General features: G+C 38.1%; 7 protein-coding genes, 1 long non-coding RNA gene and 1 pseudogene across 11 annotated transcripts in view; 5 read left to right on the top strand and 4 right to left on the bottom strand.

Annotated features, from left to right (window-relative positions):
- The window catches only part of LOC113048732 (beta-adducin-like), a 14386-nt gene extending 8686 nt beyond the window's left edge, over window positions 1-5700 (top strand). Inside the window, exons 12-14 of the mRNA XM_026210549.1 lie at window positions 2886-3003; window positions 3770-3838; window positions 4895-5700. Coding sequence (XP_026066334.1) covers window positions 2886-3003; window positions 3770-3838; window positions 4895-5157 — 450 coding nt within the window. The 3' untranslated portion in view covers window positions 5158-5700. The remainder of the gene's footprint in view (window positions 1-2885; window positions 3004-3769; window positions 3839-4894) is intronic.
- A 6417-nt stretch (window positions 5701-12117) lies between these two features.
- LOC113048731 (uncharacterized) lies at window positions 12118-12713 on the top strand. Its single transcript, XR_003276532.1, has 2 exons — window positions 12118-12370; window positions 12422-12713. It is a non-coding gene; the product is annotated as an uncharacterized LOC113048731 (long non-coding RNA).
- Window positions 12714-12739: 26 nt separating this feature from the next.
- Window positions 12740-22716, top strand: LOC113048730 (max dimerization protein 1-like). 2 transcript variants are annotated; one of them, XM_026210547.1, is made up of 6 exons: window positions 12740-12917; window positions 13524-13623; window positions 18421-18450; window positions 19454-19568; window positions 20492-20642; window positions 22003-22716. In XM_026210547.1, the coding sequence occupies exons 1-6, from the start codon at window positions 12851-12853 to the stop codon at window positions 22191-22193; spliced, it is 654 nt and encodes a 217-aa protein (XP_026066332.1). In that variant the 5' UTR covers window positions 12740-12850; the 3' UTR covers window positions 22194-22716. The 2 variants fall into 2 exon arrangements, with proteins under 2 accessions (XP_026066332.1, XP_026066331.1); XM_026210546.1 differs by having other exon boundaries at window positions 22000-22716.
- An 11083-nt stretch (window positions 22717-33799) lies between these two features.
- LOC113048729 (histone H2A.V) lies at window positions 33800-36408 on the bottom strand. The gene is made up of 5 exons (XM_026210545.1): window positions 36256-36408; window positions 34747-34824; window positions 34516-34629; window positions 34312-34441; window positions 33800-34215 (listed from the first exon to the last, which is right to left on the bottom strand). Exons 1-5 carry the CDS (start codon window positions 36256-36258, stop codon window positions 34154-34156), a joined length of 387 nt encoding a protein of 128 aa, XP_026066330.1. The 5' UTR covers window positions 36259-36408; the 3' UTR covers window positions 33800-34153.
- Window positions 36409-38263: 1855 nt separating this feature from the next.
- LOC113048727 (transcriptional activator protein Pur-beta-like) lies at window positions 38264-45182 on the top strand (annotated as a pseudogene).
- Window positions 44269-49888, bottom strand: LOC113048726 (uncharacterized). 2 transcript variants are annotated; one of them, XM_026210543.1, is made up of 6 exons: window positions 49814-49888; window positions 46726-46877; window positions 46401-46513; window positions 46082-46295; window positions 45818-45977; window positions 44269-45478 (listed from the first exon to the last, which is right to left on the bottom strand). In XM_026210543.1, the coding sequence occupies exons 2-6, from the start codon at window positions 46847-46849 to the stop codon at window positions 45454-45456; spliced, it is 636 nt and encodes a 211-aa protein (XP_026066328.1). In that variant the 5' UTR covers window positions 46850-46877; window positions 49814-49888; the 3' UTR covers window positions 44269-45453. The 2 variants fall into 2 exon arrangements, with proteins under 2 accessions (XP_026066328.1, XP_026066329.1); XM_026210544.1 differs by having other exon boundaries at window positions 45818-45974.
- A 12832-nt stretch (window positions 49889-62720) lies between these two features.
- Window positions 62721-72254, bottom strand: LOC113048725 (cytoskeleton-associated protein 2-like). The gene is made up of 9 exons (XM_026210542.1): window positions 72063-72254; window positions 70812-70878; window positions 70599-70650; window positions 69578-70518; window positions 68773-68971; window positions 67659-67814; window positions 65620-65677; window positions 64800-64947; window positions 62721-63424 (listed from the first exon to the last, which is right to left on the bottom strand). The coding sequence occupies exons 1-9, from the start codon at window positions 72106-72108 to the stop codon at window positions 63139-63141; spliced, it is 1953 nt and encodes a 650-aa protein (XP_026066327.1). The 5' UTR covers window positions 72109-72254; the 3' UTR covers window positions 62721-63138.
- Window positions 72255-79397: 7143 nt separating this feature from the next.
- LOC113048723 (metal transporter CNNM4-like) lies at window positions 79398-92794 on the bottom strand. Its single transcript, XM_026210539.1, has 7 exons — window positions 90031-92794; window positions 88428-88571; window positions 88214-88342; window positions 87054-87223; window positions 85807-85903; window positions 82813-82955; window positions 79398-79977 (listed from the first exon to the last, which is right to left on the bottom strand). The coding sequence occupies exons 1-7, from the start codon at window positions 91457-91459 to the stop codon at window positions 79792-79794; spliced, it is 2298 nt and encodes a 765-aa protein (XP_026066324.1). The 5' UTR covers window positions 91460-92794; the 3' UTR covers window positions 79398-79791.
- A 2668-nt stretch (window positions 92795-95462) lies between these two features.
- LOC113048724 (isotocin-neurophysin IT 2-like) lies at window positions 95463-97483 on the top strand. 2 transcript variants are annotated; one of them, XM_026210540.1, is made up of 4 exons: window positions 95463-95551; window positions 95630-95754; window positions 95820-96021; window positions 97172-97483. In XM_026210540.1, the coding sequence occupies exons 2-4, from the start codon at window positions 95632-95634 to the stop codon at window positions 97297-97299; spliced, it is 453 nt and encodes a 150-aa protein (XP_026066325.1). In that variant the 5' UTR covers window positions 95463-95551; window positions 95630-95631; the 3' UTR covers window positions 97300-97483. The 2 variants fall into 2 exon arrangements, with proteins under 2 accessions (XP_026066325.1, XP_026066326.1); XM_026210541.1 differs by having other exon boundaries at window positions 95483-95546.
- The last annotated feature ends 10017 nt before the right edge of the window (window positions 97484-107500 follow it).

Below are 107500 nucleotides of genomic sequence, written 5' to 3'. Positions count from 1 at the left end.
TCAGTGTCCTGCAGCACAGAAGCAGTCATCAGTGTCACAGACGTATATTTGTAGAAATAGACAACAATACATTGTATGGGTCACAATTATACATTTCTCTTTTATGCCAAAAATCATTAGGATATTAAATAAAGATCATGTTCCATGAAGATATTTTGTAAATCTCCTAATGTTAATACATCAAAACTTCATTTTTGATTAGTGATATGCATTGCTAAGAACTTTATTTGGACGATTTAATTATTATTATTTATTTATTTTGCACCCTCAGATTCCAGATTTTCAAATAGTTGTATCTCAGCCAAATATATAAATCTCTGTTAAAATAAAAATTGACCCTTATGACTGGTTTTGTGCTCCATGGTCACATATACTGATATACACTAGTGTACACTGCAAGATATATATATGTATATCAGTAGTGTAGCCAGAAAAGAGACTCTGGGTGTGCATATGAAAATCTGGGTGTGCCACATTTATTGTCAGATTACTGTGCAAAATTATGGGATAGTATTTTTGTCACACTGCTTCCGTCCAACCATACTCCTAGTGTTAATTTGCAGGTCGTGTCAAAATGTAGTTAATTGTTATATGTAATAATTTTCTTCCAAATACGATAATTTTTAACTTTAGCTATTTCATTTTGTTTATTTTTCATTACAATTTATTCACTTTAAATAAATTATAATATATAATTATAGGATTAAAATGAATTGTAGTTGCTCAGTATAGATATTTGCGCGCTTCGGATGAGCGCATGCACAAATCTTCTCACTGCGCGAACTCGCTGCCTCTGGCTCTTAAATGTTTAAACTGACAAAGCTTAAATGAGTTTAGTTTAAACACAGATATCAGCACCCAGGTGATGACGGAATAAATTACTGCTCATATACAGCATTCGCGTTGAACAAGAGTGAATTATTTGTCCAGGGTTTTTTTTTTCTCATGTTGTTGTAATGTCTGGGAAGCCAGAATGCGCATGCATCAACAGAAACATTTATTAGCCGAACCCTGTTTTTTCTACGTGCCATTTATAGCAAGCCATATTACAGATGATATTACAGATGCTTTGTCAGATTTAAGTTGAAGCGCGTGCCGAACCGTGTGTGGTGAACCGAACAGTTTGGGTTTTTTTTTTTTTTTCAGCGAACCGTGCCATCCCTATTACCTCAATAATCAATCAATTACAGGCCTAAAACAATCATGCCCGAGCAGACGGATATTAGTACATCTCATCACACCGTCACCCGCGTCTAAATCAGTTGTGTGGTCTGGTTTTCAGTCTAAAACAGTTGTGTCAAGTATAAATGTCTCGTCTGTTTCGGGAGGTGCGCACGCAGTCAGCGGAGGCGCGCACCTTTTTTTCTCAGATTTTGAAAAATCTTTGCGATCGACTTAAAATGCTTCCAAGATCGACTTGTCGACCGCGATCAACGGGTTGGTGACTCCAGATATAGCGACCAACTTTTTTTGAGCAAGCATTGATTATGCGTGACACAGTCTCAATTTGTGGGACGCATGTATTGGGCTTCAAATGCTGTGCGCGCACGCGCTACGCAGGACGGGTGGTCACCCTACCTGGCACACCCGTCTACTGTGTGTCCACCTTTGTGTGTGGGTCCATGTACATGCTGAATCGACAGGTTAAAAAAAAGCCTTAAGTCCAAATATTCATTTATCACCAATTAACTGTTTGACAAACACTTCCTGCTTCGATGTCCAGATCTGAATCAACCGAAGTGCCGATCTGAATCAACCGAGTCGCGAACAGGCTCCGAAGTGCCGATCTGAATCAACCGAGTCGCGATCAGGCTCCGAAGTGCCGATCTGAATCAACAGAGTCGCGAACAGGCTCCGAAGTGCCGATCTGAATCAACCGAGTCGCGAACAGGCTCCGAAGTGCCGATCTGAATCAACCGAGTCGCGAACAGGCTCCGAAGTGCCGATCTGAATCAACTGAGTCGCGAACAGGCTCCGAAGTGCCGATCTGAATCAACCGAGTCGCGAACAGGCTCCGAAGTCCCGATCTGAATCAACCGAGTCGCGAAGGCTCCGAAGTGCCGATCTGAATCAACCGAGTCGCGAAGGCTCCGAAGTGCCGATCTGAATCAACCGAGTGGCGAACAGGCTCCGAAGTGCCGATCTGAATCAACCGAGTCGCGATCAGGCTCCGAAGTGCCGATCTGAATCAACCGAGTCGCGATCAGGCTCCGAAGTGCCGATCTGAATCAACCGAGTCGCGATTAGGCTCCGAAGTGCCGATCTGAATCAACCGAGTCGCGCGAAGGCTCCGAAGTGCCGATCTGAATCAACCGAGTCGCGATCAGGCTCCGAAGTGCCGATCTGAATCAACCGAGTCGCGAACAGGCTCCAAAGTGCCGATCTGAATCAACCGAGTCGCGCGAAGGCTCCAAAGTGCCGATCTGAATCAACCGAGTCATGAACAAAAAATATATACACATTCTAAGTAAACAACAATAGCCCAAGTTTAGTAAACATTTTTTATTGAGACTATAAAAAATAATTCTGCATCTATATTTAGGTGTGCCAGCTGCCACTGTGGGTGGCACAGGCACACCCTGGCACACCCGTGTCTACGCAATATGTCTATGTATTTTTGTCTAAATGGTTCTTGTTTTGAAAAAAAGACAAAAGAAAACAAATGTATCAGATTATATCAATGTGTCAGGTTTGTTTTTCTTATCCCATTGTAAATACATTTTCCAAATTTAGTAATGTTTTTATTAAATTTTTTAATTTGGACTGTATTTTTTAATACAGTTCTGATTTATAAAATAAGATCTACCTCTGCACATCAGTAGTAATGAGCACACTTCATGGATCAGACACTTCTTCACGCAGACATGCATTGATTGTGCTTCCAGGCTCCGGAGTCTGTGGATCCTCCATCCGCTGCGGAGCACGAGACTCCGAACCCCTTCAACGAGCTGACGGATCTGGAGCTGGACGAGTACCGCAAGGAGGTCCAGCGCAAGCAGGACGGTACGAGACCAGAGTCTTACCAAGAGTGGTTTAGTCCCACATGCTCTTTTCATAAGCCATTGACTTCTGGGCTAAGTATTGCATTATTGATTCTCCTCTGGATTAAAGAAGAGAATTCAATAAACACCTCCTGTCTTACACAGGACACATCCTTAGACTAATATTGATTGGATATCACATAGCTTTACTCTTTATTTTTATTATCTACTCCATAAAATAAGGTTTTGGAAAAATATTATTTTATTTGTGGGAGTACAAGAATGCATGTATTTAATACTTTGAAGTGTGCCTAGAAAATAAATGAATTAAAGTTGAATTGAATTTAAAAGTCTGAAAACAAACAAAAACATCAGACTGACCTCAAACTTTTGAATGATACATTGTTTATTTGTTTTTTCTGGCAGTATTTTTCTAGTACGAAAACAATGATGAACTCTAATTACAAATTAAACACTAACACTTATAGAATAAAGAAATGAATAAAAACCATGAAGCAAAATTGAACTAAAAGTTTATATTAATGTTGAATTTAAATGACATGCTGAGACTCTTGTGATAACTTAAATGGAAAAATGAACTTGTTACTGAAAAAGCTACATATTTTTGAAATCACACTAAAAACTGTAAATCATTTAGAAGTGTCACTATTGTTCTGCATCACTCCCCAGCACTGGTGATGACTCACTGCACACCTCCACCTCATCTCCCTCTGTTTCTGTTCCCTTTCTTCTTCTTCTTCTCCCAACCCTGATGTTTTTGTTTAAAGGTGTGGAGGAGGTAGTGAATGACTCGGGGGCTTCCCCGAATGCCTCCCCCAAAAAGACCCCACCGTCAGGTCAGACCCTTGGCTCACACCTGTGCATGTGAACACTGCAGAAACACCTGCTATGCTCCATCTGTGCATCGCATCATCTGCTTCGATTGGGTGTTTGTTTTATAATCTGCATAATGGCATTAAAGGAAGAGTTCACCCAAAAGGGACTGTTCTGTGATTTGGAGATATTGTAGCATTGCTTCACTTGCTCTGCAGTGAATGGGTGCCGTCAGAATGAGAGTCTGATAAAAACATCACAATAATCCACAGCACTCCAGTCCATCAGTGAACATCTGGAGAAGACAAAACCTGAAACACATCCAGCATTAAGATGATTTTAACTCAAACACATAGAGTCTTTAATCCATAATAACACATCCTTCTCGTCTGAATCAGGAGAGAAATCTGCACAGATCAAGCAGAGTTTAAACAGCTCTATGTTCACTTCAGAAGTTGTTATCTGATGGACTGCAGTGCTGTGGATTATTGTGATGTTTTTTTTTATCAGACTCTCCACATTATCAGGCACCCATTCACATCCATTGGCGAGCAAGTGAAGCATTATCTCCAAATTTGTTCTGATTATAAAAATAACTGATTTGCACATTTAATGGCCTGAGGGTCAGCAAGTATACAGCTTTTTTTTTGGGGGGGGGGGGTGAACTATTCCTTTAACAGGGGATGATATAGAGTAACATGGGATGACTGTATTCAAATCTATGTGTGTGTATCCATTTCAGTTTTCATGTTTTTGTTTTTATGTGTGACATTTTCAGCTCTGTACTGTGGCCTCCATCTGTCTTCACACCTTTGTGCTTCTCTGTCTGTCTCTGTCCCTGTGTTATAATTTGTAGGACAATCGTTTGGTACTCAGATCTTGTCTCACTAGTGAGTATGTAGAAACTAAGACATTGCACACAACTTGAATGAGCATGTTGGCCAAAACTGAAATGTCATAGCAGCTGCTTCTGTTCCAGCACTGAGCATCCTGAGCAATGCTTAACTGCCTTTTCCTTTTCTCTTCTTTCATTATTTGTATTGTGCTATGTATTTCCGTTTCAATCGATTCACATTCAGATGGGAAAGCGGTGCAGAATGATAAAGGCGATGAAAAGAAACAGCAGGAGGAGCTAGAAAAACAAATGAAGGCACTTTCCACCACTGACACGTCAGAAACCTCGGCCCCGCCCACGACTCCGCCCACTGCCCCGCCCAACAAACCCGCAGGCAACACCCCAGAGGGCTCGCCTTCCAAATCTCCATCCAAGAAAAAAAAGAAGTTCAAAGCTCCCTGTTTTCTAAAGAAAAGCAAGAAACAAAAAGAAAAAGCCGAATCTTGAACTCTTACACACAAGTGTTCTTCACTAGTGCTTTCACACATCTTCACATCCAGTCCATCTACTGACCTTTACATGCCATACGGGTTTTTCACTATGGTTTTGTGACTTGAAACACATTTTCGGTACACGATGCAAATTTCACAATGCTTCACTGATGTGACCCTTCCCCTTGCTTCAAAATGAATTGCACTTAGTACATGCGTAGAAACAGAATGTGGCATTGAGTAAGCATTGATTGTTCATGTCTATCGAGTCTGATTGTTGCTCATTATCATGTTACCATTCACTGGAAATCATGATTGAGATGGCTTACAATAATACACATCAAAACGCCAGAATAAGCAAGATCGTGATGCTGCAACTTTAAATGCACGACTTTTCTTCTTCTTCTTATACTGTTATTATTTATTATCTTTTTTATGTATGTGTGTTGAAGACTTATTTGCAGTTGGAATTATTTTTATGATCATTCACTGTTATTTAAAAGCTTTTGTGTGTATATTTGCTGGTTTATAAACTTGATTCCATGTCACTATTAGAATGTAAAATGCTAGAATCGGATGTACCATTCATTAAATACCACATCCATGTAAAGCTGGTGTAGTTTGTGTCTTTGGTGTGGATTTAAAAACTATACTTATTCACAAAAGTTGTAATTCTGTATCTTCCTTAAAAAAAATTCTTATGAAATGTTCCTAACGATATATTTGTGCCTCATCATTTGACCAAAATCCACATCAGATCTCAGTCAGCAGAGATTCTAAACACTCAGTGGTGATCGATAGTGACTGAAGTGTTGCATTAATCTCATTCAGTGTCATGTGTAGCTTGAAGCTAATTGTAGCTATAATTTCTCTGTTACCCATAATACGATTATATTTCATTATGTATTTTATCAAAAGAAGTAGCATAAGTGCATAAGAATTTTTTTTATTTGTTTTCTTAAAAGATTTTTAATTCTAGATATACAGTTTATATGCAAGCATTCTCCAAAATGTCATTTGTGTGGAAATATTACAAAGTCTGTAAATGGGACATTTATAAAGGCAGAGCAAGCTCACTGTTCACCAAGTGTCTAATATTGGAAGAAAATCTTTCAAATTGAATTGGGGGGTGTTTATATTAATGTATCTAAACTTAGATGGTATTTTCTTTTCATCTTGTCACTGTATTATCCATTCTAAAGTAGTATTTCTTGGCGCAATGCTGCTTTATTTACAGCGGTAACCAGGGAAATGCTGTGTCACTGCTTTGTTTACAGAGGTAACCAGGGAAACGTCGTGTCATAGCCTTGTTTACAGAGGTAACCAGGGAAATTCCGTGTCACTGTTTTGTGTACAGCGGTAACCAGGGAAACGATGTGTCACTGTTTTGTGTACAGCGGTATCCAGGGAAACACCGTATCACTGCTTTGTGTACAGCGGTAACCAGGAAAACGCCCTGTCAATGTTTTGTGTACAGCGGTAACCAGGGAAACGATGTGTCACTGTTTTGTGTACAGCGGTAACCAGGGAAACACCGTGTCACTGCTTTGTGTACAGCGGTAACCAGGAAAACGCCCTGTCACTGTTTTGTGTACAGCGGTAACCAGGGAAACGCCGTGTCACTGTTTTGTGTACAGCGGTAACCAGGGAAACGATGTGTCACTGTTTTGTGTACAGCGGTAACCAGGGAAACGCCGTGTCACTGCTTTGTGTACAGCGGTAACCAGGAAAACGCCCTGTCACTGTTTTGTGTACAGCGGTAACCAGGGAAACGCCGTGTCACTGTTTTGTGTACAGCGGTAACCAGGGAAATGTCGTGTCACTGCTTTGTGTACAGCGGTAACCAGGGAAACGCCGTGTCACTGCTTTGTGTACAGCGGTAACCAGGGAAACGCCGTGTCACTGTTTTGTGTACAGCGGTAACCAGGGAAATGTCGTGTCACTGCTTTGTGTACAGCGGTAACCAGGGAAATGTCGTGTCACTGCTTTGTGTACAGCGGTAACCAGGGAAACGCTGTAACACTGATGTTCCATTTGTGCCACCTGCTGGCAGAGAATCAACCAATGTGCTGTTTTTGTGTAATTTCACAAAGATCAAGTTAAACCACTCTGATTTTGCTTCAGATTTTTAAAATGAGATAAGAAACTGATCTTTTAACTGATATTTTAAAAAGCCTCAGAAAACCTGCCAAGAATGCCCACAACAGATGTCTATACCTACAAACTTCTGAAAACTGATTTAGTCTACGAAACCTCATTTCTCACTTAAGCAATATAAAATATTTTGAAGGATACATGACAATATTTGAAAACATTATCTTTAAAATTATTGTTAGAATAAATAATTTATTTATATTTTCAAACAGCTGTTTTATGGATGGCTACTGAAATATCATTACTGAAATCTTGGGTCACACTTTATTTTTAGGTCCAATTCTCACTATTAACTACCATTAAATATGACTTTTGCCTCAATTAATTCCTTATTTGCTGCTTATTAATAGTTTATAAAGGTAGTTGTTAAGTTTAGGGTATTGGGTAGGATTAGGGATGTCATGCGTTATATGTACTTTATAAGCACTAATAAACAGCCAATATGTTAATAATAGACATGCTAATAAGCAACTAGTTATTGGTGTGAATTGTTAGCAATGTTACACTGGTAGTTACTGCACAAAGTAATATTATTACTGTAACTAGCTACTGTTCATCTTTCTAGAACCACCAAAGGAGAAGTAAATGTACTTTGTTTTTTTGCAATAATGTATGTTATTATATGTATATATATATAAACATGACTAATAGTAGCATTGATTATTGTCAAACTGTTTGCAGCTTTTGTTTGGCAAAGCTGATGCTCTAAATAACCACAAGATGGCACAACCAGACATAACCAGTGTGTGTGAAAGATATTCCTGCTAATTAAAGTTGAAGATTAAATCTTAAATATTATTGTGCTGTAATATACTTCTCTGTTTGTTTTCTAATGTAAAAACTCCAGATCTTTGAATTAATATTAGTTCTATAGTTTGCAATTTTCCACTTTATATCGAATACATTTTTTAGTCCATTTTTTATATGTACAAACAGCACACGTTATGAGAAATGTACCTTGGGAGGTTAGTATCCCAGCAGCAGGTCTGTATTGGACCCATCATCTCTGCAGGTGCAGCACGGCTCATCGGTGGACTGTGATGTAATGTTTTGGTGCAGGAAGGAGATCAATGATGTAATCATCTTTCTCTTGCAGGCAGTACATGAACAGGAAGGTGGTTTAACACACCTTTGGATTTCACTGCTTGCTGAGTCGACAGGAAGCACGTTTGTGATAAAAACCTATATTTCCTTTTCTTACCGTAATTTATTTCAAATATGTGTTTCAGCAGTTTCTCCATCTGTTTTGTTTTTCAGTCAGTGGCTGTGCATTTTAGCAGGATTTGACGTTGTGGATTGTTTGTTTTGAACGCCTTAACTCTTGCTGAATGTTAATTTGTCATTAAGTGTGTTGTGCAGTTTTAGAATCATTCAGCTGTCACATCTTTTATTTATTTATTTATTGTTAATATACTTTTTTTTTTTACTTTTTTAAAACATTTTGTAAGAAAACATGTTATACATTCTGCTATTTAACATATGTAAATATATGTGTGTGTGTGTGTGTGTGTGTGTGTGTGTGTGTGTGTGTGTGTGTGTGTGTGCTCTTGTTTTTGTGACTTATGAGGACATAACCCATGTCCCCATTTTTCAAAACGCTTATAAATCATACAGAATGAGTTTTTAGAATATACAGTTTGTTATGTGTGTGTGCGTGTATGTATGTATACACCTACAGTCCATATACAGTAAATGATTATTTACATTACAGTATTCAGTCCATTTCTTCCAGTATTTTTTAAATAAGTCACATGTTTTTAAATGGTGTTTAATTTGTCTTAAAGTATCCAGGAAGAAAAAAGTACAATAAAAGTGGAGAATTTGACGATAATTTCAGTCTTATCTTTTTAAAATGTACTACAAATCATGTTTAATCTTAACCATCAACATTTTCGTGTGTTGAGTTCCGGGAAGGCGGCCAATCACAGGCGACAGCGCTGCGGCAGTCCAGCCAATCACAACATAACAACAACACACGATTTGCATAATAATCCATTTTGGCTCAGGAGGAAATGCCAGAAGAGTATCACAGGTGCTACACTCGCTCCACAATGGCGCTACAGTGCTACTTAGTTGCACTATAATCTTGCTGAATCTAGACACGGCCTGACAGTGAACATCCAATGAGAAGCCAGCTTTCTGTATCGTCCATCCAATAGGATCGCAGGTTCTCCCAAGCCCTAGAGGTGGGCAGATCGATACTTATATCGATAATATCGATACCAACGTTGGTATCAACGGGAAAATATCGATACTTAAGTTTCAGTTTCTCTCGTTTTGCGACCTGGCCGTGTTTGTCAAAATGCTGCTGCTGTCACAGAGCAGAGCAAGCTCTAAGAGTGCTGCTCGTGCTCGACACTGCTCTCCGCCCCCTCTCCTGTGTTGTACCGTCACGTGACTCACCACTAGCGCTACCACCAGCAGTCAGGCGCGCGCACCGCTCAGCCGCGCATTTCTAACAGCAGTCAGTCAGAGGCGGAGAGAAAGAGGAGCGTTGTATGCAGGGGCGGCGCCAGGGGGGGTCTTGGGGGGTCTCAAGACCCTGCCAAAAAATGCCTTGACCCCCATTTGACCCCCCAGCCTCTTCCTGATTAAAAAAAATATATATATTCGGGATAAAGATCCAAAAATGTTTCTCTTCAAACTACGCAGAACAATAATAAATAATTATTTCGATATTTATTCATACACTGAAACGAGAACCGTTTCTGTCAGACGCGTCCGATTCGAGAACCGATGAGCTGATGATAACTGCGCATGCGTGATTCAGCGCGAAGCAGACTGACACAGAGCGCATCTGAACCGACCTGATTCTTTTGGTGGTTGATTCTGAACTGATTCTGTGCTAATGTTATAAGCGCGGGTAAACCAAAGGCTTGAATGAAGGGCAATCATCGCCAATGACGGCATTACATCGAGCGCAAAAGAACCGGTGAACCATTTTTTTTCAACTGGTTTATTTGATCGAATTGTCCGAAAGAACCGGTTCACTTGAGCACCTGCTCCTTTGCCCCTTAAGTGCCCTTTTGTCAAAGCAAAATTTCAATTTTTTTTTGTAATAACATAAACATTTGTGAATGCCTGCCCACGGCCAATTATAATATTAGTACAATTTATTAATAATAATCTAGCCGTAAATAAAATGACCAGCATGATGACAGTTCACCTGACTACGACCTCATCCAACCGGGAAGATTCCTCATGCTGCACGCGCATTTTTTAATTGCTACAGGATATTTTCAACATCGTGGCAGCTGGTAAGTGGTGTTTCATTCTCAGCGAAGTGATTTTGATGTTTATTTACTTATTATTATTTTACAAGAACGATGTGATGTGAGAACATGCAGATACGTTGTTTATATTGCTGTGTGTAGCCTGTAGTGTAGAAGTAACACAAGCGTGCTGTTTGAGGGAGAAAAGTTTCACAGGCATCGAGGGGTTTGGTCTTTTTTATGTTATTTGAATAAACTTTTATTATATTACAGTAGGCTACTTATTTATTTTTAACACGTAAAAATAATTATCACAACACTGGTAAGGCTTATTCAGATTTTCTCATTCTCTGAATTATCATTATAGAAATAAAAACAATTCAGAAATGAATTAAAATATAATTATATTTTAAATGTGATGCAAATATTTTTTCTACAATAGCAACAGTGTTTACAACAGCAAGACCACTTTAGCCTGTAAACTCAATAATATCTATCTGGAAATAAATGTAAAAATATCAATGTCAATAAAAATGCATAATATACCTGACATGAAAGTGCAGTGTGCAGGATATGAATAACAAATGTAGCCTGTCATTTGTTTACATTGCAAAGGTGTTTTTGTTGTTTAGTAGCAGTAATATGCAGTTATTAGCCATGTCCACTGTATTTTTTTGTTGGTTTTCATGAGACCCCCCTTGAAAAGACCAGGACCCCCCATTGCCCCCCCAATCAAAATTGTCTGGAGCCGCCACTGGTTGTATGGCTGTATTTTCAGGCCGATCTACCCTTTTTCTGTTAGCTGTGAAAGGGATACTAGTTTCTATATTTAAACTTCACCTAGATGTGTACCAGACTTAATTATTTTTATTATTTTTCAATAGCTGATTCTCCAAGAGCAGTGGATATTACAAGGCGCCTATCAGAAATGATTGTGAAGGACCTGCAGCCTCTTTCCATAGTGGAAGATGTCGGCTTCAGGAATTTTGTATAAGGAGAATTCGTTTTATATTGTGAAGTAAAACTTTGTGACTTTAAGAAAAAAATACTGAAAAGAAGTGCACTAAAGAGGAGAAACATTTTTTTTATTAACATGCTACTTGAAAAGAGAATTTGTTTTTACATTTTTTATATTTGTGAAGTAATCATTTTGTAACTTTGTTTATTTAAATAAATCAGAAGTAACCAAAAGTTGTTTCTGAACAAAAGCTTTTGTTGTACTGATTAATAACCCAAAATGCAAATCACAAAAACAATTCATTTAGATTTAGGTTGAAGACACATCCACCTTAATTATTAAAAAGTATCGATATTGGTATCGGTATCGGCGATACTGGCCCTGTATTTACTTGGTATCGGATCGATACCAAATCTAGCGGTATCGCACACCTCTACCCTGACAGGCGTACAGTAACATGACAGCAGCTAGTGAATACACATCTCTTCTCTCTGGTTCAACGACGTTATGTTTCTCTAGCTGCGCGTTTTTCTCAGCGTTTTTGACTTATTTTTCCTCAGTTGTCCACAGCTTACATATGTGTTTAATAAGCAGCCAGATCGTCTTGTCAAGCTTGAAACATTGAAACCAGCGATTGTTTGGACTTTTCAAGATTCAAGATTTTTTCTCCCTTTTTTATTACACTGCACTATAGCCTACAACCTCGCTGGACGGGCATATCAAAATTGACGTTTTTTATGAAACAAAAAGGAATTTTGGATGAAAGCTGTTTGTTTTCCAGCCAGCAACCAGCACCAAAGCTCAAATAATTAACAAAAATAGTATCACCAGCTGCTTAAAAACACTTTTCTGCGTGACAATCTGGCAACCCGTGCCCACATCGATCTGACTGAGCTATCAGTCAAGTATTTTTGTCTATTTTTCTAGTAGTTAACAGTGTTTGCTGTCAGCATCAGAGCCTAAACCTCACCAAGAGCAGAACTAAAGCTGAGAGCTATTATCTCTTCTATAAAAGTCTTCAGACATTCCTTACTGTACATGCTGTCAGTGAAGGGTTGCCAGATTGTGTCCACCTGGAGGAGTTCTGATGCTCGTGTCGTGATAAAGTCCGAAATCTCGTTTAACATGAACAGGACTAGTTAACTAGTTACTTCTTGGCAGCTGAGGAACATTTCTTATTCGATTTGATCAAAACCATCGTGTTTTTTGTACACATTTCTGATTTTCTCAACATCTAAACATCTCCATCGCTGCCTTCTATAATACTTATTTTGTACAAAATTCTTCAGTTTTTCTGGATCAGGAAGAAGCTTGAAGGAACGAGAGGCTGCTGTTTGTTTCTGACCCGGATTGTCGTTTTTTTTAATCGCTGTTTATTGCTTAAAATGACGGCTATTGAGAAACTGCAGATGCTGATCGAAGCAGCAGAATATCTCGAGCGAAGAGAAAGAGGTAAACAACATATATTAATAGGCGATTTGAAATGATATTTAGCATGCAAATGAATCCTGACACCGTTGCTAGGGTTCCTGTATGCTATAATGCAACACATTTGGTCTTCGCACTGTTTATTTAGAGGCGAATGCATGATATGCACACGGTGTTTTCTGTTGTTGTGATATTTGGGGAAGATCATAAAGACATGCAGAACAAGTGTCCACTTCAGCTGTCTGGCCAACACACATCGGGATCACTAATGTGTCCACAGCCCCCTCTAGGGAGAAAAAACAAGTGCATATGACATTTTATTATTATTTAGCCTGATGGTGGTTTGCGTTCAAATGTGGAATTGCAATGCATTTTTCCAGCATTGCATTGCTGTTGGTTCACAGTGCAGGGATTCCTGGTGCATCCCCCTCCTGTCTATGTGTTGTGGTTTGGCTGGACTTTGGGTTTACTCCAGTTCAGATGACATCATTGGACCAAAAGCAAGACATTTGTTTAGAAATAGGTTAATTGTAATGTATAGCATCCCAGGTTCTAATAAAAAAAAAAAAACTAAAAAAGTTGTGATTTGTGGTCTGATGAGCTTCTGAATGTCTCTGTTTGTATTTGCAGAAGCGGAGCACGGCTATGCCTCCATGTTACCCTTCACCAGCAGCAAAGAGAGAGATGGCTTGAAGAGAAAAACCCAAAACAAGAAAAACTGCAGCAGCAGGTACTTCCATCTAGTTTCTGCGATAACGGAAACTCTTGCGATGAAATTTCAGTCCAAAATGCATTTTAGACTTTTTATCCAAAGCAGATTTTAAAAACAGGCTCTTTTATGTAGTATTTTAACTCATTACTTGCCATGAAAACTGCAACCAACCAACTCATCTGAATAAATCATCTCTCCAGAGATGTCTGGTTTGTTAGGAGGACAATATTAGAAAATCTGGAATCTGAGGGAGCAAAAAAAATCGAAATATTGAGAAAATCATCTTTAAAGTTGTCCAAATGAAGTTCTTAGCAATGTATATTACTAATCAAAAATGTTGCTATATTTACAGTGTGAGAAAATATTTTATTTGATCCCCTGCTTATTTTGTAAGTTTGCCCACTTGCAAAAAAACAAAGGGTGTGTAATTTCTTTGGTAGGTTTTACTGATTTAATGGATTGAATCCAAACCCAAACATTCTTTAAAAAAAAAAATAAACAGAAAATTAATTTCAGTGAGTGCAATAAGTATTCGATCCCCAAACGAAACAGAACTTATAAAATCTACCCATTGTTGGTTTTTCTCAGGTTTTCCTCTCAGAAATCGTACAAATAAAGATGATTTTAAATGTTGAAATAATGCAGGTCAATTGTTTTTAACAGAAGCATATACAGAATATTAGTGTTGTCAAATGATTAATCGCAATATTTTTTTTTTTAACAAAAGGTTTTCTGTTTAATTTAATTGCAATTTTAATTTTTCCGAGCAAAAAATACATATCATAAATGTTTCCCTGATTTACAGAAGACACCCACTAAAATGTCATTCAGTGTAACTATCTTATCACCCATATATTTACAGCAAAAATCTATTTATGACATATTAAGTGACTAATTACTTCCACCCCAAATACTAAATAATTTTACATTTGTAAAATTTGCCACTATCCTAGGTTTCACACACTGGCCATTAATAATGTATGACTCATTTAAAACACAGTAAAATTAATATGCTCCCTTATTCTTTTATTCATTTTAATATGAACACGTCAGAATAAACATGTTTTTTTTTAATTTTTACAAAAATATTGTATCACACTGAATGACAGTGTACAGTATTTCAACCAAATTGTGATATTTTATTCCCCAAAAAGTTATTCAAAACCTATGGATATAAAATCACTATCTGTTCAACCTCACTAAAGCAGGGTTGTGGTTTGATGAGATCGTGTAGCTGACCTCGCTGTCATACTCTGCATATGATGCTGATTCACAGCCATAAAGACACTTTTAAACACAGAACAGAGGGTCATCAAAGCTGCTGCTTCTGAATCATGCAGACCAACCATTTTAGGAATATAACCCTGGACAGAAATCTAGTTATTGTGTGCCACAGCGTGCTGAAAACACTGCCCAACTCTAATCTGTGTCTGGATGTTTGTGGGGCTTGTAACTGGATATGAAGGCTTGTAGCTATTTATACACCGCTGTTCAGTGTTGTTTAAATGTTGGTTTAGCAGGTAAAGAAACTGTGAGAGGTGTCTTTGTAATGTCACACTGGTCTCTAGACAGAAAACAAGTAGGGATGTAATGATATCAAAACTTTTCACTCAAAATAATTCGAATATTTCACTCGATCCTAATAGTTTATAATCAGTGATCATATCTGCTGTGTATTTAGGTCCTATGCCATTGAGTGCTTTGACTTCAGGTTTTTCCTTGTTTAACTGAAGATAGTTCTTGCACATCCAACTATTAATTTCACCAATGCATTGGCAGAGGGAGTCAATGGGGCTGTAGTCATTTGGAGATAAGACTTTGGTAAATCTTGCACCATCTGTGATATTTTATTTGCATATTGCATGTTTACACTACTAAGAATAGCAGTTGGTGGACTGTAATTGGCTTATTATCTTGCACCAAATACATGAGAATCACACAGTCTAAGGATATGCAAGTAACCTACATTCAGCGCTTGTGTTAATGCATCATGCATGAAACGTTTTTGCATTTCTGCGCTGCATAAACTCCCCGCATCTCTCCAGCTGACTGATTAGATGCTCTCACACTGCTTGGAGAACGGAAAGTGGTTTATTCGCTCGAGCTTTGAGTTGTGCAGCTTTGACAACACAAACATGTTGTTTCCATGTTTATCCTCATGTCAAGTGAGCTCATATATGACCCTGCAGCACAGAAGCAGTCATCAGTGTCACAGACGTATATTTGTAGAAATAGACAACAATACAGTGTATGGGTCACAATTATACATTTCTCTTATATGCCAAAAATCATTAGGATATTAAGTAAAGATCATGCTCCATGAAGATATTTTGGGAATTTTCTACCTAAAACTTAATTTTTGATTAGTAATATGCATTGCCAAGAACTTCATTTGAACAACTTTAATTGCAATTTATTGATCCTTTGTAATCTTTAATCATTAACATTTTCATAAATAACTAATTTACATATTTTGGCACTGTAGCTGTAACAGATTACAGTTACAATCTGGGTTACACTTTACTTTACACTGTAGCAAGGACACCTTAATTAAACATTTAAGTAGCGAGTAATATTAATGTACTTACTGTATAATTATGGTAAAGATTAGGGTTTGGTTTAGGGTTACTTGCATGTAATTATGCATAATGTATTGTAGTATAGACAGATTAGTATTAAAAAAAGAATCCTTGTTGCATGTTACATGGACTTACAATAGTAAATGCATGTAACATGCAACAAGGATTCATTTTTAAAATTAAGATTAAAAAATTTGTGCTGTCAAATAATTAATCGCGTTTAATCACACCCAAAATAAAAAATTTGTTTATAATATATATGTATGTGTTTATATATCATTATTTGTTTATTCATTTATTTATTTATGTGAAATATAAATATGGACTATATATTTTCAAAATATATACATGCATGAGTTAAAAAGTGAATAAATAAACAAATATGCATGCATGTGTATTTATATATACATAATAAATATACAAAGTACACACATATATAATGTAAAAAAAACGTTTTATTTTGGATGCAATTAATCGTGATTAATCATTTGACAGCACTACTTAAAACAAAGTGTTTCCTTATTTTCTAATAATTCTGTTACATGTAACTAGTTACTTCCCAACAGTGCAGCATTTAAAAGTGATCTGTATGGGCCCAATAATACACCCGGCGTTTTCCCGTCCAGTACCATGTCGTTTAATTAGCAAATGCATTTGCACTCATTTTTGCGCCCATGGGCGGGCTGGTCTATAAGAGGTGTGTTCAGGCGCATTTCTGGTGCATTGTTATTTTAAGGAGCTGAAAATAGACTGCGCCATAGAACAACTCAAACCTAGTCTAAAGTCTGGCACAATGTTTTTTCTTTGTTATTTAACAAAGGGCATGTTAGTATAGCAGGTCCACAACGCACACTGCTTATTAAACACAGGGACGCACAGCAGCACACAAACATGCCACATGTTAAAAATTAAAAGATTGCAATGCATAAGATTTTTTTTGTAGGCTAAAGATATAATTTAATATATATATATATATATATATATATATTAAAGGCAGTGAAAGCAAGATTTAGTTTTATTCTGCTTTCCTCTGCTTGGCTTCTCTTTCACTCCCCCCCCCCCCCCCACCACACCCACTGCTTGTGTCTAGTTACTGTTGCTAAGCGAACACAGCGAGAGGGACACACACAGAGAGGACTGGGGACATTTACAATCAGTAATAAACATTTTGGCACTAAACAAGCCCACAGTCCCTTAAACAACCCTCTGCTGTTTTAGTTTGTTCCTGTGCAGCCTTTACACACACACACACACACACACACACACAGCAGTTCACCTTTGTACTGAACAGTCAGATCAGCAGTGAGCACAGGACAGTCTCTGTGTGCCTTTCAGAACAAGAAGGTGATGTTGAAGTTCAGGAGTCCCCAAATCTACTTTATATTAGTGTAATATGTGACTCTGAAGCACAAAACCATTCATAAGGGTCCATTTTTTTATATGAATAAATCATCTCTCCAGTGATGTCTGGTTTGTGAGGAGGACAATATTAGAAAATCTGGAATCTGAGGGAGCAAAACAATCTAAATATTGAGAAAATCATCTTTAAAGTTGTTCAAATTAAGTTTTTAGCAATGCATATCACTAATCAAAAATGAAGTTTCGATATATTTACAGTAGGAGATTTCTTATATTTCTTATATATTTCTTATATGTTTCTGAAACATATACATGCAGATGTTTCATCCAGTAATAATTTTTTATTTTACTTGCTACAGTAGGAGAAGGCACAATATATAATCATTTTTGTATACAATAAATTACGAGCTTCAGAGCGCGCAGACAAAACACGCTCATGTTATTTATTTTCAGAGCCTGAGCCATAAGTTATTATGTGCATTTTTTAAATTTCACATCTTGGCATTTCCATTTTTTTGTGCAATAATCCCAAAATGTGCATAACAAAATGTGGATGGAAACATAGCTATCGGGATCCAAAACTCATTCTTCAAAATATCTTGTTTTGTGTTTCATAAATAATTGCATGCAGGTTTGGAACGACATGAGGGTGGATGAGTATCATATTGTTTTATTTTTGGGTGAACTATTCCTCTAACGTTAACAGGAAAGCATTGAGAACACAACACCAAGATCATGGGGTCAATGTGCAAGGAATGCAGAAACTCATTCATAAACCTGCTTTGGATAAAAGCGTCTGCCAAATGCATAAATGTTAGTGTGAATAAAAAAAGAATAAGCACAGTGATCCCCAACATCTCTGTCTCTGTCTCTGCAGGTCTACACACAACGAGATGGAGAAGAACAGGTATGTGCATGTAACCCTTGTGGATTATACCTCATTATATCCTTACCGAATTAGATTCAGATTAAACTTCGGTAATTAAAAACTACATGAGCAGGGAATTTGACCAAATGCCTCGTCTGAGTTATTTTGGAGGATAATGCTCAGAGATGAGTAACTCCTAACAATGCATTCAGAGCCGCTTTCATCTGCTGTTTAGAAATATATCCAGGTGAAGAAGGAAAGCACGTCTCCTTGTGTCTCTGCTGTTGTTTCAAATGAGAGTCCAGGGCTGATATTTATAAAGCGACTCGAGTGGGAGAGCATTTGTGATGCAGATTTGAATAAATGGGCTGCACGTCTGATGTGAGACCAGCACAGCTGTGTAGTAATGATTCATGTGGTTTTGGCTCTATATATATTAATATACCAAGCTACGTTTTATGTACATGTATGAACATTGGTACACATACGTAAGACACTATTACCTACAAAAAAGTCTCTTGGTACAATATCCAAAAACCAACAGGAAGTCTGTTATTTAGAATTTCCTGTACGATGTTTGTGCAGTTATAGGCCACGTGTCACACACAGTGCAGCAAACGACTACACACACACACACACACCAACAAATTTTGTATATTTTTTTATCATCAAATATCACCAAAGTCAACATAATTTTAGGTTTGTTCTGAACTTACTGGAATTATATTTTTTCCTGAAGTAAAATAAATAAATTTTTTTTCTAACAAGCTTTTTCTGTAGTTTGTGTTTGTTTTATCCCCCGTGCGATTCTAAAGAGCTCTAAAGCTTCCTGAATGACACACAAGCATCGTAAAAATATAAAAGAACTACTCAGAGTGACTCATGCACTATATTCTTACTACGCCTTTGTATGATGAACGAACAGAAATGTGTTAACTTCACAGATCATAATTGCATTCTTCTCATTTTTATGATTCATGTTGCTACTGCTGTTTACTGGAAGTGTTTTCTGACTCACTTTCTTGTCGTCTGTCCCATCCAGGAGGGCACATTTACGGCTGTGTTTGGAGCGCTTAAAATCCCTCGTGCCCTTAGGACCAGACTCAAACCGGCACACAACCCTCCGCCTCCTCACGAGGGCTAGAGAACACATCAAGGTATGTGCCAGCGTCCCACTGGAGGTGATAGTGTTCTCAGATTCTCACAAGAACTTCACGCAGTGATCCGATGTTAAAGCAGCAAGTCACAAGAGTCGGTTACGGTGATTTTACCATGGTTAAGTGGTGTTGTATAATTAGTTAACTTTTTTTTTAAACCTGATGCGTACAGTTAGGGCTGGGCGATGTCTTGATCTGTACTTTGACAGATACTTGATTTTTTAAATATTTTTTTAACTAGAGAATGTAACTACAACATGATTCACCTTTTTCTTTATTAACCCTTTAGTTAAAAATATTCTGTTCCACGTGCACCACACATGAAATTGTTAACAGGATATAAATTTTTAACAAAACACAGAAAAGATGCATGAACTACAACTACATCTTGTACAAACTTGAACATATGTTCAGAAATGAAATGCTTAATAAAAATCTCAAAAGTCAAGGTAATTCAAATTCAAAATGACTTTTTTGATCAGTAGATCATTATTAATTATTAAGTATAAATGTTCTGTAAAAACAATGAACAGCAGCTTTCAGTCATCATGATGCAAACATTAAATATCAGTCATACAGTAGTTCTTCACAGATTGTGCTGCTTTTCCATTATTTATTCTATGTAAACATGGACACATTTAACTGTTTTTTCATCTTTTCTCATTACTGTTATCATTGTCATATTGTCAAAGTATCTAATTCTAACGCTTGGTAATATTTATCAAATATCAAAATCGTGATTCCTTGACTTATAAAAAATAAAATCATGGCCAAACATTACATTAGAATTAATAAATGAAATGTGACAAATCGCCCAGCGCTACAGTGCTATTCGAATGTTGGTGGGTAAGATGTCTCTTATCCTCAAGATTGCATGTATTTGATCAGAATATGTAGGGGTTGAACCCATGTGTGTCTTGCAGAGGCTGGAGGATAGTGAGAGGAAGGCCCAGCACACTATAGACCATCTACAGAGAGAACAGAGACACCTGCACAGACGCCTGGAGCAGCTCGGTGTGGAGCGCACACGCATGGACAGCATGGGCTCCTCAGACAAATCTGACTCCGACCAAGGTACACAAGTCTTATATAATGTTTAGTTTAGTTTTATTGATTTATATAGCACATTTAATAACGACAAAAGTGCTTAACGAATAATTAAATGCAAAAACGGGCCTTTAGAATCATTAAGCTGTAAAATATTATCCGCCATCCCAATTTTAACTTCACTCAAACAATTAATCAGAGACTGCGGAGATATATTGTCATCTAGTTTCATTGGAAGATAAAGCTATATATCATCTGCATAAAAATGGCAAGAGATATGATGCTTAAGAAAGATCTTTGCTAAAGAAAAAAGATAGAAGGAAAACAAAACCGGGCCTAGAACAGAACCCTGTGGTACCCCACAATGTACATGCAGCATTGACAGAGATAAAATTCACAGGAGCTACAGAAAAAGATCTCCTTTTTAAAAAAAGAGGTATGACGTACACCTCCAATGGCCTCAATAAGATAGAGTCAAAAAGTAACAGGTAGCACATGGTTTAGCATGTGTGCTTCATTACTTAGAGCCATGGATGTAAAACACTTCTCAGGACTCGTTTTAGTGCATTTATGTCACATTGCCATACATGCATTATTTAACTTGAACACAACAAGGTCAAATGTGTAAGATCCATTTGTGAGGCTTTTAAGAGCTCTTTAAAAATACCCAGAAGCCCTTGCTTCTAAAAGGCTTCTACCTAGAATCAGAACTGCACAAGATTCCAGTTCACTTGCAGACACACAGTGGAGGTTTGATGATCACATGCTTTTTGACAGAAATGAGATGAATGATGGTCTTGAGGAGTTTGTATTGTATATTCTGTGGCCTGTCCTGTGAACAGATGGCATGCAAACAGACCGCAGCATGATAAATGCTTTAACGCCTAAATTGGAATGTTGCCATGGAGATAATGGGCCAGAATGACTAAACGTAGCACTCTTCAAAATGCACATTAAAATGCTATAACCTTAAAAGTGAACACGAGTTATTAAAATTACAGCTTGCACCATGTGGTTTCCATGCAATTATAATTTCTGTGCATGTGAATAGATTTTTTATTATTAAAGAAACAAATGCAGCATGTGCATATAGTATGTGAAAATAGACAAAAATGGTCAAGGAATGTTTGGTAGATGATGTTAATACAGATGAAGCAGCTCGCTCTCTTTATAATCCACAAAGCTGACTCTTTTGTTGGTTTTGATAGATTCTGTTGTCCTGATTTGGATAAACGCATCTGCTAAATGACTAAATGTAATGTAAATGTCATTTTCTTCAAGTGATTTACAGTATACTAACATATTATGTCTGTGAATGTAAATATTTAATCACAGTAGAGAGAGAAATTGCTTCTGAATATTTCTCCCTGTGTTTGCTTCACAGAAGAGGTGGATGTTGACGTGGAAGGAACAGACGATCTTCTGGGAGACCTGGAGTGGAGCATGAGCAGCGTCAGCGACTTGGACGAGCGAGGAAGTTTGCGCAGCAGCTGCAGTGATGAAGGCTATTTCAGCGCCAGTGTCCGGCGACCCGCTGACCCTCGGGACAAGAGCCCTGCGCTGACCTGCAGTCTATAAGAGCACACATCTGCCCTCGTCTCCAGCTGTACCTCCACACAGCTGCTCTAATACTCCAGGAGGAAGCTCGAGGGAAGTGTTGGATGTGTGTCCACTGACCAGACCTCAGTGACCTCACTGCCTTCGTCCAATCAGATCGTCCAGGCCATTTGCCTTTGCTCCCATCACGCTGTCCTGGAGAAAAACCCTTAAAGCCAGATGAAGAATGTCTCTCAGAACCGTCCGGACGCTGCGCTGGGTCACATGACCTGTTGTGCTCTTCCTCTAGCAGTCAAAAGGCTTCCAACAGTGAGATGTTTAATGTTTCTGAAGAAGTCACCTAGCCATTTATTTGATCCCAAATACAGCAGTAAAAATGTTTAATATTTTCACTATTTAAAATAACTGATTTTTATTTGAATATGTTTTAAAATCTAATTTATTTTTGTGATTTCAAAGCTAAATGTTTAGCATTTCTCTAGTCACATGATCCTTCAGAATACATCATTCTAATATTCTGATTTGCTGCTCCAAAAACAATTATTTTTTTATCATTGTATAAAGTGGAATTTTTTCAGATTTCTTTGATGAATAGAAAGTTCAACAGCATTTATCTGAAATATAAATATTTTGTAAAATTATTAATGTCTTTATAGTCACTTTTAAAGCACCCTTGCTAAATGAAAAGATTCTAAAAAATTCTATAATTAATTTCACTCCTTAATTTCTTTTTTTATTTTGTCATTTTTATAAATTTTTGTTCTTTACAAAGTATGACTATGTAGTCATCAAAGAATCATGAAAGATTATCCAACTGTTCAACACTGATAATAATCAGAAATGTTTCTCGAGCAGTAAATCATCATATTATTCTGATTTCTGAAGATCATGTGACACTGAAGACTGGAGGAATGATGCTGGAAATACAGCGGAGCATCACAGAAATACATTACACTTTAACACAGATTCACACAGAAAACAGATGATTTAAATTGTAAAAATATGTTCCAGTTTTACTGCTTTTGCTGTACTTTGGATTAAATAACTGCAGGCTAGGTGAACAGAATTCTTTAAAATCTTGCGGTTCAGAAAGGTTTGACTGCTAGTGTATATGACGGTGAAGTGGCCTTTTTTACTCTCGTCACGTGTAATAACTGAGGGCTTCTTCTACTGTACAGGTCTAAGATCTGCTGTCATGTCCTTCTCTAACCGTCTCTCTGAAGGGACTGCAGCTTCTTCAGTCACTCTCTCTCTCTCTCTCTCTCTCTCTCTCTAAGGACAGTGGTGTTGTTGGTGTGTGTGATGCATTATGTTTGTCGGTGGTTTCTCTCGACTGTTCGCTTCTAGAAGCACATTCCACGCAGAACAGAGGTTTGTATCAAAAGCATGAACCTCAAATTACCTGCTGTGTGAGCTATAGACCTCTGCTGCTGTGTGTGTGTGTGTGTGTCATATCGGGACACAACTCTGTATAATGACATGGGTATGACACAGGTATTACAAGGAGAGGGTGACTTATGAGGACATAAGCCATGTCCCCATTTCTCAAAACACTTATAAATCATACAGAATGAGTTTTTTTGAGAAAGTAAAAATGCACAAAGTTTCCTGTGAGGGTTAGGGTTAGGTGTAGGGTTGGTGAAGGGACATAGAATATACAGTTTCTACAGAATAAAAACCATTACACCTATGGGATGAACACACTTTACACAGAAACAAACGTGTGTGTGAGAGAGAGAGAGAGAGAGAGAGAGAGTGTGTGTGTGTGTGTGTGAGAGAGAGAGAGAGAGACTGTGTGCAACAATGCTTAGCACTGAGATATTTCAAACAAATGTAGTCTTGATATGAATATAGTTCACAGAAAAAGAGAGATATCTGCACTAAATCTACGTATATGAATAAAGTATATTTGATCACATCGTATTTCAGACTAGAAATAAGAATATATTTAAGTAGTGATTGCATTAGTTATCATTAGTTTCGATGTGTAGTTGATTTGCACTATAGCCTATTTTACGCATTGGTTATATTTTTTTCCTGCACAAAAATATTTTAAAAAGGATATAAAAAGTCAAATAAATTGCATTAAAAAAATATTATTTGTGTAAAGTGGGAACACCAGAGTAGGCTTTTATCAGTGTGCCTGATGGGATTCGGGAGAAGCATTTTAGTGTACACTAGTGAGTGAAGTGGCTTCTTTAGGGAGCCTAGTGAGGGATCTGTGTCTGAATACTGAAAATGTATTCTTTGGAACGTTAGATGCACCAAAAACAAATAACATATGGAATGCTGCTGTTGGGTAATATAGAACATTTAAAACAAAACCAAAAAAAAGTAGAATAAATAAAAATGAGTATAGATGTTGTGTGAGTTGTAGCGGTTTAGAGCACTGTGTATTTTAGATGGGGGGGGTGTACTGTACATATAGATATAGATGTAGATGTTTGTGATGTCACTGTCCACAGACAGAGAGAAAGGGCTCTTCTTCTTCTTCTTCTTCTTGGGAGGGCAGGCGGTTTGGGGTTGTATGCCTTTAGTATTGATATGCTTTTTTCGGTCTTGTTTCTATTTGTTACAAGTGTTTAAACAAAAAAAAGGGAACTTCCTTCTCAAGATTGTGTCTTGAAGTTTCTCACGACTCTCTCCTCTGCTGTCTGAGCACTTCCATCTTTCTTTAGTTGCATTGCTCTTCTCGTCTGCAGCGGCGGGACATCCATAACGTCACGAATGTACGGTGCTGTCGCTCACACACATGTGAAATCAATGATGTCATCGCGGGGGGGTCGATGTGCTACTTCTGAATTATGGGTTATGTACCGTACACACAGTACAAACGACTCAAGCCTTAAGACATAAAAATGTATAGAAATGATAGAAGCTATATTAGAGAACGCTGGTCTGCTGAAGAGTCATTCCACTGATTGTCTCAGGTGTTACACACACACACACACACACACACACACACACTCATCCTGCCAGGTTTATGTCTGTTTTAGGTCTGTTTTTACATCCAATCAGAAATGGACATGTCTATGCTGTTACTTTTTAAGAATTGGGGTACTTTGATGTTGACTGCTAAATATGTGGTTAAAAGAAAATAAGAAATGAACTTAAAATTAAATTAAATTTAAAAAAAGAAAATGTAGAGGGTGCGTTTCTGTTCACTGTCTGAAAATACATATTCATATTCAATTAAAGTAATGCATGTCCAGAAATACGTTTCCTGGATTCGGCCGTTATCAGGGTATCTTCTGTCCATTATAAATCTATTTTCAATAAAAAAAGCTGAAAACGAAAGACTCAAGAGGTTTCAAGTGAGAGAACATGAATTCAATAAAGAGAAATTCAAAAAGGTCTAGTTTATTCTTTATTCCATTTAGTTTAACAAACAGAAATTAGTCATTTTGTCATTTGGGGTTTACAAATAGGTTTATGGCTTCAATATTTGATTCGCACTTGTGGGCAGAGCTGAAACGCTGCTTTCATCTGATTGGTCGAATCGCTCCGCCTTCAGCACGGCTCTTTCACTCTTTAAGGCAGAATAAGAGTCTTATAGGAGTAATGTCTGAAACCACCGCTCACTGTGAATTAGAATCATATCTGAAGCAGATGTGGCTGGGCACATAATTCGTGCTGCTGAGACCTGCAAGTGACCCCTTTAAAATATTTCTAGTTTATAGTATTTTATGAATATTGTCCCACTGTAAATACAGTGCAAATAATTCTGTCTCCTTGGATAAAAGTGAAGTGGAAATAAAAATCAATAATAGACTGAACAGTTCCATGATAATATGTCTAATATTTATTACTCTTGTCTTTAAAGTCTACAGGCACTAGGTAGGTGGGTGTGACATTAATAAATATTTGTGAAAGTTAATGTAGTTAAATTTATGAAATAAATTAGTAATATTAGTTTTATTACATACCAAATTGAATGATGTTTCTCTTCTTAGTCTTCTTTGTTGGGCTTGAGAAAGCCAACATATATTTGAACATTATTATTATTTATTATGAGAGTAATTGACAGAGACTAAAACTTTTAATATTTCACCAAATTCAGCTCAGATCTTCAGACTCGTCTGACTCGTTGCTGTATAACTGGTCAGACTTACCTTCTCAAAAAATCCCCTTGACTTTTGTTATCTGAGCAATGAAGGCCTTAACAATTATAGGTCCAATTTTTCGTGCATTTCTTAAGCTTTGATTGTGTTTACAATGTGCAATATAACATTTGTTTATGTTTCGTGTGTAAAAAAAACAGTATTTTTCACACAATTCACCTTTCTGTATACCACTGTTTTCACTGTCATAAAAACGGGCTGATGACTTCCTTGTTCTATAAACCCCTCCTTCAGAAAAACGTGAAGAGTTCTGATTGGTTCTGACAACGGTTCCTGTGTTGTGAAAGCAGAACTTCACTTGTGTTAGCATCAAGGGGCAAGGAACTCGACCGGAAGTTGAAGTCGGGTGGGGGCCGCCATCTTTTAGCAGAACTTCACTTGCGTTAGCATTCCCATTGACTCCCATTCATTTTGGCGTCACTTTGACAGCGAATAACTTTACATCTGAGGCGTTTAAAGACTCCGTTTGTCCATTATTTCTAAAGATACACGACAATGTATAAAGGGCTCCATTACCTTCTATGTTACATTATGGCCCCGTAGAAACAATTTTTGTAAAAAATAGGCTAACGATTGCGTCATAACCACTCGTCTCTCTGTCGCATTACCGTACAGACAGGAGGAGAAGCTCGCAGGCAATTAACTTAATATGGCGTACTGGCCTTACATTTTTAAATACTATACAAAATAATTAATCAGAATACTTACTCCTGCTCACTCACGACAAAGAACTCCCCGCTCAAGCTCGCCGTCTCTGCAAGATTAACGATGGCAGTTTGCACGCACAGCTACTAGAAGATTTACATATGGCAGACAGGTTGCTGACGTCGTCAAGCTTCGTTTGATTCTGCGCGTCAGAAACGAAAGTGCTAAAAAACGCTAAACATGGGTGTTGAGTTCCAATGGGGTTGCTGTGTCCATTTCTTTTATGGTCTATGGATTGGACTAGTTTTGAGAAGCAAGTGGGCAGGATTTGTTTTGAAAACCTGGCAATCCTGATCTGAATGCACGTGCTGGAGATTTATAATCACAGAATGACTTTACTGACGAGATGCACGTGAAAATCGCATTCGTTTCTTTTGCACAGCCCTAACATCTAGTTAACAAAGCTATACAGCGTTGCCCTTTGTGTAATAAGTTGCAGAAACTGTTAAACAAACCAACTTAAATAATAAAATACAATTACCTTTTGTGGTCAAACAAAGGTGATTGGACTCAGAGATGAAAATAACCGCGTTTCGACGACATGGTGACAAACACACTCTACAAACGCAACTCTTCCATGTTCTCCATGTGAGCACAACAAGACCACGTCATTACTGAAGGAACTAGAGGGATGTAGTCCAAACTGGTCGTTCGATGTAGGCAAATTCTGTTAAATAAAATATCTCGCTTGGAATTGAACTTTGAGCTTTAGAATTTTACAGATATTATTTATACTCCAACAACAACATTACACACTAACTAAAGTTTAAAACATGGGATCACGAAGAACGGGACTTTTAATGTCTTCTGCGTGAGGTAATTGAGTTGTTCGCTGTGTGTGAGTGTGTATACGGATGCACCGCAGGTCTATCAGTGGTAAACTCGGTGTACGGTGAATTCCCGCGACAAGTCAGTAGTCTTATTTTTGGACAGGACCGCACGCCATAATAAACAATCCGCACCCGACCGATGTTTCCAACTAACCCGCCCGCAACTCCGACCGCAAAAAAAGAAAAGAAAAAGAAAATATTGTACCAGACCCGCTTCCTGACCCGCATTTTTTACAAGTAGTAAATGCGTCGCCCCTTTATATTAATTTAATTACTTAAATAGGCTATAGCCTTCCCCAGCCGGCACATGACCGACCTTCAACGTTGAAATATGGTTGAAATAAGGTCAGTTGTGGTTTCAACGTTGAAACAACGTTGATTCAACGTTTAAAGCTGAATGGTTGAAAAACATCCAGCACATGACCAACTTTCAATGTTGAAATATGGTTGAAATAAGGTCAGTTGTGGTTTCAACGTTGAAACAACGTTGATTCAACGTTTAAAGCTGAATGGTTGAAAAACATCCAGCACATGACCAACTTTCAATGTTGAAATATGGTTGAAATAAGGTCAGTTGTGGTTTCAACGTTGAAACAACGTTGATTCAACGTTTAAAGATGAACTGTTGAAAAACTTCCAGCACATGACCAACTTTCAACATTGAAATATTGCTGAAATAAGGTCAGTTGTTTTAATGAAACAACGTTAAAAATGTTTAATGCTAAATGGTAGAAAAAGGTTAACAAGCTTTTAAATTATTTATATTAAATTATTTAAATTAATTATTTTAATAGCATTTTAAAATATTTTAGTCATGATACCTATTCTAAAATCTAAAGGTATATGTTAAATATTATCATCATTAACAACAATAAAACTATATACATTTCACTGCCTTATCACACTGAAACAACTCCCATTGGTAGTTTTATTTTATTACTTCTATCATGATTGGTTAATCTGGCTGTCATTCAGGAAACTGGACAATGAATCGGTTCGCGCCTTTCTACATTTAAAAATATGACCGTTGTTGTCGTCTTTCTGTGAATGAGGCGGCTAACTGTGAGCTGCTGCTCGTTATAACTGACTGCTCTATCGGTCCCGAATTATTTCATATTTGCCTGTACATTTTTTATTTATTTTGAGCGAATTTGAGTCGTGACATGTCAATGGAGAACAAAAACTGTGAACACAAGAAGGGTCAGGTGTTCTGCGAGGTCCTGAAAACATCCTGGCAAAATGAGGTAAGAAAATCGCTAACTTTATCTTTATTATCTTTTGAAAATAGTAAAGTATTACCAGAGTTTACAAATGGGTAGTTTAAAGAACATGTAACCTGCAGATAAATAAATACCCGTGTGTCTATTTTTGCATTGCTTTATCACAGCTGATCAAGTTAGGTGCTCACCTAATGTGTTGCTGGTAAGAGAGATTTAGAGATGGTTTAGAAATTTTCCCATATTTTCCTGATATGAATCCCATGCATTAGGTGTGTTATATATGTTTGTATTCTTATAATAGTTTCAAAGTGTTTTCTGCAACATATAAGTGCAAATGTCGGTATTTAAATAATATAATTTTGATGAATTAATGAAAATGGATAAATAAATAAAGGATTGTTTAAAGCCATGGTTCTCAAAGTGTCAGGCCCCCTCTAGTTGTTATGCAGGTGAATCACTAAACTAAACTAATTAATGTTAATACATTTTAACTTAATCTTTGAGTAAGTGTTTTTTTTTTTGCACATTTAAGTATGTTAGAGTTAAAGTACAGTATTGTAACTTTTGTTACATAATTACATTTAAAATTACATTTTAATTTAAACTTTTTTTTTATTTACCTGTGTATGTAAGCACAGTTGTAGTGTTAATGTTCAAACATGGTGAAGTGTCTGACAATTAATTTTCTTATTAGAATAAAACTGCCTCATTTTTTTAACTGTAGACCTGTAGCTGAATAGTTTGGTCTACTACGCTGCTGAAATGTAATGTTGGTCATTATGGTGCAACTTAATATTTAATAACAAATATTTTCTGAAGTGGTACTTGGTATAAAACGTTTGAGAACCAGTGGTTTAAAGAAATGGTATAATATGAAATCCTGCTTTTTAAAAACTTTTCAGTAAACCATTTCTTCTTTCCCCTTGTAGAGTCATCGAGGATCCAGCTTGTTCTTGAAACATTGGTAAGAAATTGTTCATCTGCTACATTGCACTGTCACTTCTGCTAGAGATGCTTTGACCTTTTGTGATAGGTTTTGATTGTACTTAGTTTATTAAAAATTTACTGAATTAGATTTTATTTGTTTTACTACACTGTATTACTAGTGTTTTGATTAAAACAGTGTAACTGGGGGCTCTGAAAACACTGCTTGTGAATAATTTGTTAATATTGTAAATTTTCATCTGAATACATTTAATAAGTGTTTAATGAATAGTGTTGTCCACTTTGTTTCCAACCTCACTGTTGTTGAACTGTAAAGTGAAAATATTGTGTGATTTATTTTGCATTCAGTTTTCAGTTAAATATATTTCACAATATCAAAGTTATTGTGAAACATTGTGGACATACCTAAACAAACTGGTTAAATCTTATGTTCCCTCCAGAAGTTTGTGCTCTGCAAGTGAACGACGCCTTGTGGTGCCATCCCAAAGAAGTTCACAATCACTCTCACTGACCTTTTCCTGGACTGTGTCCAGCTGGTGGAATCACCTCCCAATCTCAATCCGAACTGCTGAGTCTTTACTCTTTTTCAAGAAACATTTTAAGACTCATCTTTTTCACCGGAACTTAACCAACTAATGCTAGCACTTCTTGTCTTTCATATTAAAAAAAAAAAAAACCTGTCTTACGTTCTGTACTAGACTAACTGAGAATTGTCATGGCACTTGTATGCTGTTGTTGTTCGCTTGTACACCTGACTGCTTCTGTTCTTCTCATTCGTAAGTCGCTTTGGATAAAAGCGTCTGTTAAATGATGAAATGTAAATGTTTATACAGGACGGTACAGAAAGTGCACAAGTGGGAGAGAGTGGAGGGGACGGCGTCAGAAAGGACCTAGCACTGGGACACTTTCAAGGAACACCCGAAGCACAACCACACTGTATACACTAAGGCTGCTGGTTCTAACATTTTAGAGTGCCCTGCAGTAGAAATCTCATTCTGCATTCCCCACGGTAAAGAAGACACAGTCCGGGGGGGTTCCCATTAGAAATCAACTGGTGGAAGGTTCCCTTCTCGAACTGTTCAACACATTTTCACGGCACAGATGTGCACAACTTGAAATGAGACACATTACTAAAACATGTTTTTGACAGAAACTGTAGGTTTCCACCAAAATAAAAGATCCACTGGTTTCAGTCATAAAGGTACAAGGGTTTGTCTTGTAAGTGCTGATGAAAATATGCATTTTTGTGCCGAATTATTTTACAAAAACCTTTAAATATTATTGTATTTGGATTGTTCTACTACATGTTTTTAGCATTACCTCCATGCATACTCTGCATAATAAAGTGTGGGATTATTTTCATCTGTTTTATACAGTATGTTTCCAAAATTTAACTGCTGTTTGACAATTTTGAGCATGTGGTAGTTTATTGAAGTTGTTTGTAAAGCCATTGCTGCCAGTCATTAGATTTTTAGCCTTGCATGTACCGTGTTGATCTAAATGCCAACTAGGATCTAGGTGTATTTACACACGGTGCAAGGTACGACGGGGAAACAACGTCGTGTTATCAACGCTGATTAACTTTTCAAAATCAACACCTCATTCAGCTTTCCTCCCAGGGCTGCAGCACGACCCTAATTCACCCATAATGCAGGTAAGACGGTGAAACAGCGTCGCGATTTCAACGGTGAATCCACGTCGTGATTTCAACGTTGATCCAATTTGCAAAATCGAAAGGTTTTTCAACGTTGATTCAACCATGGTACCTGACGTTGAATCAACGTTGAAATGCCGGCTGGGTCAGGATAATAAGCATTATGACCGCACACATAAAGCTTGCCACAAAGAACCTGTTAAAGTAAGGAGGATTATGAATGTGTTTAAATTATCAAGGAGACATTTAATTGTTTAAACTGGTGTTTCTCTGTCGCTAAGACGAAGTTGACCGTGAGGACTCGCCGTGAACACCAGAGAGAAATGCTTCTTTCATATGGATTATATATTCAGATAGTAGCCTATTTATTTTGGTTTGAATATTATCTTTTAGACATTTCAAGCTCTCTGTAATAAATTTCCTATATTTCTCTTTAAACCCACCGACTAAAAGATTAAGACACTGCCTGACCCAAAATATCACCCAAAGTTTCTACAGCTTTTTTCTTAGCTATTTCAGAATCTGTTAAAGTTACTGGTGCTAGCTTGTTCCTGCAGTCAGAGTGATATGAATGTGTGCGATGTACGGCATGATAAATGCTCGTCACTTCTGCCCAAACTTTGTCAGCCTGTGGGTCATTTGGTTTATTGAAAAAACGATTCCAATGATTTGCATTTTTCTTGATGATGTGCTTTTTTGAGGTACTCACATGCACCGCTTCACGTCGTGTTCTCCTCCATGTCCCACAGAAAAAACTGCTCTGCTCTGCCATCTACAGGTCTTAACCAAGAGTATGTAGTGGTCCATTCACTAAAAGAGCATCTTCTCTTTTTCGTGGCCACGGCTGCTTAACCTGAGCGAACAGCGCATGCGCTCTCTAATTTGAGATTGTTGACATGTTGCGGTTCGTGCACCACTCAACAGTTTGATTGACGTACGACTATCGCTTTTATGGCTCTCCTCTGAACTATTGGACATAAATTAACAGTACGCCTATGGACGTATCCGTGTATTTATTAGGCAGGGTCGAATGAAAAAGCAGGACAGATGCTCAATTTGCGTGAGGCGGAACAAAGGGTTAAATTGCTGTAGGTTACAACGTAAAGCGGGACAGGTGGGGCCCTCTATTCGCGCCAGTTATTCAGCCAATAAAGTGTAGGCCTATGCATTTAAAATTGTGTCTAGTACTATATAAATTACAAAGGTTTAATTGGCATCTTTATTTCACACAACCCCGACCGACTGCGACCTGAATATCATAAAAAATGTTTTTGGATGACTCGTGACCGCTGGATCAACCCGCGCATCACTGCCCCTAACCCAAACTCCCAGGTTAAAACCTTATTTTACTGTCTATGGTTAAAACTGCTCAATCTCGCACACACACACACACACACACACACACACACACACACACACACACACACACACACCCACCCCAACACCTTGCTACAGCGGTCTTTGACATTTAAAACCTCAGCTTTTGCATCTTTATAAATGATTTTGTTTGTGATGCTAGAGACCTTTAAACATTCATTTGGAGAATTTACTGTTAAATGCATTTCATAGTGAAAAATGCTTAAAACAAAACTAGTGCATACACGAACAGTAGTGTATAGTCAAACTTATTGGAAAAACTGATTGGAAACATAAGCCTGTGAAGTGCACACGAGTGACTCATCAAAATGTCTTTTATTATTGCTTAAACACGGCTTAGGTGAAATATTAGGGGTAAAAAAAAAAAAACTCAACTTGATTCGTATATGTGGTCTTTAGCGCCACCCAACGGCCACACTTTAAGACATTACCCCTAAACTTTTTATTTATATAAAATTACGTATGGTCCAAACCGCGTTCCACATTACTGCGCATCTGTCTTTTTAATATAATTATCAAATTTACCACTAAAACCACCTGTTAAACACATACTGAACAACCTTAACTTTACATATACACCATAAAAGTAGTTACTCTAAACACAGATCACACTGACTGCACAAACACAATCCTGGGCTGCATTTCCTAAAGCATCACAAGCCTGAACGGATCATCTCAATGGGTTACAATGCTTTTGGGAAACGCAGCTCTGGATCACAAACACTCAAACATGAAAGACAGAGGCAGACACAAGAGAAGAACCAACAGCATTTTCATATAAAATGTTTTTAATTCCATTTTTCTGTATAAAACAGCTTCACAGCTCTGGCCAATTCAACAAACAATTCTGCACTCACCGCAGGAAAGAGCAGACACTTCCTGTTCGTCTCGCTCTAAAACACCTGACATTTGGATTGAAGGGGCGGGGCTTATTTACCATTCTAGTTTTGGCGATAGAACATTAACGCAAAACTCTAACAAATCACTTGTGGTTAGCTAGCTAGTACAACATTAATATTAACTTAAAAAAAAAAAAAAGAAACGAACGCATGAATGAACGAACAAGCCGATCTGGTCACATCCCAAACGCGAGTCCTTGAGTCCATGTCCACAGCGAGCCCAGCAGGAACTACACGGTCTTCTGCTGGCCCTTCTTACCGATCAGGGACTTGTGGATGTGAGGAATCACACCTGCAAGAAGACCACAAACACACAAGCGCTTCACATCCACATCCGTCAACACAACAGTGTTTACAGCGAGCACAAAGACATTAATCTCCAACACACCTCCGCCAGCGATGGTGGCCTTGATGAGGGAGTCCAGCTCCTCGTCTCCACGGATGGCCAGCTGTAGATGACGAGGAGTGATACGCTTCACCTTCAGATCTTTTGAAGCATTTCCTGCCAACTCCAAAACCTAGTCAAAGCAAAAATTACTCAGACACCAGATATAATGCATTTTACTAGTGCAGGGCACTAGTGTAGTCTTACTTCAGCTGTGAGATACTCGAGGATGGCTGCGCTGTAGACTGCTGCGGTCGCTCCCACACGACCATGGCTTGTAGTGCGGGTCTTCAAGTGCCTGTGGATACGGCCCACTGGGAACTACAGATTTAGACATGCATTCCCTTAGACAGCATCACCTGACATCAATTATTAGACTTCAACAAAAAATAAAACTGACTGAAGGACATTTAAACAATCATGAAAACAGACGCTCACCTGAAGTCCGGCCCTTTGTGAGCGAGACACTGCTTTTGCCTTGGCCTTGCCACTGTCTTTACCTGCCTTTCCTCCTGCCTACAAACACCGATCAAATGCAAACACACACACTTCAGTGCACCAAGCATATTAGGAGCAGACACTTATGCTCATTTTTATTTGCATCAGCATACATTTAAAGTATGCTGAATTATATTAATGCATTAAAGATTAAAAAATAAATTCAATCTTTAAGATTTAAAGTAGAAAATGCAGCAATATAAAGATTCAGTATTACAAAAATCTTAGTTATTTCCAACTGCAAAAAAAAAAAAATTCTAGAATGTGACTTTCCATAAGTAACAACATAAAAATTACATAATTATCTACAATCATAGAATGTAACTTTATTAAATGCATTTTAATTTAGTACATACATTTAATTTTGATACAATTACAACATATCGTCCCCTTGGAATTATAAGGTTCTATCTGCATTCCGAGATATAGAGCATTAAAGTTTTTGCATTCCATTTGACTGTGTAGATAGAACCTTATTATTAAATAAAAATTCCATAATGTATAGAACACAAAAAAAAAAAAAAAGTAAATAAGTTGTCACAGAATAACAATATGGGAATAACTCAATTTTTACAAAAATGTCAGATAGAACCTTATAATTCCAAAGGTGACGATATGGCGTTTCATTAAGTTAAAAAAAAAGAAAAGAGATGTAATATCTTATGATTTCGCGAAATGTAATATTGCAAACCATTACATCATTTATACAGTATATTTACAGCAAACTTTTACGATTACGGTTTTACGTGTTAATTACAGGTATATTTAAGTCAAGTCAACTTTATTTATATAACGTTAGCCCTTTATAGAAAACAGATTGCGTCAAAGCAACTGAACAGCATTAATTATGAAAACAGGGTGTCAATAACGCAAAATGACAGTTTAGAAACTCCTCCACTTCTCTTGGAAGAGAGAGAATGATTAAAAACATCCATCAGGAACAGATCCACATGAAGTAACGAGTCGGTTAACGCGGGAATCTCCCGCTCTTATGACTGCCACGCGAGACTAACGACATACTTCATCCGTTTCTGACATTAACCTGCACAGACTACACAAACACAGCGCGGTTCTCGTGAGTCGGTGTTTCTGAAGAACTGTGGAGAGAATAAAGTGGATCTGAACTGATCCGCTGACGGACAGAGCTTAGCTTAGCTTTCCTGCTCGAAGAAATCTCACAACAACTGCGACGTATATCAACAAAACCAGTGTAATAAACACGGAAGATGGCTAATCGTTTAAATTAGAACAATAGACGTCGAGATTAAATAAATATATATTACAAAAAGGCTGTTAGCAGCACGAGCTAGCAGCGCGAAATCGAAGCAGCGTTAGCACGAAGCTAGCGGAGAATCTCTAGAAAGACGACAAAAACGCGGTAAAAGAAAACAAAAGGCATTTACAGTTATATAAAACAAATTTACGATTTAATACTGAAGAACTACATACCATTTCTGCAAATTATCACTTTGAATGGGATCTGGGGAGGTCTGTGTGAAATCTTTGACTCGAGGAACAATAAACCCGTTCAACAGAGAACGCTTTAGGCGAACCGACGCTGGAACCAGCCAATCAGAACAAGCGATGTTGATTCGAATTTCAGGAAGGCCAATGAGATTTCAGCAGGGATGTGCTTCTACCATCCCCCATCGAAGAATGATAACACAGAGGCGTGGCTTGAGTCGAATTTAACGAAAACATTCACCTCTGTTTAAAAGTCACAAATGACCTGACAAATATTTACTATATATATATATATATATATATATATATATATATATATATATATATATATATATATATATATATATATATATATAATTACTTAAGAAAAAAATAAATACAAATTCTAATCAAACCCTTTTCGAGGCGAAATCAGGTGATCTTTTAATAAAAATACATTGTTTAAATTACTTTAAATTATTATTTCATGTTAAAATATTAAAACGAGGGAGTTTTAACATTTTCGTTTATACAGCTTGGTGAAGTCATTGATTAATACACATTTATTTACACTAAGAGGATCGAAAAGTTTTTTTATGTAGGCATAAAGGACAAACTCTGAGAAAACATAAACGCGATTGTATATTTTCATTAAAACATATAATGCAAAAAAAAAAAAAAAAATCATGAAATAAAAAACAAAACACACAGTAAATAACAAATAACTGTCTTCATACTGCCACTGTACCAACAGGCCAGAACAAATGATTAAATATTATCTGTTAAACATTAAAACAAATTCCTTGCATGTGCAAACACAATTAACAATAAAGCTCTTTCTGACATTTGACTTATTTATTATTATGAAAAAAATAAATGGTATGTAGGGGGTATGTATGTGTTATTTGCCTTGGGAATATTGTGTAGTCTCACATCTTCATTTGGCTATACATTTTCTCTGAATTGTGTCAGATTTTGTGTGTGTATTATTATTATTATTAATTAATTAATTTATTTATTTTGAAACTAAATGTAATAAAATGTTTTTTTTCGACATTGCATGCATTCCTATGGCAGGTCAAATTGGTAAGCCAAAAGGTAAGGATTTCTTACTGTTTTTACACCCACATAAAGTCATCCGATCCACAAAAAAAATATATTAAAAAATAAATAAATAATTGTATGTGTGTTTGTGTTGTGTGTGTGTGTGTGGGGGGGGGAGGGGGGGGGGGCAAAATATGTGACAAAATAAAATAAAATAAAAAATGCCGTTTTTTTTTTTGTTTTTTTTTTAATTCTATACCATGGTCAGGTAAAAATTACTCATGAGGGAAGAATTTGTAAAATAGATAAGTAAATGAAATTCCAGCTACATAAGTCCTCGAATCTACTAAATATTGTGTCTGTGTGTTGTGTGTTTCGTGAACACATGATAGGTAAAAATTTATAGCCTGAATGCACTGTAAGTCGCTTTGGATAAAAGCGTCTGCTAAATGCATAAATTTAATTTAATTTTAAATTCAAGCCTCTCAGAAGAACTCTCAATGGTTTTGTGTTTCAGGGTCACATAAGTTAATGGCTATAAAGCGGTAAAAAAAAAAAAAAAAAAAAAACTGTGTGCTGCTGGAAAGACTGTGCTTGTGATAGTAAATAGCTAGCTAAAGTGCTTGTGATAGTATGTTATCGACTCCACTGTACCAAAGAGTACGGGCCAATAGGAGAAGCGAATACATGACTGACACGCCAATCGCCCAATCACAAGATGTTCCTAAGGCGGTGACGTTCCAGAGCTACGTCCCATAGGTATGGAGCCAAAAGAGTCTCAATAAAGATAAATGCACACATTACATTCACATATGCATACACAGGATTCATACATGCACACACATGATTCATAAATACACACACAGGATACACAAATGTCCACAAAATTTACAAATGCACACACAAAATTTAAAAAGCACAGAAGATTCAGAAATGCATACAAAATACAGAAATGCACACAAAATTCAGAAATACACACACAATTCAGAAATGCAAACAACATTTACAAATGCACTCAAGATTCACAAATCCATTCATAGGACGCTCACTGGTCACAAGGAGGGATATGACGAAGCGCGGGTGGGAAAAAAAAGGAGCTGAGGTGAAGATGGCGGATTTGGACAGCAGGAGCGAGTGCGGCGGCGGAGGAAGCAGGTTCCACGGGTTCCAGAGGGACCAAGACACCCAAAAGCTGGCGTCAAAGTGACTCGACATCCAAAACAAGCGCTTCTATCTGGACGTCAAGCAGAACTCGAAAGGCAGGTTCGTCAAGATCACCGAGCTCGGAGTTGTGGGCTCCAAGAGCCGCCTGACGCTCTCTCTGTCGGTCGCGGCGATAGATAGCGTAGTCCTCCGCGGGAGAGGACGGCGGGCCTAGACGGGCCTTAAAGAGCGAGTACCTCGTGAGGGAGAACCGTAAATACTGCCTCGATCTGAAGTAGTGATGTGTCGTTCTTGAACGATTCGTGCATTTTGAACGAATCTTTAATGTGACTCTGGGGGACGAGTTGTCTCGGGGAATGATTCGTTAAGTCGCGCATGCGCATTATTCTATAGGTTCTGTTCTAGTAGAAGTAATTCACCTGTTAGTCAGTGCAGTCTTGAGCCGGAAAGAGAATTGATTAGATCATAGTTCGGGTCCATCGGGTTTTTGACTTGTTCCTTAATCACGTGACAGCCCAATACGCTAAACCCAATGCAATATGAGCCGGAAAGAGAATTGATTAGTTCATCTCATGAGTCTTCGGGTCGAGTCATTCCTTAATCACGTGACAGACCCAAACGCTAAAACCACTGATCTATAATATAGAACTGGATTGCTCATGACGTCATTAAAGTGAAGCCGCAGCGCCGCCATATTGGTAATCCCTAGTGTGCGAAAAAGTTCCAGCGCTCTTTGTCAGACACGTGGTTTTGTTGTGTGTGACGTCACCGCGGCGCCGTTTTTGAGGTATCGCTATTGACTGAAACAACCACGACTACAAGAATAGAAGTAAATAATAGAATAAATAACTAATATAACTACTTAGATAACTATCTAGATAATAAGTAAATATAAGTAAATATAACTCGCAAACCTGGAGAAGCAAAAGAAGATTGAGAAAAGGGCATACCGAGATAAACTCAATAAAGATGCCAGGGACCGTTATTTGGAGAAATTGTCATCCATTCATAACAGATCCATATGAGCTGACTGCATTAAGTTGGAGGGCTGACCCCGCATTGCTACCTTCATCCTCATACTTAGACATTGTTAATTATCTTGTTTATGGTATAGTGTTGTCAAAAGACCCGGTACTTCGGTACCAAGTCGGTACTAAAAAAAATGTAAATGTGACGGTACCAGGTTTCTTTAAGTACCGGTAGTACCGAGGTCCCGTTCAAACCCGGCTCAACGCTATGATTTCTGCAAAGCAGAAAACGAGTATGGAATCTCAAAATCCAGTCATGAAAATGAAACTTACATTTTAAAATGGACAGTCATGGAATTTGTCAAAGTTAGCATTAATTAATCAAATCAAATCTCCATATGGACCAGTATCTGTAAATGTTAAGCTACAAAAGTTGTTTGAAATATGAATCCTGACTGACTTGTCTGACTTGTCGCGGGAATTCACCGTACACCGAGTTTACCACTGATAGACCTGCGGTGCATCAGTATACAGACTCACACACAGCGAACAACTCAATTACCTCACGCAGAAGACATTAAAGGTCCCGTTCTTCGTGATCCCATGTTTTAAACTTTAGTTAGTGTGTAATGTTGTTGTTGGAGTATAAATAATATCTGTAAAATTCTAAAGCTCAAAGTTCAATGCCAAGCGAGATATTTTATTTAACAGAATTTGCCTACATCGAACGACCAGTTTGGATTACATCCCTCTAGTTCCTTCAGTAATGACGTGGTCTTGTTGTGCTCACATGGAGAACATGGAAGAGTTGCGTTTGTAGAGTGTGTTTGTCGCCATGTCGTCGAAACGCGGTTATTTTCATCTCTGAGTCCAATCACCTTTGTTTGACCACAAAAAGTAAGTGTATTTTATTATTTAAGTTGGTTTGTTTAACAGTTTCTGTAACTTATTACACAAAGGGCAACGCTGTATAGCTTTGTTAACTACATGTTAGGGCTGTGCAAAAAAACGAATGCAATTTTCACACGCTTCTCGTCAGTAAAGGCGTTCTGTGATTATAAATCTCCAGCACGTGTGTTCAGATCAGGATTGCCAGGTTTTTAAAACAAATCCTGCCCACTTGCTTCTTAAAACTAGTCCAATCCATAGACCATAAAAGAAATGGACACTGCGACCCCATTGGAACTCAATTGAGACAAGTGAAGCCCATTTTTAGCGTTTTTTAGCACTTCCATTTCTGGCGCGCAGACTCAAACGAAGCTTGATGACGTCAGCAACCTGTCTGACAGATGTAAATCTTCTAGTAGCTGTGCGTGCAAACTGCCATCGTTAATCTTGCAGAGACGGCGAGCTTGAGCGGGGAGTTCTTTGGCGTGAGTGAGCAGGAGTAAGTATTCTGATTAATTATTTTGTATAGTATTGTCTCTTGTCTGTACGGTAATGCGACAGAGAGACGAGTGGTTATGACGCAATCGTTAGCCTATTTTTTACAAAAACTGTTTCTACGGGGCCATAATGTAACATAGAAGGTAATGGAGCCCTTTATACATTGTCGTGTATCTTTAGAAACAAATAATGGACAAACGGAGTCTTTAAACGCCTCAGATGTAAAGTTATTCAAAGTGACGCCAAAATGAATGGGAGTCAATGGGGATGCTAAGGCAAGTGAAGTTCTGCTAAAAGATGGCAGCCCCCACCCTACTTCAACTTTGAACTAAATAATTCTCTTTCCGGCTAAAGACCGCGTAGGTTTTGCGTATGGGTCTGTCACGTGATTAAGGAATGACTTCTTGTCAGATAAGAAGTGAGAGCTAATCACAGACTGAAGACCCAGGTAAAGAATGAATATGTTTTTCTGTATCTTATAGCATTTTTGTTTTGTATTTTTTTGTAGTGTGATCAACGTTTGCGTAAGTACTAGATGTGTTGGGGAGGTAGCACTTAATATTTTAATAACATTTTGCTAAAATGAACGAAATGACTCGAACAAAAAGATTCGTTCATTTTGCTGAACGAGACTCAAAAGTCCGAGTCGGTAAAATGATCCGAACTTTCCATCACTAATCTGAAGGCGTACCAGCGCGGGAGATTCCTGCGGATCCGGCAGACCGTTAACCGTGGAGGAGGAGGAGTTCAATCCGGGTTCAATCCGTTCTTCCCGCTCAGGGTCTCATCGAGTTCCGCGACGCGCTAGCGAAGCTAATCGACGACTGCGGCGGAGACGAGGAGGACCTGAGCGGCGGAGGACACGCGGAGTTACCCGAGGGCTCGTCCGTAGCCGTGGACTCCAAGCGGTTCTTCTTTGACGTGGGCTCCAACAAGTACGGCGTGTTTCTGCGCGTGAGCGAGGTGAAGCCCAGCTACAGAAACTCTATCACCATCCCCTTCAAAGCGTGGAGCAAATACGGCGGAGCGTTCTGTCACTACACCGAGGAGATGAAGGAGATCCGGGAGCGGCACAGAGAGAACGCGCTCGAGCGGAGAACCGGAGAAGAGTCTGAGAGCGACGATCTGGACAACGACTGACCGCCGGAAGAGTCTCGTCGCTGGGGAGAGCCGCGCTCTGGAGACGGACGCGTGGAACAAGAAGATGTTCGACCGAGAAACACTGTAAGCAGATCCTGTGTAAAGCAGTAGAGACGATGTTTGATAGATACACGGATTCTCCCGCTGGATGCTCTCTGTAGGTCTCGTCGTTTTGAAAGTTTGCTCCTTTATAAAGAAAGAAAACAAATACCCTTCTTTCACACAGAGTCTGAGGGATGTTACAATGTTAGTGTGTCGAGAAGAACTGAGGATTGTCTCTACTTTAGGTGTTTTGAGCTGTTGTGAGAGCAAACCAGCATCATCTGAGCTGTGTGTGTGTGTGCGTGTGTGTGAACATGTATATAGAGCTCAGATCAAACAGGTTTTGGACACACAGCACAATACAGTTCAAGCAACATGTTAACATGGTGCTATAAAGTCAGGATCGAGCAGATTATCCTGATTGTATGAACTGAATTGGGAATTAGTAGATTAAGAGCTTTGGGGATGTGACTGGAAACAACACCCAGCTCGGTTTAAATAGATTAATTAAAATCAAAATACAGAAATATAAACATAGAAATATATTTATATTCAGAATCAGTTATAAATTATAAATAAATCCTGACTGTTTCTGGTTGGTGTCTGTTCTGTGTGATGTGATAAAGGCAGTGTGCACTGCTCTATCCTCCACACACTTCCTTTAATAAAGAGATTTTCTTTGCTGAGGACCTGCGTTTGTTTTACTCTTTCCTGACCGCTCAGCGTTTGTTAACAAGAAAGTGATTCTTCTCCTACTGATGACTTCTTCTGTGCTGCAGGGACACAGATATCATTCTAATCTCTAGTGATAAATGCATTGAGGAGGTGCCCTAGAAAGTCCAAATAAAAAGCATCTGAATTGATGCATACTAAGGGCACTGCTCCTTCACAGACTGCTCACTTCACAGATCCACCATCAGAATTGCACCATTATAAACATAAATTATTAAGAATCTCCTACACTGCTTTACAAAAGTAATCAGGAAATAAGAACATTTTTAACATCCGAGTCTGTATCTAATAATGAGAACAGTTCTGTTTAAACACCGCTTTGGATTTGGAGAAATGTAACATCGCATCCTTTGCTTATCGACGGATCCTCTGAAGTGAATGGGTGCCGTCAGAATGAAGGTGTATTTCTTACAAACACCCAGCTTTTAACTGAAGATCTAGAGTGCTGTGCATTGTTGTGACGTGTTTATCAGCTCTCATTCTGACGGCACCCATTCAACTCCAATAGTGAGCGAGTGATGCTACATTTTTTGCTAAAATCTGTTCTGATAAAGAACAAACTCATCTACATTTGTGTGTAACATCAGGTGCCTTCTACTGTATATATTTAACACTTTTAGAAAAGTATCGGGGAAAGGTGGTTGTTAAATTATAGAGTTATAAATCCAATTTTTGGACTTGGAATATTAAGTTGGAATATTATATCAGTTAACTTTTTTTTAAAGTGGATTATACTTTATTTTAAGGTGTCCTTGTTGCAGTGTAATTATACATTACTGAGTGGATAGGATTTAAGTTTGGCTTAGGGTTACTTTTATGCATAATTTATTGTTATTATAATAGTAAATAACAAGGACACCTTAAATAAAGTGTTACTGTAATTTTAAGTCCAAATTATAAAACTTTAATTGTTGCTACTATAATTTTTTATGGTAAAGTTCTTGCAAACAGGCTTTTTTACACGTCACGTCTTTTACAGTAATGATGAACAACTGTCCCTCCTCATCTTCATGTCTTGTGTAAAGTCCTATTGCACAAAGTTAAACCCTGTGACCCTCATCTGATGTGATTCACACACACACACACACACATGCTAAGCTTCACTGATGATGACAGTTCAAGGGTAGATGCAATGGCACGGCTGATTCAGGAGATTATTTCACATGCCGTCATGCTGATGCTGATGATGAAGAAGAAGATAAGCTGCAAACAGATGTCAGAGACACTGCTTCATTCAGATTGTGCTGGGAGCTAATCAAAATATTGAGAAAATCATATTTAAAGTTGTTCAAATGAAGTTCTTAGCAATGCATATTACTAATCAAACATTATGTTTTGATATGTTTCCACAATTTACAAAATAACTTCACGATTTTTGGTATAAAATAAAAATGTATAGTTGTGACCCATACAATGTATTGTTCTCTATTGCTGCTGTGCTACTCATGACTGCTTCTGTGCTCTTTTATTGTGGACTTTTTATTTATTTTTAGGATTAAGTCGGCTGATTAGTTTTTCACATTGATTCACAACAAGCCCAAACACTATAAAATACATGTTTATTTGGTAGTCATTAATGGAGTGAAATATCAACTACATATAAATCGCATTCTATCCAGAACATTTTTACATTTTAGATTTTTGCATATATTATTAAATCAATGAATAATACAGAAATTAGTCGTGCTTAGATTTTGTCAGAAAGAAGATACAATATATTAATAATAAAAAGTTCATGCATATATAAAAATACATAAAGCAAGATGCTTTGATTATTTAATCTTCACAGCTTTTATATAATATGGTTAACAAATACATTCATATATTTGAAGAAATGCAATACATATTGGATTCAGCATACGCTCTTCAAACTGTGCTGATAAAGTCTTGCTCACTTCAGACTGATCTGAGTTCAGATGAGCTTCAGCAGCAGAGGGCACGCTTGTCTCAACTTTACTGACTCTTCTCTGTGTCCCACATGACATACCATTGAAAAAATGCCCTTTTACTTTGTGCTGCCTACATTCCAGACCAGTGTGAGAGAGGTTATTTAGTCATGCAGCAGCATGAGAGTCTGACCTCTGTCTGTTCACTAAAAGCTTCAGCTGTCGAGTGCATCAAGTGTCCAACATTCACACATTTTGTTTTTTCGGTCAGATAAGATCCAGTCACGTGCACTTCTGCTTGTAGAAAATTTCACACTGTGAGCAAAGTACTCTCACTACTGATACTGACATAGAAAAGTGCATATATTACTGGTCAATTGTATTTTTCTTTTTCTTTATTTTTTTAAGAAGTCTTGTATGCTCACCAGGGCGGCATTTGTTTAATAAAAAATGCAGGAAAAATTGTGATATTACAGTATAACGTCATTTTTTTCCCCTTACTCAGCCCAAGCCTTTAAATGGTAGTGTTTCCACAAATCAATGCAGTCCTGGTGAGCAGAAGAGACTTCTTTCACAAACATTAGAAATGGAGATATTCCCTACATCACTGATTCCTGATCCAGTTTCTGGTTCAATCCCATGCATCCAAACCTGAATCTGAACCTGCTTTCAGCCTTACACAATAACTCACATAACTGAAAAGTGAAAGACATACAAATTAAAGTGAAGCACATGCAAATAAATGGAGAAAATGCCACGCGTCAAAGACCCACGGAGGAATCGCTCCACTTGTTCTCCAGCTTTCTCAGAATGACCCTTTCGTTAGTGAAAACTTCTGCTCTTCACATCTTCATCCGCTGGGTTTTCCTGAGAAAGAAAGATTCATTTCAGTTCATCGTCAATCTCTTCTTCTTCCATTTGTTGGTGGATGCTCAAAAAAAGCAAAAGGTCTTTAACTGTCCCTTGTCCATAAGAATAAATGTTTTATTGTTATTAATATTTCAAGACAAACTGAGCTAAAGCAAGACTTGATTATCCACACGTGACAACCATGTTAAAATGCATCCTCATCATCTTACTAAAAAAGCATACAGAGCGACACTGATTTATATACGTCGGATTATGTTACCTAAAAATGTGGATTACATTACTGAGTAGATTTTTTGTCATGTAATTTGGAATCAGTAAGAGATTAACCTGAAGTACCTGTTGTAATAGCGCAGTGGTTTACGGAGTGCCACCAATCCCTCGTAGCATGAACATCTTCGTTTTAATTTGCGTCTTCGCGAGGAGATCTTTCTGAAGGGAATTGTCTCATTCTCTTGGATTTTGGCTGGTCCACAGAGAAACTGCCCCTCTTCAACTGCTGTGTTTTATAAATGCAACAAATGGATGATTTGATTTTACCGTGCATTGTGTCATCAGACACGAACTATTCACAAAGCACAATATTCCTCTCAAAGACATTACCTTTTTTCTCATCTGAGTAACAGATTTTAAATTCCGGTGTCTGTTCTTCTGTGATGATCATGTTGAACTCTCTTTTTTTAACACACAGGTACCTTTTGGGTATAGCCACTGATTCCAGACTCAGGTAATCTCCAAAAATCTTTTTCTCACCCTGCTTAAATAAGAACGTTTCATCAAAGGTTCCTTTCGTGATCGGCTCGCCTTGTTCTAAAACCTGCGTGTGAAAACCAGCAGACCTGATTATACAGATTCAGAAATTATTTGACAGCATGTGTAAAAATAAGCTATTTCTTTGCAAATTCAGTGTCTGAGACATTACCTTGAAAGTGACTTCTTCATCGGGAGTAACAACAGGGAAAACTTGCTTTCTTTTCACCTCGAAGCCAAAAGCCAGGCATTCGCCTACTTCATGCTTGATATGATACACCTTGACTGAAGAAGAAAAGACCAATCATATTGCTGGAATTAGAGTTAAATAATTATGCAAACAGTTTCATTAAAGGAACAGTTGAAAAACAAAACAAAATAGAACTTTACTGTACAAAATAAGAAACTACAAATGACATCAAAGTACTGTCCCCATCACATCCTCCAGTAATGACTGCGACACACACAGATCACACGTGAAGCATTCAGACCTTTACCTGGGGGTGTAGGATCCTGTGTATTCGTTGCAACCAGCTGATGATTTTTTGAAGTTTTACTTTGAAGGGACAAATACTTTTGATCGGTGGTCGACAGGTACGCCCATTTAAAGTAGAAAGTCATTTTTGAAAGAAAAGCTTCTTTCTGGACACTAGTAGACAAACATATCCACAGACACACAGGTTATGCAGACTCTAACGGCAACAATGTTTTAAAATAGGATATCACAGATACTATGCACAACAATCATGTGAATAATCTGTCGTAGTCTAAAGATCAGTTATTATGAATATCATCATCTAATTAATTGGTAACAAAACATTGTTAAAAATCACCAAACCTCAAAGTGCAGCACTGGAAAGCATATAGCCTAATGCAAGCAGCCACATGCATTCCAGATCTGTGTGGTTCTGATAAAAGGTTCCCTAAAGAAGGGCAAACAGGGAACCAGACAAGTCCTCTGCACAATCTGACTTGATTTAAGGACAACTGCCCCCCCCCCCCCCCACACACACAAAAAACAATTTCTCTCTCCATTTCTGTCATCAATGTAGTTTTGGTTTCTTGCCCCTGTCACCTTTGGCTTGCTTAGTTGTGGAAGCTTTATTTCTGTCCATATTGTTGACTTGATTGCACAGATGCTATTGGAAGAAAACTGAACTGAGCTGGACGATGGCATCACTGAATCACTGACGTCCTCTTGCCCTCATCTGTTTTGACACAATCTGTTTTGTATAAAGGTGACTTGACTTGGAGGGCAACTATCCTTCAGAGTTTAGCTCCAACCTTTATCAAACACACGCTTTCTAGAGATCTTGAAGACGCTGATAAGCTTGTTCAGGAGTGTTTGATTAAGATTGGAGCAAAACTCTGCAGAACAATAGCCCTACGGAAACAAAGTGTGCCCAGAACTGCCCTAAAGGGATATGAACTGTAATGTGATGCAAATGATAAGTGATGGGAAGGAAAAGTACTATTGAAATGCGTCTGCGTTTGCCTGAGAAACTTGCAATCATCCACAAAATCTTTGGGATTAAATGCAGATATATCAGATTTCTCCCCACAGGCGCTTTCCACAAAGCATTCCAAAACACAAAAACGCACTAAACACTGCACTTGTGGAAAATTACTGATGTGTTTATCTTCTTCCAGTCATAACTAACTCAACTCTGACTCAACTGAGACTGCCTTGCTGCTGGACATTGAAGCTCTTCAAATTGTAAAAGCTGATTCTAAGTTATTGGTATCTGAAGCACATCAACTGGTCACAGGGGTACCCCAGGGTTCAGTCCTGGGACTGCTCCTCTTCTCCATATACACTGCATTGCTGGGACCCATCATACAGGCAGATGTTTTGTCCTAGCATTTCTATACTGATGACACACAACGGCACAAATCTCAGGCTAGCAAACAACTCATCATGGATGAAGGAAGATCATCTGCAGCTCAGCCTGGCAAAGACTGAGATTCTCGTCTTAATTGCCACTCGGAGTCAATTTCACAATTTCATGAGCAACAATCTTATCAAGCTCTTTTAGCTAATGGTAATGAATTAATTTAAGTGTAATTTATTTCTGTGATGCTCCGCTGTATTTTCAGCATCATTCCTCCAGTCTTCAGTGTCACATGGTCTTCAGAAATCATGAAAATATGATGATTTACTGCTCAAGAAACATTTCTGATTATTTTCAGTGTTGAAAAAAATTTGTGATTCTTTTTCAGGATTCTTTAATGAATAAATAGTTAAAAAGAAGCACATTTGTTTAAAATAGAAATATTTTCTAACAATATACAATACAGGTCAAAAGTTCAGTACTTTTTTATTCTTTATTTTTTTCTGAAAGAAATTAAAACTTTTATTCAGCAAGGATGTGTTAAATTGTGAAGAAGTGATGGCAAAGATTTACATTTTGAAAAAAAAAATGCTATTCTTTTTTAACTTTTTTATTCATCAAATAATCATGAAAAAGTATCATTTTTTTAATATTTGGCAACACAACTGTTGATAATTCTCATAATAAATCATCATATTATAGCTAATGATTTCTGAAGATCATGTGATACTTTATAATGGAGTAATGATGATGGAAATTCAGCTTTGTATCAAAGAAATAAATTATATTTTAAAGGATATTAAAATAGAAATCATTATGTTATACTGTAATAACATTTTTCAAGATTACTGTTTTTTCCTGTATTTTTGATTAAATAAATGCAGCCTTTGTTGAGCAGAAGAGACTTCTTTAAAAAACAGTTCAAGTCTTAAGTGTCATTTCACATGGTAACCACAATTTAGCTCTAAACTGAGCGGGCTACATCTGCTTTTAGCCCACCTGGAGAAATAGATACCAGTAACCAGATCAGCCATGAGCATATCCAAAATAACATTAAATATTTTTACATGTAATTTATTTGTATATGATAATATGATGAATAATATCATTATACGACATTATTGATATTCTACTGTCATTCCCCAGCAAGCAATTTTCAGTTTAAAAGACGTCTGATGGCCATCACACAGACCACACGTCTAGGATAAGACAAGGCTAAATTTGAGCTGTCAGTGAAACTAAATAGACATCTAACAGGCGAGAGTGATCTCACCAAGTACAACATGTTCCTTGATCAACATTACAATCAACTAATAAGAATTAAGACATAACTTTTCAGAAAATATATTTTTTAGGCTTACAACCAGAGTTATGTGCTTGTGAATCAGTTATCATTTCCCACTGATTTTAGGAATAAAATATGGGTAGGGTTAGGATTGAGTTAAGTTTATATTTTTGGACAATTATTTTGATCTTGGATCATGTTTACTTGGCAAAATCACACCGACCACGTCTAACCATAGCCCACAAAAAGACTAGTTAAAATAGACCGCTAATGAATGCCTACATATAACTTTTGAGCTGTAGTGTATATATAGCTCGTAGAAATATATCAAAGTGTCACTGAAGCATGCATTTTCCTTAACTTTGACTGTCATTTAGTAATAATGAAAAAAATAATTTAAGACAACATGCATCTTGTATCAAGAAGCATCATTTAAAAAGTGCAAATTATCAAAATGCATGAATATACCTGGATTCCTGTTGATAAGCTGAACGAATCGTCCTCGAGCTTCTTCACTGAGTAGAGCCTCTCTGCAGATCACTGGGATGTCGTGCGCGCATTTATTGATAGTTTCCACGTGACGTCACGCACGCATAGGAACGCCCACCTGGAGTCTCTTCTCCGCTGACCGTCAGGTAAATTGATTTAACGCCGTTTGCATTTAGTAGGAATGTAGTAAAACTCAGATATTAAAAGGAAAATTCAAGAAATTCAGTAAACACCTTATTGAGGATGTATATTTTGTACAGACAAGCATGAACACAGAATATAACACACAGTGTGCAAAGTTTCAAGTTTATTTCCCATACAGAACCATTATAAGGAAAACACTGAAACATTAGGAGTGCGTTCATATTCCGACTTCATCTGCTTGTAAACTATATCCATTATTACTATAGTGATTACTGAATTTGAGCTTTAAATATCACTTTTTTAAATATATCCAGGCACTTTAAGAGTTTTTACAACGTTTGTCGCACGCACTCTTTAAATATTGAAATATTAGCGGGTGATTAATATGGATTGCAAATGGCCAAAACGTTTTTGTTCACGTTTTGTTCACACACCTTTGTTTTATTCTTCTGATGGTGGAATTGACAGTTTTGTGCTGCACTTTTGTGGATGTTTAGCCCTGGAGGTTATCGAGCCGGTCGTGTGACTGAGAGTTTTTTGCATTATTGAGACACTGTTTTCCAAATGATTTTGCATTATTGAGACACTGTTTTCCAAATGAATGTTGTTCAGTGCTTTGGCGCAATGTATTTTGTTTAAAGCACTATATAAATAAAGGTGATTGATTGATTGAGAGTCCCCCCCCCCCCCTCTCTTATTGCTTCACATTGCTTTGGTCCAAATGCATGCTTTGTTCTTGTACGTCACCTACACACACCCGTCCTGAGAGAGAGACGTCAATAGTTGTGTAACTCCAGAAAGTAAGGCTCTCAGCTATTTTATTCACTAAAAAATCGGATTAAGGTATTATTTTATCTTTAATACAGATGATGCCAGTGTATTTTTCGATGAGTCCGCAATATAATAACGTTACCTGCTTGACAGAAAGGGTTGCCAGGTGTTCACAACAAAACCCGCTCAGTTGCTACCCACACTAACCGCATTTCGGGGGCTAAAACGCATTATTGGGGTCACTTCAAGTCAACCAGAGGAGCAGTTAAAAAGAAGCCCAATTCCACGGGGAAACCGGAGACTTGACAACACTGTGACGGACAGTAATGTCTATGACGGACACAAGCGATGTCTCGACCCGCCTACAACAGCTTGAAGTTGTCTAATGTGGCTCGGTCTCCTGCTGCATCAATAGCAGTACGGCTTTCCTTTGTCTATACATATCCTTATATCATAATCATAATGTGTATTTTAGCCCCCAAAATGCGATTTTTACCGGTGACCCCCTTGAAAAGCGGGTCGTTGTGAGTAGCAATTGGGTGGGTTTTGTTGTGAACACTTGGCAACCCTTTCCATCAAGCAGGTAACATTATTATTACAAACATAGCATACTCATCGAAAAATACATTGGCATCATGTTTTAAAGACAAAATAATCACTTCACACTGTATTGTGTTCACCAACAATGTTTTCTGGAAGTATTCCTGAGCCCGAGGGCCAGAAGATCACGGGCATCCAGTATGGTTTTCTGGCCTTGACCCTTACACACAGAGGCTGTTCCAGATTTTCTGAATCGTTGGATGATATTATTCACTGTAGATGATGATAACAATTTTCCTCTGAGAAACTCTTTCTGATATTGCTCCACTATTTTTGGCCGCAGGATTGAGGGGAATTGGTGATCCTCTGCCCATCTTGACTTCTGAGAGACACTGTCACTCTGAGAGGCTCTTTTATACCCAATCATGTTCCCAATTTACCTAATAAGTAGCAAATTGGTCCTCCAGCTGTTTTTTTATATTTACATTCAATTTTCCGGCCTCTTATTGTTACCTGTCCCAACTTTTTTGGATGTGTAGCTCTCATGAAATCCAAAATGAGCCAATATTTGGCATGACATTTCAAAATGTCTCACTTTAAACATTTGATATGTTATCTATATTCTATGTTGAATAAAATATAAGTTCATGAGATTTGTAAATTATTCCTTTCTTTTTTACTCACAATTTGTACACTTTCCCAACTTTTTGGGAATCAGGTTTGTAGATTGTAGATCATATGCATGCCAAAGTCAATTTTTGCATATATCAATTCCACAATTTTTTTTAAAATAAAAATGTATGATCACCTTTTGATAAATGACAAAAATCAACCTTCATGAGGCTATATGTGACTCCTTACAGTGATCCACAGGGGCTTTTCTCTAATACCATTTTTTCAACTATCAAATTTCATGATAAATTCATAAATGGTCTATTATAAACTTAGAAAAAATGAACTGAAGTGGAATAATATGGCATGCACAGGAAGAATAAGTTACCAGTGTGTCAACAAAATTAATCTTTGCTAATGATATGCACAGAAGAACATACAAATTAACTGTTTAATCATTACACTTAAATTCATAATAAAGTTTTGAGATTAATATTTTTAATAAATGTCCATAATACAGAAATGCCAAATGATTTGAAGAACTGTCTGTAAAAATGGAACTAAAAGAAAGACACTGTCTTTGTCATTGAATCATTCATTCAATAAATGTGTTCAACACTGTTGCTGCTGGGTTTAAGTGACCCCAGTAACATGATATAAATGTGAATTTCACCAGAGGAAACCTGCTGAAAAACGTGTATTTTAAAATTAAATCAAGCAATCTGGTGCTACTACACAATTGGCCCACAGTAAAAACGAAATCACACTGAGATACTTCATGAGATTGCTTGTTAACTAAACAGTGTTTGCATATTAATAAAAGCCTATTAAAATCGGTCTCATAAATTGTCTCTTCCTTAGAAATGGGGCCACGAATTGATGCACTAAATATATCTATATCACAGTATTCTGTAGTTCTTCCCTGCTGTACTTTTCAAAGTATCATATCCCAAACTTTCCATTCCACACCTAGACCCCTATAATCTATTTCATGACCCACTAAAATATAGGAAAGTAAGGAAGAAACAATTGACAAGACTTTAAGCCTAATCTTAATTAAGTTTGGTGACCGAAAATGATTTAAGAAAAAAAAAGCAATTTTATTTTAAAGTGCATCTGTAAAATTTCCCTACTAATATTTAAGTTTTATTTTTTGTTTACAGACATTATATGATCCGTGACACAGGCTCGCTCCAGTGCTGATAAACTCGTGCATTCAGGGTCCAACACTTCTTTAAAGAAAAGCCTAAGAAGCAAAGCAGAACTATCTAAAACAGTCTGGAGATTAAAATAATCGTGGAGTAGGTAAAAAGATATAAACATATGTGTCTCATTTTAAATAAACACACACACACACAAAAACGAGATGACAATTTTACTTCAATCAGAAATGTAGGCTACACTTGCAATGTTTAAATAAATGTTCAGCAATATCTTCAAAATATTTTTGAACTTTGGCACATTTATTTCTCTATACAGACATGATGTTAAACAGATGTTGCCATGTGGAAATGTTTAAATCAACCCGTGTTTGTGCCCTGCTCGGCCCATGCACGGGAAATGCTTTTTACACACCATTTCCCAAACTCAAAGAGACGATAGAAAAGAATGAACATAGCCTACCTGAAACCCCTTTTATATCATGGAAATTCGGCCCCTGCACTTTCTCGGTTAAGTTTTTCTCATAGAGGTTTTCAAGAGCTGGTGTGAATTAATATAGATTTAAACTCAAAGAGACGGGATAGTCTGCATATGATTTGACATTTAATTCGGACCCAGAATACAGCGAGATGGACATCACAGAGCACAAACACTCCTGTAGTGTGTGTTTCATTCATACTCAAAGCCGGAGGGCGCTCTCGCGCAGAAAGTCATTTCAGGAAGATCCTAATATGGGCAAAAGCGTCCGTTTCTTTTACTGTCTATGGCAAAAGCGTCCAGCTGTATGAAAAAGCCCAGAAACTTTTGCAAACACGAAGACATTAAACATATGATAGCAACAATATATGGTTTTTCAAGTAATCTCCAGCAGGTGATAAATAAAGGATGAACAATGCAGTACCAATTGACATAGACACTATTCTGCCTTATTATGTGATTAAAAAATTTTTTTGTAGTATATAAAAAAAATCATTATTATTTGTTATTGTCCAGCAGTTATAGATTTCTAAGCCATTTAAAAGCTAGAAATTTGAGAAAAATGTAAGTTGCCTATAGTATCCACTACCAGTCAAAAAGTTTTTGAACCATAAGCTTGTTAATATTTTTAAAATAAGTCTCTTCTGTTCACCAAGCCTGCATTTATTTGATCCAAAGTAAAGCAAAACAGAAAAATTGTGAAATATTTTTACTAACCTATTTAAATGAACTGTTTTCTATTTGGATATATTTCAAAATGTAATTTATTGAGATTTCAAAGCTGAATTAAAAAAAATATATATATAATGTTTTGAAAAACATTATGATAATGCTGAAACCAGCGGAGTAGATTTTTTTCAGGTTTCTTTGATCAATAGAAAGTTCAGAAGAACAGCATTTAATCTGAAATAGAAATCTTTTGAAAAATTATTACTTTATCATCACTTTTGACACCGCATTCGGTGAATGAATGAGTGAATGTGAGGCAAATTGTAAAGCTCTTTGGATGGCCATGTGGTCTGTTGAAAGCGCTATATAAATGCAGTCCATTTACAGAAAAGTTATATATATATATATATAATTTCTGTCCCCCTCACTTCTGAAAAGATGGCTACGCCCCTACCTGAAACCATTTTCTTAACAACTGAATTTGTATGCAATCTCATGCCGAATATACAGCGCATTGAGGTGAGCGAGGTGTTTTCTCATTAATAATGCGGACTGACTGAACCTTTTAATAATGATTATAATGTTAATCTGAGTCTGTTATTACAACTCGCTTCAAAGCACGCGACGCATATTTCAAATTCCAGACTTAATTGCAATTCGAAAACAATGCAGTTCGTTATTAATGTTGGCAGGCCATCAACACTAGACTGAACTGTGTGTGTGTGTGTGTGTGTGTGTGTGTGCGAGTCAATGAAACACTAATTAAGCTGCAGCAAATTGACTATAATGTGATAATCACCCTCAGGGCTAAAAGGAAATGAAATCAGTGCGTTTTTAAAATATTTATGTTAAAGGAGATATATGTTACAGGTTGTATTTGCATCAGTGAATCATAAACATGTCAGAAATCACACTGAAACCTTGCTTTAGGCTGTTCTCCGATAAAAATCTCGAGGCAGTTCCTGAGAACAACTCATTTTGTAGCGCATCTACATTCCAGACTTCTGATCCGATGGAAGGGAAAAACGTAATCCTTCGGATTTTTATAGCAGCTCATGGCAAGACTGCATCTCTCTCTCACACACACACACACACACACACACAAGTGAAAGTGTGAGAGGGAATAAAGTCAGTCAGTAGGCCTAGTTGAGGAACTCGACTGCCAGCACTATTTTATTCATTTAAACATGATGAAGTGATTAAGTTCTCTTTAACACAGATGATTCCAGTCAGTGTAGCTACTTTTCGATGGTTCCGCTTCTTCAGTAATAATAACGTTCTGAGACGGACACGAGCGCGGTCTCTGCGCGTGCACAACAGGCACTAATAGTTTAAGTGTTTATCGTTAGGCTACTACATCCCTACTTAGTGTAAACTGCGTAAAAACACCTGGCGGTCAGTGGAGCAGAAAATCGTTTTGCCTCCAGGTGGGCGTTCCTATGAGTGTGTGACGTCACGTGAAAACTCTTAACAAAAGCCCCTTTCACACAGTAATAACAATAATTTGCTGTAATGTTACCGGAACGACTTTATGCGCTATTCACTCAGTCAACGACATTCCGTCTTTTTCCGGAAAAGCACCACCATATGATTTTAATAAAATAGTTTTTTTTTTTTTTTACATTAAGTAGTTACCTAATATGTCTGTGACCATGTAGCTATTCGCTGAGTTTCGGTTCATTTTTGTAAGTGCTCCTGTTCAAGACGAAAGCGCATCATGTCTGTTTTCTATATTTCTTTATCTAATGAAGATAAATATATATATATATATATATATATATATATATATATATATATATATATATATATATATATATATATATATATATATATATATATACTGTCTTAAATCTGTATTTTTTGAATACAGATTTAAGACACTAACATTTATTCAATGTCGACCAGTGTCACTTTTAACAGTGCCTACAAAACATACACAATAGGACGCATGGGGTCCAATCCCACGAAGAGCCTCGCCAGTTTTGAGGGATTTTGAGCTCGTGGGCATAGATAGATGAGTCCAGACAGGAGGCAGCATGCTTGCGACATGTTTGGCACACCTCTGATCACTGGCTGTCCTTCTGTTGTTTACATCTAATTTGTCGTCCACACAGCTTCTTAAATCAAATGCAAGTAAACTTTTGAAACATTTAAATGAGCATATAATGCCAAAAACATAATGCTGATTTAAAAGCGTTGTCATGCATCCAACAAGCTGTCAAATGTTAAATATAACATCTGTACATGTTTAAAACTCATTAATTTATAAATGAACACACTCGGAAGAATTTGGAGAAACTAAGAGGTGTTTCAACATCTGGAAAAAAAAACAGTAGTGTGCATTTGAGGTGAATGTGTGTGCTGTTTAGCTTTCTCTGTGATGTTATGAAGACACAGACAGGTTGAGGATGGGAAACTTAAACTGCTGGAATAAAGAGCAGAAGCATCGATGTTTAAAATGTCAAAGTTGTGCAGAATTAAAGTAAGAAACCTCAAAGACAGGTAAACGTGCAACATTAATCAGAAATGTAAAAAATAATCCTTTTGAAATGTCAAACTTTGTCTGCTATTGTTATCCACCTCGATCTGTATTTAGGGTTAAAAAAATCCCTCATGTCCAAATTCACCATGAAGGGGGTGATGCGCTGCAGAAACAGTTCTCTATCATTAGATGTGTGTGTATAAAACATTTACCAGCGAGCGTCTCTTTTTCTACACACTGAATGATACACACACACCTCGTTTCTGATCTTAGATGTCCTCCGAGCAAAAGAGGAAGACAGTGGATGTGGATGAGCATTACTCAAAGTAACCTGAAGAGGTGGATTGTAACAATACACAGGAATATTGTTACTTACCTTGTCATTTGAGTTAGATTTCATTCATTGCAACTTTAACACACAACAAATATATTACTTCTAATAAAAATAAGTAGTTAGTATGTAACAATCTGTAACTGTTTGAAAGCCTAATGTTATAGTTCTAGTATAGTTAAAACTGAAGTCAGTCTGCTGTAATTGTTGACTGTGTCTGAGCAGGACGTGAAGGAGATTTGCCTTAAATGACCTTCTGTCTTTTTTGTTGATTTATGCTTGATGTGTTTTCCATCCGTTCTGGCATACTGAATAAATATTTTAAGAGAATAATGTGACACGAAGCCAAGAGAACTAATGCCCTGCAGAACACATTCAAGTCACACTCACACTCTCTTTCTCTCTCTCTCTCTCACACGCACGCACGCACACACACACACACACACACACACACACACACACACACACACACAGCAGTGTTGTTAAAAACATTATTGTTCAGTCACTCCTTCACCTATAATTCCTTCCCGTCATGAAAAAGAGTAAAGAGGTATTCACTGGGGCTTTACAATCATTTTTTTTTTTTTAATTTTCCATCCTTTATTTTGGAATCCAATCAAATCCAAGGTGAACAGATTCCAAAGAGCGAGAGAGAGAGATGGAGAGAGAGAGAGAGATTTTGATTTTCAAATTCCATTTAATTACAATTCAAAATACAACCAAAAAAAGCTACCTTAAAAGAAAGAAAAAACATCTCTTCTTCCACAACATCACGAAGAACCCCATTTAGACACCAGATCGTTTCAAACATTTAAAGATCATGCATACATTTATGATAATAGAAATCAATTAAAATCCTAGATTTTACAAGTTTAAAGAAAACAGTTACTAGACTTTTGTTGATGTTCATGTAAATTTTCTCTTTTCTAGTGACATAAATTGCCAACTTTGCTTGTCCCAACAAGAAATTCATCAACTGACACTTCTGACGCTTGCTACTAACATACCTAAAACCACAAATAAACAATTTCATTGAAAAAAATTACATTATACAGCAATGACGCCATGCAATATTCTTCATTGCAAATCCGGTGACTTATATAAAACTCTCCATTCTGGTTTTTCATCTACATTAAGCTCAAGTTTATCTCTCCAAGGTGTGTCAGACTTATTATTCAAAAAAGTTTCATTAAAAACTTTACACAATTATTATATAAACATTTGCCAGATGCAATTTCTGTACACACAATTATTAAATCTTCAGAGTCTAACAGCATACCATTACATTCTCCCATCCTTGGACATATTAAAATTTAATAGATCCCTTTGAAGGCAGATCCAACATTAGTTTTTCCTCTCCAATTTGGACGAGCTCCAAATATCAAGAGTCTTTTGCACAACTCTCACTGATCTGAGTCTCAAATGTTCAGCAATTGCAGTCACATTTTTGAAATCAGGTCCAAAATAAAGCTTTGTGAAGTTGATTTTGTAGTCTTAACATTTATCCAAAATTCTTTAAAAACTTCTCTAAAGAAGGAATCACACAACAGACTATTATTAAAATGTCGATATGCACTTTTTACCTTTATATAACTATTTGTAATAACACACTTAATCAAACTTTGATCAGAAAAAGTTATGACGCATTCTCTAAACATGTTTAACTGATGTTTAAAAGCCTTGCCAAAGATAACTGATTATTATGAGCATGAGCCCAAGTATATTGTCTCTGTGTCCTATGAAAGTTCTGCCAAAGGTCTACAAGATCATGTGTTTCTATAAAATGAATTAGCCTTTTTCGAGAAGCCATATGAGGCTCAACATGATTTCTATCTTGAGGCAAATTCAGTGCAATTAAAATCCCCTCCAATTAAGAACAAATCCTCAGAATTGCAATCACTTAATTCTTTACATAAAATATTTAGAAAACTCATTCTTTCAACTGCATTGGAGGGAGAAAACTACAACCAAAACAATAAAAAGCATTATCAAATCGAGCCCTTATTTGTAAAAATATGCCCTTTACCACTTCTTCTACTTCATAAGAAATTGGAATGGAGTTTTTAGAGAATAAAATAGCAACACCACCACTTAAAGATTAATTATGACTAAAAATGGTTAACCCGTCGAATTCTCTTGCCCAGTCTTCTTCATTGGAAACATCACTATGAGTTTCTTGAGCAAACAGAAAGTTGGCCCTTTTTCTTCAAAGCTGCAGCATCACCTAATAAATCTATTGAGTTTGCATCTACAGACTTTTGTACAGTGTTCTCCTCCACTACATCCCGTTCTACACCCTCACAAGGTGTCCTGTTTCACCGCAATTAAGGCATTTCAGGCTCGTAGCATACACTACATAGTTGAAATCATCATGATTGAAATTAAACGTCAAATCCAATTGCCCTTTATTGTCCTGTTACGTCCCAGGCCCTACTTCATTGGGACTGTCTCTTTTGTGTATGTGCCTTGTGTGTTCCCTCTTTCTCGCCCTCTCAAGTGCTGATAAGGACTAACAGGTAAAGATCAATTAGTGGGTGATTCTTCTGATTGGCCCACAAGAGGAAATGCTTGGACATAAAAGACAGAGCTGTGATGTGTGGAGTGTGGGGATTTGGAGTGAGAGTACCTTCTGCTGATGTCACTAGAGTTTGTAGCTGATTTGTTGTGATTAGAAGTTTGCTGATGAATTTCTAGTAGTCCTCTTGTGGGATGATTTATTCAGCCCAAATGTGAGTTATTTTCTTTTGTTGTTAGAACCAAGGTTTGTTACTGTTTTCTTTTTATTTTGTAGGTTAGTTAGGTTGTTTTTGGGAGTTGGTATGTTCTGTTTGTTATGTTGGCCTGGACCCCTCCTGAAGTTATGTTTGCTTCCTTGTGTTTAATAAATTCTATTCCATTTCCACACAACTTGTGGTGTGTCAGTCAGTAGAAGGGAAAGACTCCCATTTTTTTTTTCCACCATTTTCTTTATTACCCCTTCCCATCCCTAGACTGTGGAGGTATGTAATAGTCCTTTAGTACCATGTACATGAAACGTCTGAAAGACACTACGTGTTTTTAGCAACATCGATTTACAACCAATCTGTATCATTTTGATTGGGGAAACCAATCTGCCATATCTCCCCAACAATTTTACAAGCACCTCATTGTTTTTTATGAAAGGCGTTTGATAGAATCGCTTTTTTAGACTGAGTAGACAACGGTAACACTGGAGCAAAAACATTGTCAATAACAACGCCACTTTCAACCAACAAGTTTGCTAATTCAACGGTTTTCAAAAAAAATTACAACCGCGTTGTTCATTCTCGCTGCTGACAGAACATTTTTACACAACCACGTCTCCTACAGCCAAACTACACTCTTCCACACTAGCGTTCAAACTTAACTTCAGTCTGCAATCATTCACTAACACACCCTGATTTAACAAAAGGAGTGTAGCTGTGCTCAGAGCAGAACACAACCCAGAAGAAGAAACCAAACCAGCTTCTGACTTCACAAGAAGAACAGCTCTCCTCGCTCATCTTTACAGTAGCAACAGCTGCTTTGAATCACGTTTCTGAGGTCAAAAGGTCTCGTGTGGGGGTCCTTGTCATATTTCCTTAAAATACACTTATTAATGACTTAAAATATAAGAATAATATACAGTATAATGAATGAACACAAAATGTATTTTTAATGTATTGCTCACATATTTGTATAGATTAAATAAGATTAATTATTATGATATACTTAACTACGTCTATGGTGCAATCTCGCTACTGTTTTCAGTAGAAACTTGTTTCATCATGAATTCAGTAATGACACACTTGTCTTGCTACAGATGCTGGAGTAGAATTAGGATTTGAAGTATGCATCATGTATGTTACTTCCCTGAAAGATCTCTAGTGGATAAAGCTCTATAAAAATAAAGGATGCATTTCTTTTCAATGCTCTGAATTTAATAATTCAGGTCAAATCTTGTCTTCAGTATTCAGTTGTTCACTCCTGTATCTAATTATCATTCATATCTAAACTCTTTATACTCAGGATGAGTGTTTCTTTACCAGATTTGGAGAAATTTAGCATTAAATCAGTGTTTCATCAATGGATGCTCTGCAGTGAATGGGTGCCGTCAGAATGAGAATCTTTTGTCCTCTCTGAACTGATGGACTGGAGTGCTGTGGATTATTGTGATGTTTTTATCAGCTGTTTTATCTCTCATTCTGACGGCACCCATTCACTGCAGAGCATCCATTGATGAGACACTGATGCAATGCTACATATCTCCAAATCTGCTCTGATGGAGCAACATCGAGATCTTGACAGACTAACCCTGAGGGTGAGTGTGTTTTCAGTTTTGGCCGAACTATTCCTTTAATCACGTTGACAAATGAAAGCAGATCAATTCTGACTAAACATGGTTTTAAACATACTGACAAATTACAGATTTCTCCACTGGACAAGCTTTAGCATGCACACTCTCGAGTAGAACACATGAAATAATAACTCAGAAGTAAAACTTTGTGCTTTATTAGTTGATAATTGTGAAAACTCATCATTTAGCAGCATCAGATAAAGAGCGAAGCTCTTGAGAAGCCGTAGACGCAGCACTAGATCAGGTTCATTCATTAATTAATTTTAATTGTACGGCAAACCATGTGTTAAATCAAACAGCACAAAAAAATCTGAAACTCAGCCACAGTCGGTTGTAAAAAACACAAGTGTTTTTATAATTTTTATCTATTGTAAGTCATAAAATTAAACCATCGCAATGTTTTTATGAAGACAGACGGAGGAAGAAAGCACTACATCAACAACAGTACGGGTGGTCAGATTTTATTAATACCGTCTGCGCATGGATATTTACATATTTAATAAAGTCACACAACACAGTCATTTGAGATGTTAAAGTCTCATGAAACTTTCATGGGAAGTGTTTTCTGTGGTTTTGACCCTGTTGCAATAGATTTAATGACTGTGCCAAACCTTAAACTGAACCTGGACACACCGAGACTGAGCTGCACTCAAACAAAAGCTGAATTAAAAAGTGGTTTTCTGAAATTGTAGTTTCCTTCATTTAAATCTTCCAAACAATTTACCTCAATAAGTGTTTTACTTGTTGCTTTTATATCATTAAGCCACAAATGCTGTTGATGCAGTTGAACTTGTATTGAACTCTGGAATATATATGTATGGCAGTCATAGATGAGCAATACTGGGTTATGTAAGGCGTTAGAAAGGTGAGCAGTGATTTCTGTCGTAATCGTTTCCTGCGGTAAACCGCCAAAAATTCCTTGTGACATTTACAGAGTGACAAACTTCTGATGTACGTGACCGACAGAAACATATATGAAATGACTTCCACTTTTCAAACTTGTATCAAGCTTAGTTTGGGATTTATCAGTTTTTATCCTTTATAGCACTTCTGATACTACATTCTTTCGAAATATAACTTTATACAACTCTTTATTTTGATTTGATTTCTAATGTGTTTTGAACTCTCTTTACACCAAAGAGTTTCCACAGAATATGAAAGTGTCTCTAAAGCAGTGAATCAGCACATAATACACTTTCTGAAGGATCATGGGACACTGCAGTAACGAGTAAAGACTGGCTTCAGAAATGAATGATAAAACAGTAGTTTATTATTATTTTTTTTAACTTTTGATCAAATGTATGCAGCCTTGTTTAGAGAACGGAAACAAACAAAATTCCTGAACTCCAAGCTTCGCCACATTTAATGACCGTACAGAAGAACTTACAAATCAAGATTAAAAAATACAATCAAGATGTAGATGATGTCACACACTGCTGAGAAATTATGTACAAAGCTGAGGACATGCAGAGATTCATTAACTCTACACACTTCGTTCACTCAGATTCAGTCTTATCAATGGAACAACATTACAGCAACACTGACTCCAATATGCTTTAATAAGATTCATGCAGAGATGGAATCCATAAATTATAACTGAAGTTATAAATTATAAAACAGCAGGTTTAGACAAAACCTTCATCTTATCTGTGCAACAGCAGTGCAGTATCAGGAAACCTCTAAGCAGCACAGAAGCGAGCAGAAGTCCGGCGGGAATCTGCTGCTGATATTTTACAGAGAAAGGTCGGAGCTGGTAAACATCATCACGTCTCGTCCTCCTCTGGATAAACCAGTGTAACGTGAACACGGTCCTCCAGCGCTTCGTTCTCTCGGTACACGTACACCGGAGAGCTCTGACCTTTGACCTCTTCCTGACGCTCCGCTGCGAGCTCACAGAGAGAGGTCACACAGGGCTCGTGTTCCCGCAGCGCTGTGGGATAACGCTGAGCGCTTCTCTCGATCCGCACCGAGCGGCGCACCGGGGTGAAGAAGCGGATCTCGTGACCGTCCACTCGTCCTGCTTCTGCTCCTCGCTGACCCCTCTTACCCCTGAAACATGACATACTTTCAAACTCTGTGTGTTAAATAATTGTACTAATGAAAAGAAACGTCTTCAGAAATCATTGTAAATTGATAATGGTACGCAGTTATTAATTGGTATATACACACATACAATATATATATATATTTTTATATTTACATGTATATATTTGTATAAATATAATTTATATTATATATAAATATATTTAACACATAACCAGAACATTGTTCTTAAATGTATAGATTTGGGCCAGGAGACTCCGCACTGTAAGAAGTGTCTGAAGAGGTATTATAAAATGAAAAATAGGAGGCTGGAATTTTTTCAATGAAATATTCTTCAGTGTTTACTGTCTATAAGTCATGTTTGTGTGCAAAGGGTTAAGTTTAGCTGTTACACATGTGTGCACACGATCAGGATCACCTCACTCTCCGCAGGAAAACCCCTGATTTGCATATTTCAACATCTCAGGAAACCTTTAATACTAAACCTTTTCACAAATCTGTGTCTACCATATTCACCTGTGCTGGCTTGTCTCAAATGTATGCTTGTGATCTGGTGTAAATATCTTCGAGTGAGCATTAAAATTGGGTATTAATAGCTAAAAAAAAATCAATTCAGCTGCATCCTCATGTTTTGGACATACTAGTAAGTGCGCAGTAGGGGTCACGCGCCCTAGTAAGAGCACAGTTGGGGTCACGCGCCCTAGTAAGTGTGCAGTAGGGGTTACGCACCCTAGTGAGTGCGCAGTTGGGGTCACGCGCCCTAGTAAGTGCGCAGTTGGGGTCACGCGCCCTAATAAGTGCGCAGTTGGGGTCACGCGCCCTAATAAGTGCGCAGTTGGGGTCACGCGCCTTAATAAGTGCGCAGTTGGGGTCACGCGCCCTAGAAAGTGCGCAGTTGGGGTCACGCGCCCTAGTAAGTGCGCAGTAGGGGTCACGCGCCCTAGTAAGTGCGCAGTAGGGGTCACGTGCCTTAGTAAGTACGCAGTAGGGGTCACGTGCCCTAGTAAGTGCGCAGTAGGGGTCACGCGCCCTAGTAAGTGCGCAGTTGGGGTCACGCGCCCTAGTAAGTGCGCAGTAGGGGTCACGTGCCCTAGTAAGTGCGCAGTAGGGGGTCACGTGCCCTAGTAAGTGCGCAGTAGGGGTCACGTGCCCTAGTAAGTGCGCAGAAGGGGTCACGCGCCCTAGTAAGTGCGCAGTAGGGGTCACGTGCCCTAGTAAGTGCGCAGTAGGGGTCACGTGCCCTAGTAAGTGCGCAGTAGGGGTCACGTGCCCTAGTAAGTGCGCAGTAGGGGTCATGCCCTAGTAAGTGCGCAGTAGGGGTCACGTGCCCTAGTAAGTGCGCAGTAGGGGTCATGCCCTTGAAAGTGTGCAGGGCTCATACCCAGGGGTGGCTGTGATCTTGTACTTGACGACGGACGAGTCTCCCCTCGCTCCAGAGATCAGGGCACTGATGGGTTTCGGGGTGTGTATGATGTCATCGCCGTCCTCTTCATCACACACTCCAGTCTCTTCTGGTGTCAGAGATGAACCTGAATGATTTAATGTGTTATTAATATTAATAAAAGACGTCACTTATGCTCACTAATGCTGAATTTATGTTATTAAAAACAGTGATGTTAGGAAACATTATAAATGTAATTTATTCCTGTGATGGATGATTCAAATCATCCTAATATTCTGATCTAATGCTCAATCTTATCTCTTAGCCTAAGATATTGTGAGAACTGACTTATTTTCTCAGGATTATTTGATGAATAGAAAGGGTTAAACTTCAGCATTTGTTTAAAATATTTTGTAACATATCTTTACCGTCACTTTTGAACCATTAAGTGCATTCTTATATCTTTTTGAATGGCATTATGCCAAAATATCAAGCAGCAATTACAATAGATGTTTCTTGAGCAGTAAATCATCATATTATTCTGATTTCTGAAGATCATGTGACACTGAAGACTGGAGGAATGATGCTGAAAACACAGCGGAGCACCACAGAAATACATTACAGTTTTGAAATAATGTTTCATTAATGTATTTTTGATCAAAAGCAGCCTTTGTTGAACATGAGACCTCTACCAAACACATTTCAAAATCTGAATTCAAAGCAGCAGTGTAAACTGAAAATCCCTGCAATATATTGTTTGTCAAAACTCATTGTTAAAAAACAGTGCGTCACTTGATGATGAATTACTGAATGCCTTTACCTTGAATCTGTCTCTTTTTCAGGATCTCAAAAACCACAGAACGTAGCTCATCCACTGGCTGTTAAGAAACATATTGCAATGAGTGAAAATTGATGGTTTACTCAAACTCTGTGATACTCGCTTCTCTTTCACACACGCACACACACACTAGAGTCAGTCATCGGTTACTGTAAGCTCTTGCTAAAGAAAGAAATGCAATTGGCTTTCATTCTAAAGATAAAAAACCACAACAGCTGTATCATTACTGTAAAAAACACAGCTGTATCATTACTAGTGGTGGACGTAGATTAATCTTTTTAATCTAGATGAATCACACTGTGAAATTAATCTAGATTAAAATGGCTCAATGTCGACGGCATTCAGAATATATGTGTACTAGTGCTGTCAAAATTGCTCAAAAATGACGTTCGAATATTCCCTTTAAAAAATACACGAATATTCGAACTATTCGAACATCTGGTTCCACATGTTGTCAATGACGCGCATTACGTCAATAACAGGCCAAAATAATACAAAGATACATAACTACTTGTATAGATAGTCTATTTAAGTTGAAACATATGACAACGTATTACCTACACAAGGAAATCAGCTAATGGCCAAGACCGCAGACCTCAGTCTCTCACCCTTACGTTCTCTGCGCATAACGGTTTAAATGAACAAACACATTTTTGTGAAAGCAATTTAAGGTCGCGACTGTTGTCCCAAAGATAGCAGGCTTCATTCAGTGATTGAAACAAATATTATTAATATTAATTGAAGTTTTACAGCATATAGAACTGACATTGAGCTGTGTGCAGTGGTAAACATGGACCTTTTCCTTGACATGAAACGATAAATAATCAAACCTGGGATCCACTGCTTGACAGAACCCCCGAAGCGTGCCCCATCCGCGATACCGATCGGTCTCATGTCCTTACAAATTAACAAAATTATTTATCCGTTATGGTCTCTTGTCGTGTTGCAGACAAAGAGCTTGCGGCGGGCGATGCAGTGTAACGTTAAGTGTCAACACGTGACTGTTTAGCTGGAGCTCCACACATTGTGCCATGCTCATTTGGGTGCTAGTCGAATGGTATGCTAACTGTATCTTAAACAGCTTGCATACGACTTTCTGCTGCGGTCGAGTTGGGCTCTGCACTTGCTGCCATCTTCCATGAAGTCAACTTTCAGCAGTGATGCTGTGCCAGACAGTGTGACTCCTGTGACCTGTCCCTGAACCCCGAGCCCACTCACAAAGCAGGAAACCACGCCTCTACTACCGCAGGCCTTTTTTTTCCACATTTTAGTTTTTTATTCGAATATTAATTTTCATCTTCGAAATATTTTTTTTTTTAAACCATTCGAATACATATTCGAAATTTAGAATATTCGTTGACAGCCCTAATGTGTACCCAAATAAAATTGACAAACAGTAAGTCTTTGAGAAGGGGTTTATCAAGCTAGATGGTGCATTAGAAAAGGGGCTCATCTCCTGTTTCCAAAATGCATCAGAAAGTGCTTGAAAAAGCTGTAAACTAATTCCACATTACACAAGGTGCAAACAACCTTACGCCGGTTTCACACCAATGTTTACGTTTTTTTCAAGTTTGTAGGTGTCAAGGTACAGACACTAGCATTACAGCAGCCAGTCGCTAAATTAGGCGCGGTCACTTTAAGAGATGATGAACGCATCCAATATAATACACATCCCATTATTTTCCTCAACTGTTTACTTTCACTTAAGAAATAACTGAATTTTTTTTAGCATAATTTCCAAGGTGGAACACCAGAACACCGCGAGTACTGAATTGGGCTCTTTCACATCTTTGTGTTTGTTCAGACTGCGATGTGTATTTGTTCGTTCAGGTGCAGGAGGGACTTCGAGGAGAACTTCGCAGAAGAAAGCTCGGTTCAGTGTCGCTGTCCGTGATACGCGTGCGTCTCTCTCTCCGCAATAATAATAAAAAACAGATTTCTCAGATTTTCAGACTGAAACAAAGCAAATAATGAAACAACATCAAGAGAAGAAAACATGTGTGAGATGAAGAGATCCTGACCTCTCTGACCACACGGATGGCCTCCTGAAACATGGCCAGCAGCTCCGGGTTTCCCTCTCTTTCCATTAGTCTGGCCTGACAGATCCAGTATTTAGCAAACTTCTGTGCCATTGGCACCCGAGACAGCACATCTCTGACCCGCTCCGCCGGGAAACCCTGATCAGATCAGAGAGAGGTTATTCATTCATCCTCAGGTTGATGCAAACCTGTACACATTCATGCTTACAAGAAGAATGTGGGTAACCGGTTGTTTTAATCACTCTCTGTAGACCATGCATCATTTAGTTTCTGTGATTCTACTGTAACCTCAGGCTTTTAAACGTCACAGTCCATTAATACCAGAAAATAGCAAACACCTGAGATTAGCTTAACCAAACCTGGATCGGGGATAAGGGAACAATCATGACAAATGTTGAATGTAGGTTTGAGAAAGCTTTATCTGAAACTCCAGCTTGATTAATGTGGAGGGGTTTTCCCTCGGTGCAGTAGATCAGCGCTCTCACATACGTGATCGAAACTCCCGTTCAGAGTCCAGTCACTTGGAGTCTAGACAATGATCATTGACTCAGACGACCATCAACACACTCCACCTTTCCTCACGCTCTAATCAATCAGGGAAGCGTGAACCGATCCGTTTTGGGAAAGTCAATAGGGTTATCAGGAGATCACGCTCTAATAACTCAGATTTTATCATAGTGTGTATATTACCATGTTTCAAAATTAATAAAGTCATAAAAGCTCATTGCCCTTCACTGAGCGAAGTTCTTTATCTGCTTTTGATTGTCTATTCGATAACCTTTGTTTCTCAACATCTGTCTTCGAGCTCCTTGACCTTGAAGCACGTTGACCACAAACACAACAGAAAAATCTCAGTTATCGACTAACTTACTCTTACACAATGTCTCGTCCAGGGAAATTAATAATCACTTGTGGCCAAACATCAAGAACACTCAACATGTGATCCTAATGTATATGATGACCAGCTGTGATTTCCATCCTCTGACTGATGTTCCTCATATTTCCACAGATGAATCTGCTTTGATGCACCTGGTTATGCAAATTCTTTTTTTGCATAAAGAGACTACAACAGCTCCTGCTATAATATTAACGCTACCTGCTGTAATAATTCAATGCAGTCATCCAGCGATCGGTCCACAGCAAAGACAATGTCATGAACCCCGTCTTCATTCTCTATAGAAGTCCAGTAGGGCTGAGGAAGAGTAGAAACGGTCTTCCTCCTGACCACCCGGACGGGCATGGGGGGGCGTTTATACGTGATGCTCCTGGACTCCCTCCACTCCTGGAGCTTACGCCTGCGCACACACACACACACACACACACACTTCTCTGAAGGGAGCGTTCACCCAAACTCTGTCATCGGAGTTTTGAGCTGCAAACCTCCAGATGCATCAAAGGCTTCAGGATAATTTACAATATGTGAAAAATCTGTGCTAAATTTAAATAATAAAATGCAATGCAAATTCATATAGGAGCTAATATAGCGCATCATGATATAAATCTACAAATCTGATGAAGAAACACACTCATCCTGATCTGGGATGAAATGTTCTTTTTCGGGTGAACTATTCCTTGGATTTTAACTCACAAAAAGGCCTTTTTATTAACCCCTCGGAGATGTATGAAGCACTTTTTTTATGATAGATGGATGAGCTTTATTGGCCTTTAAAATCTCAACACCCATTCACTTCCATTATAAAGCAGGGAAGAGCCAGGACATTGTTTTAATATAACTCCTACTGGATTAGTCTCTTCTCAGATGGCTTGAGGGTGAGTAAATCATAGGCTAATAATGTTTTTTTTTTGGTGGCTATATTGGTGCCTAAAGCACACTAGTCTTCATGGTGTCATGTATGTGTGTAGGTGTGTAACAGGTTGTGATCGTGTGGCAGTACACTCACAGTCTGTCCTCCTGAGCTGCAGTGGGCTTCTTCTGTCCATCATCTAGAGGAGCGGTCCGGACTCCTTGAGCGCTGGGACACCGTCTGGATTTGGGAGTCTGGAGCTGATCCGCAGGCTTGTCGATCTGAACACAGCTCCTGGAGCTCCGGCCGGCCGGTCTGGTGGAAGCAGCGGTGCTCGTTCCTTTATTTCTGCTGACCGCTGCTGCTTCTCTAGCCGCAGGTTTAGAGAGAGTGGAAGCAGCGCTCGCTCTCGTCGCTTGGTTTGATTTCGGTTTAGTTGCATCGACGGAGAAGGTATCCTTCCTCCGGTTCACGTCGGATGTGTTCGTGGATGGGTTTGGTTTCTGGTTGCTTTGAGAACTGCGGGTGTGCACAGCACTCAGACTTCTGGGTCGTTCTGTGGGTTTCACTTGGGTTTTAGAAACACCGTTTCCCTGCACTTTAGTTGCTCTTCGAGTCGTCGAACTGGCAGCGGAGCTTGATTTGACGCTTGTTTCAGGTAATTTCTTGGCTGAAGGCCTTGTAGACTGAACGGTGCGGCTCTGATCTGTGCTTCTGGGGACAGAGACGCCACGTCCAGACTGTGAAGGGTTACAGATGGACACAAGACTGGGCTTTCTTGTCTTTGCAGAATGGGATTGTGACGCTGTCTGAGCTTTCGGTTGGACACTTTGAAGGCTTTGTGATCGAGTCGTCTTGAACGTCGCAGCTGGTTTCTGAGTTTGAAGAGAAGCTGTTTTGTTGCTCTGCGTCTTGAGAACACGAAGGCCTTCCCGAACAGCATTATGGGAATTACCGGACGGCTGTGTTTGGGCTTTGGCTAGCGAACTGATACCAAGTCCTTTTTTTGAGGATGTGTTTTTATCACCCTCTTCTGATGCCTTGACTTCTTTTGTATTTGTGCCTCTGATGCCACGGTTCTCCTTTCCTTCCGCTGTCTGAGAGAAACAAAGACACGTCACTTCAACAGCGCTGCCGACTGAATCATGCAAAGCTTCAAGAAAAGTCTCTAACTCACAGTCTTAGACTTCTGCTCATCTTCAGCATGTTTCTTCTCCTTGAGATACGGCCTTTGAGTAAAACAACAAAACAACACAGTGGATTCAGAACAGAAACACACGAAGGCAGTTCTGAATACAGAACATAGGCAGTGCATTTTTGTATTTTAAAACTGGAAAAAGTATAAATTCAACAGTTGTTTCGGAGAGAAAGACCCTTCAAGACCACCTACTTTGGATTAGGAGCTTTCAGTCTGCCTTTTGCAGCAAGGTATTCTGCCAATTTCTGTTTGCGTAGCTCTGTAAACCAAAGAGAAAGACATTTGTGATTTAACATTGCATGCATTTAATAACGGTTGTAAATGTGCTAGATTGAAATTTTGCATATGCATATTTTGCCTTGTAACCTTCTTCACACACATATATGTATAAATTATAAAAAAATATTTTATATTTAAATAACAGTGTGATATGTATTTTTATGCAGAGACTGGTATGTCTATTAGTAAAATCTGTTTACTTTAGTCATATTTGTTTCACTTTATGACAAAAGCGACAGGTCAGAAATGGTAAGAAGCACTTTTTCCTCAAGTTTGCATTCCTGCAACTCAAAAAAGTATTAAAGATACCGTAATATCCTTTTAGGATCTAGGTCTTAACAAACTTTCCTTCTGATATCTTCACTTTAAAGGCCCTCGACGGTTCAGTTCCAGAGATGTGGAGATTGGTGAATTGTTCACATATTCAGGGATCAAAAACCAACTGTGGCTCACTTTGCATTCAGCCAATACTTTATTTATTTTAAAGAGCAATACCTGAAGAACAAATAATGCTGAAACTAGAAATGCATCTCATTTGTTGTCAACACCCGATTATATTTTTCTAATGTATGCATGTAACAATTTTTATTTATTTATTTATTTATATATATATGGGAAATCACATCAGCTTCACGTTCAAAAGGTTGGCATATAATAATAATTAATATAAAAAAATAAATCACTAAAGTCAAAGTGATCTATATATATAAATATATATTAAAAAAACAAGAGTTCCCATACTCATCTACGTCACTCAACTGCTCCAAACAATAGCACTTAGCTTTTAGCATAACAATATAAATGTACTAATGGCAAGACAAGAAATTATTTCAGGACTGGTGTGTGATCTTTTTGACACTACTGCAGGTTTATAAAGCAGTTTCCTTGATGGAAACATGATTATACAGTAAATTATAAACTAACTATAATTTCTTTATGAAGCAGAAAGATCTCGTTACAGACGCGCGCAAACGCCTCAGAAACACATCGCGTCGTGTTGAAGTGTTTTCAACAGCAAACCCAAGGATTTCCCGAAATAAAATCATAACAAAAGATACTGTTATTGAATGTATACATATAAACACACACGAGGCAACAGAAACCGTGATGTTAAAGATCACGATACATGGAGCTAGCCTAGCTTGGTGTAAACTGGCGCTTTACCGATCTTAGATAGTTTAGATGCGTCTTCATCCGTCACAGCCTCCATCGCTTTATCCGATCACTCACAACAAATATTTAATCTGAATAAATATAGCGTTTGTTAGTAACTTCGTGCAGGAGTCTGTTAGCACTTAGCACACACTGCTGCTCACGCTGCAACTGACGCTTGAATTTTGCGGGGACACGCCCATCTCAATTCCCATTGGTTCGTTCGAAACTTTAAACGCCGACTATTGGTCGGTCAGTATTGATGATTCATATTATTTGATAATTCTTCGTAAATGTCGTTTCGGTATTTTTGTCATCTATCATGTGGCTTGATGTATTTGAGGCGGTTATATTATTGAAAAAAAAACATGAATAATAGAATAAAGAAAAAAAATATGTAAGTATGTGGACAATCTATGACATTAACCATTCGAACTCCATTATACAGATCAGAATCATATTGCATCTGTTCTGATGCATTACTTTTAATTTATTACTGGGTTGCGCTTGTTTGTTTGTTTTTAATATAAAAAGTTCTGTTTTTGGCAAATTTATGTAAAGTCACATGGAGAAAACCGTTCAGCTGTGCCGCTGTATTAATTCTGAGGAATTGCCCCAACACTGCTGACCACAGCACTAGGAGCCTATGGTCCTGCACAATCGGAGGCTGCAGGTTTAGGACCCCGGCTATAGGACCCTAGTTTTTTTGTGCCACTTACCGAACTGGATGATTTAAGCCGCGTTTCCACCGCAGGAACTTTACCCAGGAACTATAGGGACTTGGCCTGGTACTTGGTGTGTTTCCACCGCAGGAACCAGGAACTAAATAAAAGTTCCGGGTAAAAAAATGCCCCCCAGAAAGTCCCTGCTGGCGAGGTGGTACTTTTTTAAAGTTCCGGAACTTTCGGGGGCCGGACTTTGGCGCTAAACATTCTGATTGGTTGAGTTCACGCAGCATTGGTTGAGTTCAACCACCATTTATTCGGATCAACATTTTCAAAATATTACTGTTATTGTGTCATGAAATGTAATTTTAAAAGTATTTCAGGCGAGAATGTAATTGTTTCAAACTCAAATCTGTTGTTTATTTATAAAGACAGCGCCTATTTAAAAATGTGTTTCGCCGATCTCGTAGACGATGAGCTCCACTCGTTCAGCGGGAGTTCAGTCCTCATGTATCCGCAGAGAGCAGCCTCTCCTGGGATAGACCTTCTGATATGTGCCGCTGGCTCTGAAGTGTCTTTAGTGGTTAAACATAACATATAATTCAGCTGCGGGGTAAATCTAACAGGTTTTCTTTGGTCTGTATTCAATTTATCTATATGTAAAAATTAAAATAAAAAGGCAAGTCTATATAATATTTCTTTCATTGTAATGGCTGTATAACGTTACACTTATCCCTGAACTAAGTACATTTCTGCAGCTGTTATTATGTTTAAATGAAGATGAAAGGAGGCAGTGGTATTTTATATCCTATTTCGTTTTATTGTAAATATACTGAGGGGAAAATTGCAGTAGCCAAAGCGATCTGAGTTCACGCAGCATTGGTTGAGTTCAACCACCATTTATTCGGATAATTTTCAAATATTACTGTTATTGTGTCATGAAATTTAATTTTAAAAGTATTTCAGGAGAGAATGTAGTTGTTTAAAACTCAAATCTATGGTTTATTTATAAAGATCATGCCTATTTAAAAAATGTGTTTCGCCGATCTCGTAGACGGTGAGCTCCACTCGATCAGCGGGAGCTCAGTCCTCATGTATCCGCAGAGAAGCAGCCTCTCCTGGGATAGACCTTCTGATATGTGCCGCTGGCTCTGAAGTGTCTTTAGTGGTTAAATATAACATATAATTCAGCTGCGGGGTAAATCTAACAGGTTTCTTTGGTCTGTATTCAATTTATCTATATGTTAAAATGAAAATAAAAAAGGCAAATTTATATAATATTTTGTTTCATTGTAATGGCTGCATATACACATTTCCCTGAACTAAGAACATTTCTGCAGTTGTTATTATGCTTAAATGAAAACGAAAGGAGGCAGTGGTATTTGATATCATATTTCGTTTTATTGTAAATATACAGTAAGGAAAATTGGAGTAGCCATGACGAGCAGACTGAAGTTATCAAGTACGCTGCTGTTTATAGATTTACCGGACTTGCGTCGTCGCGGACATCCCTCTCCCGAGAGGAATGCACAAAGTCTGAACCAACTACCGAGGATGCACGTCCAAAATCAGCGTACTTTTTTTTTTTTTTTTTAATCAGCGGTACTTTGTTTTGAGAAACGCGCGCAGACCTACGTAACCAGTCTATTTGCCTAATCTACCCGGTACTTTACACCACGGTGGAAACGCAGAAAGCAACAGGTCTGGGGGGAAAAAAGTTCCTGGGAAAAAAAGTTCCTGGTACAAATGTTCCGGGTAATTTCGGTGGAAACGCGGCATTAGTAACAGTTGCAGTTTCAGGACCGCAGTTATAGGACCCAGGTGGTTTAGTTTGTACATACATAGTTAGAAAGACATTTAAATCTCAGGAGTATTTTATTATATTTTATAAAATGTGTCATTTATTCAAAATTCATTAGAGGTTATATTTAAACAAAATAATTTTCACAAAACAAATTAAAAATGTATATCAACCTTTAAACAACCGAAAAGTGGGAGTAAGTTTTAGTTTCTTGAATTATACTGTATATTGATTAACTTCCTTAAGTTTAACTAATTTGCTCATTATCAGGTAAAATAAAGATGGAATCAGTATATGCCGTCACTAAATGATATAACCAGATATTGTAATGGCTGTAGAGAGGCAAGACATAACTTGAGAATGATTAAAGAATATATATATATATATATATATATATATATATATATATATATATATATATATATATATATATATATATGTATAATTTGTGCAAGAACAAAAGCACCAAAAAGACCAACTTTCCATCAGTTGCACAGCTGTAGGCCTCAACTCTGAGAGAGAGAGAGAGAGAGAGAGAGAGAGAGAAGAGGAAGACAGAGAGAGAGAGAATTAAATAAGAAACATTTGTTTAACATGTTCAACTGAAAAACATCTTTATTTAATTTCTAAATTCTTCCACTTCACTGAAATAGTTATCAGGGAACAATCACAGTTGTGTTAACATAAATAATCAATAACAAAAGGGTGCTCTGGGCATCGTTCAAAAATAAATAATGAATCTCCTGTGACCTGCAATGGTAATCCGGACCAGAAAGACACACCTGCTCAGCCTGCTGTAGAAGACATTTCGGAGGACAGCCAGAGCATTTATAATGGCTTATGAAAAACGTTAATATAAATATAATAAATACTGAACAGCAAGTGGTTATACAGCAGTGCTAGCATGCAGTTTATACAGCACATTATGTAAAGGCATGCCTCTGGAAAAAGAAGACCATAGATGAACTGCACTTCATCTGTGACACTCAGTTGTGTTGGTCTCCGATCCAGCTCTCCTCTCAGAAATGAAAACAAGATGTTCTGTTGTTCCTCACTGTCGAGGTGGACAGGCACCCGGGAAGAGGTTATGTAATCACACAACAGAGGGCTTCCCATACACCCAATGGGCAAACCATGGTACCAAAACTACTCTTTAAGGAATTGATACATTAAGATAAAGATACAATAATTTGCAGCATAGTTAAAAATATGTTAATGTGTGGGCTGGGGCTTTATTATTGGGACAAATTATTATTCTGATTATTAGCTTGAATTGGTAGTAGTTTTGCCTGCCTTTCACCGTTTGTTTTTGTATTTGTATTATTCATTCTGAGGAACACTGAATTCCCCCAACACTGCTGACCACAGACCAGTGGTTTTAAAACTGTTTGATGCCAATTATTATTAATTACCAAGCTATAATGAAGCATAATTTGACTTAAGTAGTTTAAGTCTTTGGTTCTTTTAATTGTGATGATTTTGGCTCACATTTAACAACCCCCCCCCCTCCCCCACAAATTCAAAACAAATTACAATGCTTCATAAGACCAAAATGAATAAATAAATCATTTTTAGTGAAATGTTGGCCTTCTGGAAAGTATGTTCATTTACTGTACATGGTCTCAAATACTTGGTAGGGGCTCTGTGCAATTCTGTGGAAACCCTGGATGGACAGAGCAATCTGTGAGGCAGTAAACAGACGCACAGCACCGGTCTCTCATCGGGAAACATGAGCAAGTACAAAATATTGTGCCATGTTCTCCAACACGCAGTAAGAGCCGCCAAATACAGAACTAAGAACCATCTGTGGTTTTGGAAACAAATCCTCTGCAGCTGTGAGAGCAGATCCGTCGTTGGCTGACGAGCTAAACACATTCTCCGGTGATGTGAGTCAGTCGATCAGTGTCAGGAACAGCAGCGGTGATCATGTAATCACGGTGTCAGAGGACGAGGTTCGGAGGGCACTAAAGCGAGTGAACATCAGGAAATCAGCAGGTCCTGATGGGATTCCTGGAAGTGTTCTGAGGACCTGTGCTGATCAACACTGGTTTGTTTACATCCATCTTTAATGAGTCTCTTGATACCTCAGTGGTTCCCACCTCCTTTAAAAAAATCTGTCATCATCCCTGTGCCTAAGAACAATAAACCTGGTCGTGCATCTTTTTCTTCCACACTTTTTCCTTCCTGTCAACTTTCTGTTAACATGCTTGGATACAGCACTCTGTGAACAGCCGGCTTCTTTGGCAGTGAATGTTTGTGTCTTGCTCTCCTTGTGAAGGGTGTCAATGATTGTCTTCTGGACAACTGTGAGATCAGCAGTCTTCCCCATGATTGTGTAGCACAGTGAACCAAACTGAGAGACCATTGCACAGGCTCAGGAAACCTTTGCAGGTGTTTTGAGTTGATTTGTCACCATATTCTAATTTGTTGAGATCGTGAATTGATGGGTTTTTGTTACTTCAGTCAGTGTACACTGAATCTATTTAATACATGAGTTTCACAACTTGAGGTGAATTACTGAAATGAACTTTTCCATGACATTCTAATTGATTGTGATGCACCTGTATATACTTGTAAAATTTCAAGAAAAAAAATCTGTGAAAAGACTTTGAGATTAAACATTAAATTACGAGAAAACGTTGTTAAATACAATAAAATACTGGTCACAGTAAGAAACGAAGCAGTTTTGAGTGCTCCATAAAGAAAAGCTGAGCATGATGCAGCATTGGACAGCTTCAAAAGACCCTCACTGAGACTCTTGTGCTAAGAGCCTAACCAGCATAAAGTGCTTCAAGATGACGCTTCAAATGACGGTCTCGTGGATGTTTACTGTAACCACAAGAGCAGACAGATGCTGAGCGAGATCACGCGCAGATCGAGGAGGCGATGGTTTTTGCTGCATGTATATTCCAACAGTATGTTTCTGGAGCATCTGTGATTGTTTATTCTGACCACAAACCCTTGAGTCAGGCTTAGTGTTTTTTGAAACCTAATGTTTGATGAGTAATATGCATTGCTAACAACTTCATCTAAACATCTTTAAAGATGATTTTCTCAATATTTAGATTTTTTTGCTCCCTCAGATTCCAGATTTTACAAATATTGTCCTCCTTACAAACCATTCATAACTGGAGAGATGATTTATACAGCTGATGCATAAATCGGTTTATAAAAATTGACCCTTATAAGTTCTGTTGTGCTCCAGGGTCACGTATTTGGTCAGAATCCCATGCTATGAAAAATGAAGAGTTGTGTTGTCTGTTTAAGACAGTACTGGCTGATTAGACAACACTGACCTAAAATGCTAAATGTCTGCCCTCTCTCTCTCTCTCTCTCTTCAGCGTTCCCACATCTCAGACCTCACATACATAAAATATATCCCCTTTATACATAGTTTTTGAAGTAAAGAGTAAAGAAAACACTACACAAACTAGGTGCGTTGCTTAAACGTTGAAGGGTAACCAGTCTTAGTTTCCCAACACAAACTTCAAAACTGAATTCATGAACATCCTTGAAGAAGAAGAAAAAAAAGAGAGATTACTAACTTTTTAAGACTAAACACTTTCATCCATCGAAAAACTGAGTTGTGACTGAAGGGTGACGAGTTTGCATAAGTATAACTCACTTATTCTGAAATTATAAAACCAGATGTATTTTTACACTTACACTGAAGTATTACATAAAATATAAGGCTATATTTCATAATGCATATTTTTTTCTGCTACGATAATGGGAATAAAATGAAGCATTAAATTTAGATTGTTTTGATGAAGCAACTTCAAAAGTGAATGTTATTGCAAAGCAATAATTTTGAAATCAGTCTCATAATTGTGATGAGGTCAGCAAACCTGGAACCGATCTGTTGACGAGTCAAAGAGTGCTCGGTTTCTTGTCAACTAGGGAATAAAAAAACACTTTCTTTAATAGGACACCACTGATTTATAAACACAGGAAATTACTTCAACTTGAGATAATTTCCCCTTCTGAAGACCCACTCGATCAGTTATTGCAAAACCCTTTAAAGACAATGACTTCATTATGGAAAACATTGAACTAATTTAATAAATAAGTTAATAGTCAAACACAGAAAGAAGACATCTCTCAAAGCACAAAATAACTAAAAAGAATAAAAGAGTATAAAATACAGTATAAAATGAATGAAAGAGTTGTCAATTGACAATGTTTTTGTTTGGTTTGAGGAGGTCAGGACATAATTTAGGACACAAGGACATAAAGTGGAGTGTCTCCAGCTGACAGAGCTAAGAATACACGCTGTTCTCGTTCTGCTTCTCATTAAAATGTTACAGATTAAAAGAGTTCATGTGTGTGTCACCAGACACTCTTCTCATCCGTTTCAAACATATTTGGTACAAAAAAACAAAAAAAGTCACTTCCTGAGTTTAAGGCCTCTACAGCCTGTAGTCTGCACCATGCTTAAAAACATGCAGTCACTAGAAGAAACCAAACCATAAAAAAATATATACAACCTCAATTTTACACTAAATAAATAAAGCAGAGAGTTGAATTCTTTATCTCTGGTCCGTTAGGAGCGACAGATCCAGTTCAGAGCTCTCATCTCACACACACGCACACACACACACACACACACACACACACATTCTGTGCAGGAACGTGACTGTTCACAGCTGCACTACAACTACACACACTTCTTCTCTTTGGAGTAAAAAAAGCAATGCATTCATTTCAAGAGGACACAGAATTATCTGACAGAAAAACAAAGAGCGGATGACATGTGCATCCAACAGCAGCACGCTTGAACACACAGTTATTAGTGTGTGAAGATCAGTGGCTCTCGGTCTACCCTGAGATACAGCCTGAGCTGCAACGACCAAATCACACACACACACACACACACACACACACACACACACACACACACACACACACACACACACACACATATCGGTACAATGATGTATAAACTACAGACTAACATCAGATAAAAAGTCATCTTGACATTCTGATCAGTGATCAGCCTCAGTATAAAAGTGACAGAATGATCATCTTCAGATCTATAGAAATGTCTCTATTGGAGTCTTTAAAACCCGTCCAGATACAGTGTGTCTGAAACAGGGGCATGTCTCGGTCCAGAGATTTGGCGTCTTGTACTGTCTCACACACACACACACACACACACACACACTCGCACGCACACACTCGCACGCACACTACACTGCTGGCACTAACAGGGCTGGGATAAGAAGTTCTGTGAAAGTGCAGCAGGATTGTGGGATGTGTGTCAGACGACACGTCTCTATGTGTGCTGTGTTTGACTGTTCTGTGCGTTGAGGAGCGAGGTCATCTCGTCCCTGTTTCCAGAAGACGGAGGCAGAGCGGATGCGGTGCTGATGTCCAGACGGCCGTGTCCAGCGTCCAGAGACTGTGAGGAACTGTCCAGCCGAGACGCCATCAGAGCGAGCTGATACTGAGAGCGTGAGATCTGCAGAAACACAGCTCATGTCAGAGACTCCACAGCTTCAGAGGAGGCAGCACAGAAGCAGTCATCAGTAACACAGATGTATATTAGTAGAAATAGACAACAATACATTGTATGAGTCACAATTATACATTTCTCTATTATGCCAAAAAATCATTAGGATATTACAGGTGCTGGTCATATAATTAGAATATCATCAAAAAGTTGATTTCACTAATTCCATTCAAAGAGCGAAGATTTTTAGAAATCTTGGCCGACTGAAAAGTATGAGCATGAACAGCATTCAATACTTAGTTGTGTCTCTTTTGTCTGAATTACTGCAGCAATGCGGCGTGGCATGGAGTGGATCAGTCTGTGGCACTGCTCAGGTGTTATGAGAGACCAGGTGTCTCTGATAGTGGCCTTCAGCTCTTCTGCATTTCTATGGGGTTAAGGTCAGGTGAGTTTGCTGGCCAATTAAGAACAGGGATACCATGGTCCTGTGTGCAGGTGAGACTCCTGTTGGAGAATGAAATCTGCATCTCCATAAAGTTGGTCAGCAGCAGGAAGCATGAAGTGCTCTAAAACTTCCTGGTATACGGCTGTGTTGACCTTTGACCTCAGAAAACACAGTGGACCAACGCGAGCAGATGACATGGCAGCCCAAACCATCACTGACTGTGGAAACTTTACACTGGAGCTCAAGCAACGTGGATTGTGTGCCTCTCCTCTCTTCCTCCAGACTCTGGGACCCTGATTTACTTTCATCAGAGAACATAACTGTGGTCCACTCAGCAGCATTCCAGTCCTTTCTGAAGCGAGACGCTTCTGACGCTGTCTGTTGTTCAGGAGAGGCTTGACACAAGGAATGTGAAGCTGAAACCCATGTCTTGCAGACGTCTGTGTGTAGTTATTCTTGAAGCACTGACTCCAGCTGCAGTCCACTCTTTGTGAATCTCCCCCACATTTCTGAATGGGTTTTGTTTCACAATCCTCTCCAGGGAGCGGTTATCTCTATTGCTTGTACACTTTTTTTTCTCCCACATCTTTTCCTTCCCTTCTCCTCTCTATTAATGTGCTTGGACACAGAGCTCTGTGAACACCAGCCTGTTTTGCAATGACCTTTTGTGTCTTGCCCTCCTTGTGCAAGGTGTTAATGGTCGTCTTTTGGACAACTGTCAGGTCAGCAGTCTTCCCCATGATTGTGTATCCTACAGAACTAGACTGAGAGACCATTTAAAGGCTTTGCAGGTGTTTTGAGTTAATTAGCTGATTAGAGTGTGGCACCAGGTGTCTTCAAAATTGAACCTTTTCACAATATTCTAATTTCAGAGATACTGAATTTGGGATTTTCCTTAGTTGTCAGTTATAATCATCAAAATTAAAAGAAATAAACATTTGAAATGTATCAGTCTGTGTGTAATGAATGAATATAATATACAAGTTTCACTTTTTGAATGGAATTAGTGAAATAAATCCACTTTTTGATGATATTCTGATTATATGGACAGTACCTGTAAGTAAAGATCATGTTTCATGAAGATATTTTGGAAATTTCCTACCATAAATATACCAAAACTTAATTTAGAACTAAAACTAAACTAAATTTTAATTTAAAAAAAAAAATTGAATTATGACTTTAATTTAAATCATTAATTAAACACTAGACTTTACACTGACACTTTCTTTCATTGCTATCTTTTTTTATGAGTTAATTTATATTATCATTTAATTAAACACAATTAAACAATTTTATTGTGTTTGTAAGTTGTGTTCGTTCTCTTTCTACTCTGTCATTCTCGAGAGGAGTAAACAAAGTAAGGATTTCATTAATATAAATATTATAATATCTATTATAACAAAATGCAGTTATTAGACTGGACTGACTGGTTTTTCTGCGGTAGATGTATCATTAGGTGACAATGTTTCAAACTGTTCTGTGGTTGAAACTTTCAACCTTTTCTTGCAACATATGGGGTTTAGTCATGCTTCTAGAAATAGTTCAGCCAATAATTAAACGTTTCTGAAAACATCCTCACCCTCAGTCCATCCCAGATCAGGATGAGTGTGTTTCTTCATCAGGTTTGTAGAAATGTAGCACTGCATCAGTGTCTCATCAATGGATGCTCTGCAGTGAATGGGTGCCGTCAGAATGAGAGTCTGATAAAAACATCACAATAATCCACAGCACTCCAGTCCATCAGTGAACATCTGGAGAAGACAAAACCTGAAACACATCCAGCATCAAGATGATTTTAACTCAAATAATCCATAATAACACTTCCTCCAGTGAACAAGTGCATCTTCTGCTGTTGTCTCTCACAGATTAGTTTAGATCTGTTTAAACGCTGCTTGATCTGTGCAGATTTCTCTCCTGATTCAGACCAGAACACGTCTTCACTGGAGGAAGTGTTATTCTGGATTATAGACTCTATGTGTTTGAGTTAAAATCATCTTAATGCTGGATGTGTTTCAGGTTTTGTCTTCTCCAGATGTTCACTGATGGACTGGAGTGCTGTGGATTATTGGGATGTTTTTATCAGACTCTCGTTCTGACGGCACCCATTCACTGCAGAGACACTGATGCAATGCTACATTTCTCCAAACCTGATGAAGACACAATCTCATCCTGATCTCAGATGATCTATGGGTGAGGACATTTTCAGAAACTTTTAATAATGGGTGAAATAGTTCATTATTGTAGCATCATGTGACATGTTCACAAAACTAAGTGACCTACAAATAATGTTTCAATGCATCAGCGGTCAACAGCACAGACTAAAGCGTCTCAGTTCATCTAAATTAAATCAACCTGCTGTACAACACATCTTTCTGCCCTCCATAACCCCAAACCTTCACCTTGACGAACTGCAGGTCGGCCAGAGCTCGGACGTTGAAGTCTGGTGTGTACTGTGTCTGTGTGCTGCTGATGGACTGAGGCTCTGGGTGATCGGTGTAGCTGACCGAGCGGTTCAGTCCAGCGATGAGAGGAGAGCGCAACTCTGAAACACAGCATCATGGGACGGCAGAGTGAGCCAATGAGCCAAACACAGCCATGAGTCGTCATCACAGGAATACATTTCAGAATATATTCAAAACGGTGCATCAGTCTAACACAGAATTCATGTTTCATTGCATTTGAGATCAAATAAATGCATCCTTTGTTACTTCTAAAAAAAATGTCACGACCCCAAACGTTTGAAATAAAAATAAATAAAACTGAATTTGAGAAAACAAATTATGTCTTTTTAAGGATTTAAAAAAAATTTTCCTGTTAAAATCTGTAACTTTCATTATTTCAATTAATTAGAAATGCTTTTTGATACATAAAATTTTATTTAACCATTAAAACTTAAATTTAAACATGAAATGAAAAAAAAAAAAGGAAAAAATTTTTTTTTTGGAAATAAATAAAACTGAATTTGAATTCTGCAACATGATGATTAAAGTTAACTGGCTAACTAAAATACAATAAAGCAGTCAGCATGCCGGGGCAGACAAGTTCACATATGAAAATAAAAAATTATATTTGTAGAAAAGGAAAAAACATTTTTGATTTCCCTGGATTATGAAAGAGATTTACGGAGGCTTCCTGTGCAGTTCTGTAGAATTGTTTGAAGTGAATAAGGGACACAGATCTTTATCAGACTGAATCATGTCTCTGTGCCTCATGGATGTTGTTCAGTTCCCGTTAACAGACAGAAACAGGACTCTATTAGTGACACAGCGTGTGCTCATCTGCTGACGGCCCAGCGTTTACCAAACCACTGATATATAAAATAATATAAAGCTGGAGGTTTATTTCTGCTGGCAAATAAAAGCACAACACTTCATAGCTCCTCCATGTGTTCATGCTCACTAATCATTTATTCTGTAAATGTTGCGTAAGATACAGACAGAGCTTGGTTTGTGTCAATATCACATTCCTCTTCTAATCGTCCAACCAAAACCATTAAAAGCAACCAGCTGAAAGTGTAACATCTGCAAGGCATCGAGAGACTCACAGATGTGTGTGTGTGTGTGAGAGTGTGTGTGTGCAGCACTCCAGAGAGAAGCAGAGCACATAACACACTCCAGGAACATCACTCATACTGACAGCACCGGATATCACTCAGTTCAAGAATACAATATTTACAGTGGCCAAGATATGCTTTTGTGATTCATAGATGTAAAAAAAAAAAAAAAAAAGTAAATATACAACAGTTAAAAAAAAAAAAAGTTTTATTTTAATACAATTAATTAGATATGCCTTTGATTATTAAAATTAACCATTGAGATGGGAACCAGAAAATTAATGGAAAGCAGAATAAAAAAATAAAAAATAAAAAAATAAAAAAAAAGTTAAACTGTGCAACTTTCATGATTTCAGTTAAGTAGACTATGCTTTCTGGTTAATAACGTTTAATTTAATGATTAAAACAGAGTCAAAAAAAATTCAAACAGAAACAGAATCCATAAAAATTTGAATTTGACAAAATAAATAAATCAATAAAAAACTGAATTTGAGGAAATAAATAATACTGATTTGATCGTGCCCCATGATTTCTGCTGTGATTTTTGTTTGGAACTATTTTTGTTGGTGAAATAGAACAAATTCAATATTGTGTCTAAAATATATACTTAATAACTTTCTTGTTGAACTGAAATCAAGGTAAATTTTGCACAATTGTATTGTAACTTGTGCTAATATTCTGAAGAAACTGTTTTTATGGCACTTTTGCAAATGCATGAAGTCTTGAAGAGTATAAGAGACTTGTTTCAGGTCATTAAAGTCTCCTCAGCAGTGTTGATATGAAGGGTTTCTGTGATGTAAGTGTGTTTAGAGATGAGGTCAGAGGTCAGCTGAAGAGCTGATGGAGACTGATAGCGCCATCTACTGGCTCTTCCTCAGCACAGCAGCCCAGAAACACCAGCAGCTGTGCATTACATCTACTACAGCTTCATGTGAGGAAAAGACTGGAATTTAACCTATTATTTGCTGAAAATGCATGAAAACGTATTATATACACCACTTGTATGGTGCTTTCTGAGTCTACTTCAACATTTATATCTGCATTTGGTATCTTATTAAACATTTAAAGTCATGCAGGTTTGAAACGACATGATGGTGAGTAAATGTTCAGTTTTTCTGTGAACTATTTCTTTAACATGTTTAATTGTTAAGGTTCTGGAGGACAGCAGATACAGAAGAAGTCCAGGTCTGTTCAAACTGTCTAAAATGTGTATATTAGTGACACCCTGAACAGAAATCTGATCTGCTTTCGTGTAAAAGGAGAAGAAGAGAAAAGCTGCTGCTGCTTTTAAAGATTATTTTACAGTATACTGTCCTCATTTGTTAGTCGCTTTGGATAAAAGCTTCTGCTACATGATTAAATGTAAATGTATCACAGAAATAAATTACATTTTAAAGTAAATTAAAATAGAAAACAGGTTTTTGAAATGATAATAAATCACAACATTACTGTTTTTACTCTGTATTTCTGAGCATTCGCTTGCAGTCTTTGCAAGCAGAGGAGATATACACATATATAAAAAAATATTTTGATCAGTAGATAGACGAGCACAGATAGAACGCAGTGAAAAATCAGCTGCGCATCACAGAAATAAATTACAGTTTAACAGATAATAAATAAGAGACCAATATTAGAAATTGCAATAATATTTGAAAAAAAAATTTCGTGTTTAAAAACATGAGAATAAGTTGAATATATGAGATAGGAGATCTGTCATCACAAAACTGTACTCTTACTTCAAGACACTTGTAATACTGCATGAGGAGAATAAAATAGATGTATGCTGTTAATCTGGAGATTGGTGTCTGTCACCTACAGTCTCCGTCTCTGTGAGTCTCACCTGGTGTCGGAGCGCCGAGGGCCATGGCTCCATAGAAAGAGAAGGGCCCCGTCTCAAACTTCATGTTGTCGCTCCCAGCCTCCACCTCCACACGGCCCTGAGAGCAGAACCAGCACATGATCCACACCACCACAGAGACTGAGAACTGAGCACACTCTTCAATACAGAGGCTTCAACTAATAACTACTGTATTATCAGGACTATAAGTCAGACTTTTTTTCATAGTTTGGATGGTCCTGCGACTTATCAAAATGAATTTGACATGAACCAAGAGTTCACATGACCGTGTCCGGCCGCCAGAGGGCGCTCTATGCTGCTCAGTGCTGCTGTAGTCTACTGTACTTTCCTGCATTTCCTGCTTCCACAAACACATCTAGCCGCTTTAAATAATAAACAACAAAAGCCACACAAACGGATGCGTGTCACAGTTATCTGCTAGTGTGACCTTCATGATCTATTAATGACTCTGTCCCTCCTCATCACTGATCAGTTCAGTCCATCACAGATCACACACACACACACACACACACACACACACACACGTGTCTCATCAGACATTAAAGCCCTACAATGATCTTAAGACTGAAAGAACGAATATCTTACATCCATACTGTGAAAACAACCACCGTCTGATTTGTCAACATCCTTAGATACATTTACTTGAGGAAAAGAAGATATTAAGACTTGTGCTTTTAAAAACTGAAACTAAAATCCAAACCGGCATTTGACAATTTCATCTAACTTCATGTGCTAAAATAAATACAAATTCAACTGAAATAAAAAGTATAATAAAATAAATTCATCCAAATGAATGGATGAATGAATAAAGTAGTGCTGTCAAATGATTAATCGCATCCAGAATATGTTTTTGTTTACATAATATATTGTGTGTGTACGGTGTTTATTTATTATGTTTATATTAAGACAGCATGCATTCTGAAAATATTTATGTTAAAATATTGATATCATTTTATATATATATATATATGAGACGTGAATGAAGTGAAGGATGATTGGGAACTGAACGATTGCTCTACAGGAAACAGAGAACTCACAACAAGACCAGCTTCGTCCAGATGATAACTATATATATAATAACCAAGCTGATGTTTGCTGATGCTGTATTTCTTAGTTAAATCTGGTTTATTGGCAAATTAAAGATGATCCTATGTTTAAATGAAGTGCACACAGACTCGAGGAGCAGAGGAGAGATCTCTGGAGCTGTGGTCTTCAGAAGGATGTGTTACCTGCAGGATGAGGATGAAGTAGTCCACGGCTTTACCGCGCAGGTACAGGAAGTGATGCGCTGATTTCTTGTCGTTCTCGCTGAATTTGATCTCCTGGATCACGTCAGGGTGTTTAAGAATACGCAGAAGCACTTTCTCAGAGATGTGAGATGGACTGAACACATTCACCTCTGCAGAGACACAAACGCTCAAATTAAACACAGTTTACATGCTTCAGTGGGTTAAAACACAAGAGATTGGAACACTACCAGTCTAACGTTCAGTCAGGAAGACTCTTCTGATCACGAGCCTGCAGTTATCTGAGCCAAAATACAGCAGGAAAACTGTGAAATATTACTCCAGTTAAAGTGTAATGTATTTCTGTGATGTACAGCTGTATTTCCAGCATCATTCCTCCAGTCTTCAGTGTCACATGATCTTCAGAAATCAGAATAATATGATGATTTACTGCTCAAGAAAATGCTTTTGTTTACATAACGTGTGTGTGTTCAATGCATATTTATGATGTATATATAAATACACACACACACATATAATATATAAAAAAATTTCTTAAATATTCACATGTATGTGCTTGTATTTATATAAACATAATAAATATACACCGTATACACACATATATTATTATGAAAAAAAACCTTCTTTGGATGTGATTAATCACATTTAATCGTTTGACAGCACTACTTAAAATTGTAGTGTCTTTAAAAACAATTACTTTTTCAGATAAAATGTTTTTCTGGATTTTATATTCATCAAAGACACCTGAAAAAATTATACTCCGCTGTTACATAATAATAATAATAATACACAGCAACATAATAATAAATGCAGTAAATCATCATATTTTCATGATTTCTGAAGATCATGTGACCCTGAAGACTGGAGGAATGATGCTGAAAATACAGCGGAGCATCACAGAAATACATTAATGTTTAATGAATATTAAAATAGAAAGCATTAGCTTTGAATAGCACAAATGTTTCACAATTGTAGTGCTTCTGCTGTACTTTGGATCAAATAAATGCAGGTTTGATGAGCAGAAGAGACTTCTTCTAGAACATGACTGTACTGTAAGAGCATTAGTGTAGTGCGGCTCTGATGCAGGAAGCTGAACTCTCAGTGATGATGATGATGTTCACAGCGACAGGAGGATGTCTGACCTGACGAGAGGAAGCGGTGAGCGGCCAGCAGCAGCTGAGGAGACACTTTACACTCGCTCTCGTGTTTGAACGCAGAGAAGTCTCGCTTGTTCTTATTGGGTACCACTTTCTTCCTGCTGCGGTTATCAGCTGCAGAGAAATCCCAAAAACACAAAGATGACACGTGCCACGTCTCAGACAGCGTCAGGAGTGTTGATTCATCTGAAAGACTCACTGTAGAGGTCCGACTCGTCCAGGATCTCTGATTTGATGATCTCCTCGAACACGTCCTCCAGCGTGACCAATCCCAGCACCTCATAGAACGGGTCTCCCTCTCCATCGCTGTTCACCTTCTGCACGATCGCCAGGTGGGACTTACCTGCGCAGGTAACACTTCAGGTGAGACTGGACACACAATCACCAACTACCACACTCTTTTAAAACAGCTGTTATTAATAATAATAATCATCATCATGATGATGACTATGCAGTCAAATAACGTTTCTTAAAGACCTTTAGAATTAAAGGAGAAAGTTTGTCTTTCTGAAGGAACAGGACATCACTGAACTCTTTCTGAGTCGTGTTAGAGACACCAGTGATCTTTGTTCATACTGGGTTTCTCCTCTAAAGTCTCATTTGAAACAGAAACTGAGCACAGAAACACTGCTGATCCTAATCTGATGGGGATGAGATCTTCTTTCACACAACAACACATCTTCAATACGAGTCTTTAACCCGGGAAGGAGTGAAACATGGGTTTTTATTTTAAGGTTGGACTAACTTACAATTATTGAAAAATGCAATTAGTTAAAAGTGTACACTCAGTGGCCAAGAGATGCTTATGGTTTATGATATTGATTCAGATTCTGAGTAATAAACAATCATTTGTGACTGTATATTTCATGTAGGAAAAGAAATTTAGTTCTTTAATTGAATCTTAGTTCCCAAGTCATCTACAAGATCGATTAAGATTCTGATAGAGACACAAACACACGACTGTACGATTGAGATGTTACATAAATAAATCAATAAAACGTGTTTATTCTCTGGCACCTAAAAATAATAAGAATTTAGCACTAAGTTTTTTTTCTTATAGGAGCCAATGTCCTAGAAAGCCCTGTCTCTGGATCTTTCCATCCAAATATACTCAACTCTCTTAAATACTGATAATAATAACAACTGTTTTAAATATAGATGTTTCTTGAGCAGGAAATCATCATATTTTCATGATTTCTGAAGATCATGTGACACTGAAGACTGGAGGAATGATGCTGAAAATACAGCGGAGCATCACAGAAATACATTACAGCTTAGAATATATTAAAATAGAAAGAAGTTATTTTAAATAGTAAAAATATTTCACAATATTACTGTTTTTGCTGCATTTGTGATCAAATCGTTGAACATTACTGGTAGTGTAAGTGTGTTTCTATTAACTAACAACACAAAGATTAATTAACGCTTAAAATTGTAAACATTATTTGAAGCTGTAAATAAAAACACATGACTGTGTGGAGCTCTTTCTTGACTTTCGAAGTGTCACTTGTATATAATTACATAAATCCTTAGTTAAACAGTCAGCACCTCAAGAAACTAATGTGTCAAACTCATGATTTCTTCATACTTCACTCATCTAACACTGAACTGGTGATTTACTGAGTCACTGGGTTATTAAATGACTGCTGTGTGCTGCATCCGGTTATTACAAATCAATAGGGCAGGAGGTTTTACATAATGAATTAACATTTTCTTGCAATATTTTTTGCTCCCTCAGATTCCAGATTTTCATCACTGGAGAGATGATTCAATCCTCTTTCAGATGAGATCAGAGCACTCACCTTTCTTGAACTCCTCCAGCATGGAGTCCAGCTTGATGTCGTGAAACACGAAGTGCACCGGATGTTTGTAGAACCTGGTGATGGTCTTCAGCGTCGTGCAATCATCCGGGTCCACGAAGGCGAGGTCTTGGACGAGGAGGATATCCACGATGTTGCTCTGCTCGCCCTCGTAGACGGGGATCCGTGTGTAGCCGCTCTCTATGATCTCAGACATGGTGTTAAAGTCCAGCACCGCGTCGCTGCGGATCATGAAGCAGTCTTCCAGCGGAGTCATGATGTCCTCCACCGTCTTGCTCCTCAGCTCCAGCGCGCCTTGGATCATGTTCATCTCCTCCTTCACCAGGTCGTTATACGGCGCGGTCACCTTCAGCATCTCCACCAGCTTCTCTCGGTTGTACACGGTACCGATCTCCTGACCCAGAACGCAGTCCAGCAGTTTGCTGATGGGGAAAGAAAGCGGGAAAGTCAGAAGCATGAAGAACTTCGTGAGGAGAATGGTGTTCGCGCCAACCGCCAAACCGTGGCGGGAACAGAGCGCCTGAGGGACGATCTCGCCGAAGATCACGATGCCGATAGTAGACGCGACGACTGCGGCCAACCCGGAGCCGATGAGACCGTCGAGGAGGATCGTCAGCGTAGTGTTCACCAACACGTTCCCCAACAGAAGCGAGCACAATAAGTAGTTTCCTTTCCGCCGGATCGGTTCGATTTGACTCGCGTACTTCTTTTCTTTCTCTGTACCGGAGCGCTGGACGATCCGCAGCTCCATGGGATCCAACGCCATGAGACCCAGATTCAAGCCGCTGAACATCCCTGAGAGAGCTAGAAGGCAGATTATTATGATCACCTGGAGCCAGATGGGAAGAATGGACTTTTTCTCCTCCAGCACACGCAGCTTCCCGTCGTTTTCTCCGAGGAGGAGCCACGTCCCATCGGAGCTGTGTCTGACGCAGAGCGCGTAATCCCGCCGCGACTCACTCTTCCGAAGCGCTTTGATTCTGAGCCCCAGGACCCCGGAGGAGCCTCGGCTGTGGACGCTCATGTTAGTCCTGATGGAGATGTCTTTGGTGAAGTCAGCACAAGTGCTGTTGGACTCCTCGCTCTGCTCCACGAACCTGATCCGCTCCCAGGCGTCGATGCTGATGTTGAGTCCGTAGAAGCGGAGCTGGATGTCGCTCTCCTCGGTTACCTGGATGATCCCGTCGTCGGAGGTCGAGGCGGGTTTGTCGCTCCTCTCTAGCCGCATGCCGAGGATCAGGCTATCGCTGCCTGAGGACTGCGCTCGGCTCGCACAGAATCTAATCCAAAACATGAGTAATAAAGTTAGCGTGCTGCCTTTCCCACTCCATCCTGTCGCCATGTTTTTCGCTTCTGAATGAGAGTCGACGTCACCTACGCCCTTGTCGAGACCCCGCCCCGTCATTAACATAATAACGGTGGATGCCCAATCAGAGCGCGGATCGTCACCTAATGAGGAAGAACCTTGGTTTTGTTAGTTAGTTTGTTTTTTGTTTTTAGGGAACAAAATATAAACATATGACATATAGTTGAACCTCCATTCATAGAGAAATATTTACACACACACGCAGTAGACAGAAAAATTCTAAACATGCTTCAAACATCTAAATAGATTACAATTTTACATGATTCACCAAGGGGATGATTATTTTCAGAGTAAAGTAAGGTTGACAAATACATTCATTTTTAAAGAGGATTGAGTGTTATTCCACTTGATGTTATGTATATGATATTTACCCATAGTAATAATAATAATAATATTTCACACCAATGACAAAAACCTCAAATCAGTTTTGATGAAGGAATACCATTTATTTAGCCTGCTGAAAAGATCCAAAGAGAACTGAAGTGTGATTGAAAAAACATACATGTTCAGTGGTTCTACTAATCTACTTCAAAACAGCATCTTTTATGTACATTTTCTATTTGAGCACATTCCTATTACTTTTTTTTGATACACTTTTTGTCTCCAGTGTGAACTCAATTGAAGTAGGTTTGAATCTGTATAATTGTTTGAAAGAAAGAGCGATGGCTAAACACTGTTTAATTCTCTACAGCGGGGTGTGAGGAGTTCATCTGATCAGCTCTTTATTTGAAAACAGGGAACATTTCTCCATGAGTTATACTGAAAAAGTGAATCAAATCAACACCATATAAAACAGTTTTGTATTATTATTATCATATAGCACTCTTGTTTGAACACTCTTCCTATGTATTGTAATGGCTCTGCTTCTCCAGAAGATGGAACCATGTGATGTGAAGTTGTGAGTGAAGATCCTTTTCCAAATTTAAAAGCTGAATTGGGAATTTGTAAATCTCAAATGTGCTGTTTTGTATATTATTATTTGTATTATCTGTGACCAGTCGTGTCACTGTCATTCTGTTGCACTGTTGAGATTCTGTGACTGAAACAAATTCCTCGTTTGTGCAAACATGCAGACCATAAAGCTGAGACTGTTTAGAGCTGGAATGACAATAATGCTATGACTCTGATTATAATTGGATTAGTCTGAATCCAATTCAGTTTAAACACTTCAACTATTGACTCAATCCAGTGGCTTTCAGACCTTTATTGTTATGTTCTTTAACCAGCTGGGACTTTTTATATAACCAGTTTTAGTCTTCCCATGCAAAAGAAAAAACAGAGTTCACTTTTTTAGTGGATTGTTAAAGTATTTCACTTTAAATTGAACAGGAATGGATTCCATAATTTCGTCATTACATGATGACATCATGCAGTAAATGCTTCAAACCTCAGCGTTATTGAGTGAGTGGAAAATGAGAATAAAACCTTGAAAAGCTTATGAAAAACAGGTATTTTACAACCACTAATTAAATATGCAAGTTTCTGAGCATGTTTTCTGTGCAAGTGTGAATTCACCTTAAAAAATAATGTAGACAACATAAGTGAATAAGTGACAAAATAAAATGTCAAAAGCCTCTGTCTTATGACGAGCTCGATCCAGAAAAGGGCGCTGTCTAATGGTTTTACCTGTTTTTATACAGTCTATGGGTTTTACACATGACTGTTGCATTAGCTCATGATTCCTGGACAAGGAGTTTTCTACCCTCTTGGCATCAGACCTCCTAACAGTATTTGTTTTAAGTGCTGTCAAATGTGCAAGTTGTGAAAGTCATGTTTTTGTTTAATGTCTCTACTGACTGATGTGCATCTATTTATTAGCAACAATTGCATTTATTTAGTTTGGTCACACCATAGATGCAGAAACTGCACACTAAATTACTAAACAAAATTTCAAACACAATTCTCATTTACTAGAAAAACATATGTTTATTTAATATAAGCATGCATTGTATTTTCTGCTAAACTTTAGAGCAAATAATAATAAAAAATTGTTCATAAGCCCTTTTGTATAAAATATCCTTGGGTTATAGTTTGTCAGCTAATGATGTCATATCTTGTTTTGGATGAATGAATGTGAAATATTACTAACAATGTATGATTATGAATTAAGAGCGGTGTGGAACAGGTTACTTTGGAAATGTAATGGGTTAGGGATTACAAGTTACTCTGTTTAAAATGTAAAGTAGTGTAACTATCTTCCAACAAGTCTAAGGAAATGTATCCTCAATTTTCTTATTTTGTTTGGTCAATTTTCATAAACATCCAAATATAATTAATTTATTATTATTATATCATTATTATTTTAAAATCGATATTTTAGATCTTCAGTGTTCTCCTTTAGGTGTTTGTTTGGGATAATTTGTGTTTATTTAATAAAAAAATGCATGCTGGCAGCTACCTTGTGTTTAATCAGTCCATCAGTGTTTGCATTTACAGCTGAATGCAACATAAAGACCATAAAAAATGATGAATGCAAAAGGAAAATTAATTGTGCATGAGAAAAAGTATGAAAATGTATGAGTACAACAGATTTTTTGCTATGCAACGATCAATTAATTCAACAATTCAGATTATAAAATTTTGCTTTTTCAGACACATTTGTGCCTTTTCAGTTTATAGTGACAAAATTACAGCTGTTTAACCCTTGAACAACAGTTAGTCAGTTATTTGCTAATAAATCTAAATAGTGTTATTTTTGTATTAAAGCTGTTTTTATTTAAAGCGGAAATTATTTTAAAGACACATGTTCAGCTGCAATATTTCCTCCGTTCAACTGAATCAATAACTATGCAACTGGTTCAGTGTGAGTTTCAGTCAGCGGCCGCCCGTGTTGACCCGGGGTAATAATTCTATAATTAGATTAAATCAAAGGGATATGTGACCTATTAAAGTCTAATCAGAGATGAATGAATAAAAATCAGGGAGGACGTGTTCATTGTGACAATTCTGTTATTAACGTGTGACTCTACAGGCTAATCACTTCAGCATTCATTATTCCCTTGAGTCAAGCGGCTCATTACTCTGCCACGAGTTACATCTAAACACGTCAGAACATGTCATGTGTTCAAGAACTTGGCAGTGGATTTATTGACTAATTTAGTATTTATTGTAATTTTTTCTGATATAATAGACACATTGCAGAACATATGAAAGAATATGGTTTTCACAGGCTTTATATGCACAGAAGTCTCAACAATCATGAGTCACCTTCATGACATGGTTGTTCAAATGCCTGGTGACACAGAATAGCATGAATAGCAGAGGGGCCCAGGACCGAGCCCTGGGGGACACCTGTGTCCGATACGAGACAATATGAGCTTTGATGATGGAATCTAATACCTGTTAACCAATTAGTTGACAATTTAAAAAACAAAGGATATGTGTCTTGAAAAGGAGTGGTTTCATTCAACTAGAAAACAGAGCAAAACCAATAGTTTGGGGGTTAAACAGATCAACATACTTTAGCTTAATATAAATGGAACTCAGCAATGACCAATTTTTTTGTACACAGTATGTTTAATGTTTTTTGTGTTAATAACTGAGAAATAACTTTATGCTGTCCACTGTCTCTAATGCATGTAGTCAAAAACCAACTTTGTTAAAAATAAAAGTTCTTTATTGACTTCAATGGTTCCGTGAAGAAAATTCCATTGTAAAAAAATGTTCTTTAATCTGGAAAATGTTCTTTAGATTATTAAAATGTTCTCCACAATAAGAAAACATGGTTCATTTAAGAGCTGTTCTCTGAAAGTTTGATTGGGAACCCAGATGGATCTTTTAAAGCATTGCTTTGAAAACCCCAGTTTCAGAAACTTTATTTTTTAAGATTGCATTTCAGAAAGCTCTACAATGAATAGTCCTGTATTAATTCACCTGTCTGATGTTATGCCACATCACGGGCCGTTAATGACGCACACCCCTGTTACTGGACAATGTGGTGACCAGTTCACTGACCCTAATCAGGTCACATCATTATCATTTAGATAGCTAAGACTCCTTGATTGTAGCTAACAGGTAATAACGTGATATAATCACGCAGCAAAGAGGTATAAAAAGAGTCTCCTCACAGTGTACAAATGAACATCGCTGCTTAAAAGCTGAATCGATTCACTAGCTTTCAATTTCAGCCTCGGTAAAGTAAGTACAGCACTTTTATTAAGAATACTGTAATATTCAGAGACATTCAGTTGTGTTATCTGTATGTCTTTGGCACAGATATGTCTGGAGGTCTGCTCTCAGTGGTCAGTCTGCTGTGTCTGCTGTCCGTGTGCTCGGCATGTTACATCTCTAACTGCCCCATCGGAGGAAAACGATCCGTACAGGACTGGCCATCTCGACAGGTGCGTTTATACACTTCCTGACCCTAAACTGAACAACTGAGCTTTAATTTCCTTGTTCTCTGCAGTGCATGTCATGTGGTCCTGGCGATCGTGGCCGGTGTTTTGGTCCCAGTATCTGCTGTGGTGAAGGTCTCGGATGCTTGGTTGGGTCTCCAGAGACTCTCCGATGTCTGGAAGAGGATTATCTTCCTTCTCCATGTGAAGCACCCGGAAAAGCTTGTGGTTATGAGGGACGCTGCGCTGCTCCCGGGGTCTGCTGTGACTCAGGTCAGCTTTACCCATGTCATATCTTCAAAAAAGTCATTGTTCTTGATGACTGGACTAAAGTATTATTTGGTGGGATTTGTATTTTACTCACGTGCAATTTAAACTTAATTACTATATGTAAGTCATAAGGGTCAGTTTTTTATTATTATTGAGATTTATAAGCTAAGAGATAAATCATCTTTCCATTGATGTCTGGTTTGTTAGGAGGACAATATTTGGCTGAGATACAACTATTTGAAAATCTGGAATCTTATAAGTATATAAAAAAAAATCTTTAAAATTGTCCAAATGAAGTTATTAGAAATGCATAGTACTAATCAAAAATGAAGTTTTGACACATTTACAGTAGAACATTTACTAAATATCTTCATGGATCATGATCTTTTACTTAATATGCTAATGATTTTTGGCATAAAAGAAAGATCTTAAGACCCCCCACTTATAAGTCGCTTTGGATAAAAGTGTCTGCAAAATGACTAAATGTATATGTATCATTAATGTAGTAAAAAATATTATATCCAGGGTCACATATTATACTAGATTACTTTTCTGAGAAAAAAAAACAGGACGTTTTACCACTTACATTTTATCAGAATTTATTAGAATGTTTTCTTTAAAAGATTGTTTTCTTCCATCTAACATACATCAAATATGGTAATGAAAGATCAAACATGCATGCCTGATGTGTGAGAACTGATGCTTGTTTCTGTGTCTCAAGCATGCACACTCATCTTGGATATTTCTATGATAATCAAATTTGAAGAAGCATATTTTTTGCAGTTTAATTGACTTTGCATTGAGAAGATGATTCAAAATTCTCTTTTCTTGTTTAAAAAAAATATTATTATTATTTTTATTTATTTTTTGCAATTACATCTACATTTTTAATGCTTAAACACAATTAAAAAATTAACTTTTTCCTTTTCACTCAAGTATTTACTTAAGAATAATGTTGGAGCTGAAATTTAGATGTAAATTTAGATTTTAATCATGGCTATAATGCAAATAAATCACAAAATGATTGTGATGGGACACTGAAAGCGATTAGAGGTGATTTCACAAGTTAATTATCCAGTGTTTTACCTAGATTAGAACACAGATCACTATGTGTATCCGCCTGACTGTAATGGCTGGTCTGTTGATCACTCAGAGGGCTGCAGTATGGATCAGTCGTGTGTGGATGGAGACGCTGATGGTCCAGTCGCCAGCAGCCAAGATCTTCTGCTAAAGCTGCTACACCTGTCAAACCACGCCCACCCCTACAGACTCCACCAATGAAACGCTCACAGAAGAGTGACATCATCTCAGGAGGAGCCGCCCACCAACCACACTGACTCACCACCTACTTTTTGTAAACCCAGTTTGTAAAGGCGCTAGATATTTGTAGAAGTGGATGTTAGTAGTGCTGTATTGATGATAGCTGCAGCTATTAAACTCTGAGAGAAATCCTCTGTTTAAGTGCATTTCATCACATTTTCTGCATTTTGTCTAATCTGCTTCATAGCTCTGTCCATCCGAGCTTCTCACTACTATAAGGTCCAGGCTGAAGGTTTTCTTTGTGTTCGGTATTTTCAGCATGTAAAGTTATTCAGGTTAAACTCAAATCTACTAGAGCCAATAACTACAGAGTAAAATGGAATAGAATCAAATGGAACAATTTATTAACAGTCAGGTAAATGTGTATTATGCCAATTACATAAAGATATCAAATCAATACAAGACATCATATTCTCAAAGATTAATCTAAGAGTGAGAGATGCATACCTGACTTCTAGTATGAAGTGCTATGGGCTCATTCTGGGCCCTGATCCTCCTGAAACATGTGCTTAAGAACCTCAGACCAAGACAAGCATCCCCCAATGATGGAAACAGAAACTAACAATAGGAATTTGCATTAGGTCAGGTCCCAGACCGCAGGGTAGTTTACACCTCAAAGGGAACAGAAGGTAATTTACATTGAAGACCTCTGAAAAGGGCACTCCCATTGTCATAAGCAAAATACATCTCGACTCTTAGGATCTGTATTATCTTTTAGTCTACTTTTGTAAGATTGGGACCATTGAACCAGTTGCACTGAGACATTTCAGATGATACCGGACATGAGTATTAGTTCACTTGCACGGATATTTTCATGTAATCATTTTGAGCAGATTGAGTAGAAGGAGGCACGGGTGTGTAAGGGAAACAGGTCAATTTAGCTCAAAGGGAATCATTTAAGATTTTAAAGGGAATTTGAACAGAATCACTGTTTCACGGCTGTTCACGGAGACGCGCCTGCGGTTCAGTGAACGAGCCGTTTAACATCAAATCTGCGCTGGATACTAATATCCAAACTATAGTGAAAACACTATCAATTAGCACAGTAACAAGATCGGCAGTTTAAGACATTAACTTGTAAGCACAAAACACAAGATACTTCTCTTTTCAATATGAATAAGGCTTTATTAGATAAATCTAAGACATATAAACTAATCTAACACATAAACGCACGCACACACACATTCACACAAGTTGCAGGAAGGTCGAAAGTTAGGGAAAGATGAGTTTAAGAGAATGGAAATATGGAATCCCAAGTTAACAGCAATACGTTAAATTGCATAAACATGAACAACCATCAATCACGTAATTAGCGCTCGCATTGAGTTCCTCAATGAGGTTAAAATTATATTAGATACACCAGTAAAGGTCACAGTCTGGAGGTAAAGTTACTTGCATCTCCTGTGAAGAAGGAGCCTCGGTGAAAGGGCTATCCCGAGGTCGTTGATTGGCTGGAAGTTCAGTCTCTGAAGTGACGTCTTGGGAAGCCCGTGGTTGTTGGGCGTTGGCTGAAAGTGCAGAGTCGTGTTCGCTGGTTGAAGTTGAATGGACGTTACAAAACTTAACTCAGAACACGAAACTCTCAAACGGAAAAGAAAAGAAATAAAGTTTGACGAGACTAGGTTGTGTTCCTTCTCATTGTGGCATAAGTAGCAGCAGGCAGGCACGCTGGAACCGCGCTCAAAGAACAATGATGACTACCGCATGGCTAGATGCTACAAGCTAAAGCTAGGTAGCAAAGCTACAAGCTAAAAGCTAAGAGCAGGCATGACTGATAGCACGAGCAATGCTAGAACTAAAAGCCGACATGGCTAATAGCAGCAGCTAGACTAGAACTAAAAGCAGACTAAAAGCAGACATGGCTAATAGCAGCAGGCAGACTAGAACTAAAAAGCAAAATTTCATGGGGTCCAAAGTATTTAAAACTTCCTTGTTGGCCACCCCTCAAATGTTGCCTTGACCAATCAGATATGTTCTTGGGGTGGGTATCATAAATCATTTGTTTATCTTACCAAGCATGTGGTTCTTGCCTCACAGGGTCTAATTTTGGACATGATTCCTATAACATGATTATGATATATTTTACAAATAAATGATTGTCAGGACAATATCAAGCAAGAAAATGCGATTATTTGAATACTAGACATGACTAGGTATCCTATAGTTATCAAAAGACATACACAATAAGTGATTATACATGATAGTCAAATGTGTGGGTTACACGTAAATGAATATGGAGTTAAGCAATGGAATGATTCATTCATAAGTCTTTTTTGAGTTCATTCTGGTCCATATATAATGTATAAAAAGGGTTTCTTTGCCATTCTCTGGCAAAGGACTTTTCTGTGAAGACAAAGGTTTAAAGCCCTTCCCCCTTAGGAATTTCAGTCTGGTTTCACTGGCTGGGGGGGGGGGGGGGAAGTCAATGCAAGTATTTAACTTGATCTCCTGGGTTTACATGTGATGTCCAGCGTTGCATTCCAATCACGAACAATAAATTTGACAATCTCTTCTTCGAATTAAAATTGTCAATAATTGTTCTATTGGTGTTAATGTTGAAAGCTGTTGTGTGAACAAGTTGGTTGGTTGGTTATCTTGCCTGGTTCCTGTGGCACTAGAACTGATTTATGACTTCCTGAGGAATTCAGCTCATGTTTCAGTGCACACAGCTCTGATAGACTCTTTGATTTGTCTGATTTGACTCATTTCTGCTACATATATCCCCCTTTCGATCGGCGAGGTGTTTAGGTGAAGACATCGTCGATCGCTGGAGAAACAAAGGCAGAAGAAGCAGACAAACACAGCAAACAGCAAGACAACACCTCCATGACAGTTACTGTACTGGTGCAGGCATCAGGTTATTTAGGTACACGTGGTTAAGTTCAATTAGTCAATGTAGTTTAGCACATTGAGGATAGTTTAGATCGTCTTGGAAATTGTTTTTATTTTGATTCATCAATCAAATTTGTGGTTAACTTTGTTTGGTTCTTCTAGGTTGTCTTACTTTACATGTTTACCATTAGTTTTCTAGTAATTTCATTTTCAATTCAATGGATTGACCTATCATGCATGGAGCTCTCTGGCTTCCATTCAGTTTAGAGTGGCTGGCGGATATTAGGTGTTGCGAGTCAATCCTAATATCAGACCTTCAACCCTCGCAGGGTGTCTAGGCATTTCACCTACTCAGGAAAGAGGGGAAGGAGAAGGATAGGTAAAAGAAGAACAAAACAAAACAAGGCTGCTGTGGGTTTTCCGAGCATGTGTTACAACTACTATTGAGCTAGGATGTCAGGTGCAGCTAGTGTGTCGTGAACCTTAACTTAGTGTCAGGTGTTCTACCTATTGTGAGGATGGCTGCACGTTTCTTCATGGTGGGTATGTGTAACTTTGTTACGCTAAAAGTTGGATATTCTACCTGTGGGAAGAATATGTTTGTTGACTGTGTTATCAGTAGATGTGTTTACCTCTGGGTGTAGGTAATGTTGTGTATTACTGGTGTAGTGCATGTGTGGTCAGATCTGTTCAAGTCTGTGTTGTCTCCCCCTTTTTCTAGCATGTCACTGAAGACTGGCTCTCTGCATCTTTGGCTTGGATGAGGGCGTGTCCATGGTCTAATGAGGGGTCAGTCCAGCAAGGCAGGAAGTTCTTTAGCACGCCGTCGGAGGCAGTTTGGCATGGCTGTGTGAAGCTGAGTTGCAAAACTTGTCTCCTATGTTGCATTCTTCTTGTGATGCCTTCTGGCTGTAGCAGACTTTCTGACCTTCTGTGCTCTGGTGGTTGCTGTTGCACAGACAGGGAATGTGGTACTTGGAGTTGGAGTTCATTTGACAGTTTGTTAGTGACTGAGGTGATGTCCTTTAGTACCTCAGATTTTTCATCAACAGTTGGCCGTGAAAGACTTGTTCATTCTGGGTTGTTGTTGAACAGGTGCTTGTCATCTCTGATGTGGTGCACCAGGTGATCACCGGCCTTCCGTTCTGTCGCTGGTCACAGCGAGCATGACTCAACTTTGTGGTCATATGCATGTAAATTGTCTTGAAGGAACTCTCTTAGTTGTTCCATGACTTGTTCCGTGTCTTCTAATGGTAAGCGGTCATGTTCTTGTGCATACTCAGCACTGTGCATGTCTGAGTGGTGCTGAGGTGGGTTTTGTTGTCGCTTACCCACACGAGTTGCTTTTGGATGAGTCAGCTGATTACCTTTGGATATCTGGTTAGGTTTCCAGATGTTATCCTTTTGGTTTCTTGAGAAGCGTGGCTGGTCCCATGGATTTTCCCAGCAGTTGGGCTGAAAGCGGTCGTGGATATGGGCGTCACGTTCTCTGTGCTCTTGATGGAAGACTCTGGTGTTGTGATGCCGCTGGGTGTCGTCCAGTGCAAGGCTTGAGTCTTTGTTGACAGAGTTCAAGAGTGTGGAGGTTTTGTTACCTTTCTTTGAGGCCAACTTCTGCTTGTTATAGGCCTTCTGTGTTAGGTCACGCAACTGTTGGATGGTCATGGAGTTCGGACAGGCCATGACACCTAGATGGTGACTGACTCCGGGGTGCAGATTCTTTAGGAAGAGGGTTTTGAAGTTCACATCCTCTTCAAGGTCAGAGTTGTTGTGTGCACCAAAGTAGGATTGTCGGAGTCGGTTGTAGTAAGCTTGTGGAGTCTCTTGACGACCTTGTTTGGTTTCCAAGGCAGTTAACAGTCCATGTTCAGACTCTGGGTCTGTAAACTCTTTAATCAGGACCTCACGAAGTCGCTGGTAGTTTGACTTGGTTTGACTGGGCTGTCGATCTAGAAAGTTTCGTACCTCGGAACTGGACGTGGCTCTAAGGAGGTATAACCAGTCTCTGTCAGTCACATGAGGTCTCACTTCCAGGTGAAATTCGATATCTCGCAGGTAAGCTTGGATGTCGGGGCTTTCTGTGGAGTTCGGGTTGAACCTGCTGATGTTTTTAGACAGCTTGTTGAGGTCTTTGATGGTCATCCCGTGTGCAGCTTCAAGGTCTTGGACGGGAGGTTTTCTTTCGTTGGCAGGAAAGGGTTGTGTGGCGAAGGCAGGTGAGGTTTTGGGTTGTGGCCCTTCGCTCCTTTCGTCATATGCCAGTTCTTGGACGTGGGACTCTGCTCTGCTCAGCAGTGATGAGGCTAAGAGATGTTTCTCTTTTCTTGGCTCTAGTTTGTGCTTGTAAGCATTTTGGAGTTCTTTTCTGACCATGTAGAGCTCATCGTTGGTATCGTCTAGTTGTTGGGTCAGATTGTCCGTTTCAGTTCTGTACCTTTCAAGGTGGTCTTTCAAAGCACTGATTTCAGAGTTCTTGTTTCTGATGTCTATCTTGGCTTTCTCTAGTAGCTGTTCGGCATACTGGAGTCTGTTTACCAGGTCTTTCTGAGCAGCCGTTGTATGTTGCTGGTCGAGCTGAGCTGCTGCCAGGGCTGCTAGGAGCTTCATAACTTGTTCTGTTGTATCCTGCTCCCTCTCGCTGGGTGCTTTGAGTTGATTTTGAACTTTCACTTCCAGCTTGTCTATGCGACGTTCAGCACGTGTCAGCTCCTCTTGAAGGTGGGTGATGTGCTTGTCGCTCAGTTTCAGCTGGGTTGTGAAGGCATAGCTTAGTGAGCTCGTGATCTTGACTAGCTCCTCGTGGTTGTTGTTCTGGCTTGAATCTTGTGTCAGGAATCTTCTCAGGATTAGGATTATTATTAAAAATAATAACAGTTCAAATGTCTTTGGAGTGAGGCTGTCTGTTATGCCTCTCAGCCAAATGTTCACATCTTCCCCATGGGCAATGGGGTCTGCAGTCTGCGGCATGTTGGCACGCTGGGGAGAAGAGAGACTGACACAGATCTGTGTGGAGTAAAAGCCTATGTGTGGTGGGACAACTAAGTGTTGTATCAGTGATTGTGAACCACTAGTGAAATGTGGTGATGACTGTGTTGGTCTCAGGGTGTCTAAGTAGACTAGAGATGCGAAGACTTTGTCACTCTAATGAGGAAGAGGAAAAGAGAGACAGAGGTGAAAAACAAATTCAAATGACAAGCAAAATTTCTGTTTTTCAAATGAGGAAAATTATTTTTTCCAATTAAATGTTATCAAAAACGTAAACAATATTATTATATTTCTTGCTTTGGACAAAAGAATACAATAATAATTCTGATATCTCTTTTCTTAGTCTGACAGGATTGACACCGTACACCTTTCAGTTGGACCGCTCACCAGGGAGTCAGCGAAGGCGACAGTTGCTCAGCACGTATCTCTATTAAATTGATCTCAACGTTGGATGAGATGCTAAAACTTGGATTGCGTTTCCAAATGTAGGGAGGTTAGGAAGAACAAATGAGAGGATGATTACAATCAAATTCATAAGAATGATTCGTCGTCTTTGGCAAGATTGTGTATTTACTTCACTTAGAATTGATTGATGGTTCTTACATGTCCTACAAATGTAAAAAGAGAAGAGGAAAGTAAAGGAGAGAGAGGACGGAGATGGTAAGTCTCAGTAGCGGTTACCTCAACTACAAGGAGAGCGTTGTGTTAGTTGCTGCACAACTAATCAAACAAAATAAACTTTAAGTGAAAGAGAGTTGTCTTTCTAATTTATTTGAACTCGTAGTGAGGGATAACAATGTCTCCTTTTAGGGCTCAGGTTTGTCGTTCCCAGGCTAGGATACACAAAAGAAATGGTAAGAAATAGGAAAATTTAAAAAATTAATAAATGGGCAAAATATGCAAAAATGAAATTAAAAAGAGGAAATCAATACGTAAAACAATAGTGGTTAAGTGTATAACCAAAATAGGAAGAGGGGTAAAACGCATTCAAATAAGTAAAGGTCTGAATAGCATATATTCAGATGGGTAATAAATAAATTAGGAAGAATAAGTTTACTTAACTTCCAAAGTTCAAGGCTTATTCATTCCTAAAATAATTAAGACCAAAAGAGAATACTAGAAATAAAAGATCATATGAAATGATCTGAGAGGGAAATTTTAAATGATTCAAAATAAATTTAATGTTTCAATTAAATTTCAATTTGACAATTAATAATTGTGAGTCAGTATTTCCCTTTCTAGTAAAATGAAAATAAGTGGTCTAGTGAGAAAACAGAGCGATAAAAAGAAAGAGACTAACAAGTGTTAGTTAAGATGTTTAAAATGGTTAAATCACGTCAGCGTTGCCCAAACACACATTATTCTACCACTGGATGGTAATGCTAACGGCTAACCTTTGAGGCTAGTGGCTTTAGTATAGACTTCAATGTAAATGCAATGGTTTCGTTAGCTTAGCGACACCGCAGAGTTTGTGCGCTGCGCGTGCACAGTTCAGAGTTGCTCCGGAAGTACGTTAGTCTTCCTGGTCACGGTCGTCACTATGGCAACCAAAACACATTCTAGTGGATTAGCACATGAATCGTTGCATTGTTGCAAATACAGTTAAGCATGTTACATGAAATGTCGGCTCATTTCAACACTGTACAAATAACAACACCGCCTTTCAGTTGGTTTTGCGATGTGGCACTTAAACTCTCAGTTTGTATAGAGTTAAATTTATCTTAATTCAAATAGCAGCTTCCTGCTGTAGTTATTATATCAATCTCAGCAATTTGATTCTCCGTGCCAGTTTTTCTGGACACAAACATAAAAGTTTTCCTTCGCTGTTGGTACACAGTTAAAATTTACTTGATCAAGCTTTTAAAACACTCCCATTCAAATTACTCTCGGACACACGCAGTGTTACGCGAGATTGCATTCACTTTGTGAACGGATACAAATGGGCAAACATTGTTCTCTAATGTTTAACGTTAACTTAGGGGAGTCGAATATCAAATTTGATTCGGCAGTGGAACACGCACTGGCAATCAAACTATATGAAATATGAATACGGGGACTTTGATAAATAGATTGAGGAACCCGCTCAAAACTATTCTTTATTCACCGATTTATATCCCTTTTGAAACACTAACAGTTTAGCTCCGTTCAGCAAACAGTGACTGAGATAGCGTTTGAGACACTGGAACACGCAGTGAAATCAAATCAGCTATAAAACAAGGCATTACACAAATGAGGAACACGCTCAATTTCTACCTTATTGTACGATCTCAGATGTTTACTTTTAAGTTCCCTTACTGCTGTTAACAAAGGGGAGACGGACTCGAGTTAAAGTCTCCTCTAGCTCCTTTCATTCAAGCGGGAGGGCGCGCGCTGCTTACGTCACGCGTCACACACACATACTCAGGTCTCGCATGCTTCTCATCTTTCATTCCTTTAGCAAAATCAAAGATTAAATAACTTGGTTTATGCTCACAATTTAGATTAAACTGCCCGCAATCATTCTCCACCATTAATAAATGTAAGGGAAACAGGTCAATTTAGCTCAAAGGGAATCATTTAAGATTTTAAAGGGAATTTGAACAGAATCACTGTTTCACGGCTGTTCACGGAGACGCGCCTGCGGTTCAGTGAACGAGCCGTTTAACATCAAATCTGCGCTGGATACTAATATCCAAACTATAGTGAAAACACTATCAATTAGCACAGTAACAAGATCGGCAGTTTAAGACATTAACTTGTAAGCACAAAACACAAGATACTTCTCTTTTCAATATGAATAAGGCTTTATTAGATAAACTAAGACATATAAACTAATCTAACACATAAACGCACGCACACACACATTCACACAAGTTGCAGGAAGGTCGAAAGTTAGGGAAAGATGAGTTTAAGAGAATGGAAATATGGAATCCCAAGTTAACAGCAATACGTTAAATTGCATAAACATGAACAACCATCAATCACGTAATTAGCGCTCGCATTGAGTTCCTCAATGAGGTTAAAATTATATTAGATACACCAGTAAAGGTCACAGTCTGGAGGTAAAGTTACTTGCATCTCCTGTGAAGAAGGAGCCTCGGTGAAAGGGCTATCCCGAGGTCGTTGATTGGCTGGAAGTTCAGTCTCTGAAGTGACGTCTTGGGAAGCCCGTGGTTGTTGGGCGTTGGCTGAAAGTGCAGAGTCGTGTTCGCTGGTTGAAGTTGAATGGACGTTACAAAACTTAACTCAGAACACGAAACTCTCAAACGGAAAAGAAAAGAAATAAAGTTTGACGAGACTAGGTTGTGTTTCCTTCTCATAGTAGCAGCAGGCAGGCACGCTGGAACCGCGCTCAAAGAACAATGATGACTACCGCATGGCTAGATGCTACAAGCTAAGCTAGGTAGCAAAGCTACAAGCTAAAAGCTAAGAGCAGGCATGACTGATAGCACAAGCCATGCTAGACTAAAAGCCGACATGGCTAATAGCAGCAGCTAGACTAGAACTAAAAGCAGACTAAAAGCAGACTAAAAGCAAGGCATGACTAAAAGCAAAATTTCATGGGTCCAAAGTATTTAAACTTCCTTGTTGGCCACCCCTCAAATGTTGCCTTGACAATCAGATATGTTCTTGGGGTGGGTATCCTAAATCATTTGTTTATCTTACCAAGCATGTGGTTCTTGCCTCACAGGGTCTAATTTGGACATGATTCCCTATAACATGATTATGATATATTTTACAAATAAATGATTGTCAGGACAATATCAAGCAAGAAAATGCGATTATTTGAATACTAGACATGACTAGGTATCCTATAGTTATCAAAAAGAATACACAATAAGTGATTATACATGATAGTCCAAATGTGTGGGTTACACGTAAATAATATGGAGTTAAGCAATGGAATGATTCATTCATAAGTCTTTTTTGAGTTCATTCTGGTCCATATATAAATGTATAAAAAGCAGTTTCTTTGCCATTCTCTGGCAAAGGGACTTTTCTGTGAAGACAAAGGTTTAAAGCCCTTCCCCCTTAGGAATTTCAGTCTGGTTCTTCTGGCTGGGGGGGGAAGTCAATGCAAGTATTTAACTTGATCTCCTGGGTTTACATGTGATGTCCAGCGTTGCATTCCAATCACGAACAATAAATTTGACAATCTCTTCTTTGAATTAAAATTGTCAATAATTGTTCTATTGGTGTTAATGTTGAAAGCTGTTGTGTGAACAAGTTGGTTGGTTGGTTATCTTGTTTGGTTCCTGTGGCACTAGAACTGATTATGACTTCCTGAGGAATTCAGCTCATGTTTCAATGCACACAGCTCTGATAGACCTCTTTGATTTGTCTGATTTGACTCATTTCTGCTACA

This window comes from Carassius auratus, chromosome 30 (genome assembly GCF_003368295.1).
Source record: "Carassius auratus strain Wakin chromosome 30, ASM336829v1, whole genome shotgun sequence".
Lineage (NCBI taxonomy): Eukaryota > Metazoa > Chordata > Actinopteri > Cypriniformes > Cyprinidae > Carassius > Carassius auratus.
This window is presented reverse-complemented; position numbering and strand designations above follow the sequence as displayed.

Bases quoted from the DNA above. Each gene is read 5' to 3' on its own strand.
- LOC113048724 (XM_026210540.1), top strand. From the start codon at position 95,632: ATGTCTGGAGGTCTGCTCTCAGTGGTCAGTCTGCTGTGTCTGCTGTCC. The intron at 95,755-95,819 runs GTGCGTTTATAC...TGTTCTCTGCAG, and splicing joins AGGACTGGCCATCTCGACAG to TGCATGTCATGTGGTCCTGG. The intron at 96,022-97,171 runs GTCAGCTTTACC...TTGATCACTCAG, and splicing joins CGGGGTCTGCTGTGACTCAG to AGGGCTGCAGTATGGATCAG.
- LOC113048723 (XM_026210539.1), bottom strand. From the start codon at position 91,459: ATGTTAATGACGGGGCGGGGTCTCGACAAGGGCGTAGGTGACGTCGAC. The intron at 87,224-88,213 runs GTCAGACATCCT...GTGTCTCTGCAG, and splicing joins TCACCGCTTCCTCTCGTCAG to AGGTGAATGTGTTCAGTCCA. The intron at 82,956-85,806 runs GTGAGACTCACA...GCTGTGTTTCAG, and splicing joins CCTCGGCGCTCCGACACCAG to AGTTGCGCTCTCCTCTCATC.
- LOC113048726 (XM_026210543.1), bottom strand. From the start codon at position 46,849: ATGACTTTCTACTTTAAATGGGCGTACCTGTCGACCACCGATCAAAAG. The intron at 46,514-46,725 runs GTAAAGGTCTGA...TTTCTTCTTCAG, and splicing joins ACAGGATCCTACACCCCCAG to TCAAGGTGTATCATATCAAG. The intron at 45,479-45,817 runs GTACTTCAGGTT...TTTCTTTCTCAG, and splicing joins CCACTGCGCTATTACAACAG to GAAAACCCAGCGGATGAAGA.
- LOC113048730 (XM_026210546.1), top strand. From the start codon at position 12,851: ATGACGGCTATTGAGAAACTGCAGATGCTGATCGAAGCAGCAGAATAT. The intron at 13,624-18,420 runs GTACTTCCATCT...CTGTCTCTGCAG, and splicing joins AAGAAAAACTGCAGCAGCAG to GTCTACACACAACGAGATGG. The intron at 20,643-21,999 runs GTACACAAGTCT...TTTGCTTCACAG, and splicing joins CAAATCTGACTCCGACCAAG to AAGAGGTGGATGTTGACGTG.
- LOC113048725 (XM_026210542.1), bottom strand. From the start codon at position 72,108: ATGGAGGCTGTGACGGATGAAGACGCATCTAAACTATCTAAGATCG. The intron at 70,651-70,811 runs GTAGGTGGTCTT...TTTTACTCAAAG, and splicing joins CTGAAAGCTCCTAATCCAAA to GCCGTATCTCAAGGAGAAGA. The intron at 63,425-64,799 runs GTATGAGCCCTG...GTCATGTTTCAG, and splicing joins AAGATCACAGCCACCCCTGG to GGGTAAGAGGGGTCAGCGAG.
- LOC113048729 (XM_026210545.1), bottom strand. The intron at 34,442-34,515 runs GTAAGACTACAC...TGCTTTGACTAG, and splicing joins TCGAGTATCTCACAGCTGAA to GTTTTGGAGTTGGCAGGAAA. The intron at 34,216-34,311 runs GTGTGTTGGAGA...GTCTTCTTGCAG, and splicing joins GGCCACCATCGCTGGCGGAG to GTGTGATTCCTCACATCCAC.